The sequence below is a fragment of the Eublepharis macularius genome, chromosome 12 (assembly GCF_028583425.1).
Source record: "Eublepharis macularius isolate TG4126 chromosome 12, MPM_Emac_v1.0, whole genome shotgun sequence".
Taxonomy (NCBI): Eukaryota; Metazoa; Chordata; class Lepidosauria; order Squamata; family Eublepharidae; genus Eublepharis; species Eublepharis macularius.
The window spans coordinates 37,558,660-37,680,555 of NC_072801.1; the positions used below are offsets into that span (position 1 = coordinate 37,558,660).

At 44.1% G+C, this 121,896-nt stretch overlaps 2 protein-coding genes across 6 annotated transcripts; one reads left to right on the plus strand and one right to left on the minus strand.

Annotated features, from left to right (window-relative positions):
- Positions 1-539: 539 nt before the first annotated feature.
- Positions 540-10,838, plus strand: CSF3 (colony stimulating factor 3). 2 transcript variants are annotated; one of them, XM_054994760.1, is made up of 5 exons: positions 540-638; positions 2,600-2,760; positions 4,951-5,058; positions 6,890-7,036; positions 9,112-10,838. In XM_054994760.1, the coding sequence occupies exons 1-5, from the start codon at positions 623-625 to the stop codon at positions 9,274-9,276; spliced, it is 597 nt and encodes a 198-aa protein (XP_054850735.1). In that variant the 5' UTR covers positions 540-622; the 3' UTR covers positions 9,277-10,838. The 2 variants fall into 2 exon arrangements, with proteins under 2 accessions (XP_054850735.1, XP_054850736.1); XM_054994761.1 differs by lacking the exon at positions 540-638 and adding an exon at positions 677-718.
- A 40,302-nt stretch (positions 10,839-51,140) lies between these two features.
- On the minus strand, positions 51,141-115,961 carry MED24 (mediator complex subunit 24). Of its 4 annotated transcripts, none has more exons than XM_054994906.1 (26): positions 115,889-115,961; positions 113,091-113,232; positions 104,137-104,219; positions 102,869-102,907; positions 100,184-100,257; positions 96,808-97,031; positions 94,617-94,728; positions 94,356-94,506; positions 92,924-93,037; positions 89,780-89,827; positions 88,306-88,388; positions 82,101-82,187; positions 81,515-81,626; positions 79,576-79,718; positions 77,684-77,721; positions 73,947-74,029; positions 72,184-72,362; positions 70,988-71,087; positions 68,153-68,328; positions 67,255-67,519; positions 65,367-65,548; positions 60,508-60,601; positions 59,152-59,251; positions 55,262-55,339; positions 53,588-53,736; positions 51,141-51,886 (listed from the first exon to the last, which is right to left on the minus strand). In XM_054994906.1, exons 2-26 carry the CDS (start codon positions 113,221-113,223, stop codon positions 51,770-51,772), a joined length of 2,964 nt encoding a protein of 987 aa, XP_054850881.1. In that variant the 5' UTR covers positions 113,224-113,232; positions 115,889-115,961; the 3' UTR covers positions 51,141-51,769. The 4 variants fall into 4 exon arrangements, with proteins under 4 accessions (XP_054850881.1, XP_054850880.1, XP_054850879.1 ...); XM_054994905.1 differs by having other exon boundaries at positions 55,262-55,342; XM_054994904.1 differs by having other exon boundaries at positions 59,137-59,251.
- Positions 115,962-121,896: the final 5,935 nt, after the last annotated feature.

Consider the following 121,896-nt stretch of genomic DNA (forward strand, 5'->3'; position numbering starts at 1 on the left):
TTTTGATTTTGGGTGCCGCCGACATTCTCTTGACTTGATGCGCAGCAATACAGGAATCTTCTACCCAACATCCTCTTCTTGTACCAGTTTAACCCAAAAGAGGGCATTTCAAAGGGGAGCAGAAGGGATCACACTGGAGGGCTCCCCCATCCCACAATACTGCTCAAACCTCACCCCCCCTTGCCCTTTGCTCCCTTGGGGGAAACCCCCAGGTTCAGTATGAATGTCGCAGGCAAGCGTCCCCTAATGGAGCAAACAACGGTTCCGAGGAGTTCATTTGGGAGAACGGCACGAGGGATCCCACCCCCACTGTGACCCGCTGGAATCTCCCCCTAAAAAAGAAAGAAACTCGCGCAGGAAATGCGATCACAGATCTGTGCGGAAGGATCAGGTAGATTTCCAAAAAAAAAAAAAAAAGCCTTCTCATGTACATCTGAATTAGTAATAATTGCTTCACTAATTACATCAGTGGGGTTTCCTCAAAGCTCCCTATAAATACCTCTAATGGTGGAGAAACCTTTCACAGACGCCACTGGGAAGCAGCCCCGGTCTACCTCGCCTTCCTTCCCAGCAGCTGCCCAGCCGAGCTAGCCCATCCTCACGAGAGGGGAGGAGCGACGCGATGAGTTCAGTACGAAGTAAGTAGCGCGAAGGTGCCTGGCCAGTTCCTTTCCAGCTGCAAGCCGCGGCTTGGTTTGAGACAGGCGCGCCGGAGCTGGTAAGTTTCCCGCAGGCGTCCCTGCGGAAGGGTGCTTAGGCGGGAGACTTTTTTGCTCAGTTGCACCTGGTTGCTTTGCGGTCCTCTTTTTTTTTTTTTGGCTACATATAACTTTTAAAGAGAGCTCTTATTTTTCTTTCTGTATTGAAAGGCTGTCTTGTAAATTATGGAGAGCTTTAAATCAAACTATCTGAGGGAGTTCAGTGATAAATGTTGGGTGGGGGCTTAGCTGTTTTTTAAACTTGTCGAACTCTTGTGGGTTTTAAACATTTTAGGTTGCTTGTTTTATTAGCCTCGCTGCCCTGTACAAGGATTTAGTGCATGCCAGTCTAAGGGTATAGAAAGGGGGAACTATGTTTTCTTTACTCCCAAGTCTATTCAATACTGAAAGTGAGAATTCTAACCAAGTTCAATGTTAAAACTGTCTAAGGAGAAGATCTACAACAACCCTTTGAGGCTGGGTAGATACAGAAAGATGCTTGCTCAAAGCAAAGCAACCAATTTGAGGAAACAATTGATCTTAGGAACATCTTCAGAATAGAGAGAAAGTTAGAAGTCTCCTTAATTCTTGTCATTCCAATCAACTTTTTAAAAAGCTTTTGTTTTGTACTTTATCATTTTCTAGACAGGTGAGATAGCCGGGGCTTAAAATAAGTGAGTGGTCTTGGACCACCTATCTGCTCTTGGGTAGTTTCTGATGGAGGAGGCTGCCTGTCGTGGTTCTGCATGATTTATTCCTCTGTCTTTGCCTCTTCCTATCCATACTCCATTGGGGATAGGAACTCTGTACTAGGAATGACTAGAACATTCAATCACTCCTGACACAGAAGTGCTTAAGAACTCCTCGTCCTCAGATGGGGCTGCCTGTTGCTTTAGTACATGAGTCACTGCTCTGGGCTTGCCTCACTCCTATTAAGAATCTTGTCCAGATCAATAGCTTGAGGTGGGCACCTCAGCCTATAATGCTTGCTGTTATAGCTTCTCAAAGGAAACCACTACCAGTTTCAGTGGAGTGCCTGTAATCCAATAAAAACGGGCCTCTGATGTCCAAACTTTGGCAAACTTTCCTGGTCATAAATCACACGCACTGCTCTCCTGCCTGTAATCTTTAATCTCCTATGTATAGAAACTTCTCTTTAGAAAAAGGGAAGAATCATTTTTTTTCAATGAATTTTTCTGAGTAATGCAGACTTAGTTAAAGAGGTTTGCTGCATTAGATACCTGTTTACCCACATTCTGGATTTTTTGGGGTGGGGAGGGGTTATCTGTGCAGCAGACTATAAGCTTTCAAGTCATGTTCTCATATGCAACTGCTGCAGAAAGAGATGAAAAGGGGCTTGTACAAATGGAACCTGTGTTGGTGCCCCGTTGCTTTATCTGATGGGTGGGAACAAGCGGTGGCTTTAGGGTGCTATTAAAGGTGCCAGATAGAGTCTCTGCTGAGAAATTGTCCTGCTCAGCTCCCTACTGAGGGGGCTGTTGTGTTGTTCCTGTTCACTTGAGCAAGAGAACTTCCAGTGGATTGTATCCTGTGTTAACTTGGTACCAAATCAATTTTCCGCTCCAGCAACCCAAACTTCCTTGGCTGGCCCTAAGTTCTATGGCTGTTCTTATGTGTGTAAAGTGCTATCAAGTTGCAGCCAACCCAGAGGGTTTTCAAAGGCAAGAGACGGTCAGGTGTGGTTTGCCATTGCCTGCCTCTGCATAGCAACCTTGGACTTCGTTGGTGGTCTCCCATCCATCCAAGTACTAACCAGAGCTGACCCTACTTAGTTTCTGAGATCTGACAAGATTAGGCTAGCCTGGGCCCTCCAGGTCAGGGTCGCTGTTTTTAGCTAGCTGCAATTGGAAACTGATGTCTGTGCCTGTCTTTCTCTCCAGGTGTTCTTTCTCTACTCAGCATTGCATTGTGGTGGGCAATGAGTGCTTCTGCACCCCTTCCGGAATATTCTGGGGATCCAGAACTGAACCATTTTATCCATAAAAACCGGGAATTTGCCTTCAGGATAAAGAAGGATGTTGCTAAGATCAGAGAGCTTATGGTGAGTTGGCAGGTAAAGGATAAATATTGCAAGAGGAAACAAAAAAAATGCATGCAAGTTTCCTGGTGCCTCGGGCAGATCTAACTGACTGTATAAGAATGTAGCAATAAGCTCACTGGGATGTGTGTGTGATGGTAAACATATAAACTGGGTGGGTTCCAGTCACAAATCTTATACCCCAGACTACTGTATTTGTTGCTGGTCTCTAAAGTGCCACTGGACATATCCTGCTGTTCTACCATAGACCAACACAGCTAGTTACCTGAAACTATCCTCTGGAATGAAACACCTTAGATCCCAAAGGACAAATAAATGCATCACCCCAATTTTTCTAGACTTTGTTTGAGCTTACAGCAAGCATCCTGCTAGAATTCTTGTCTGCCAAATGTATCCTGCAGCAACTTCTCTCCTAGTAATAAAGAAATTCATTGCACCTTGTAAAATACAATGGGAAGGATTAAGTACACAGTATTAGATTATGTGCCTTGGCAAGCTCAGAACTACCCAGAGGATAATTATTCCCAACAGACTGAGTTCTAGGATAAACAAAATAGTTGGCAAGCTGGTTTTAATGGGGTTTTTTACTATTTCCTGTAAAATTACAGACTGTCCCTCCATGGAATTTAACCCCCATACAGAGGAGTTCATCCTCTCCGGTTCTTAGCTTTGTGAACTTGGTTCTTGTTGTCACACACAGGCACTAACCTCTTACTTCCAAGCCAACCCATGAAGGTTACCCAGTAGCAAACGGGGAGGAGACTGCATTCTCCCTGGCTGCTTTTGGGAGATAAGTTTGGATTAGACCTGCCAAAAAGAGATGAGTGTTTATTCCAGCATTAGTGAAATTTGGCTAGGAACACAGGATTAACCCTGCACTTCAGTGACTGCTGAGGGTTATTTGCACCCCTTTAATAAGAACCAAATTTTCTAGCAGAGATCACATGGATTGATCTAATTGTGGCGAAGGGGAAGGAGGATGTTCCAGCTGGCCAATAAACGAGGAGGGATGGATTCCATGCTAAAAATTAACTCTGTGCCAAGGCTATCCAAATTCTACACCAAGAAACGAGTAGTTCTGCAAACCATATAACTTCATTCCATTTTGCATATATTTCTTATTTTGCACAACTTATGGTTTGCTAGCCATGAGGATGGGTAAGGAGCTACAGATGACTGTGAAGCCTGCCCCTTCCCCACTAGAAATGCCCTCTTCTGGCTTTTGCATGCAGGGACAGTCCAACGCCTCAACCGCTTAACTTCCCATCATAAGGACTAGAAACTTTCTATAGAATATAAACTTTTCAAAACTGAATTCTGATCCCACAGCCATTTTGGATTTTTCTCCCCATGTAAATCACAATTCCATATGTCCCTTTTCCTCTAGAAATCAATCACTTGTCTGACTGTAGCTCACTTCCCTGGGTTAGGTGGCTACAACAACACTATTGTCAACAGGAGGGCAACTCCTTCACGGATACTGGCGAGTGGGAACTTCCAGGACTAGGAAGCCCTTGTTCCAGAGAGGACAGACCTGCTTTGGGGCAGGGGGCAAATTCAGGGAACAGAAAATGTTGGAACGTTGTTTGATTAGCAGGCCAGGGAGGATGGAGGCACAGCAAAGGGGAGGACACTTACAAATCCTTCTCTGTAATGCCAGATAAACCCAGTTCAAGCATTGTAAAATGCACTATGGAAATCAGGAAGTTAATGTGCTACTAGTGCTGGATGCAGTCTTCTGGGATGAGACCCACAAGCCAGTGGCAAGGGGGAAGGTACAGGCAGGCTGCACCTGGTGCAGGAGCAGAATGAGAAGTGAACCCTGGAACAAGCCCAGCTGAGCAGCCCCTGTGGGGTTGCAAGCCAGCACTGCAGGGGCCACTGAATTTGGCAGCACCAGCAATGGACACTGGCTGACTTGTTGCCTCAACCTCCAAAACGGCAGCAGTGCAGGAGGAGACAATTGGTGAGCTGGCATCAATTACCAGTGAAGGGGCTGAGCCAAGTGGCCCCTTAAGCTCTGGCAGAGTGGCTAGGGCTATACTTTGCTTGCTCCTGGCCACCAGCATCTCTCTAGAGCAATAGCCCACCCGTTAAATAGCCAGTCCACCCCTGGCCTGGTGTTGAAGCACACTGCATATCCCTGCCAATAATCTCTCTCCTAATGCTGTCTCTTCTCCTGCAAACCCTCAGCGTAAAGCCTTTAACATTATCAGTGACAGCGAACTGATGTTGATGCAGGAATTTCTGGGCATCCCACAAGTGGATCTCTCCCTCTGCCACGCTGACCCTTGTGACATGGTGAGTGACGGCCATTCATTCCTAACCCCAAGTTGTTTTTCTGCAAAATCCACCACCTGTTTAGTTGGTGGTGGGCTGAGAACGGCTCCTGTACCCGGACAGGTGACAACCTGCCCATTAAGAGGGATATTGCATGAGCGATCAAAAGGACTCTTTTCTGTCTTCAGGGGAGTTGTCTAACTTAGCTGATACTACAAATGTGCACTTCCCAACATCTGGAGTCCATCATAATAAGACTTGTTAGGGGGAGAATCTGATTTTACTTTATTTTGGCAAGCCTTTTTCATCATTCAGAAACCAAAAACCATGGGTAACATCAGCAGACTTCTCCCCGCCCCCCAACAGCTACTGAACACCCCAGCCACTTGACAAAAAATAGATAAGTAGTAGAAAGCTAAATGATTTTAGTAACCTGGACCACAGGGGGGTGAAATGTCATCCCAGTCCTGACTCAGCACTTCAGGGGGGGCAGTTTAGGCAATGAGTTAGCAAGATAAGAGTGCAATAAATTCTCCCAAGTTACATAAGAGGGCTATGCTGATCTGTTAATCCACAAGGGACAACTTAACTGGTCAGCTGGTCATTTAATAAAGTATTTGCTAAACCTATATAGGTGACAGCTCAGTCTCTCTCTACACCCCCACAAAAGACTAAAATAAACAAAATGTTATGCATGTTTAAGAAAAAAACAATCTTCAATGGAACGCTTGAGACTACTTTTGGGGGGCAGCCTTAAAAATAAGGATTGATCATGGCCGTGTTAAGCCTCTGATTGTGAAGGCCTGTCTCCCGAATTTGAGAACTGGCTGTGGTTCATTATTGGCAAAAGAAAAAAACTCTGTATTCATACCTCACATTTCCCTGGGTCAAAGCATTCAAAAATGCGACCTGAAGTTGAAATCTGGCTTAAACAAGGCTTAAATGCTAGGTCTTATTTCCAGCAGATGTTTGGCTCGACCGTCTCAAGAGTGAAATCTCTCAAAATCACATTACGAACAGAGGAATGATTTAATATGCCTGCATTTAGGCATTATTGGTCAACAGTCTTTGTAAGTTGTTGCCAAAATATCCGCAGAGAAATTGTTTCATTGCAGCAAATATTAATAAACTGAACTGCCAGAAGCCTATTTTTGTGTGAGTGCGACATCAAAATGTCAGCCTTGTATTTTTCCTTTTTTTAAAACAAAAACAGCACCCCCACCCCACCCCAAGAAACACTTGTTCCTGTTGATCCAAGAAACATCTATCTAGTCACTAGGGTATAATGCCATAGAGTCTACCATCCACAGCACCTATTTTCTCTGGGGGAACTGACCGAGATCAGTTAGGGTTGCCAACCAAGTGATCTCGGGGCCACATAGATCAGTTCCCCTGGAGAAAATAGCTGCTTTTGAGTGGACTGTATGGAATTATATCCCACCCTCTCCAAGCTCCACCCCTCAAGTCTTCAGAAATTTTCCAACTTGGTAGCTCGCAACTCTAAATTCAGTTGTAATTCCAGGAGCTCTCTGGGTCTCACCTGGAGGTGGCAACCCTACCCCTAAATCTCCACTCAGTGCATTTCTGTGTGTGCCTAAACTCGGCCTAGTAGCACTTGGTTTGAGACATTGCTTTGCATAGTAGCAGGGGCACATGTTTTCCTCCCACTACAAAAACCTGCTAATCCTGTGCAGTTCAGCCTCTGACCTTAGTGCTACATGGGGGGAAAAGCCTTTCTCCAGCCTAAGCCACAAGCGTAGTACCATATAGCTCTGCCCTGCCCCACCTTGCTATTTCTAGCAAGCTTCAGGCCTCTTTAATACCACCTTCTTTCTCCACTTTGTTCTTTCAGGCTGGCTGCTTCAACCAGATAAGGGCAGGCCTTCACACCTACCATGGCTACTTTTCCCACATTAAAGAGATCTTGCCAAGTTTTGCTGGACACATGGGTAGTCTTCAAGTGGATGTGTCAAACCTGTCCTCCAACCTCCAACAGCAGGTAAGAGAAGCTGGTTTTCAGGGCACTCAGATCTCAACCTGAGGGTTAAAGTCTTTCCTAGGCCACTTCATGCTTGCACCAAGTTATGAGGGAGCCATAATATTTCCACGTGGCAGCTGTACATTAAGGAATACTTATGTGAGATTCCAGTAGCCCCGTGGCACAGAGTGGTAAACTGCAGTACTGCAGTCCAAGTTCTGCTCACAACCTGAGCTCGATCCTGGCGGAAGCCGGGTTCCGGTAGCCGGCTCAAGGTTGATTCAGCCTTCCATCCTTCCGAGGTTGGTAAAACGAGTACCCAGTTTCCTGGGGGTAAAGTGTAGATGACTGGGGAAGGCAAGGGCAAACCACCCCGTAAAGTCTGCCAAGAAAACATCATGATGTGATGTCCCCCATGGGTCAGCAATCACTCGGTGTTTTACCTTTTAATGTGAGATTCCGGCAACATCTGTTCTCTTAGCTAACTGGGAACAGTTGGCCCTTCTCACATGATAGCAGGAGTGCAGAGAAGCAATGTGGGTTAATGGTTACAATGTCCAACTAGGAAGTAGGAAACTCTGGAACTGGGAAACTCTGGTTCATATTCTCACTCTGCCATGGAAATTGGTTTGGTGACCTACCTCACCTGGAGAATGAAAGGATAAAATGCAGGGAGAGAATGATGATGGAAATGTTTTGAGTCTCTAAAGGGGAAGAAAGTGTGGTATACATATTTGGTATAGAATACTTCCACAGAGCGGCATCTCCTGCAAGGCTTGGTGTGCCTGGGTGTAGGGGTGGGGTAAGAACTCAGCTAGTGGAAGCCCATTTCCACTCATTCCATCTCTACGAAATAGCCATTTAACTCCTGGCAAGAGGTACACCACAGATAACTTCTCAGGTTAAGAGTCTCTACTTCCATTTTAAGTCTTTATTATTACAAAATAATTATTCAGTATTCTTGATATTAACTCAGTTAATAGAAAATCATACCCTCTATTATAACTACACAGATCATTAAAGGAGCGAAATTACATGAGTAAAAAAAATGTTACCCAAAGATACAAAGGCTGTAGGCAAGGAGCCCCTCCAAAGAGGAAGCTTATAATTAGTTTAGCTTGTCATATTTAGAGGGTTTCATAACCTTTTCTTAATAATAGCTGCTTCAGAGTCTCAAATTTTGACTATTATCTTATGATTTCATACACCGGACAAGATTATTTGTATTTGTAACGTCTTCTTGAAACATATAACAATAGCTAGTTCATTCTTGCTACTTTTTGTATTAACAAAGTCTGTGTAGAATTAGTGATTACAAGTTTTTCTTACATCTGAATATTTTTTGGCCCTCCACCAACGTCACTATCCTCGAATAATGTTGCTAGATAGTCCCTGCACTTGTGCCTTGGCACATTGTATGCATTTGTATGAGTCAGCTGGCTCTTCAAATCTACACATGGCAATATATCTGTGTATTATTGCATGTCCTTCTCCAAGGTTGTATTATTCTAGGCCTCTAGACTCTCTTTGTGGCCTGTCTAGTTATGGGGCCGAACTAGCCTATTTCTGTATGCATAGGTGTCTTGAACAACTTTCTTGGTCATATCCAGCAACTGTCCCCCTACAGTTCTAACCATATCCATGATACCCATCATTCCCCTCTTGATTTCACCTGGGAAATGTTGATGGCAGGTGTTGTGCCCACCAAGGCAATAGACTGGAGGCACCTCCCTCCTCTGTAATCCTACAGGAATGCCTGATGACAAGAGAGTAGCTCTTATTGTGGGTCACACCTGCCCTATATGAAGGAATGATCCATAAGTTCTCCATGGGGATTCATTCCAGTGTCTCTCTTTTCCTCCCTGCCCAAGTAATCCCCACCTCATGCAAAGATATACATCTCTCCATGTTATTACTACTTTTTTAAAAAATACCATAACTTGCTTCGGAGTTCTGAGGTTGAGTTAACTAGAGAAACTAGTACTAGTACTGCATTTAAGAGATTAAATAAACTTGATTTTCAGTCTTCTGGAAAGGCAATTACTTGCAACTGTTCATACTTCAAACACTAATGGCATTCTCTTTTTTTCCTTCAGATGCAAGAAAGAGGACTGACCGTGGTCACCTACCCCCAGATGGAAAGCCAGGACCTTCCTTCCTTTCTGCAAAAGGAAAGGGAAATTGGAAGCTATCTTGCCCTTGGCAAGTTCCAGAAATTCCTTGAAATGACACTCCGGGCCCTGCGACATTGCAGTTCATAAATGCAGGAGGCAGGGAGAACTCAGGAAGAAGATTTGTGGAGCCTCTTTGCTGGGTGCAGTGGAGCGCTTCTTCTATGAAAATGGACAATGAACTATCTTTTGCCTTACAGAAGTTTAGTTTTCTAATTTGTGGTTCCCCTGGCTCCATATGTCATCAGCAGAAAAACAAGTCACTTCCCTTACCAACCTAGTACAACTTTTTACAATACTTAACCAAAAGTCTGAACAAGTATCACATGAGGGTCCAAGTACCTCATGAAATTTAGCAAATATTTTTTAATGTACAGAATTAAGTTTCTCATCCTTGGAATCCTTAAAAAAACCTCTTCCAAGTGGCTAGTGCTCAAGAGTCTTGCCCGTTTGATCGTGGAGTGTTGACAGAGAAACTTTGGGCTACCATTCGATTAATATGGTGACCAAGATTTAACCATTGGTAATTGACTCATCTCCAACTGTATAACTTCTCCACAGTTAAGAGGGCATCAGGAACTTTGGTTGAGAGACTTCCTGAACTGTGGTCTTCCCACAACAAACTTGAGGGCTTGCATGGAATAATTCTTATCTTTGGTTACTAATTTTATTTATTAGGCTTTTATTTATTAGTATTTAAAATATGTTGTTGCCTTTTTAATCAACAAACTGTTTTGAATATTTATCATATTTAATATTTATATAAATGTCAGACTAAAAGCACATTGTTAAAGTGGTTGTTGTTAACAATGATATGGCTGTTGGGTGTGCAGGCTTGCAACCCTCACAATACTCCACGTGGAGCAGAAATAACAGGGAGAAAAACCTGCCAACACTTCAAGAGTCACTTCACTCAGCTTGCTTTAGGGCTGCTTTAATGTCACTTGCTGTGACACATAATGAGAGACCAACGTTATCTGCTGTTTAATATTTAAACATTGAGTACCAGCTATTGGTAGCTGGACGAGCCAGAGAGAACTTCTAGTTCCTCTGCTAGTGATAGTCTTTTGGGTGCCACTCAATATATATTTCTCATTTGTACAGTATAACATGAGCCACAAGTAAACTAGCTGTTCTTATGCGTGTTGTAAAAGTCATATAAGAACTAATAACAATTATAATTGCCACATACTGGCAATCGTTAGTTGAGAGACTCCACCAGTCATCGGGGGACCCTGATATCTACAGCTCAAACATTAAAGATACTGGGTTGGCACCCATTGATTCCTAGATACTATGTGATCATTCAGTTCTGTAATGAATTGCTCCAGAATTTGAGTTCCAGTTCGTTGCAAGTGTAGTTTTAACTTACTGTGATTTTAACTATTTTTATTTAAACATGACAGATCCACAGCTAACTGTTCTCCCTTCAAAGTCTGCACGATATTTTGCTAACTCCTGATTTTCACCCACCTTTGACTGTACTACTTTTAAGTTTATAATACTAAATCTCATCTCTGTGCTGTGAGATTTCTCAATGTTCTGGAATCTTGGTCTGAGAACATTTCCTGAGCTAAAGAATTTCACAATCATTTGCAACTGTTACACTTTTTATATTTGTTTTTCTATTGAATGCTATGATTACCACATGAACATGGTTCCAATTTTTATGAAAGTTGAAATAAATTTAATTTTTTAAAATGGAATCAAATGTGTTGTAGCTCTTTGTGAGATCGGATAAAACTAAAGCAGGGATGAGGAAACCAAATGACAGAGGAGCCAAAAAATGGCATAACGGGACCTGGGAAGACTGAGGGTCTCACTAGATGTGCAAGTTTTTAAAGAGTTGGGTCTGGGTTCCCCACAGGGAACCCATGGGGCATCCACGGGGTGGGGTGGGGGACAGGCTCCTCTCTCAAGCCTGTGCTACAATAGCATGGGGAAGTTCTTCCCCCTGTTTTTACTGCTCCATGTGCACAGAATACTCCCATGTGGAGCAGAAATAACAGGGAGAAAAACCTGCCAACACTTCAAGAGTCACTTAACTCAGCTTGCTTTAATGTCCTAGCCCATCCCTGATGCACTGAGAACATTCCCACTAAGTTAAGAGGGCCAAACTGCCCTTGCTCCCACCATAGAGCTGCCAAGCCCCACATGGGGAGAGAGGATCCCTAGTCTCAACTTCTTGTTGCTTGCCACTGCTAGAAGTAGTGGCAAGGAGAAAATGAAATGGTGGGATCACCAGCATGAGGACATCACTTCCAGGGAAAATCCAAGAGTGGTGGCAGGTAGTTCTAGGAATCACTGAAAACTCTATGGTTTTATCTACCTGCCGTCACTTCTGGATTTTCTCCAAAAGTGACGTCTTCATGACAGTGATACTGTCCCAACCCCCCCCCCCAACCATGTCCCAGCCCCCAACCCTATCCCGTCACCTTAGGGTTACCAACTCTGGGTTGGGAAATTGGGGGGGTAGGGGGGCCTTAGCAGGATATAATTCCATAGAATCCCCCTCTGAAGCTGCTATTTTCCCCAGAGGAACTGATTTCTGTAGTCTGGAGATCAGTTGTGATTCAATGATATCTCCAAGCCCCACCCAGAGTTTGGCAACCAATACCACCTTTATAATCCACAGTATAGGCATAGTCTTGATAGAGGCCTGATAAGGCTTAAGAAAGTACATCAATGTATGTCAAATATTTAAGATTGCATTCCAGAGGTTCTACTTCTGAATAACAAAAAATAAACTGCAAGCCTCCTGAAATGAGACTCCCAACCAGACAGAGGAGTTGACGAAAGATTTTGGTGACTGACAGATTAGATGGAGGGGAAAGATAAGGGGCAGTGAGTAGCAACAGGGGGTGGGGGGTGGGCGCTGAAGGAAGTGTTGGGTCCTCTGATGGAGCACAGGTTCTTGGAAAGATTTTTCAAAGAGGAAGAAGTCAAGAAATTTCCAAGCAGGTGACAGGTCAGCTGTGTAGAGTGGGTGTGAGGATGTTTCAAGAGCTTGTGAGAGATGGGAAAGGAGAGTGTGAAGATCATGAGTGGGTAGGAAGGATGGGCCCATGGTAAAGTTCCACAATCAACATTTCCTCTGAGGATGGGGATAAGGCACAGGCTTGTGATTGTGGTTATCGGCTAAAAATATGCATGCCGGTGGGGGCCTAAGAGCAGGCTTTGTGGTTTGGGCCTGGTAATTTTAAGTATTGCATATGATCATCGCTTGATGAAGTCAGACTTCCACACGACCAAAAAAGAACCCTATAGACACTTCTGAGCATTTTCTCAATGGCCCTGAAAAAGGGCCTTGCCCCACTAGAGGGGGAGAAAGAGCACCTGTCTCCTCTAAAGTGATGGCTACTAGTTTGGTCATGCCGTCCCACCTCACACAACGAGAAGGCAGACAGCTGGTGGCAACCTTGTGCAAACCGCAGCCTCCGAGGTCCTAGTCCAACACTCTAATGGCTAGTCATGCATGAAGGTGGTGCACATCTCTGTTTTCCTACCTGTACACAACATGCATTGGGAAGTTGCAGTTAGGAATGGTTTTCAAATGTGTGCACACACCACATGGCCAAACAGAAGTTGTACAAAGCCACCCATGAATATGCCCTTCTACACTTTGCTGGGAAAAGAGAATTCTGCTTCCCGCTTCACAGCACATCCTGCATTGGACTGTTTCAGGCAAATTGGGGCTTATTACAGTAGGTGCTCCCAGCCAAGGGCCAAACTAGACATGATGGTGTCCATTTCAGGTGGGCAGCCATGCTGGCCTGCAGTAGAACAGCAGGATTTGAGTCCAACAAGATTTTCAGGGTATAAGCTTTCGAAAGTTAAAGCTCCCTTCTTCAGATACAAGGAGCGGAATTCCCTGGGTCTTAAAAGGAAAAAAAAGGAGAAGGGAAAAGAAAAACAGTCCGTGAATCACTAATTTCCTTTTTGCAACCATAGCAATCTCTCCATTCGCTCATTTTTTATTGGCATAGTTGCACAAAAATGAATGTAGAAAAAAAATCAGGCCAAACAGCTTGCGAACGGAGGGACTAGGTAGGTGCCTGTCAAACATTTTCAAGGCAAAAACTACAAGCAGTTTCGTGTTAAGTAGAGGGGTATTACTTATTCAGCCATCCTTTTCTTGGCCAATCTAAAGAGCCACATAAATATGATGGGTCGTATTATATAGTGGGTATGACAGTTCAAGTTATTTCCGATAACTCTTTTATTAACAGGAACATCACCACTCAAAGCACAAACATCAAAACAGCAGTTATAGAACACTCAACTCCCCACCAAAACACAACCACAATTAAATTCAACCAGTAGCAAGCACCCGGTATCCAGAAACCCTATTCACTAGTTTTCCAGTGGCAGAAGTGTGAGAAGGGGCCCCTTTGGACCAACAAGAAAACTATGTCAGGGATTGTGGGGCCTGCATAGGTTAAAACCATACCAGATGGGGCTCCGGTGAGAAAAAAAATTGGGGGGGGGGAGACCAAATGCAAAAGCTAGTAGGATCCAACCCTAAACGTTAGCATTTTGCAGCTCAGCACTCGCCATCGGAGTTTGCAGAGATCATTTCCTTCATTAAAACATGGAGCTCAACACCATCTGAAAAGCTAAGGATGGTTAGCAATGGACAAAAAGGAGTTGATAACCTCCCACACACAGCCAATGATGCTTAAAAGCTCCACCTCACTTCTGAATCACCTTCTGAATCGTCTTCTCCCCCTCCTGAAAAATAGCACAAAATTTATGGAACGGCGCACCTTCATGGTGTGATTTCCCAACATGACTCTGCTTCGTGGTGCGATGACGTCAGACAATGCGGCACAAAGCAAAGTCAAGATGGAATATCGCGCCATGAAGGTGCGTCGTTCCGTACATTTTGTGCTATTTTTTGGGAGGGGGAGATGTGTGGAAACGGCTCTTCTGTTGATCCAAAGAGTCAGTTTACAGACTGTTTGGAAAGCTATGTTTCACAGACTGGTGGCTGTTACTAACAATAGGGTTGGCTGTCCTAGAATCTCTGGCACCTCTGTACTCATACAGAGTTTCAGCGGACTGCAGCGGCTAAAATGCTGAAATGCGATTTGCTGGACCTGGGTCAAATCCACAGCCTCCCCTCCCTATTTCAAAGCTGCCTGGGTGAGCCTGTCACTCCCTCAGCCTAACCTACCTCACAGGGTTGTTGTGAGGACTCAATGAGGAAAAGAGAACCATGTGCGCTGCACTGCAGTCCCTGAAGGAAAGGAGACAGGAAAATGTACTCAATAAACAAATATTCTCAAGATGAAGCAAAAACCTTTCATGCAGACACTCACCCCTTCATGGATGGTTAGGCTCAGTTAGAAAAAAAGCTGGCATTCTTTAGCATTATTTATATTATTTATTTAAAATATTTCTGTGCCGCCTTTCCACACAAATAGGGTCCCCAAAGTGGCAAATATCAAAAACAGTAGAACATTTCAACATTAAAACAGCGTTAAAATAGAGTATATAAACATAAGTTGTACTGTGCTGTGCTGCTGGAGCCATGGGTTGTGGTAGCTGTGGAACATTTTCTGTGATAGATTCTGTCAAGAGGCAGCCAGGAATTGAGACTTAAAGCAGGAGGAGGAAGGAAACAGAACTGAAATTAAACATATGTGGAAAGTTAATGCTTCTAGTCCTTAAGAAATGAATCTCTCAGCAAAACATTTCATTGTATGACATCTTGTTTAACATTTGATAGGGCCACTGAATTGGGAAGTGGGGGAGAAGTGGCTTCAATTTGAAGGCCACATCTGTGAGTTAACGATGATTGGTGAGTCAGTAGATTCTCACCCCGCCCCCTCCCCAAGAGGTCCAGAGGAATCAGAAATAGAAATTAATTGGGAGGGCTGGTCAAGAGAACAGGGTTTTTTTTGAAAGGGGCTGGAACAATATGGTGGAATGTGGAAAGCAAATTAATTGAAAATTATTTGGGGGGAATCTGGTGGGGCTTTTTATTGGAAAGGCATTTTGTTGGAAATGAATTGAAGGAGAAGTTATTTATGAGTTTGCTGGGGAGAGAAATTGATTGGAAAGATTCTCGCTTTTCTCACAAGGGATCAGCTCAATGCATCTGGAATATCTTTGCTCATGGTTTATCCCTGACCATATGCAGGGGTACACTGCCTCTGAACATGGAGGTTCCATATAGCTTCCATGGCAAGCGGCTGTGACCCATCATCAAGCCATTTGACTAATCCATATAAAAGCCACCTGAGCTAATAATAATGATTACTGTACCTGGCATAAGTGACTTCCATACATTATTTTCAACATGTGAAGAAATTACATGCACAGCAGTGCTGGCTGGACTTGTTTTTTTCCCTTCAGTCTCGTCCATCGTGCAGCGAAGAGGAAGGAGCAATTCATACCTATGCGAACCACGATGAAGACTTTGGGAGTACTTAAAACTTGCACCCTGTGTAGTGTTATTTTGGTTGATCATAATAAAAATGTTCTATGGTTTTAAACCCGGAAGGAGAAAGACTCTTTCGTGCCACTAAACAAAGGAGGGTAGCAGCATCAGAAAAATCTGGACACAGAAATCTTCCCTTTTCTTGGAGTGTAGGAACACAGAAAGTATGGCATAATTACTCCAGTGACTAGCAACTTATACTTTTCAGCACTTTAGCACAGGATATATGAAAAAAGCACAGGGAATGATTCCCAGTAGTCATTAATGCAGGGTGTGGGGAAGATTAAATCAGGTTTTCGCAATATTTGGGTGAGGACAAGAATGTTCCGAGCACGTGTGCTCATTTTCCCTTTCATTCGTGAAATGGGACAGACTTCTGCCAGAGGCTTTAAAGCAGGGCAGACACCCAAATCTCATTTGCTTACTATTCATCTTTTTAATACTTGTATTAATTTTTTGGCTATTAGACATGCTCGGATTCTTAATTTGTTTCTGCTGATTTTAATTGGAAAAACTGTTCTGGTTGTGGCCCCCTTTCCCCTCAAACTGGAACTAAACTCTTAGGGATTGAGACTTCCACCTATAGTATTTTGCTGTGTGAACTACCAATAAGACAATGTAAGCAAATGTCCTTGCTTTATATCCAGGGGCTTTGTTTCAGGGTATATGCCCAGGTATAGAGTTCTGGCACCTCTTTACGGAGTACTGGCACCTCTTGAGCATTCAGGACTTGGGTTGAGAGGGGAGAATGTCATGAGTACTAGTACCTCTTTTTTAAGGGGGAAAAACACTCTTTGTAGCTATTTCTGTACCTAAATGTATATTTCTCCATCCAGTTGGAATTTTATTTATTTTATTTTATTAAATTTATATTCCCCTCTCCCCGCAAGCGGGAAGGAAATTCTCAAGGATTTTATTCCTTATTCAAGGGATCCTTCCTGCTGCCCCATTTAAGATAAAGAAGGGAAAGGATCCCCATTTAACAGGCAATTCAAATGACAGAGCAGGTATAACCCAAGGCAACCTAAGGAAGGCTGACTCTGAATCACAGTCTCTCACATACTTTAGCAATTTGGCAATTCTCAATGCAATTAATTTAGCAGTTGAGCCATTTTCAGTGCAAAAGCAAGTCGATCAATGAGAAAGTATTCAATGTAGACAGTGACATAAGGGCACGTTTTGTTTATACCAAATAAAAAATCTCTAGTAGACAAAGCAATGAATGACAGAAATGCTGTACATAGCTATACATAGAAATGAATCAACACAATCCTCTGGTGGCGCGATCGACAAAACACAGCTGGCTGGTTAATGCCCCTGCTAGTCAGTTCCAAGTTCTGATATCCACTGATTCTCATTCTTCTATCTGCATATTCCCTCTCTCACTGATCATGATTTATGACAAACTAAGTCAGTATCAGTTACCGTAATACAGAGTATTGAAAACCTTTGGTTATCCATTCCTTATGTTTAAGATCCAAGGGCTGTCTCTTTGAAGATAAAAAAATCCTCATAATGGAGCAAGCTGGGGCAACAATTTAAGGTTCTGAAAACCCAGGGCAACCTATAGGCTTTAAGAAAATTCAAATGTGTTAAAAAATGGGGGGGGGGTGAAAACCTAAATAGGGATAAAAAGCCTTAAAAGTAATGTTTGCATGGCATTTGGGGGGTAGCTGTAGCACCCCCAAAATGGTATTCATCATTAAAGCAGTGGTGCCAGTAACCAGTACCAAGAAGAGTATGTGAGTGTGGGGGGGGGGCGTTAAATGGATTTGGAGGGATGGTGGGGGGCCGGACCAGGTGGGGTGCTCTTGCAGATCCCCCATGTATTTTAAACAAAGGAAGAAAACCCCCTTATGGATTGTATCCATTTTAATGAGTAGAAGGGAAGGAGGTGACATTTGGATTTTCCATTGCATGCACCAAAATATCTTAGTCAGGGCTCTGCCCGGATTACGCATATGGTATGTTCAAATAGCTGAGTATCCCACATTTCAAACACAGGTAAATCAGAGAGTCTGTTTTTCATGCACTGTCAACCCCCCCCCCCCTTTGCTTTGTTATTTCAGTCTTTTGTTTCTTCCTCCCACTTTTCCCCAGTTCTCTGTTTCCTGGCACTTTTCATGCTTTGCCAAATAACTTTACTGATCTTATCTTTGGCTTGCAAGTTGCAACACCTTCTCTTCACCCCCCCACCCCCCATACTTCAGGCCTTGCTTTCCAGCAGGATGACAAACAGGAACTGCTACCCTGTTCTTTGGCAATTTTGGAAAGCCTCCTGGGCTTGCTGCTAAATAATGCCTAACACTAAATCTCAGTAATGCATTTTGTTAAAACCTCCTACATCACAGAAAACTGGTGGGGAGAGCGTGAAAAAATAGACATGAACCTGCGAGTCCAGACAGATCCCTGACCCGACCAAACACTATGCCTGGATGTTTCTAGAATGCTCAGCCAAATGTTTGTTTGGCAATCAGAGTGATAAAGTTTCTTTGTTTCAGAGACTATCCATAAAGAGTCACATATTAAAATCAAAAATAGGAATCTGATGGGTGCCACGGCACCTTAAAGTAACAAGCTTTTAATGCAGGACAGATAAATTATCAAGAAATCTCTCAGCACGTATGTACTGATGATAAAAATCTACAAAAGTAAAATATTCTAACTAGAGGCAGCACTGAACATACTTGGCAGGTCAACATACTGTTTTCAACAGCCGCAATCACACATGAACCTTGTCTCCCTCCAACTACCGCAGCTATCGAACAGCTTTGTGGCTACACAATAGCTGTGGTGCTTGTGGAATTTCATTTCCTTCTGCCTAGTGCTTGCTTTTGCATCTACAGAGCAGGAGAAATTGATGGTCCCTGGGTTAGTGCTGTTTGGGTCAGTTAAATCAATTATTTATTTGAGTGAGTGAGTGAGTGAGTGAGTGTGTGTGTATGAAGTGCTATCAAGTCACAACTGATTTATAGCGATCCTAGTAAGGGGCTTTCGAGGCAAGAGAGGAGCAGAGGTGGTTTGCCATTGCCTTCCTTTACAGAGTCTTCCTTGGTAAGCCCCTATGTAAGTTTCAACTTATCTTCCGCGATCTGATCAAATTGTCTATACCATGCCACCTTCCCTCCCATTTAAATATTTATATCCCACTTTTCTTTATGGCTTAAGGCAGCTTATAAAACATAATTAAAAGTGTGGTAAAAAGTTACAAAGGATGATATAGAGGTAACGTTTGGCGGATAGGTGGGGTTGCCATGTCCCAGGTGGGGTCTGGAGTTCTCCTGGAATTATATCTCCAATTCTACAGACATCAGTTCCCTTGGATGAAACGGCAATTCTTGAGGATGGATTATATGGCACAATACCCCCTTGAGCTCCGTTCCTTCCCCAAATGCTGCCCTCCCCACACTCCATCTCCAAAATATCCATGAATTTCCCAACCTGGTGTTAGCAACCTTACTGCCAGGGGTTTTTTTCAGCAGGAACGTGGTGGAACGGAGTTCCGGCACCTCTTAAAAATGGTCACATGGCTGGTGGCCCCGCCCCCTGATCTCCAGACAGAGGGTAGTTTAGATTGCCCTTCATGCTGTTCAGCAATCTAAACTCCCCTCTGTCTGGGGATCAGGGGTGGGGCCACCGGCCATGTGACCATTTTTGCCGAGGGCAATTTAAACTTGGAAAAACTCCCCTCTTGTTCCAGCTGACCCAAAGTGATGTCATTGTGCAGTCTTGAGTTCCACCACTGAGTTCCACCTCTTCTTTTCCCAGAAAAAAGCCCTGCTTACTGCTGAGTTGCCACCACTGTCTGGGCAACACTCCTAAATCCCTAGCAATTTTGGAAGCTAAAACTGGCAACCCTAACTAACCCTAACCACAAAGCGGAGCCTAGAGATCCCCAAGAATTAAGACTACAGAGATTAGTTCCCTGGAGAAAATACAGCTTCAGAGGCTGGACTCCACAGGAACACGTCCTCTCTTCTCTAAACCCTGCTTTCCCAAGGAGCTACTCCAGCATTTCCAAGAATTTCCCAAACTGGAGTTGGCAATCCTAGCTGTGACTCATGAAAGCTTGTATTGAAATAAATGTTGTTAGTCTTTTAATTGCCTCTGGAATTTTGTTTCATCAAGATGAGATCTGTTCTTCCACTTCAGAAGGCAGCTCCATTGAAAGATCTGCACACATGTAGTCATGATGACCACGATTCACCATCATGTTCTGAGGCTTTTTTTCTCTCTTTTAAAATATTTTAAAAATTTTGTCACCTCCAGGCTGATGGGAGATTATGGTGAACTCCAGTCCACACCTCTTGCACTGTTGAGTGTCATTTGCTGGTGCTGGTAAAGGGAATTATGTGGACTTTGTTTCTTGTCTGAGAACATGAATTAGAAGAAATAAATTCAATGCTGAATAATCCAAGGAATATGTCTATAGACCACATTTGTTGTAACTAATACTTCCGTTAGCTGTGATAAATTTATTGTTAATTAATCTGATAAAGTTTTGTTTTGCATGACTTGTTTACAGGGTTTGTTTTTGAATTGTGTTTTTGGATCTTGGCCTTCATCACTAGAGATACCCGGTCTCCCACTTTGGCAGGAAACCTCTTGCTGGCAGTGTGATGCCCCTGCCACCATTTCCTTGGGTTGCTCAGTGGAAAATGTGGGGGAGATCAGTATCCTTCTCTGGCGTCACAATGTCACTTCCGGCATAAACTTGAAGTAATGGCAGTGGGTCAGGGCAATGCTGTGGTTTTCACCCTGACGTGTCGATGTAACTTTCAGTTCATACCAAAAGTGACAGCATAAAGCCAGGAGGCACGTGACAAGGGGTCACTTGACACTTGGAGAAGCAGTGGGAGAAAAATTAATAAACTCTGGCATTGCACACAGCATGACATCACATCCAGGGAAATTCTGAAAGTGATGTCACACTGCTTTAGGAATTGATGGAAACTATTGCTTTATTATAGAATTCAGGTAATTCCTGGAGTGACATGACATCACTGCTAGTGTTCCCCAGAAGTAATATTACAGCACATGTGACACTGGTGCCACCCATCTCACCCCCCCCCCCCCAAAGCTCCTGTCAGTGGCCAGGCAAAGCTTAGCATGGCAACCCTTCTGCCAGTCCTAGGCACTGCCTTTTTTCCAGGTTTGGCTACATCCCTTCCCTAAATTTGCCCCCAAAAGTCAATAAGTCTACATTCCTGTGTGATTGGTGTTGTTGCTATTAGTTGTATTATATGTAAATAAACCTGTTGAGTTCCTTCACAAGCAGCTGGGATCAGATCTTTGAGGAGTCTGAAGTATCTTTATAAGTTTCCAATATAACAAAAAATATCAGAGTTTAAAACCAACAAAATAAAACTCCAAATAACCCCCCTCCCCCCAAAAATACCTCAAATGTACACACTAGAGATGGGCATGAAGTGAAATACAAACCAGTTTGTCACGAACCGGGCTGTGTTTTTTTTTGTTAATGAACCAGCGGTTCGTAGGAGCTCATTTTCTGATGAATCGCTATAATTTTAGAGTGGTTTGTTTAGTTCATTTTTCAGTTATTCACTGCAGATAACCTGGTGCCAGTCAATCAGTTTCCTAGGCAACGGGGGGAAGAGGAGGGAGAGGCTTTCTGCAGATCTTCTGCTGCCCTGGAAGTGATGAACCACGAACCAAACAAACTGGTTCACAAAGCGAGCAATTTCATGCCAGTTTGTGGTTCATGGTTCATGAAACGCGATGAACAATGAACTGCAACAAACCACCATTTTTCCAGTTCGTGCCCATCTCTAGCATACACCATTATACCATTAAAAGCCCTGGCAAATAAAATAAATTTGTAGCGCCTCGTAAAATGGGACGGGGAGGACTATGCTTCCTATCTGACTGTGAGAAAATAAGAATGCATGAAAAGCACAGCTTAGAAAAACACTAAAAGGTAAACATTTTAAAAAATACTGTTTGTTTATAACTACTGACTGAAGGCTTGCTCACTATTTAACTGATCGGCTGCCAAGTAGCAATCAGCAATGACAGATTAGGAGACTATGACTCCCATTGAGCTACGTGAGAGCATGAATATATGAAATATTTACTGCACTATACTGTAGTGTACTGTTGGAACTTGGAAGACATGGAAAGTAACCTGTCGCAGAGGCCTTCGCTGCTCCCCAGCAACTTAACTGCTTCACAAAAAATTAACTCCCAGCTTGCAATCAGCAAGCATAATGTGAGCCAAACCACTAGGTGTTTGAGCTTCCCTAACTCTAACAAATAAGTTCTCCAAAGGGATATCTGCACTTATTAAACTTTTATCCCAGTCACTCTTCAAGGAGCTTATGGTGGCAGTGTACTCAGTGTCCCTCCCGCTTTTTATCCTCATAACAAACCTGTGAGGGGGGAATATGATCTGTCATGTCATGCCATGCTGGTTCTAACCAGTGAAGGGGTGAGACTTCAAGTCAATCTACACAAGACGTCTTATACAGGGATCAAGTGCACTCTGTCTCCCTAGCAGTGCATATGTATCCACAATGGGAGAGCAAGTGTAACATCTTTTACTTGATTCTACTTGCGTAAGATGTCTTGTGTAGAGAGACTCTACAAGGATAGAGACTAGCTAGATTCTTAAAGTCTCCTGCTGGAAATCTTCATTTAGGGAGGGCAAAGCCTGCTTCTTATCTCAAACTCCAAAATGGGGGTCAAGTTCAATTACAAAAATTAAAAACAAAACCATGCAATACCTGTTCATTTTCTTGGATCCCTTCAAAAAGTAAACTATTCCATCTTTCCCCATTTAACTGAAAATCTATCTATGTATATATGGGGGGAAGCATGCTAGCCATTTTGTATTGGCACCCACTACCCCTTCTCCAAAATTCCAAAAGTTCCTACAGGCTCAATGAAGTTGCAGAGACCTGATTTAATTCAACTAAGGGCCAAGCTCACTCCAGTGTGGTGAGCACTATCATCCCAATGCAGGTTACTCCACTACCTACTGTTGACTAGGGTACTTAACCATGATCTGAAACAATTTTGATGTGTGATGTATGAATGAATCCAGCAAAACCTTAATTCTTCCCATTAAAGAGGAAGCACTTTTCCGTTACAAGATTATCCTGGCACCATAAGAAATGTACCACTTTGCTTGTCCTGAGGCTGTCTAACATCTATAGTTTTCCGCATTCTTGTCATGCTGCGCCTTGCTGATACAGCAGCCCAAATTCTTCGAAAGCAAACAGTGCTTCCTTCTGCTTTCTGCATCCTCACAGGGCAGAAATCACATTTCCCTGATTTCCCTGCAGAAACCACATTGCCCTGATTTCATTTTCCACAATGTGGTTTGAGCATATGATGAGCCATCTCTTGACAAGCAGCAACAAGCTAGGCAGAGTAGGAAAGTCCAAACTGCTAAAAGACAGGAAAGATTGCAGTTATCCACAGGAAGGGCCACCTCTCCCATTCCTACAAAAGAGCTTTGCTGCAGCCTCACCTTCGCTTTCAGTTTGGGCTCATGGGTTATTAGGACAGGTTTGTGCCTCTAATTGATTTTAAAATCTGTTGATTTTAACTGATGTTCACCGCCCAGAGCCCCTGAGGATAGGCGGTTTATAAATTGAAGTCGTCGTCGTCATCATTTTGAAAAGGAAAGGAGGGGGGTTCTTAGACAAGTGCCAGTGATGCAAGAAAACAACATGCTTCTAAAAATCCATATAGTGTTTTTTGATTCTTTACAACTGACCAGCTGTGTAATAAAAATTCTACAGACACCTATTCTGAGAAGGAAAGAACCAGGACAGGAGTCAGGAGGAAGAAACAACAAAAGCGATCAAAAGAAACCCCTTTGCCTTTAGCAATGCAATCCTATGCAAAGTTATTTCATCTAAGCCCACTGATTTCAGCTGTCTTAGGTTGGAGTAACTCTGCAAAGGATTGCATTGCAATGGTCTCTTTCTCAATTTAATAGGAAATCATCACCACAATCCCAGCTGCCCGTTTTTGAGGGCCAAAGTACACGTTATAGAAGCAGAGCCTACATAGCCAGCCTAGTATAGTGATTAGAGTGGCAGACTAGGGTCGAATCCACATTACTCATTCTAAGTCGCATGTTCCCCGCATTCCCCACGCAATCCCGAGTGCCGGTCACATTACCTCATTAAACAGACGCATTTCATTCGTATTTCTCCCGAATATGTAGTCACAGGTTTTCAACGGGAGTTTCACAGTGGCCGTGAACGGGCCAATGCGCAATTTATGCGTTTTTTTTTTTTAAAAAAAACCCTTCCTGTCTCTCCGGCCGTTTGAGAGTTCCTATTGGCTGATTCAACTTGCAAGTGCTCCGTAGTCTGCAAAGACTGTTTTTGACTTCATAGCATTGGATTTATTGATTATGCTGTTTCTGAATCAAATCTGGTAGTTTGAAAAATCATTTTGGGGTGAATCCATTTTCAGAACGGACTCGCGAAACTTCCTTTTTAACTGTTTTTTATTTTTTTATTTTATATTACTGTAATATCGAAATTATGAAATATTGAAATAATGACACTCGAAGGAAGTGAAACTTCAGTAAAATTCAGGCACTGAACTGTCCTGCATAGGAAATGCCCACAAAAGCTTCCCACATGCTTCCAAATTTCCAAAAAAGAAATGGGAGAGAGCCATCAGTGCTGTCAGTGGGGGAAAGAGAGGCATCATTATCTTCAATGATGTTTCTTTATAAGGCAAGATCGAAATAACGGAAAAGTGTGCTCAAAAATTTTTTTAAAAAATGGGCGGGGAAAAAAAGGTCCCGCCCAAAAAAGCGGTTTTTGAGTGGCCATGTGACCGGAGGGACGCGCAAGAAAGACGGATTGGAAGCAGGGATGTGAACGAAGAGGAAAAAATCACGGATTGGAGGCAAATGGAAGATATCCGATAAACATGCGGGTAATGGGTGAATGTGGATTCGACCTAGGACATGGGAGACCCAGGTTTGTATCCCCGCCCTCTGCCATGGAAGTTTGTTGGGTGACCTTGGACCAGTCACACACACTCTGTTGAACCTGCCTCACTGAATAAAATAGAGGAGAATGATGTAAGCTGATAAATGAAGAAAATGAAGAAAATAGCTGGGTAAAAGTGGGATGGAGAAAAAGCAAGAGCCCAACCTCTTCCATAGCCTATATTCTCCTTCCAAAACTGCTGGTTTGTTTGATTGCTTGCTTGCTTGCGGTGAAAGATCTAAAGCAGTTTACATTATTGCTCTCCTCCCACTTAATCCCAACATCAGCCCTATGAAGTAGGTTAGGCTGAGAGAGCTACTAGCTAAGGTCACCCATGAGCTTCCATGGCATACTGTGAACTGAAACCTGGTTCTCCCACATCCTAGCTTGATACTCTAACTACACCATGCTGTCATGAACAAATAGATCCTGCTAGTTGCGTGCGATCTAGTTGCGTGTGATATAAAAACTTTTGGGTACAAAACTTATTTACACCATCTCAACCATGATTCCAGGCAAATTCACGTTCTTGGGGCAACATTTATCAGACTTTATGAAATTGCATATAGTTTCAGGTGGGTTAGTCTGCAATAGAAGAGTAAATTTTGAGTCCAGTAGCACCTTAAAGATCAACAAGATTTCCAGGGTATAGTCAAGAGTCAAAGCTCCCTTAGTCAGATGTTAAATTTCAAATTGCACACATCTTCTAAGCCAGAGTACGAGTGAGTGTGGTGATAGCTTTCTCACCATGATTAGCCACAATTTTAATCCAATTTGGCCTCATCTACCTGACATAATTGTGGAAATGTAAGGAGATTAATCTCAGCTACTCCGCTTTGAGCTCTTTACAGGAAGGTTGGGAAATCAATGTGATAAGTCTGCAAAACTTACTAGCCCTCAATAAAATCATTATTTACCTGCCTGGCCACATGTTGGTCATTTGTAGCACATCAATATTATAGGCCTTTGGATGAAAGCCAGTGAATTGTCCCCTCCAGTGACCACCATACCCCACCTGCAACTGCCTTGGACCTGTATCATGGCTGTGCCTGTGGTTTTATAGTAGTTTTAAAGTAGCCTGGTATTGCTAGAGATGCCTGGATTTTAGCTGTTAAACTGGTTTTATATTTCTATGATGTTTTAATTGTATAAACTCTGTTGTAAATTGCCCTGAGCCCGTTCATGGGAAGGGCGGTGTATAAGCTGAATGAATGAATGAATGAATGAATGAATGAATGAATGAATGAATGAATGAATGAATGAATGAATGAATGAATGAATGAAAAAGAAGCAACCATTTTACAGTTTATAGGTTTCTGTATCTGGTCATTCAGGAGAGATTCTTACCATTGGTTAAAAAAAACCCAGCCTTTTACTAGAAAATATAAAAATTAAATCTGCATACAGGAGGAAAGTGATATTAGTGAATGGCTGAACATGAGCTACAAAATGATTCTGCTAAAGCCACAAGTCTTCCCATAAAAAGGACTTTCAGAACCAAATGGACTTTGAACAAAACTAGGATCCTAAACTTCTAAACTGAACAAATTTATTGGTCCAGATAGATCAGTTCAAAGAAACTATCACCACTGAAAATTTTGCAGGGAGGTGATCTTCTTAGCAAAAACCTGATGAAATTATATTAGCAATAGAAGACCTAGATAATCAGTCACATGATAACTTACTTATTCAGATAGCATTACACCAGCAGTGGAAACAGCCCACAGAATTGTAGTGCCATCCTAAACAATGTCACACCCTTCTAAGTCCATTAAAGTAAGAGGGCTTAGAAGGATCTCACTCTATTTTAGGATTCTGCTGTTAGTCTACCAGTTAATGGATGTTAGGCTTTATTGTTAGATTCTTGCACACAGCACAGTCATCCTATTGTAAAAAGTAATGTTTTAATGAAAGAATGACCTGATATTCTCCTTTTGCAGAAAACTGGATACATCCAGACCAGCTAGGAATCTTAAATTTGCAAATATAATTTCATTTTAAGAAGATTTCTAAACTGAAATTTGGAGAAAATGAAAAGAAGATTACACTCCCCCCATCTTCATATTAATTTTTTTTTAGCTACTCCTTCATCAGAAAATTCTATTAAGGAAGCTGATATTGGAACAAAATTCTTGTCAGACCACTCTATATAAAGTGTCTTGTTTTCATAGATTCTAAGGAAACAGGGAAAGGCTTGGTTGTTATTTACTTAGAATAGAAACTCGCATGGCACTTTATAGAACGCAAGATGACTGTCTCTCTTTTCAAAGGGTCATACAATCAAAAATTCAATGTTAAGAGAGTGTTGAATAAGTAGCAACTATTTTATAAGTACCCTAAAGACTTGATTTACACAAAGTAAATATATGTAGAGAAAAATGGTTAAGAGGGGCTGAATCCACACGTCCTGGCATCACGGTAAACATTTGCTAAACTTTTGGAAGTATAGCATCTTTCTAGCATGATTTCTGACTCATCACGTGATGAGTCAGAAATCGCGCTAGAAAGACGCTACGCTTCTGGAAGTTTAGCAAACGTTTACCATGATGCCGGGACGCGCTGGGACGTGTGGATTTGCCCAGGATTTCCAATAATGATTGAGAGCTCAGTTTTAAAATTAGGGCATGAAATAGGAGAATGAAACTGCACTGATACATAGGAAACCAATGGTCTTGCATATCACCATACAACAAGTTAAGAAGGTGGGCTAGAACCTAACCTTTGAACATTTACCATAAAGACAAACAGGCTTGACCTTTAAAAGTACCTCACCGTATGAAGGAATGCAAGGATCTATAATGCTATCCTAAGCAGAGTAATAGCTAAAGTTTATACTTATTGCTAAAACTCTGTTTAGAATTGCACTGTTAGATCACATGGAGATCATATGTAACCCACACCATGGATGCTTGAACCTCATTTGTATAATTAGAATTAGAGGAAATAAAATAATTTCAAATTATGATATCAGGAAGTGTATCACAAGTGGTCTCTCCTTGTATCTACGCCACTTCAAAGATGGTATGTGTCTCATCTCACCTACCGGGAATCCAATTCACTTCGCTTTTATTATTCTCTTGTATCTGCTGAGAAATAAGATTTTAACCTCTATAACATGAATGCTTATTAAATAAACAGTATCTTTAGCTTACTACTTAATTCTCATCTTAACAAGCATTTTTAAATGTGTCTTTCTGAAACATAATATTTGTACCTGTTGCTCAAGCTTTGGGTAATGTGTTCCAGTTTTTTATATCTTAGTGAGAAAAGAGCCAGCGTGTGTCTGGTCGGCACAAAACTCCCACTGCTCCTGTGATACAAAGCTGTTCCCCAACAAAGGGCTTCGCAATATGTAGACAAAGCCTTCGTTTCAGTAGGGAATGGGAATTAAGGGGTCGCACCAAAAGCATCATAGAATGGATGGGTTTTATAGAAGGGATTTGAAGGAAGCAAAAGAGACGGCATCAAACATTAGCTCTACCTTGTTACCAGAACTGCTCTTTTATTATAATGGGGAATTAGCTATAGCAGTCTGTAACTTAAAATTAGCGCGGATCTTAACCTATGTTTACGGAGGTCCCGATCCCAGACACTCTAGTGAAAAAGAGGCAGACAAGGAGTAAGGTCCAAACACGTGTATCGAGTGTAGCGTAAGCCTAGCTTGCACAATCATACAAAGAACATACAAGGTCTAAGAAACATAGAGTATGAAATACAGAGACGTTCGCATTAGCTGGTTCCCAACGATGGTAAGGGAAATACTCACAATCCTGGAGCGAAGCAAAGACACGGCAGCGAGGGTGGCCCAATGCCAGCACTGGGACCACAGACGGACAGCAAGGAGGTCTGGATAGGGAATGGCCGAGGCACCGAGTGGTCTGGGAGACCAGCTTAAATACCCCAAAACGTACCCTGGGGCTGGTGCTGTACTTGGTGGTTCTCACAGATTAAAACAAAGGGTCTAATGGGCTACTGAATGGCTTGGATGGGCCACTTTGGTAATCAGATTGTGATAAGTGACACCTCAGGAAGAGGGGACAAAAGAGGGAGGGGGAAATCCAAGTGGGCTGAAAGGATGTTCCAGCGGACAGGGCTTGTCCTGATGTCATCAGCTTTGGAATGCGGAGGTTTCTTTGAGATGCATTCTCTAAGTGCTTGGGATGGTCGGCACTTAGTTCTTCTCCGGGGCGGCTCCTAAGATATGCAGAGCGGGGCGAGGGGCTCTCGCTGCGGACGTGGTGTGCCCGCTTCGCCGAAATGGCTTCTCAAAGCAGTCTCTTCCTCTGGGTCTTCTGGGTGCCTGAGAACATGGATGCCGGCTGGGCATAGCTAGGGCTGGATAGCAGGCTGCCCGGTAGCGAGGGCAAGCTCGGCGACCGGCCCGCGGGAGGCTCCAGGCGGGAACTGACCAGGGAGCGCCTAGCCAGGCTCGCTGGAGGTTTCCCCGGCAGGCGCCCGGCTGCTAGCAGCGGCTTGGGCCCATATGAGGCAGGCTTCCATGGAGGCAGGGGGAACAACACTCAAAACACAGTCCAAAGCAGGGAACAGGCACGGTCCGTGGCAGATGGCAATGCAGGCACGGGGCACACTTGTAACACAGTCCAAACACGCACTGGGAAGTCCAGATATAGGTCAGGGCAGGGCTGCCCAGAAAAAGAGTCCTTTTGTGCAGTTAACCAAACATGGAGTCAGTAAACTACACAGTCTATTACAGCAGCAGGGTAATTGACACGCAGGCAGGAAACTGACACGTGTGCCAGAACACACACGTGCAAAGCAGTCTTTGGTGTAGCAGTAAAACAGCAACGCAGGAAACTTTAGCACAGTTCATAGCAGGCTTCAAAGCAGGGGAGGGGGCCTACTTGGCAACAATTCCCCCCCTCGGAGACCCTGGGACGTCAGGCACGCGGGTCTCCGAACTTGACTTCAAAGGCGAGGTGGTCAGCAATGTCCGGTGGTCGAGCTTCGAGCGGAGAAGGAGTGGGAAGGGAAGGAGGGGGAGGCGTCACTCAAAAATTTAGTTTGGAGAACCACCTAACCGAATAAGTGCAATTTTAGATCAGCCAATGGGCTGCAGGTCTCTGGGTTCACACCAGGGGGTGTGCTAAGTGCAATCGTCAGAATAAATAGCAATAATTCATAAGTAATAGCAATTCATAGTAGTATAGGCAGCAATGAGCAATTCATGCATATAAATAGCAATAATTCATATTTGTGTACTTCGATTAATTCATGGATGAGGGTAATTCATACGGAATTCATGATGGGTTAAAAGCATTAAAAACCAGGAGCAATTCATATACATGGATTAATTCATAAGCATAAGATTTAAAAGCAAAGACAATTCATGGTTCAATTCATGAATGTAGGAGTAAAAGCAATTCATACAAGGTAAAGTGAAATGTGCAAGCAGGGCATAGTTCATTGAGGGTAGGCTAATTCATAAATGGTTAAAATCATAAATACATATATGTGATTAAAAGCAATAGTTCATGAAGTCAAAAGCAGCAAGAATAAAAGCAAGTGCGTGGAAACAATTCATGAGGGGTAGGCGGCGGAAGGGCTCATGGGGGCAGAAAAATACACTCTGCAATTAAAAACCAAATCAATATGGCTGGATTAAAATCAAATTCATAGACTAGAACTGCCTCGGCGGAGGGAGTTGGGTTAAGAAGGCAATTCAAAAGGTTAAAATCAAATTCATCGGGATAAAGTTCATGGGCGCACTTGCAATAGATAGAGGGGGGGACTAGTTCGGGGCTAAATTCATGGGAGTTAAAATTCATAAAAGCAATGGAAAGAAATTCATAAGACCATAGAGCAACAAAGATCACAGACGGCTCAGTCTGCAGTACAGCTGCTGGACTGGGTTGCATATATACAGGAACAAGCAAACTTAGTCCATGTGCTCCAAAACACACTTCCACCCCCCCTTGCTGTCTGCGTCAATCCGCAGAGCAGGGCCGGCAGGCGGCGAGAAGGGCTTCAGGCACACAGTTCTAGTCCTCATGGCGGTGGCGCTGCTGGCGGTCGTTTGGAGACGGGCCGTGGGCTGGGAGGCAGAGAGATATGTCCCCCCCTAGTCCACAAGAGGGCCTCGGAGCGGTGTCCGGCAGCAAAGCGTCCATGGGGTCGGTGCAGGATCCGTACACATAATAAAATACAAGCATAGTTCATACCAGCACAAGCAATAAAACAAACAAGGGTTAAAGGAGGGCGCCAAGAATAACCTTTAGGGCAAGAGGAGGTCGGGGTTGTAATGATCCAAACGGTAAGACAGCTGGAGTTGCTGGAGCTGTCGGCGGCTCCAACAGCCCAAATAAAGTAGTGAGGCACATAACAAGACTTGAAAGGCTAAAACCACAACGATCGGGTGCAGAGCCAAATTGTAAATTCCAGTGGCAGTGGGGCTCCAGCCAAAGAGGGTCTCCCACCACGAGTGCTCACCAGTGGTCTTAATCCGCTGGACAAGATCCAAAATCTCCTTTCCGTTGTGGGACACAACCAAAGCAGTGGTGTCCCCGTCCCTCTGGATGCTCTGGAGGGTGCGGTGGAGCTGCGGGTGGGCCAGGAGCTCGTGGATTAGCTCCAGACCGATGCCAAGGGAGATGGGCTTCACATAACGATAGATGGAGGGTGCCACCAGGATCTCTTCTTGGGTCCAGACCGGTACCGTGTAGGTGAAGTCGCAGGCTGCCACCGAAGACAGGTTGCAAAAGCAGCGATTGACTCCCGGGATCACGGGCTTAAGCTGGAACGAGTTCAGGATCACAAAGTCGCAGGCCGTTCGCACGCAGGCACATCCTTTCCCAATGTAGACCACAGCGGAGCTGTTCTCCCGGACGACCTCAAAAGGGCATTCGTTGAGGGCGTCGACTTGCGGGGCCACACAGGGGTGATGAGGTGCAAAGGCTTGGTCCTGGCAGATGAAGCCGGTCTGGTCTCGATGCTGGCACCCTTGGAGGCTGACGAGCTGCCATCCGGTCGGGGTGAAGCGGGCCCAATGGTCGGGGTGGCGGGCGTAGAGGACCTCGGTATCGCTGACTTGGAGTCCCAGAGGCACGACTGGGTACACATGGAATGACTCGTGCGCACTGGCCGTTAATAAAAATAATTTAAGTTCCTGGGTGGTCGGTGAGAATGAGGAATTTACAAGGGACCACCAGGATTCAAGCTCCAGTTCTATGGGTGACAATTTGGGCATAATCAATCTTTTAATTTCCAGGGGCAAATGCCCGTCCGTGGCTTGCCGAATTAGCCCCATGGCCACAGCCTGGTTTAATTGTTGGGCTTGCATACATGCCATGGCTATTGACATATTGCGTTCCAAAGACTGTGTTCCTTTGAGCAGCAGAGAAAAATCTCTTTCAATTTGACTCTCCCAGTTAACTAAAATGGAGCTGATCTCGTGTTGCCCATTTGAAATGGAATTTAGGGACTGCACCACCGGTTTACCTAAGTCAGAGATGCTAGTCGTGACATGGGCAAACTTATTAGCGAGAGTCTCAATGTTGACCGAATCCATGATTGCTAAGCCTCCGGCTGCAGGAGCAGTCCAGTCGGCGATGCTTCGTCTGGCACGCGAGAGAGAGGGGGAGGGATCGATCCACAGTTGTAGCCATGCATTCCAACCCTTGCTACCGGCCTCCAGATAGGGAGCGCACTGCGGCAGCCTCTGGGTTATATTTAGCTCAGCTAAGTCGATGCGGATCTCTTTTAAAGACATTTGCGGGCGGACTAGAACTCTCTCTCGAATGTCAGTTTTCAAAACATGGGAGCCCACTATATGCGTGCCGTCTTGGCTTAATTGCTCATTGCTAACAATCAAAGGGTCAATTTGGATGGTGTGGGTCTCCTGGGTCCGGATCAGCAGGGAATAATTGCCTGGTTCGTGAGTCAAATTTACAAAGAGCAGCCCAAGCCGGTGAAATTTCTCTACTAGGGGCTTGGTTTGGCATTCGGGCGTCTGTTGAACCAGTATCCAATCGGGTGGGCCATGTTTGGCTAGGTCTTCCTCTTTTACAATCCAGGTCAGGTTCTCCCAGTGCTCTATAGCAAAGGAGAGAACTGCGCCTGACGGGGGCGTGATAGTGACTGCTGCAGACTCAGTGGCAGTGGTGCCTAGTAGGATGGTCATTCTAAAGGGGTCTCCTGCCTTCCATACTGCGGCCGACACTAAGATAACTTCACAGTATGGTCCGAAAGCCTCAGTGACAAATGGCGAGGTTTCGAAGTTGGCAGGGGTGGTATATCTGTCTACCACCGGGACTGCGGTGGGGGTTGGCCTTATGCGGGGGAGAAACATAAATGGAATTGGAGCGAGAGGTGAAACCGCATCAGTAGGTGAATAGCATACTAATTCTTGGGACAGAGTCTTTACTCCCACACATAAAATAACAAGCTCTGGGGGTCGGATCCACTGCTCTTCACAACTGCGGAAGTTAGTGCGATCCATGGGGGTGGTCATATTGCTCTGCTGCACAACCTTGCAGACCATCATTTCATTCCCTGCCAGGGTATTAATACATCTCCAGTGGGGGTAGGGCATTAATTTGGACGGGCGTCCCTCTGTTAGGGTGCCTGCCAGCACGAGCAAACACAGAGTAGCCAGGTGCCTCATCTCCTGGCCTTCTTTTTCCTTTTGTGGTGAAAATATCCTGGGGAGACCTGCGGATATAAGTACAGGTCCCCTGAGTTGGTTGCAGCAAAATAAATGAAGTGGAATGGGGGAAAAGGGAGGGTGTATTTCTGCCAGCACTGTATGTTAAGCGGGGTTCGAACGAGAAGTCCCAGAGCACTAAGCGAGCCTTCCAGCTTGTTGCTCTGGGGAACTCCTGTGCGAAGGTTTCTTTCTAAAGCGTGTATATTTCAGGGGGGACGTCTTTACGTCGGGCAAGGGTCGGCTGTGCCTTAGGCGGGATTATGCAAACTCGCCCCAGGGGTCCCTGGGTGCCTAGGCTAGGTGGCCTTCAGGTGCCCCTTGCTCGGTGGCGGGCTCCTTTTTATTTTGCGGGCTGAGAGCTATCGGTCCGGCTCGGCCTGGCCTTGCAGTTTTAAAGCGAAAAAAAACTAAAGAGCGGCTTCCATTAACTATAAGGGTTGCTGCAGACGGGGGCCCTCGCTTTAATTTTTCAAAAATAGGCCTTCGTCATATGTTTGCAGGACAACCAATTTTTGGAGGGACTCCCTCGGGAGGCCCCATTTTCTGGTTTAAAAAAAGGTACACCGGGCAAAAAGAAAAATACACTGAGCAAAAGAAAAATGCACTGAGCAAAAAGAAAAATACACGGAGCAAGAGGCATACGGGTGTGGGGTACTTTTGGGTTGCCCTCACTTGGAAGGCCTGGCAGGGCTTCATTAAAACTTCAATATGTCTCCCCCCCTTCTTTTCCCTTGTGCGGTACGGGCAAGGGAAAAGATTACGTGGGGCGGGCGGCTGCTGGCGGAAAGGGCCGAGGTGGAGCCGAAGGTGCTCGGCAGCGTTTATCGAAAAGCGGCGGAGGCGGCCGAGATCTGCCGGCGCCACTGGGTCTGGGTTGTTCGGGGGTCATCTTGGCGCAGGGGATTCTGGCTATGTAAATGAGGTACGCTGCCCCTTGTGCGTGGCGAACGCACCCCAATAACATATTCCAGAGGGTACATATTTACAAAATACTGGTGGGTCTTTTACTTTTGCACTAAAGCGTACTAGATGGTGGCGCCGTATAGCAACTCACCATGACGAATATGAACATTAGTAAAAGAGGGGTGTTGGGCTTCCTGGGGGACCTTTTCCAGGGGAGGCACGGCCCTCAAAGCCAAAGCCGACCATCATGCGAAAGCGTGGGTCTGGCAGGTGAGACCCCGAATCTACGTAGATGCGGGATCTTCACCAGCACGGCGGGTGAAATGTTTTCAAATACAGAGATCACCTTTATTGGTGTGTCTCCAATATTGGAAATGCATTCACTCTTGGGCTAAAGCCTCTCCAACCACTTTCACACACAGCAAATCTCTTTTGCCTGTGCAATTTTTTCCGAACATGCGGCTTACAATCCAATTAAGAATCACTCTCGGTGGTGGTCCTATTTGGCTTTGATTGCCGTGTCTTCTCCTAAGGGTCCCAACTGTGGGGCCCGCCTAATGAAGTTAAAGAATAGAACCGAAAAGAAATAACAAAAACACTAAATGATTATATGAAGCCAAGTTGGCTTTTTACATCTAATTTCAAAAGGGAATTGGGCTTCAGGTTCACACACACATCAAGTTAAGACTGCACAACGAAAAGGGAAGGGGGCTGCGGGGACTTGAACTCAAGTCTCCTTAAGGTGGCTTTTCCACTCCTGGTTCCAATCCCTTCCAAATTCTGAGAGGGAACCAGTGATTACATTTATTTGGGCTTACTTCAGCCTGGGAGAGGACAAAAGGAAGAACTGGGAGGAGGTCAGAATCCTGGTCTGGCCAGTTTTTCCATTTCAATGAGGGGTGGGGGTGCAACGCTGAGTGGGAACAGTCTGTTTTAGATGTTGCTAGCAACTGGGATTCTTTCTGGAGTTTGCTCACTTGCCTTATTACATTCCTGACTGCACTTACTGCTGGAGGCTCTACCTTTTCACTAAGTTTTGGGCTTGAGCATTTTAAAATGTGGAAACAGATACACAAATGTCTCTGAATTAGCTCAAGCACTACTAAACCACACAGGCACAACATGAGGTTTTCTTCAGGGGTGTTAGTCAGGGAAGGCTGAGAGAAAGCTATTTGGTGTGTAGTTGCAAGCACTGGATTCTCAAAGCAATGTAATTCTTTTAAAGGAACTGCATTTTTACTCTCGTTTACCTGTTCTTCAGGATCATTGCAAGAGGGCACAGTCACGGTGGTCTGTGTATAGCTTGGCTGGGGGCAGTCTATGGGAGCCAAGACAATTTCTTGGGGAATGACTTTTAAACTCTGCACATGCTCAGAGGCTAAAGTGAATTCTGGCTTCTTGGGCATGGGGGCTGAGGCAGAAGTTGGAGGCAAAGGTGACTGGCTACCTGTTTCACTGCCTTTGGCGGGGCGGGGTGCTGATTCAATCACTGATTGTTCCTCTAAAGTCTTTAATCTGGCCTCAGTGAGTCTCTGGGATTCCAGGAGATTTTGCATCAGGGTTTTTAAAGTGGCAGTTTCATTATTCTGGTTCTCCAGCAAAGTCTGCATGCTAAGGAATTTATTGTGGAGCTGCTCTTTCTCTATTGTGCAAGCTTTTAATTTTTCTTTTAATTCCTCATTCTCTTTATTAAGATCATTTATTTTTAAATTCTGTTCCCTATTTACACTTATGAGCTCATGGATTTTATTTTGCAGCTCTGCCTGGTTTCTTTCAGAGGTGTCTGGCAAAGTTGGTGCTGGGTTCTGGGTGCGAATCACCCTTTGGAATCTTTCCTTCTCTCTTTTATGTTTCCAGCTATTTTTAGTTCCCGGAGGTCGAAGGCTAGCCTCAACCTTTGGTTTTCTCCCACGGGCAGTTAAGTGGGGAGAAGCATGTGTGACCCCCGGGCATCCCTATTGGAAAAAGGGGTTCCCAGCTGGTGGCGGCTCTCCTATTACTGTAGCCACTGGCTGTGTATGTTGGGGAGGGTCATTCCTAAAGATGTCTAGAAGAGCGGAGAGAAGAACTGAAGTGGGCTGCTGGTGGAAGAGCTCCATGTCTGCCCCATGATCCTTGAGCCGCTTCCAGAGTTCCCAGCGGAGTGAGTCCCTGGCTGGCGGCGGGCCACCTAGGTCAGAGGGCTCCTCATGGTTCTTTGGCTGCGGTCTCCAGGAGTCAGCCTGACTTGGGGGAGGGTAGACATGGTGATTGTAGGGGTGAGGTGCCCGAGGGGGCAGGGGTGCCGAGGGCAGCGCAGGTCTCCAGGGCTCAGAGGGTCCCTGTGGGGAGGAAGGGTAGTGACTGGGGGTGGGCGCAAAGGTTACTCCTGGATGAGAGTCCCTTTGGCCGCGGCCCCGAGTGAAGCTACCACTTCTCCCACGCAAGATGCCACCTCTAGGCTCCGAGTACGAGCTGTGCCCTTGGGGCCGATATTGGGAGTGGGGACCATGGTTGGCATACGTGACTGTGTTGATGGGCTCACTCTCTTTCCTATGGGGGGCCGGGGACTTCACATGGCGGATGGCGCCGGTTTCTCGCAACAGGCCAGCAATGCTTCTGATGCGAGCCTCCAGGTCTCCCCATGTAATGCTCCCGGGCTCTACTCCTGCTAGGGCTAGGCGAGTGGTACTATTGAGTCCATCTAAGACTGCTCTCCTGAACTCTAATTCGTCAAAGTCGGGTACATCGCTTGCATCCAGATCTACTTCATCTGCTAGCTCTGCAAGAAGCTGCTTTCTAGCTAAATATGCCTCTGGGTCCTCCCCGGGTTTCTGGGACTCCGCAATGTACAGGGCTTTCAAGCTTTTGGTGGGCCACAGGAATGCACAGATCTCTTTAATTGCTCCATACTGGCTGCGTGTGGCTAGCCGTCGGTTAGAAATATAGGCATTGAGGGCCGAAACTATCTCAGGGGCGGCGCATTGGCGAGCCAGTTGGGCTACATCGGAACCACTAGCGGAAGGCTGAGAGGTGGTCACATGGGTGAACCACTGGATGGCCGTGTCTCGGTTTAGGGGTCCCATGCGATCTGCTATGGCTTGGAGCTCATCGGGCCTCCAATTGCGAGTTTCCTTAACGACCCGGTCTGTTTTCCTGCCATCCTCGTCCATGGATACAATTTCCTTGGTGGCTATTGGGTGGAGGGGCTGTGGGGCTTCCTCGGGCTGAGACGGAGGGGATGGCCAGCTGTCGGTACTACCTTCGGGGAGGGCCAAGAGGGCTGCGGGATGCACGGCGGAGATTACGGCCTGCTGCATTCCCAGGTGCTGCTTTAGGGCCTCTAGCTCCCTCTTACAAGCGGAGTGGTCTGCAGAAGCTACCTTGGAGTGATTGTGCTCTGCCATGAACTGGGCGGCATGGGTTAGCTTAGCGATTCTTTCCTGTCCCTCGATTACTGCATGCTCAGCCATGTCGGCACGAGCGGTGGCCGCTTCAGCCTTGTGCTGGGCGTCCTGGAGGGCGGTAGTTAATCCTTGCTTTTCTAATATGAAATTGACGCGTTCAGCGCGCCACTCAACTGCTTTTTCCTCATGGTCTCTCTCCTGTTCGACTAGTTTGGCCCTGAGACTCTGGATTTCTAGATGCAGGGCGTCCTGTTCTCGCTTGGCTTTTTCCTCTAGCTCCTTCCTCTCTTTGTCCTGGGCTAATCTGAGCCTCTCTATTTCCTGCTCACTATCTTCCTGCGCTATCTGCAATTTATTTATCAGGGACACGCTGTCCTGTAAGGCAGTGAAAAGTGCCCAAGCTCCGTATCTGTCCTTCTTGCTCGACTTGGGTTTCTCTTTCTCACAAAAATCTTGGAAGGCACTTCTAACTATCTGGAGTGGGTCGGGTCCCTTGAAGGAACCTGCTTCCCAAGGGCAATCTCCCTTCTTCACTAGCCACTTCTCCAGGCGGGGCACGGTGGGGTTTGCCCGGTACATTTTTCCTTTCGTTTAAGGCTGATCTCGGGGGAGGTTAAAGAGTAGATCAGCGACACCAGGGGTGGGGCGATTAAAGCTGCTCAAGGGTTTTAACAACTTCTTCCTCTCTATGTTCCTTTTGGGAGGTTTATCCTTCCCTCAGGTCCTCAAGGGTTTTTACCAGGGGGGTTTTAAGGTTCTACTTTTAGGGTTTACAGGGTATTTTTAAGGGTTCTACACTCAGTTCTTCTCCACCGGGGGAGAAGGAAAATTCCTATTCCCGTTTCAAGCTTGCCTACAAGCCACAGGACCAGGAAACGTTTACTGGCTCGGAGGGTGCTCTCAAGCTCTCTAAGCCCAAGAACCAAAAACGCTCAGTGCTTCCAAGCCTCTGCCTAGAAGCCAAAGCTCAGGGGTCTCCCAAGCCTATGTGCTCAGAAAACCAAAAAGGGTTCCCAAGCCTCTGCTCAGGAACTGCAATTAAGGGGTCTCCCAAGCCTCTGCTCAGGCAACCAGAAATGCTCCCAAGCCTCTACTCAGGAACTGAAGTGCTTCCAAGCCTCTGCTCAGAAGCCAACAACGCTCTCAAGCTCTCTGCCCAAGAACTGTACTCAAAAGTGTCCCCAAGCCTCGTGCTCAGAGACAAACGGTTAAACTGTCTCCAAGCCAAGACCAAAAGACTAAATGTGCTCAAGGACTGCCTCTGCAAGTCCCCAAGCAAAAGTGCTCAGGAGTAAAACTACGGTACTCCCAAGCGGAAAAAGCGCTCAAGAGTTCTACTAACTCTCAAGCGAGGTGCGCTCAAGAGTTCTAACAACTCCCAAGCAAGGTGCGCCCACGAGTCTGACTTAAAACTCGCAAGCGGAAAGGCGCCCAAGAGTCTAACTTAAAACTCTCAAGCACGGTGCGGCAGGCTGCCGCGGGGCTTCAGGAACCTGGCTTTAGATTCCCAAAGCTAACTAACCAAACGGACTAACGATCCCTTCACGTTTCCTCCGGAGCGGGGATTGAAGCCTAAGTGCTGGCAGGAACGGGGTTTGGACGGACTTAGGAGAGACGGGGGAGGGCGGAAAAGAATTTTATATGTGCTGCTTCAGGATATATATATATCTATAGAGCCTACTTCTGGGATCCCACCCACATAGACGCGTTTAGGCGGCCCGGAAGGTGGCCAGGAACTTCACCAGTTCAGAGGTCCTCACCCACAGTACACCGGTTATAACGGCTGGAGGGCCTCGCGGTGCACCACAAAAGGCAAGTAGTCCAAAGCTGGCTGAAGGAGGAAATGGGGAAAAGCCAACCCACAAGATAGAAATGCTCACTAGAGCCACACACATTCACACTTTTAATTCCCTGAGCTAAATTGCGCTCTTTACACTGAGGTCTGGAAAATTTTCCTCTAAGTCAGTTCGCTGAAAACACGCGTGTCGACTCACGTGTATTCACACGAACCGGGTTATGCCCGCATATTCTCCACCAGTAAACTGTTACCAGAACTGCTCTTTTATTATAATGGGGAATTAGCTATAGCAGTCTGTAACTTAAAATTAGCGCGGATCTTAACCTATGTTTACGGAGGTCCCGATCCCAGACACTCTAGTGAAAAAGAGGCAGACAAGGAGTAAGGTCCAAACACGTGTATTGAGTGTAGCGTAAGCCTAGCTTGCACAATCATACAAAGAACATACAAGGTCTAAGAAACATAGAGTATGAAATACAGAGACGTTCGCATTAGCTGGTTCCCAACGATGGTAAGGGAAATACTCACAATCCTGGAGCGAAGCAAAGACACGGCAGCGAGGGTGGCCCAATGCCAGCACTGGGACCACAGACGGACAGCAAGGAGGTCTGGATAGGGAATGGCCGAGGCACCGAGTGGTCTGGGAGACCAGCTTAAATACCCCAAAACGTACCCTGGGGCTGGTGCTGTACTTGGTGGTTCTCACAGATTAAAACAAAGGGTCTAATGGGCTACTGAATGGCTTGGATGGGCCACTTTGGTAATCAGATTGTGATAAGTGACACCTCAGGAAGAGGGGACAAAAGAGGGAGGGGGAAATCCAAGTGGGCTGAAAGGATGTTCCAGCGGACAGGGCTTGTCCTGATGTCATCAGCTTTGGAATGCGGAGGTTTCTTTGAGATGCATTCTCTAAGTGCTTGGGATGGTCGGCACTTAGTTCTTCTCCGGGGCGGCTCCTAAGATATGCAGAGCGGGGCGAGGGGCTCTCGCTGCGGACGTGGTGTGCCCGCTTCGCCGAAATGGCTTCTCAAAGCAGTCTCTTCCTCTGGGTCTTCTGGGTGCCTGAGAACATGGATGCCGGCTGGGCATAGCTAGGGCTGGATAGCAGGCTGCCCGGTAGCGAGGGCAAGCTCGGCGACCGGCCCGCGGGAGGCTCCAGGCGGGAACTGACCAGGGAGCGCCTAGCCAGGCTCGCTGGAGGTTTCCCCGGCAGGCGCCCGGCTGCTAGCAGCGGCTTGGGCCCATATGAGGCAGGCTTCCATGGAGGCAGGGGGAACAACACTCAAAACACAGTCCAAAGCAGGGAACAGGCACGGTCCGTGGCAGATGGCAATGCAGGCACGGGGCACACTTGTAACACAGTCCAAACACGCACTGGGAAGTCCAGATATAGGTCAGGGCAGGGCTGCCCAGAAAAAGAGTCCTTTTGTGCAGTTAACCAAACATGGAGTCAGTAAACTACACAGTCTATTACAGCAGCAGGGTAATTGACACGCAGGCAGGAAACTGACACGTGTGCCAGAACACACACGTGCAAAGCAGTCTTTGGTGTAGCAGTAAAACAGCAACGCAGGAAACTTTAGCACAGTTCATAGCAGGCTTCAAAGCAGGGGAGGGGGCCTACTTGGCAACAACCTGCACATTTCACAGTCCTTGTGTCATGCCAGGGTCCACCACAAAGACTTTCAATCAGACGTGTGATGTGACTTTCAGAGTGTGTCTTTGTGGCCAGTTTCTTCTGGGCATGCTCCGGCACTGTTTCCCTGGAAGCTCCTGTCATGTGTGGTTGAATGACCACTTCAATATTTTAAAAACTTTTAAAAACTCTTGTTAATGTGGCATCACTATATCAAAGTAACAAAAATATCATAACAATAAAATCTTGTGCTTTTCAGCACTGATTTTTATTGGTATGGTCATCCTTGCTCTGCTATTCCATTCACCTTGTAAATTTTTTTACTATGTTAATGTAGGAATACTATACCTCTGTATCCTGTGTCAGTATAACAATAAAGTCATTTTTTTCATTGCTGATTTTAAAGATCTAGCATATGTGCAGAATGCCAAAGGGCAACTGATAGATAGCTCTTTCAGGGGGCCAGAAACCAAGAAAGCCATCCCAGTTCAGCAGAATTTTAAGCCATGGTGGTAGAGAGTGCCCTCAAGTCATAGCTGACTTATGGTGACCCCTGGCAGGGTGTTTGTGGCAAAAGACTAACAGGTGGTTTGCTATTGCCTGCCTCTGCAACCCTGGTCTTTGTTGGAGGTCTCCCATCCAATTACTAACCAAGGCTGACTCTGTTTAGCCTTCTGAGATCTGACGAGATCAGGCTCACCCAATTAATGGCCAGAAATGGAATCTATTTTTAAACCCTAAGAAATGGGACAGCTTTAATCGGATGTGGCATCTAATGGCATAAAGGTGCCTGGGAATCATAGTAGAATGCCCCCAGTTTTCTGATAAAGACCACAGTCATAATAACAAGGGGAAAATTAATTCCTATTTACAAACCTACCTCCAAAAAATAATGAATCTTTTCTTCCAAATATGGTTAGTTAATTGAAGTTTCTGGAAAAGGAGGAAACCATTCAAGGGTTCGATTAGATGGTGAAATAGAAATGCAGGTCAACAGATCTTTGTGTTTATCATCTCTGAAGACACCATAAGAGTCACAGACACCACTTGAATATCCTCCTTCACTTAGTGAGGGTGAACTTTTCAACTCGATTGCCTTTATCTTTCTAGGTAGATAGTAGGCATTTTATGACCGGATGTAGTCTTTGACACTTTAAATTGTGTGTTTTAGTTGCTGTACACTCATTCTTCAAGAACTACTATTGCATACTCGTAATTCAGACTGTACTGAGTATGTTGGTCACCAATTCCTGCCTATGGTATCTTTTAAAAAACTGTTCACTGACTTCAAGTTACTGTTGTTACCTTCTCTCAAGGTGACCAAAGTGTCCTCGTCAGTACAATTTGACAAAGGGAGCTTTGACTCTAGACGCTTATACCCTGAAACCCTTGTTGGTCTTTAAGATGCTACTGGACTTGAATCTTGCTGTTCATAAATGCAATGTCATTTACAGGGCTTTTTTTCTGGGAAAAGAGGTGGTGGAACTCAGTGGGTTGCCCTCGGAGAAAATGGTCACATGGCTGGTGGCCCCGCCCCCTGATCTCCAGACAGAGGGGAGTTTAGATTGCCCTCCGCGCCGCTTGGCAGCACGGAGGTCAATCTAAACTCCCCTCTGTCTGGAGATCAGGGGGTGGGGCCACCAGCCATGTGACCATTTTCAAGAGGTTCCGGAACTCCATTCCACCATGTTCCAGCTGAAAAAAAGCCCTGGTCATTTAAGTGATTGGTCTAGTTAAGGCAGCAAAGCTATCCTTGTCAAGGGCTGCCTTCGACGAGTAACCTAGTGTAGCAATCTGTATTATTGATACATGAACTCTGTCCTTGCTAGCTTCTTGAATCATTTGATGACTACCAGCACAGCGCAATCCTTTGCAGAGTTACACCACCCTAAACCCAACCTGCACAGGATTGCACAGAGGATCTTGTGTAACCAGAGCACCAATCCCATGCTTATGACTCTCTTCACTACCTCCAGGCTTATAAAGGCCAGCATCTTACATACTTGGAGGAATCTGTTTAATTCATCTTAATTTCTTTGTATCATCTATACATTTCTGATGATGGAAACCACGGATGGAATTCAAGGCAGGCCTGGTCTACCTAAATATTTTAAAGGATGTGCCCAGACAACTGAATCATCAGCTTGAGGTCTTGTTTGAATTTTTGTTAGATTCTCAGTATTGAAGCAAAAAAAAATAGTAACAAATATTTAGAAAATGAAAACGTAAACTGAAATTTAATCAAAAGACATCATAAAGCTACAGTGATTGACGTGATGTATGTTTTTCTAGTTTTGTGCTGCTGGCATATCATACCAATTGGATGATTGATAGCTGTGGACTCGCAACATCTGGGACAACACAGTTCTTGAGTTAGAATTCTACCCTACTTAAACCAAAGAAAAAACATAAAAACAAGCAGAGGACCCATAAGGACTTGAAGGCAGCCGTTTCACCTGCCCCTCTACCATTCTCTGCATTGTGTAATGCATTGTGTCTAACACTTTATACTTTGTGGCAGATTTCTGTAATCCTAGCCCTATTACACTTCTTATCAGATGTCTCATCCTATTGACTGCATTGATTTACACTGTGCAATCTATCTTGAGTCCCAGTGAGAAACGCAAGCTATAAAGTGAAATAAAATAAACTTCAAAATGTGCATTACGTATTGTACTAGGAATGTCTGTCAGAGGAGACATCATTAACTAGCAAATTAGAGGTGATATCATTACATACAAACTGGGGCCAGGAGAAAGAGGCATGCATAGGAGAGCCTTGAACTGGCTGCTGATGCTGTATCACTTCCTTCGAAACCTTCCAGCAAAACAGACCTCTCCAAGGAAGCCCCTTGGCCTTAAACCTTCTGTCCTCATCACTGACTAGAAGAAAAAGAAAATTGCCGTTCCTCTCTCATTCGCCCCCCACCCCTCTAGTTTTAACTTAATTTCTCCTTTTGCTCCTCCGCTGTTGAAATCTGGATTTCAAGTTCCTTGGGGCAAGGAATCCATCCTTTTGTTGTTGTCTCATTACTTTGCAAAATGCTGTGTCAGCTGTTATATAAATAAACAAAAAATCCTAATTTAAGCATCAAAGACGGAAACAGCCCAAAAACCTGATTCTATTGATACATATTTTTTTCTTTTTCTTTTTTTAATTTAAGTATGAACAGAACACCAGAAAGGAAAAATTAGTTATATGATGTTATATAGTATAATAGCCATAATTGTAATAAATTGTAGTTAATACTTTACCAAGCATCAGTCAATATTAATATTAATTAAATAGTAATTTCATAATATTTAGTATTAAGCGAAATCATAGATTGTTCCATGTTATATCCAACAAGCCCATTGATAATCTTAGGCTATAATTTGAAATAAAACTATACAACAAATGATAATATAATGAAGTAACAATTATAAAATAAGTATTGCCCCCCTGTTCACCCATTTTCAATACATTATATATCAGAAAAAATATTTTTATTTATCTTTTCAATAATTTCTGTATTTCCTCCCCAATTATTAAGTTAAATATAAGTAATAAGCCTTCCATTTATTCTGAAATTCTTTCACTGGCCTTCTACTTACACAGTTCATTAATTTAGCTATTACTACCTACTTTGCTAATTTATCTTTCCATTGTTCTTGGCTTGAACACTCTTCTGCTTTCTATTTCATTACAAATATAACTCTGTCCTCCACTACCATGTATCTAAATAATTCTTCTGAGATTTTTTGGATATTCTCTGGTAAGATGCCTAATAACATGTTCTTAGTTTTCATAGTAAATTTGATTTTCAAAATTTTCTGGATTTCAACATGTATTTCTTTCCAGTATTTTTTAGTCTTTTTACATGACCATGCATGACATGTGGTAAAAGGTGCCATCTACTTCTTTACACTTCCAACATATCCCATTGTTTTTCTTGTCCATCTTCTTTATATCTTTTGGAGTGACGTACCACCTATAAAACATTTTATACCAATTTTCTCTTAGTGCTTGACTGACAGTAAATGTTATATATTTTGTCCATAAGATTTCCCATTGTTGGAAAGCTCTCTCTTCCTCAAAATTTTGCATCTATTTTATCATGTATATTTTAACTTACTCTGTTTCTGTATCAAATTGAAGTAATAGCTTGTAAATTTATCCTAATAAATGTTCCTTTTGTTGTGTAATCACCTTTTAAAATTCAGTCAACTCCCTTATTACACCTCTTGATAAATGAATGTCTTTTTAAATATTGAGACTAGTTGGAAATATAATAGCCATTGTACTTTGCCCCCCTTCATCTTTTAATGTTTGTCAGGACTTAATTTCTCCTTGAGAGTTTATCATGTCCCTATAAGTTATATGATAATTATTTTCGATACATAACTATTGTCAGGCAACATCCAGCAAGGGAATCTCCTTTCCAGTTGGCTCTGTATTACTATCAAGGGTGTTTCCACTGCGATGTGTTCCTTTACGGGAAGAACAAGCAACAGCATTTTGAGGGTGTTGCTTAGGCGATGTTTCTTGGACATTCTTATCAGGCCCTGTCACCCTGGATCCTTGGCTTTGCAGACGTACTTTAAACATGCCAAAGACCTCCATCATATCCCACCCCAGTTTTACAGCTCTGAATCCTTCCTCCCATTTCCTTAATGTCGTCAATCAACTATTGTGTTAGCCAGCAATCTTTGACCAACTTCTGACTGCAATCTTGCATGATTTATGGTCTCTCCCCATTCTGAAAGCCAATTCAAGGAGGTGAAGTTACATAAGCATGATGATCATCACCTCCCCCCCCCCTATTTTTATCTATTTGCACAACAGGAAAAAGGGGGGGGAAGAGCAGCAGAAGTAAACATTTTTAAGTTCAACTGCCTTGATGGGGGTGAGCCAGAGAATATCCCATAGGTACCCGGCAACAGTGCACAAACTACCAACGACATTATTTCCTCTAACTTGCACAATGGTTTGGGACTAGCCACTGCTTTTTCACAAGGCAGCCAAGCAGGAAGGAAACAGAAGTCAAACTGCAAGGTCAGTGTGCTTTCTGTGTCAACTAGGGGACCTTAAAATATTTTTGCTGAAGCCCAACGAGGCAAAGAGATGTCAATCACATCAAGCTCGTAAGAGAATTTCTGCCAACTTCCTGATCTGGTGTCTGCAGTTTCCATTCACAGGGATTGGTTGATCTTTTTGGTATCAGACTACCGCTGGCCAGCTGCTTCTAGGAGACATGGGAACGTTGCCAAACAAACAGTACCAAACAAACAGTCAAAATACTGATTGGAAATCCAGCAAGTTCCCAGTTTCTCCGGTGTCATCTTCAATTCTGCACAGACAATTCCCAGGAGAGATTGAGGTGGTTTCCCTATCCCATGCTTGCCGTCAGAAGGCTTTGTCATGTACAAGATACATATGGCTCAAAGACTGGGATGTGGAGCAGAGGGTTGTGAATCATACATGAAAAAGCATTTGACTCAATCAAGGAATGCCCTGGGACATTCTGAACAGAATTGTTTTAGGGGTGTACCTAAAAAATAATACTTATTACTAGCACAACACTTAGTGGCCTGGTGGAGTATTAGTGTATTCCACAAAAGATCTTAGGAATTCCCCACTTCCTTCTGGGGCCTCAAGGACATTCTCAGCTACAGATAGGATATTGGGGAGAAGTAATAGTAAGTTCAAGTTTCCTTTGTGAAGGCTCAAGGTGACTTTGGACAGTACTTGGAAGGACTGGGGGAAAAGAAAACCTAACAGCCCAAGAATAAAGTCCAAAGCAACAACTTGGCTTCTTAGCTGTGAACCAACATAAGTTCAAAACAGAAAGACAGTCCATATCTTCCCACGGGGAAAATGCACGTTTGATATTGATCGAAAGCATTAGAAGAGGATTCCTAAATTCACTCTTTTCAGTGCTTCTGCATAATGTGCAAGTTACCCTCCATAAAAGAACTCTGGCTGGGAGAAATGTGTGTGTGTAAAGAAGAGCTGTCAAGTTACAGCAGACTTACAGTGACCCCAGAGGGTTTTCAAGGCAAGGGATGAATAGAAGTAGTTTGCCATTGCTTTGCTCGGGAGTTCGGGCCTGCAGTGGTGTAACGTCAGTGGACGTCTGTTGCGGTTGCTCTTCATGATAGTTATTTTTGTTTGAAAATAAATCCTCACTCTCAGATCAAGTAGCAAGCCTAAAATTTTTCCAGCTTTCATCCACTGTATATAGGCTCAACTCACTTGAGTTGTACATACATTTGCCCTGTAGGCACTTTGTTAAGTGGAGTGGGAATAAAATATCCTGATATTTGGTTGGGATCCATTGTAGATTTAAAGTACATAGACTCAGTTGTGAGTGTGGGATAGGTGGAGTGGGGCTCTGGGGCCAAAGCCAGGATTTTGAGTTCTATGATCAGGTCCAAATGTTAGATTCCTGAGGTTAAAAACACAGTGCAAAACATTGCGGAATAAGACATCCTACCCTTAAGACTTGGAATGAATGCAAATGCAAAAAAAGCTGGAATTGTTCAGTTCAAGATTTTAAAACAAGCATTTATATAATTCCAGAGGAAACACTGTATACTATATAATTCCCTAGTAAAACCTGGAACTCCTCAGTCATTTTTTCTTCTCGTAAAGGAAGGAGGGATCCCCACTGACCACCATAAATGCTATGCTATGCTGGGGATTATGCGATCTGTATGGATAAAAAACATGTGGGAAGAAAAAGATAGTAGAGACGATGAATGAAAAAGCTGGCGGAATCCAACCCCGGGTATTAGCCTAACAAATGTCAATTATTAGTATTGTAAATGGGCTTTGTACTTGTCTTAATCATATTTAATATTATATAATTACATCTCACCCTGTACTTCCCATTTCATGGTGCTTTGTACCTGCTGTTTATTGTTATCTTTTCTTTATAACTGCATATATAAACATTTGGCCACTGAAGACGTACCTCATGCAGCTAATGAAGTGGGCTCTAACACATACCAACATATACTGGGATAAATCACGTTAGAGTCTAAAGTATTAAAAGACTCCTAAGCATTTATACAGATTTTAAGCATGTTCAAAACATGTCACGTAACAGATTGTTGTATCCCTTACAACAACCGTACCATGGGTCAAAATTTTATTATTTTATTCAATTAATTATTACCCTACCTCCTAAACCCCATATTTCAGATGGGGGGTGGGTGGGATGCTGAGGTGGGAGAAGAAATAGACTTGGCCTAAGCCTCCTTGCTGAGTTCATGTGAGAGGGGAGACGCTGGCCGTTTCCAGACGGCCCCCCGCCTCGCGAAACGTCGCGCGTCGTCGCGCGTCGTTGCGCAGAAAACGCAAAATATCGCGTTTTCTTGCGCGAGTTTTGCGCGACGTCGCGCAAAACTCGCGCGAGAAAACGCGATATTTCGCGTTTTCTGCGCAACGACGCGCGACGACGCGCGACGTTTCGCGAGGCGGGGGGCCGTCTGGAAACGGCCCTGAATGGAAGGGAAGGAGTTCTCAGGTCACAGTTCTTAATCACTACACTACAGTCATTCTCTCTTTGTTAACAAACACAAAAGCAACAATGATGGAAGGAACCATGAGAACAGAACCGAATTAAATTGCTCTCAGTAACCAAAGAACTGAAAACATCAATTTACTAGGGAAACATGGTCACTCTGGATTTCTAACTTCAAAGAAAAAGAAAGCTCCCTAGAGTAAACCTACCAAGCAACAGATGAAATGTGTTTGTGTGCGTACGTATGTAGAGAGAGAGATGCCACTTTGATGTCAAAACGGAAAGCCATGTCTTAAAGATTTGGTCATACTTGCCATTATTGGAAGGGGAAGGGTGACAAATTAAATGACTTTAAAAAATGAAAGCCACAAAGGATTTCCTCCTAAGCCAACAGCAAGCCTCCATTTGGAAACCAAGAGCTTCCTCACAGTTCAGCTAAGCTTGGCTTTCCTGGTTCATCATCAAGACCAACAGCTTGAACTGGGACCAACCTTTATCCCACTCACACAGCCTAGTCAATATTCTGCTCATACACATAAAGGCACTTGCAAAAGGCAAACTTTGCATGCAACCTTGAGAGGAGGAATGTCATCTGTAGTGAAAACCCTTTCTCTCCCCCATGTCATTAGCCAATCTGATCCAAATAAAGCCTCCTCCTCCAACCCAAAAATGGCAATTAGACAGACAGCAACCGCAAGCAAAGCCTGTCATAGTCATCTCCATGTCTCACTACTGTGCAACACCCTCACCCCCAACCATAGAGGGCGGACCTTTCTGTTTTAGAGCAATGTACTCTACCTTTGTCACCCCTTTCTTCATTATGGTACGTCATGCCTCAGACCATTGTTGGTTGCCTTTTTGGTTTGCATTGCTTTCCGTTTCTGTATTGCATTGTTTACCAGACGTCTTTGCTATCTGCCTGAATTCGTATTTCGTAATCTGCCGAGTTGCCGCAAGAAATAAATGCAACAACAACAAAATGAGGCACCATCAGCCATTAGAGAAGTTGACAAAGGAGGTGCAAGGGCATCTTTAGATGTGTTTGAGAGAGAGCAGGGTAGGGCCAAGGGTGCCATTAAAAAAGGCCCCACATATTTCCTGCTCTGGGATTTGTTCTGTTGGATGTGGCTGGAGGCAGAGGGCAGCCTCACCCACTTTCAGAAAACTCTGCCCGGATTGCATGATGCAATTTTTAGGCTGGAGCCTTTGATGTATGCTTGAAACTTCCTAATCCCCAATTGCAACCTTCCCCCATTTTCCTACTTGTAAATGCTTCCCGCTAGGAACAACCTGGTCCTTCAGCCCATAGCAGAAAGAGTCCAAAAGAAGGATGATCCTCTCACCCTCTTTAACTATCTTGCACAGAGCTCCTGGTTCTGGAGCATGAGTTGGGCTCTAATTACAAATTCCAGGCAAATGACTTTCATAGCAATACAAAAAAAATTATCCTAACGCTAACGGAAGGATTAGTAGAAAGGCCTATTACTCATACATGCCATGAAAGAGACTTGATGTTTATCCCTCATTCACAAATCCTGGCATTTCCAAAGATCAACAGGGGCTTGAGGACAGTTACAGCAAATCCAGACGTGGAATGGAGACTACAAGACAGCCAGATTTGTTGATGTATATTCACATGGTCTGCATTTTCTCCCTGCATATTTTCACCTCCAACACCAAAAATGTTCACTTTGTGGCTCTAACCACAAGAACTAGCAAAAGCCAGGCTTGCTAGAGCTGAAACAGAGCTTTACCACAACACCTCAGATCCTTCCTGCCCAAGCCCATTGTTTTAAGATCAGAAAAGTAAACTCACCCATGTGAGTTCTACATGAGAAGCTGAATTCTGCAATATATACATTTGTATATATTGCAGGTCACCAAGTCATGGAACCCATGAACAGATGAAGTTGCCTTCCACTGTCAGACCATTTGTCTATCAAGGGCAGTATTGCCTTATCTGACTGGCAGTGGCTCTCACAGAGGTCTTCCACAAATCCCCAGGATCTGATCTTTTCACTTAGCGATGTCAGGGACTGGACCTGGGACCTTCTGCATACAAAGCAGATGCCCAATCACTGAGCCACGATCCCTTTCTAAATGAAGTTGTCTCATATTAGGTCAGCCCACTGGGTCTATCAAAGTTGGCCTTGTTTGCTATGACTGGCAGCGGTTCTTCATGGTCTCAAGCAGTGATCTTTCACATCACCTACAACTGATCCTTTTTAGCTGGAGAAGCTGGGGATTGAACTTGGGACTTTCTGTTTGCCAAGCAGATGCTCCACCTTTGAGCCACCATGGCTCGTCCCATAGAGATGAGCAAAGTTAGACCTGGCACTGAAGGTTCCCAGGAGTCCTTTGATTTCACCAGGCACTGCCTACTTTCAATGGCTATGCTAAGAACTTGCTGAGATTCTTGGGGGTGCTGAATTTTGTGCCCAACATGAAATTCAATGCCCACGCAGTGTAATCATGAAATTATGGTACTTATCTCTGTGTTTCACTTGAATTAATTTGCCATGTAAACTTCCGGGAGGTAGCAAAAAGGATTTTTCAGTATTTATTTTTAAAAATATATATATCAACAAAAGCAGCAAAAAGCCAAGAAAAATAATGCAAAACTATACACAGAAAGATGAGGATAGAAAAGCATGTTGGAATTATATTTATCATGTTTGCTTTGTGAAATTCAGTCCTCAGGGAAAATTAGCTTCTGTTACAGAACACAGGAGAACAAACATGTTTCCATAGCTTTCTCTTTATGAAGATTTCTGCAAAGTTTTTGGAAAATACAAAGGAAACATCACCTTAAAAACCTGTCATGTAACTTGTTTACTTAGCAATGTAGATCCTTTCAGGGTTTTTTTCACTCCCCCAGAATGGATGGGGAAAACCCCAGATTTTTCTCCCAACAATCAAAGACAAACCTCAGGAAAAGCATCCACAAAATTAGGACAACACTTTTGGATGACAGTCAGTAGTGCCACTAGATGAAGGAAAATATCCCATGATCCTTAGCAACACTTAAAAGTGGCAGCTATGGTGCCATTTAAGCAGCTGGTGGAGGTACTTTCAAGACGCATTCAAGTCCAGCTCAGCAATCTTCTCCCATTGCTGCAACCTGGGCTGCTTCTGTGGTGTTTGTGCACAGCTCAAGGAAGCATTGTGGCAGCTTTTGGAGAAGATCCAGGTTCTCTGCTATCCCACTGCCGTGATTACACTCTCAGGATTCACCCGTGCCTGCAACAGGGCCCCTTCATGATGCTCACAAGGCAGCAATGGCTTTGGCAGCCACCCTGCGGCCCAGAGGCAAGCTGAGGTCTGTGATGGCTAGTACAATTTTGGGACTGGACATGGTGGATGCTTTCACCAACTCTGAGACCTGATCAGTGGGGAAAAGGAAGAGAAAAAGGTCAAGGGAACATCTGACCAACAGATGCTAGCAGGAAAAGCTCTACGAAAGCAGGTATGTTAAACAACACATTTACCTCCATGGCAAAGAGGCAATCCAGAGAGACCAGCTATTTGTAGTGCCCATTCAGAGATAACAATAAAGCCTGTAACTTGTGCGGTTGTAGGCCTCATTTCTTACCCTCTTCCAGAGTCTCATGGCTGACCAAGAAAATGTGGTAGCCACAGGAAAGGGAATGTTGGACTTACCTAGGGTTTGTTTTTCTGATAATAGAGAAAAAGCGAAGGATTCTGGGCTTCTCAGTTTAAAAAAAAAATGCCTAAGATGGTGGTGAATGAGTTTTATACAATTACACATTGTTTGGAGAAAATGGACAGGCAGAACTTTTTCTCCCTCTTCCAGGACACCCAATGAAATTGATGGGAAACAGATTCCAGACAGAATTTAAAAAAAGTGTTTTGCAATCCACTTTTAGGATCAAACAAATGAAATACAAACAGAAACGATGGGTTTAACATATAGGTTGACTGTTATACCCACGTGGAAGGTGAGGGTTTTAGGAGAAATGTACATCATTTAGCTTTCGATACCAACATCATTTGCAGATACACAATAAAAGCTTTAGAGGGACAAAAAAGCTGCAATTAATTAAATTCCCTTTATACAATTTAGTCCCCCTTAATGCCCCCTGAAAAACTAGTGACAATTCCCCTCCCCAGAGTGCTGTTAAATTTACAAAAAGGTCGCCTATCTGCAAGGGAAAGTCTGAAGGCCCCAATGGATACATCTGGGAGCTGTAATATGAAGGAGCCGTCTCACTCCTCAGAGTTTTATTAAATTGACACCAGTTCTTCCACAATATAGTAAGCATTGGGGGGGGGGAAGGTAAAGGTAAAGGTAGTCCCCTGTGCAAGCACCGAGTCATTACTGACCCACAGGGGGACGTTGCATCACAACGTTTTCTTGGCAGACTTTTTGTTACAAGGTGGTTTGCCTTTGCCTTCCCCAGTCATCTACACTTTACCCCCAGGAAACTGGGTACTCATTTTACCGACCTCAGAAGGATGGAAAGCTGAGTCAACCTTGAGCCGGCTACCTCCGGGATCAAACTCAGGTTGTGAGCAGAGCTTGGGCTGCAGTACTGCAGCTTACCACTCTACGCCACAGGGCTCTTAAAGAAGCAGTCGGGCAGGCACACCTGTAGCCTTTTTTTAAAAAAGCACTAACAATCATCCCAGCATTTGGTCTGTTTTGACCTCAAATGTGAGGGCAACACACCCACAACAATTTCTCACATCTGAAGGGGAAAAAAGTACCTGAGTTACTTAACCCTCTATGATTTTCTTCGGTACTTGCATTTCCTGCCAACAGACGCCCTCCGGTGGCAGGAAACTGTAAGGGCGGAGGAGCAAAAAGCATCTTCCATGTTTTTTTTTGTTTTTACATCCTCACCCACTTTCTAACTGCAACTACAGGGGCTGCATTATCCAGAGGAAGAACAGTGTTTAAGAAAAGGGTCTCTTGAATCCTTCTCCCCCCATCCCTCATCATTTTCCCTTGAGCTCCTTTTGCTCCAGCCACACTGAAAGGGTTTCTAAGAGAAAGCCAGGTCCCTGGAGGAAGACTTAAGAAGCCGCAGAAGGAACTACAGAAGCAGGGGAATTAACTCACCATAGTGAAAGGCATAAATTGCAGGATACTACCACGGCTTCCCTGCTCCAAGCTGTCCACACACTCTTCCATGAACCACTGGACAAACTGGGTGTGTGTTCCAGCTGTCTTTGCGCCCAAGATGGAGGAGATCAGCAGGAAGAGGTTAGCTGAAGTACAGGCAAGGGAAGGACGTAAGCAAAGCCCTGCCCCCACAGCAGAAAACTGTTTCAGACAATTTAACAAAAACAAAAATGTTGCGTTTCTATAGCAGTTCTGAGCATTCAGAGAACTGCACATATGTTACCTTGCTATAATCCTTCCAGTGATGTTGCAAGGTTGTTGTTATCCCCATATCGCAAGGTGGGGGGCTAAAGCCAAAAGGGAATGTCTTATCTAAGGCCCTATAGTGAGTTCAGGGCAGGAGAGGAAATTTAAATTGGGGGCTTGCTGAATCACAGCTCATTCTCTTAACTACAATACTAAGTCAACTCTCCCTCCATCATCGTAGCATTACACTGTTAAACAGCAGATGGGGCAGGATAGGAGAAAATTTTGTAAGTTCTTGGCAGCCAGCAAAGAATTTTGTAGGAGTCAGTATGGATGGCAAGAAAGGTTGGGTATAAATATTGAAATTAATAAATGAAAAATAAATTAGTGTTATAACATACATTTCTAGCCAACAAAGACAAGCAGCCCCCATTTAATTTTGTCTATTTCTAGTGGAATTTTGAGACTCCGATCAGGGTCACATTCATGATTCAAACTGGCTGGTAAAGGTTGTAAACTCAGCAGTCCTTATAAGCTGATACTGATCATTTGCCCAAAATGAGAGCCCTGCCTAAAAACCACATGCTATCCTAACACAAATGCAGCTCCACCGGAAAGGATGTCATACAGCAACAGAACCACAACGGTCTCCGGGGATAACAGATAACAATTACAATAAGTAAATTTAATCCTTATACAAAGTGCTAAGTGCTAAATATGTGCGATATTAGTCAAATAAACCAACAGTATATAGACAATTTACAAATTATCATATACAAGCCACTAAGTGGTCATATTACAGGAAACAGTCCATACAAATTTCCATAATGAATAGTTTGCAGATACTCCAGTGAAACTGGTGAAAGAGTACTAGATTCCGTTTGTTCTTTGTTCTTTCTTCTACACAATTATGTGCAAATTCTCATTCAACAAAATATAGACCAGGTGACCTTCCTCGTTCCGCTTATGAAACGGACAAGCACAAGGGCTGAAGAACACAAAAGCTGATTATAACTTCCAATGTACAGCCGACAGGTATATTGCCAGCATCATTCTCAATTCCCGTTTCGTGTTGCCACTTGTTCATCGGCCATATTAAATCATGTAAACCATCGGTCACGCAAAGTGTAGTTGCTCAACACCAGAATCTGCTCAGATGGAAACAAACATGCCTCTAAGGGTTCCAGTGACTTTTAAAGACAGAATGGCAAACCTCTGTATGTTGAGAGAGACTCTTCATTATTTAAAATTCCAGGAACAAACTGAAGCAATTCATGAACTAATTTCACAGTAGAACACTTGGTAACCAAGAAATCAAACAAAAGCTCGACATAATTTGGGCCTGGGTTGAAAAGTTCTGTCAGGCCTGCTTCAGATTTTGTTCTAGAACTTTCTCTGTGGCCTCACTAGAATTGAATGGCTTACCTAACACTCTGTTCAGAGGGTCTCTCATGCTGACTGTGTGGAGCTGCGAGGCAGACAGTGAACTGCTCATGGTCCGGTCTGCTGAAGAAAGAGAAAATATCCCAGTCTGAGAGACAATTAAATTGGCTGGGGCTCAGTAAAGTTCTTTGAGAGACCCAATACGGCAAGAGGGGTATGGCCAAACCTATGACTGTGGCCTGCCACCTTAAATGTTTGACAACATCATTCTTCATTAAGGATGTAAAAATGGTAACAACATTTGAATATTTTTGCAACTCAACATACAGCCTCTCAGTAATCCTTAAAACAACCCTGTATGGAAAGTAAAGAAAGAAAAAATATCCCCTTATTGTGGAGCAGAAGGAAAGGGGAAGGGGGAGACAAAGACAGTGCCGGCTGAGGCAGAAAGAACTGTGGCTTGCTTCAAGGGTTACCATGTTCATGAATGGAGGTGAAATTTGAACTGGGGCATTCCCTGCTCTCACCTTAGCCACAGAGCTCTACCCATTTTAGCAGGATTTAAGTCCAGTGGTGCCTTAGAGTCCAACAAGATTTTCAAGGTACAAGCTTTGGAGACTCAAAGCTCCCTTCTTCAGGTTTCTAGAAAATTTTGTTGGTCTCTAAAGTGCCACTGGACTCAAATCCTGCTGTTCTACTACAGACCAAAATGCAACCTACTTGAAACTACTCATTTTTTATTTGTCCTTGGCTTGGTTTCCACTTTAGCCCCAACTTTAATTCAGCAAAAAGCAGCCCAGAAATTGACACCCAACTAAGCAAGCATCTTTAAAAGGCTGCTTCCTCCCTTCTTCCTCTCACCCATCCACATTTTCTCCCACCTGCTGGTTTTTCTCCCCTCTATGCTCTTCCTGCACTACCACCACCATGATGTAAGTCCAGCCATACGGTTCCCAAAAAAGACAGCTGGAGTAATCACACAGGGATCTTCCAGAGCCAGGAAAAGTGCGCCAGAGAATATAGTTCTCCTGTTCTCAAAACTGGCTTGACTTGCCCCCCCACCTCAAGCCTTAAGCAAGACTTCAACAGGTGACCTGACAGGTATGTATCAAGAGAGGAGCCCAGACCCTGGGCAACACAGTCAAGGACACTGCAGAGAGACCAGCCACTCCACCCACAGCATCCTTCTGCCAATAAGGAACAAGAACATCTCAACTAGCAGTAGAGATGCATACTTGGTACTAATCTGTAAGTCCAGCCAGCCACTGTATTCTGTTGCCCCCTGCCCTGCAGCCTCCTTTCACCAATAAGCTGGGGTGGGACAGGGCTTCTTGGTCAGAAATTCACATGGCTTGGCTATACTAACCATTTTACTGCTTATAATTTAATAGCCCAGCCTTGGTTGCTGGATTTTGGGCAAGATTGGACTAAATGGTTTTATGAAATCCTACTCCTATTACATTGCTTATCAGACGGCTTTTCCTACTGACTGCAGGGACTTACATTGTGTAACCTGCCTTGAGTCTTACTGACAAAGGCAGAGTATAAATAATGTAACTAAACAGTTTTCTGTCTCCGTAAGTTCTACAACAGAATAAAATGTACTGACTCCAGGAATTATGCCTTGATTCTTAAGTTGCCGTTCTGTCAATCTCAAAACTAGCATAAAGGCAACAGCAGTGAAAACTAAGTAAATAACAAATAAAAATACACTTAAGGCAATGTAACAAAGCTAGTTGTTTAGTCTATAAACCTTGTTAAAGCAATAGTATAGTCTGCATGTCTTATTTGGGCATCAAAGAATTATATTTCATAACCTGAGGAAAACTGGCTGCTTATGTTTACAAATTGATAAACAGTATATCTGATGCACAATGAAAGAATCTCCCATTCTTAAAGTGCGAGTGCTTGTCAATTTACGTCTATCACAATAAATATCACAGTCTCATATAATTAGTGAACATATCCCTGAAAGTGCCAGAGCCTCTTACAATCTATATAGATCCAGATCTATACAGATCTATATAGAGTATGCAGTAAGCAATTCTACATAATTCATAAGCAATAAACTACATTCATAAACACATCCATGTTTCAATATTCTGCCAAAATGTGTGGATATTTATGAAGTCAACAGAGAAGGTCCAAAGCTGTTCCGTAAATTCCTTTGTCACTCTGCAATGAGTGCACATAGCGGACAGAAGTTAACAGGAACCCTGAAGAACCCCCTGACAAAGCTAATGCGAAACGCATAGGAGTCACTTTATAATTAAAGAATTCTTCCTTTTGCACCAGCTGCTGTTCCTTCTTCATTTTGCCTTGATGCAGCCCCCCCCCCCCCGCTTCTTCATTCTATCACAGCAACAGTAATTCTACTGGCGGAAGAGAAGGGAAGGGTGGATGTTGCTGACCATCCCCCATACTGCAGACCCACCTGCCCCCCCCACCTTTTCCTCGAGAGCATCTACTAATTCACGCAAGGAGAACTGGGGGGTGGGGGGGCGGCAACGAAAGCTGCAATGGGAAGAGTGAGGCAGGAGAATCGCCTTCCTCTAGCACAACTCTGCTTGTGCAACTTCGGATCCAAGGCTTAGGGTTCAATGATCACACTGATTCACAGTTAGATCAAGGCAGAAGATGTTGGGATTTTGGGACTGTTGTAAATCATCAAACTGTTGCAACAGAAGAGGAAATGGTCCCTGCCAACTCATCCACTAAGACAGAAGGAATCAGGATGGAAGAAAAGTCCCAAATGTCATTGCTACTGAGGGAGGAAGGAGAAAAATGAAACTACAAAGGATAATGAAATATGGGGAAACCAAACCTTAAAAACAATGGGTAGACATGCAAATGGAAAGATCTCTGAATCACTGGATGGGAATCCGAGGTGATAAACAGCGATGCTCCCTGTTCCCATAAACAACTGGTCATCTGTTTATCACTAAGCCCTACTGCCACAGTTCCTGCTCACACCTCCACTCACATCTCCAGGTTGACAACCAGGGTGAGGGTGGAAAGAGGCATCCCTGCTTGCTTTTCACCCGAATCTGCCAACTGCCAACCCCTATCATAAAAATTTTCTGCTGTGGCAACATGCCAGAAAGCAGCATGTTCAGTGTGGCCATTTTGGCCCTTGGAAGGGAATTTGAGAGTCAAAATACATGTAACATTTTTTACAGCAGGGAGTTCGTCTGCAAGCACCCTCACCAAATTCAGCACAAATATTACTTTTCCTCTCCCAGGGCATGCTCTGGAAGGGGGGAACAACCCTCCTTTTCAAGTCTGCATGACAGTTTACAGTTTGAACCATGGAAAACCACATTTGACACAAAAATTAACCATTTAATTATCACAACGATGGCATGGTGGGGGTAAAAACAGGCTGGAGACTGTGTCGCATGTCCAAACCACAAACTATGAATAAATGAAAGTGTGAGTCATCAGTCTCCAAACAGAAAGGGTTTATCATAACTTATTTGCTTATTCACTTGAAGGCAGGCCAGAGTGTAGTAACCTTGTTTGACACTGAGAGATCTCTGTCTTTCGGTGCTACACCTCTGAAGATGCCAGTCACAGCTGCTGGCAAAACGTCAGGAACTACAATGCCAAGACCACGGCGATACAGCCCGGAAAATCCACAACAACCATCATCCTCCGGCCGTGAAAACCTTCGACAATATATGTAGTAGCCTTATTTTTACTAAAATTTCCAATGATTTTAATACGTATAAATTTCATTCTTAAACTTCTCAGAAAGCAGGATAAGTTATTTTTGCACTTTTTAAAAAGGGAAAAGTAAAGGGAACTTTATCAGGACCAGAACTCAGGAGGACACCCCCCCCCCCCCCGCTAAGACTAGCCAACTTCTTCCAGGGGACTTGTTGGGGCCCATCTTAATTCCAGGAAAAGTTCCTCACCATGATTCCACTTACTGGGGCTGGACAGGATACTGGTATCTTCCTCATTGGAGCTGAGCAGGCGCATGAGTTTGGAGGGCTGAGTATCATCCAATGGGAAGAGACTGATGTAATCCTGCAGAAGGGACCAAAATGAAAGCAAGAGCCAACTGGCAACTACGAATACTCACAAGACAAGCATTCTGTGCCCGATTGTGTTAGTCACATACGGGCTTGCATCAAACACAGGGACCCTCTCTTAAAGAGGATTCATGTACTCAATTTCCCTACTGACCTTCTTAAAAATGGAAGTTGAGAGTGGCTAGGAGAAGTGGCTAGAAAACAGGGGAGGACACGAGAGAACTTGCATCCTGTAGCAAGTGACAGTCCAAGCTGAGAGTGATCAGAAAGCCTCCAAAAGTGCTATGTGTAGTCTGAGATAATGCACTGGCATGTGTATCATTTTTAAATAATTGCAACTTTGGATTTAAAAAATGGTTTCTGGTCCATTGGCTTGACAATAAGATGCCTTGTAAAATCTCAGAAACAAGACAGAGGGGCACCGACTATTGTCCCTCTTTATGATTCTCTGAAGCAGAACAAAACGATAATTATGGCAAACGGGGCAGAGGCTGTGGCTCAGTGGCAGAGCATATGCTTTGCATGCAGAAGACCCCAGGTTTAATCCCTGGCATCCATTGAAAAGGATTAGATGGTAGGCGATGTGAAAGGCCTCAATCTGGGACACTGGAGAGCTGCTGCCAGTCAGAAAAGACCCAGGGCCTGTTTCAGCATCAAAGACCTTCACTTAGGAAGGGGCCATGGCTCAGTGGTAAAGCATCTGCTTGACAAGCAGAGAATCCCAAATTCAATCCCTATCATCTGCTGCCACTGCCAGTCACAGTAGACGATACTGACCTGGATGGACCAATAGGCTGACTCAGAGCTAAGCTACAAGAGACAAATTACACGAGGAGGAGCACGTGAAGGGAGTTGCAATGTTATCCGGGAAGGTGAGTTTTAAAAGAGATCGGCTTTGTCAATTTCCCCTCTCTACAAAGCCAGGAAGATCACTGGTCAGGTTTGTTTATTTCCTCTTTGCCTCTTAGAAGGGGAGGTGAAACTGACAGAGCCTTCCAGAGGCAAAGAGGAAATTAACAAACCCTCTGAGCAAGGATCTCCCTGGCTCTGTAGAGAGGGGAAATTGACAAAGCCTTCTGATATCTTTTAAAACTCAGCTTCCCGGCTAACATTGCGACTCCCTTCACGTGCTCCTCCTCGTGTAATTCGTCTCTTGTAGCTTGGCTCTCAGAAGAAGGCAGCTTGTGTGTTTAATCAATCCAATCTGCCCCAGTATTTCTGTGGGGCACCTGAATGGGAATAAGAGCCTACCTCAATATCTTCTCTGTGTCTCTTGCGCTGCCAGGCAGAGGCCTGTCCTTTGTTGTGGGAGCAGTAAGAACTGGAGGCGCACCACACAGACAGCCTAGAGGATGCAAGGAAGGCACATCAGACCGAAGTGATGACAAGAGATCGTCTAGTGTGGACCTCCTCTCCTTTATCCCAACAAATCCCTTGCCAGCCCCCCTTACCTGAAAAGTGGGGAATGCAGGATTGGCAGGCAGGGGGCCCCAATCCATGTTCCTCACACACATGCTCTGAAAACCCTGATGATGTCTCTTGCAGCTAAAAGTGGAGCTTGTGAGGTCTCAGTGGGGCCAAATCGGCCCAAACATACCATTTTTGCAAGCCTAGCAAGGCCGGGGGGGGGGGGAGGGATCCCCCACCCCCACCAGGGGTCTGGCTTCCCTAGGGCTGGTCCATACATACAGTAGAAAGAGATGGCAGAATGGGCCATCTCACTTCAGACTGTAGGTAGGATAATATTTCTATTGTTCCCCAAATAAAAACACCCTGTGTAATGTTTTGCATGTAAATAAGCTTTTGTATTCTATTTTTGCTGGTTAATGGGTTTTAAATATTTGTTATTATGTGTTTAAATGCAGACCTCTGAGGAAAGGAGGAGGAGGGCTGGATGGATAAGTGAAGTCTGTTGTGACTGGACAGTTCCTGTACCCTAAGTGTGGAGTGAACTGAAGTTTTAGTCAGAGTGCTGAGAGAAAAGCGATGATTCTGTCTAAGCCAGGCAAACTTTGGAAGCCTGTGTGTAAAGTGGTTACTCTATCTAGACCAGGCAAGCTGTGTGGAAAAGCCTGTGTGAATCTATGTCAATGTGGATGAGAGGTGGGTTTATGCTCTTAGTGAAAATCTGTGTGGAAAATAGCCTTTGTGAGTGCATCTGTCACGACCATCCCAATTGTTTAAGATATCCAGATGCCTCCTAACCCCTAAATCTGAACCTTTACAGTCCCAGGAACAGACAATTAACTGCGAGGCCTTTGCTAAGTTTTTTGCTGATAAAATAGCATGAATACGCTCTGATCTAGATGCTAGCTGCAATGCAAGTGAGATAGAAGAAATGACAAATACACCATCCAGCTTACATTTGGACTGCTTTGAACCAATCACTATGACAGATCTTGATGTCTATGAAAACTACTACTTGTGCACTCGATCCCTGCCCATCCTGGCTGTTAACCTCAAGTAAGGACCACATAAGTGAGCCACTGAGGTCTATCGTAAATCAATTGCTAACTCAGGGCAGCTTTCCCCAACAGCTCAAACAGGTGTTTATTCGTCCGCTACTTAAAAAAACATCCCTAGACAAAAACGATGTGGCCAATTATCACCCAGTCTCTAATCTGCCCTTTCTGGGCAAAGTGATTGAGAGAGCAGTAGCTGGCCAACTCCAGACCTTCTTGGATAACTCTAGCACTCTGGACCCTTTCCAATCAGGCTTCAGACCAGGGCATAGGACAGAGATAGCACTAGTAGCATTAGTGGATGATCTCCGTCTGAATATAGACAAAGGCCATACCTCCTTACTGCTTCTATTGGATCTGTCTGCAGCCATTGATACAGTAGACCATGCAATCCTGTTGAGGCGTTTAGAAACAGAAGTGGGCATCAAGGATGTGCCCTGGACTGGTTTAAATTGTTTCTTTTGGAGTGGACTCAAAGGGTTGCCGTAGGAGATGAGCTATCTCCAGAATGGGAACTATCTTGTGGGGTTCTGCAGGGTGCAATCTTATCTTCCACATTATTCAACCTCTATGTAAAGCCTTTAGGAGAACTCATTCGCAGCTATGGAGTTGGATGTCATCAATATGCAGATGACACCCAACTCTATATCTCGCTATCCAGGTCCCCACAGGATGCAGTGGAAATCTGAGATCGCTGCCTGACAGCCATAGTGAAATGGTTGAAAAACAACAAATTGAAACTGAACCCAGACAAGACTGAAGTGATGCTTGTTGGGAAGGCAGAGTTCTTGAAGGATATTGTACTCCCCACTTTCAATGGAGTTCATCTGACCCTTGCAGACGCAGTTAAGAGCCTAGGGGTTATACTGGATCCAGCATTATTACTAGAAAAACAAGTTAAGGCAGAAGCAAAAAATGCTTTCTACAACCTCACTCTAGTCTGGAAGATGGCGTCTTATCTCGACACTGCTGACCTGGCCACTTGGATCCATGCTATGGTAACATCAAGGCTTGACTAGTGTAATGCTCTATACATGGGCCTCCCATCTAAGTTAACTAGGAGGCTCCAATTAGTGCAAAATGCTGCAGCTCGATTGTTATCAGGAGCGAGCAGGAACATGAACATCACTCCCATCCTACAGTCGCACCACTGGCTACCCATAATTTACCGTGCTCAGTTCAAGGTATGTTATTACATACAAAGTTCTTCACGGCTTTGGTCCAGCATACCTATGGGACCGCCTCCCTCCCTATGTTCCGCCATGGCAGCTTCGCTCATCTGAACAGGGTCTCCTGCAAGTCCCAGGCTGCACACGGGTGAAGTCAGCAGCAGCCTGTACAAGGGCTCTCTGTGGTGGCCCCTATCCTGTGGAATGGCTTGCCTGAGGAAGTCAGAAGGGCCCCCACTCTCCTGGCTTTCCGTAAATGATGCAAAACCGAACTATTCAAAAAGGCTTTTTACTCAAATAGGAGGGCTGTATTGTAGGGATGGGGTCTCAGATGCTTTACTAACGAGTTGGGGATCATAGACTTCATCACTATTTTTGCCTTATATATTATCTGCTGCTTTAAATATGTACTCCTATGTACAACCAGCGCTCCATGTTGTCTAATGTTAGTCCTAGAATTGACTATGTTTTGCTACTCTGTCTTGCTAATGCTATGTCTTTTAAACTTGTATCTATTTACCTCATGGTATTGTATTGAAATGTACCCGATGCTGATTGTATTAACCTCATACTGTGTAATGCGCCTTGAGTCTCAGTGAGAAAGGCGGACTATACATGATGTAAATAAATAAATAAATAAAACAACTATTTATGAAACCACTAAGTTTATGAACCTATTCTGAAAACAAAACCCTTTATCAATCCTCTGCAACTATCACATAAATAAATTCTACTTCTGGTTAAGCAAAACACCTATTTCATCTGAAATAAAGGAACCTTTTTATCTCACAGTCATCCCCATGTGCTGACCATTCTATCATATTATCATCTATAACTAAGCCTCCTTGTAATACCAGTTGATTGAAGGCAAAAGCCTTTGGTGGCAGTGAAAACCTTTTGTGAACACTGAAGGAGTCAGGGAGGCACCAATATACAGGTTACACAATGAGGGTGTTAAGAGGTGGGATTCAAACCCCAAAGGGAAGGTGTTCTTACGGTAAAAAAAAACCTAGGTAGAGAACAACTGAAGTTCTATGCATGTGGAGAAAAAAAGGAGTGTTGATTGTGACCAGAGGCCTCCTGAAGTAAAATTTAAAGTAATGTAAGGAGCTGCAATAAACGTTCAAAGATGGTTTAAATCAAAAACCTTACACCCCGCAAATAAAAAAAGAATAGCACATCAGAACGAAAGAAGCTTCTTCACACTGCATCTGATCTCCAATTACAGGGTATTATTAATACACACGAACTTTGAAAACACGTAACCCTGTCCCTGCGCTGTGAAGTGGTACGATCCTTTCTGCCAACTCACTGTGCTGCACCCGTAGCCCAGGACTGAACTGTATTAGGTGGAAATGAGAACATCACAAACGCTCTGAGGAGAATACTCGGAACAACTCTTTAGCTCTAACCAGCAACTGTATTCTGTTGCCCCTAGTACAGATTAAGCCCCATTGATCTCAGTGGGACTTACTTCTGAGTCAATAGGCTTAAAATTACACAGTGATGTTTCCAGAAGACTTAGGCCTCATTCCTACAGAGATGATAAACCTACATTTGAGGGCTCACACAAGCAAATGCTCCTCCATACACAGCAATCTACGAAGGAAGCTAACAGGCCAGGGGAAAGGATCCTGGTCCAGCCTTCTGCTTCTCACACTAGGTTTTTATATGTAGAAAGGAACAGTTTTGTATGTGGAGCGTTCAATCATATGGGCCCTCGTCTGCAGTATGACATAACCCAGACACAAGTTTAATGCCCCTCAGTGAGCTCTTGACTAAAAGATATCACAATGAGAGTGGATGATGAGGAAAGCATATTTCTGGGTTCTACTGATAGCTCTAGAGGGAAGCTGGGTTAAAGGTTTACAGAGATGGCACGAGAGCCACAACAGCCACACAGCAGCTGAGAAATGCCACCTCTTTTTCACTGATGGTCGAAACAGGGATTCTTCTAAATGACGGCAGTGACTGTAAACATGTAGCCTTAAAGGCAAGGAGGCAACCGACCCCCAGGACTCCATTTCTAGGAGGATGTGGCAGTTGGGGAGTGAAAGAAAGAAAGGACTCCGGGGCTATATTCCCAAATGCTGCCACTGGGGAATCCTGGTCACTTTTTACACTCTTATATCTTGCTGGATTCTCTTCCCTCCCTCCCTCCCTCCCTCCCTCCCCCTCTCACCTGTCAACTCTTCAGCCCTCAACAGAATGCTTCCTTTTGAAAGAGGGGAACAAGTTTCTATCTTTCATGGTGTGACAGCAAGTTTCCTGGGGAAAGCAGGAGGCACAGACACAATTTCTGGTGAGGAGGGGGACAGGGCTTCAGTGCTCTGAACCCCCACAATTTCTCCCTTCCCATTGGGAAGAAACAAAAAGATTATGCAAAAATAAGGAGGAAAAATGTGCCAATGTGCTTCATTTACAGTGTCAGGATCAGCTTCTTAGATAGAGAATTTGGGCTTCTGCATCTCTCTCTTACTTGGCAAGGGCCTTGCCTGGAGGGTCCATTAGCATATGCCACTTAGAGGAGTCTGTCAGCAGATTGGGCAGGATGTGTCCCAGGAGGGTGAGTGTCAGCTGTTGCATGTCAAGACAGAAGATGGAGTACAACAACTCTACAGCCCGCACAGCATGCTCTTTCCGTGTCTCCTTTAGCAGCTCCTAAGATTAACAGAAGCAACATGACAGAGATGGATTGGTTAGTATCCATTCCCTCTTGTTTAACATTGCAGGGGCTGATCTATTCTAAGGAGGCTATGGTACAATAACGGTGTGTGCAAAACTCAAAACAGATCTCCTTCCCCAGTGGTGCGACAGTGTTTGCAGGACTGAGACTTCCCTACCCACAGGAAGAAAAGCAATGCATGGTCAAATGTAAGCGAAAAGACATTCCTATTGTGAGAAAGAAGGAAGGAGAGAGACCCAGATGTATAACTGAGCCATGTGTGCGCCACCATCTTGCAGATCAAAAGACGGAGGCTTGCACAGGTTCCTTCAATCTACAACAGTCATGGTACCAAAATGATGGAATTCCTCCCCAGTGAGATGTCGCTTCCTCTCAATTGTTGTTTTCTGCCAATGGATGAAGACTTCTCTGTTTTGTCAGGCGTACCTTTACTCACCCTCCGTCCTGTTTGTTTTTAATTGTCAGTTTTATATACATGTCCTGTTTTTTAAAAGTTGATTTTAAAAATTTATTTAGTTACATGATTTTCATCCCACTTTTGCCCCTCATAGGACCACTGAAGGGGCTAACATATTAAAATAATTTAAAGCTTCATCTTAGAAACCATTAAAATCAGTACACAAACACATCATTAAAAAAACTTAAAACAAGAGCTTAAAATAAATACAAAAGATTAAAACAGCAGTTAAGACATTGGGGAGGGAGGAGGAATCACTGAGGGAATGCCAAGCATATCAAAAAAGTCTTCATCTACTGGCAGAAGGTGGCAACAGGGGACAGGTGAGAGCGTTCCAGAGCTGAGGTGCCACTTCTGAGAAGGCCCTCTCTCCCAACGTGCCACCCACCTAGTCTTAGAAGGCAGGGGCATCCAAAGCAAGGCCTCTGAAGATGACTGCAGTGGTCAGGTGGGAGCCAGTGGTCCTTTGGGCATGTTGGTCCCAAACCATTTTAAATATTTTTAATCTCTTTAACTGTTCACCACTTTGAGGGCCCTAATTGGGTGGAAAGGCAGGGCACAGATGTTGTAAATAAATAAATACAGCATGCAACTGCAGAGGACCCAAGGCAGTCTTCTCTCGTCACTCCCACCTTCTAGAATATGTTGGGTTTGGGGGGGGGGCAGCGTTAGAAACCAGAGTCAGCAAAAATGGACGTTTCTGTGAGTACTCAATCATGCCTGCAAATCTGACGTTTGATCATTAGTTGGTATAATTTAACATAATTTTATTATTATTTTACTGAGGCATTATACAGTTTAGAGTATTTATAAACATTATAAATTTAAATAAACACACAACTGGCCTTTCTGCACAACTAGAGCAGCTGCTGGTTTTAAAAAAATGCAAACCTTGTTACACACGTTAAGAAAAAAATCCAGACATGTAGGCTGACATGTTTGTGAGCACGTTAGGGGAATCCACTGTGATGGGCAGTTTCTGCAGTACGGTATAAAAAGCATGCGTTATGAGAAGCAGGCGGTTTGCACAGCAGCTGTGCAGCCAGAACTTCCAGGGTGGTCTCAGGCAGGCCTCCTGTCTCTCTCTCTCTCTCCTACCTTCTCCTCTTCCCCACCATCGCTGGTGGTAATACAAGGGTAAACAGAAGTCCAATCCTCTTTAAAGAACAGTTGGCGAGGATTACAGGAAAGCACCTCCTCCCACCCCGCCCGACTTTCCCGTACCTTGACAAGGTTGTTGCAGAACCAGTAGACGCCACCCATGTGCAGGAGGGTGTCAAAGATGTGGATGGACCGGCTGTCTACCCAGCCTTTTTCCAACACCTTGGAGAAGACGCCTGTCAGCACTTCCTTGATGGGTTTCTTAGCAGGAAGGAGGTTCCAGTAAGGCATGGTGTCCACCCCGGTGGACGGGAACTTGACCTGAGCCGCTGTCTGTTGTAACACATCAGCACACATATGTTCAAGGATGGAGCTCATGATCACCACTCTGGCAGATGGAAGAGGAGGAAGAGAAAAATAAGGCTGTCACCAGACTTACCCATTTCTCAAGGTTGGGGTGTGACTGCTGCCAAGATTCCACTGGCCCCAAATTCCCAGAAGTCCCTGCAGAAAAGAAGCAGGAAGAGGTTCCTGGGACAGGCCATGGAGGTTGGCAGCGATCCAAGTAGCTCCAACTGTGCCTCATTTCTAGATGAAACTGACGGGGGTGGGGGGGTGGGGGAGTTTATAGGGCAGAGTGGAGGAAAGGACAACCGCTCAAGTCCTGCTCAACTGAGCCCCGGCTGCATTGTGTAATGAACCTTCCCAAACAACTGGCCTCTAAAGCCCAGAGATTTTCCATCTCTTTTTCAGGTTAGCCATTGTTGTGACTGTCACACCAATGAGCAGCATGTGGACAGGAAACTACAAACCAGCACAGAACAGAAACTCGATACCATGCAATGCAGGGTTTGTATCTCTGGACTTGTCCACTTCTCAAGGCTTATTTGACTGCTGTCACGATGACACCAGAGCCCCAAACTCCCAGCAGTACCCCCCTTCCTCCTGCAAAAGGAAGGAAGATTCCTCGTTTAAATCCTTTGCTACAGCCTGGAAGGACTGCGCTGTTCCAGCCACTCACCGTTCGCTGTAGAACTGCAGGGTGTTCTCCCCAAAGAGGGGAGTGGCCAGTTGCCGAATCATCTGCAGTGACTTCTCCCGCTCGTCCAAGCCTAGCATGCGAACGTGGGCCACCAGCCAGGCCACGGCACACACGGCCATACTGCACACCTTCCCCTTGATATTGTCTGTGATTTTCTTGGTACGCAAGGAGGGGGAGATAGGAGAGAAAGGAGAGAAAGGAGAGAGTAGCTTAACATAAAAGGGGTATGCTGTGAAACTCAAAATGGAAAGTTAAACTGGGTCAGGTGAGACTTTTTACAGCATACACCCTGCTCTCTGCTCGCCCTGGTCTAAAATGTGAGGGCTGAGCTGGGGTCACTGCCATGTTTTGCATAAAAGACCTCATACTCTTCTTCTACGTAACCCATACTTGCAAAGCCACCCTTGGCAGAACTTCCATGCTCACATCCTGCATCTTCTCAAACACTTCCATGTAAACATCAGTTCACACAGCTGCATTAAGCGCCTCTCTTAAAACAAGCTGGCCCCTTTATCTCGGCTTGTACCCAGATTCACAGGGGCAACCCCAGGTCAGAGATGCACTATCATATTCTGCCATGATACCTGCAACCTTACTCTCTTGCCCCTTTTCACCTCTCAGACCTCAACACTCCAGCCAGAACTTGGCAATCAAAATCGGTCACCTCTTTGACTGGATTCCTATCGCTTCCTCCATCTAATGCAAACTCTGTGCTTGAGCCTTTTACCCTCTTCTTCCTTTTTGTGCTCTAACAAAATCTCACCTGCATCTTTTGCTCCTTCAGCTGTACCACCTTGAACAGGTTTCCTTATTAGCACTCCGCCCATTCTGCTATGCTACCTCTCACACCAGGCACTTATTCCCCAACACTTCAGCTCTCTCTCCCATCCTCCCCAGATCAACACTCATAAAACTCAGCAGAATTAAGGCCCAAGTACAGGGAAGTTGCATTTATTTGCACTGAACACTTGTTTCTCTTTTCTCTGCTGTGTCTCCCAATTGTAAGGTCAAGGCTTGTATTTTTGGTTATGCTACTTTGCAGAGCATGTTGGGCCTTAGAAGTAAACCCGCACACTGAGTCTCCAAACTTGGAAGATATCCAGTTGGATTATTCTGAAGATCTCTGAGCTTGGTCTGTTTTAGGACCAGTTATGAGGAACAAGAACCTCAATGAATGAGAAGCCACCTGACCGCCTGCTCTCAGGAGCCCAGAGACATGGCAAGGGCCAGCAAAGACTATAAACCACCGATCTGGCTGAGTTTCCTGGCCTTGTAACTGATGCCACAAGGATAGCGTAATTGATTATTTGAGGAGGATACATTCAAAGAACTGCATGGCAATGCAAAGTCAACTTTATAATGAACTCAACAGCCTGGCAAGCAGCTGGGCTGGGGGCTGAGAAGTGGGATGACCAATTAAGAGGGGGCTATTTTTTTTTTAAAGATAGACAAAAAAGAGAGCTTTTATTGAAGATGCCAGTCATATTTAACCCCCTATCCCCCCTTCAAGAAAGTAATGGGATCATAAATTTTGATAATTGGATCAGCAAGAAAAAAAAATGAGTCAGAGTAGGAGGGACCACCTGTGATCGGTGGTAAAGATTACAAAAGAACAGAGCAGACTTTCCCTTCTCAAGGGAAACACTTAGACTTTCCCTTCTCAAGTCGTCAAACTTTACTCCTCCTTCAGTCAAGCTCTTTTCTGCCTCTCCTGCCCCTTTTCTACCATTCTGCCACTTTCTGGCTCTGCCGCTTTCTCACTATATTTTCTTTGCCAAGTGTTGCTGTCTTTTTCCCCTTCTTGCCTTAAACCCCATCTACGGACTCCTCTAGAAGGCTTCCATTTTCTGTTTGTTCTCAGCCTTTTAAAGGGACTTGGCAATTGAGGGACATTTGATCCACTAGCAGCGGTTATATTTTTAACTGAATGGCTTCTATTCTTGCTTCTTCTTCCCAGCACACCAGGATGCAATCCGATATTCTGTGCCCACTGAAGTGCCCACTTGCAGGCACGTCGGTCTTCACACCACGGCTTGAAAGATGAGTTTTTCTCCTCCCCCCACCCTTTCCTGAACATTCAGCCTGAGGAGGAGTTCTGGAGAACCCAAAAGCTTGCACAAGCTGTTACGTTACTTTGATTGATCTTGATGAAAGGCATGACATGGATTCGAGTTTTGGATTTGACTATGCACCAATGCTGCTACCAATGTTCTTTGCAGAGATGCAAGGGAACTTGGAAGGCTCAAGTTTTGTTTAGCTTTTAACTAGATGGACTGGAAGGGGATTTGGATGGTAGGCAACTGGACAGCTTAGAGTTATGGAACCATTTTTCTATTTGCTTCTCTTTGCTCTCTCTTTGTTTTCCCACAGTCCATGGGCCGTATCTGTCTTCTTTCACGTATTATGTTTTGTTCCCAATGCTCATTTGCCTAGGGATTTTGTCCTAGCTTCTTTGCCTGAAATGCATTAGAAGTTTGTGCATTGTTCCACTTGCTTGCATTTTTGGGCCGGATCATTTTATTTTACCACATGGGCCTAATAAATTGCTTTCATTTATTTTAGTCAAACGATTGAGTCTGTCTATGTCCCTTATTGGTCAGTATTCACCAACTGGGACCAATTAGGACCCAGATTTTCAAGTATTTTTATGTGCAGGGAAAGTCTGCATGTGGCAGGGGGACTACTCAAACATGAATTTCAGCCCACCTGGTCTAAAACGGCACAGCTCTGCATTAAGTTGCATCTCACAATCTGCCTAATTAAGTGATGGTGCATTGCCACGGTTTACAAGAGGATGATGCTCTACAGCATTACCTGGACCGATTCAAAGGTGAGAACGCCATTCTCCCAGGCATTCAGAATCTCCAAGATGGCAGCAGAGATGCTCAAACAGGCTTCTTGCCACTTCATCTGTCTGCAGGTTGGGGTGGGCAGGCAAGCAAACAAAAAGGAGGGGAGGAAGGTCAGAAATACAGGAGAGCTTTAAAGCAGTTTCATCCACTTAAGCCCTTCTTGGGCCAGGGCAATGAGCAACGTACAGGAATGGAGGAGTCAGCACGTCTGTATGTATATGGCAAGGACAAAGCTCAGCACATGGCACCTTAGACTCTCACTTTTCACTTTTTTTTTACATCAAATACATAGTTTCATGTCCTCAAAGTGGTGAAATCTCTTGAGACTGAGGGTGAACAAGACCTCTAGTGAACAGGCTCTTTGCCTCCCCCTGTAGCCAGAGAGCTAGTTTGATGTAGTGGTTAAGAGCTCAGAACTCTAATCTGGAGAACCGGGTTTGATTCTCCACTCCTCCACTTGAAGCCAGCTGGGTGACCTGGGGTCAGTCACAGCTTCTAGGAACTCTCTCAGCCCCACCCACCTCCCAGGGTGATTATTGTTGTGGGGATAATAACAACATACTTTGTAAACTGCTCTGAGTGGGCATTAAGTGGTCCTGAAGGGCGGTATATAAATCTAATGTTGTTATTATTAGCCACACAAACTCACCAGACTATTCCCAAAGAGGACAAATACACAAGAATGCACAATGCATACCCCATTGCAGATTCCTGGCACATAACTCCATTCCCATCAAGAGAGCTCTGCCCATAAGTGGGGAGGGGTAAGGAAGCCACAGGACCTGGACAGAAGCTATAGAGGAGTGTGTACAGGGCACACAGAAATGCTACACAGAAGTGCAAACCCTTGCAGGCACCACCTGCCATGCTTTGGACTATTAGGACTACAGACAATAGGCTTAGAACCCAACTTCTGTAGCACACTGAAAAAGAAAGCAAGGAAAATCTTCATGTCATGCAAGCAGAGAACTTGGATCTTTGATTTGTTGGCCTTAACCAGTCAACCATCAGTATGGATCACCTTAAGACATCCAAGTATCCATTATACTATGTAATCCGCCTTGAGTCTCAGTGAGAAAGGCGGAATATAAATAACATAAATAAAAAATAAATAAATACATTTTCTTTTCAAAACAGAGCACCAACACAACCACTTACACTAACTTCATTTCAGAGGAGTTGTTGAGCAAAGCAACGAGTGACTCCACCTTGGTGGAATCAGGCCGAAAGCAAGGATGATCGGGATTGAGGATCTTGCCTTCTTCCGGCATGCAGGTCTGCATCCAAGTTTCAAAGAAAGGTACTTCCCCAGGCGGACCTGTTTCCCAAACAATCACCTGAAAGACGAGATGGACAGGATGCAAACACATGCAAAGGAAAGAGTTCCCTCTAGTGGCAAGCTTGGGTAGTAGCAAAATAATCTAAGAAGTGCGCTTAAAAGGAAATCCCTAAATTCAAAAAGCTCAAGAGACATGTAAAATAGTCTAGATCTGGAAAGGGGGGGAAAAAGAGTCTGGAAACCCAGGGCTGCACCCCAGTCTACAAATCTTAGGTGCAAAAAATCTGACAATCATGCTATCTGTTGGTATCTTGATCTGAAAGGCTATTATTGCACTGCTTTTAATTGCTTTTAATGGTATTACGCTTATAATTGCATTGCTACAGCGTTGTACCTCACTGCAAGTTGTCTGCTTGGAGAAATGACTCCTAAAATATGTAATACTGGAAATATGGTAGACAGAAAAGGAAAAAGGAAACACGGGGGGTCATTCCTTCAGGTAGCATTTTTTAAGTCTGCAAAGCACTGTGGGCCAGTTGCTAGATTGGAATGTTTTATTTGCTGGCCGGCCTGCCAATGTAAATCATACGGGGAACAAATGGCCAGAGAGATGCGCTTTTTTATAGAACCTGCTGATAGTATACATCAATAGAAACGCTAGGGAAGGTACAGCTCTGATCAGAGATAAAATTGTCTATTTTTATGGTTAACTGGAAACCTCTTATTGACTTTCTGCACGAGACGAGGAGAAATGAACTAACGATCTGTGGCTTTGATTTTTAAGAAGATAAATTTGGGGAAAATAAATAGAAGGGGGTAGTACTGAAAAGGTAAATTTTGGAGATATTAAAATTAAAAGTATGTTTGTTAAACTATGATAGGTGTAGAGAAAAATGGAAAATGAAACGTATTGTTTTTCTTTGTTATTTTCAATTTTTGTTCTTTTTCTCTCTTTGTATTCTTTTTTCCTTTCCCTTTGTCTTCTATATCTTTGCCCTTTTACTGGGCTTTTAATCTTATTAATAAAATAAAAATTCAAATTAAAAAAAAAGCCAAGGAAGCACATTTTCTCCCTCTGTTTGACATCCACTGAGAGGATCATCAAGATAGCAATGTGGGGTCCTCCTGAACAGTGGAGATTGGACTCCTTTTTACCAAAGGCCAGGCCCCTCCTTTTCCAGTCACCTGACTCTGATGATGTCACAAGGCAGTGATGTGACTGCCATGGGTATCTCTGAGAACTGGCACGACAGCTTCCCTTCTTCAGTGAACAACTTAACATATTCCTAGAATTTGGGAAAGGTGAAACTGCTAGCTAAACGCAACAGGTTCTGAACTGTCGTGAAATCTGGCACCTCGCCTCTTAGCAGTTACCAACTGAATTTACAGCAACTCCACCTTCTCGGAGGCAGAAAGGAGAACATTTACCTCACCTTTTGAGACCTGTGGACTAAATCAGAGTTGGGTAAAGGTAGGCCTGGCACCTGTGATGCAAGATCCTAATGTATTCCATTCTGGTGCAAATAATTTTGAAAATGGTTTTCCATTTCCAAACCAGGAAACAACAGGAAAAGGGCGCCCTAGATTTCAATACAACCCCACCATGCAAAACTACCTTGCCCAGGCTCCCCAGATACCCTACCTCAGAGCCATAGGTCTGAGCGACGTGACACAACATGAGGAAGGAGATGTCAAAGAGAAGCGCTCTGACTGAAGCGGCTTTTGCTAGATGGGACGAGAAGATAACCAGACCAAAAAGAACAGAAAATCCAATCAGTTCATATAACAGGGAGAAAGGGGTGGGTATTTTCTTACTACCATTAATATTTTTAGCTTTTTATTTTTTGAATTTGAAATCATAATAGAACAGAAGTCCCTGAAAAGGATAAAAAAGAACAGCAACTCTTTTACAAAGAGAATGGGCTGGATCGAGTGCAGTGGGCACAAGGACTAACGTCAAGGTCCCATGATTTTCGTGACTTCCCCCTTTTCTGTGAAAGCAAGGCTGCTGCACAGGGGGGAAAGTGAGAAAGTCACGCTTCATGAGTGGAAATCCTTGTGCCCATGTAAACACTGAACTGGATCCAATCCATGGGCCTTGTGCCTTATTACAAAGATGGAAAACAAGACCCTTACAACTACATTCTTGTCAACAGTAGCCTGCATTATCATATGCTATGCTAAATTTTTACATACGCAACACAATAAAACTATCTTTTGGTTTTTATTTCAATATATAGATTGCTTTATGTCATTTCACTGCTTCTTCATATGACAGAAAGAGGAACCGTTTCTCTAATATAATAACAATAATAACATTCGATTTATATACTGCCCTTCAGGACAACTTAACGCCCACTCAGAGCAGTTTACAAAGTATTTTATTATCATCACCAAAACAAAACATCCTGTGTCAGAGTATCAATGAGATTTTCTGTACTTTTCATTTGTGTTGAAATCTTGTCCATTACTACCATTAATAAGGCAAAAAGTGCTTTGGAGGCAAAAAGTGCTTTGGAAGGCAAAAAGTGCTTTGCAACTTCTTATTGCATTCAACTTCTCAACAGTACAAGGCAAACGGTGGCCAGAGCTGAATATATTTCACACTGGTGCCTGAATATAAAGTGTACTTTGCTATTCACAGACCCAGAAGTCAGCCTTGGACATCTCAGGAGTTGCACTTAATATGCCCCTAGCTGCCAAGTAAAAAAAAATTAATTCCTTGCAAGTATTTACTTAAAGCAATACAGCAAAAATGGAGAAGAAAATGCAAGAAAAAATAGCACTTTGTCAATGGCGCTCTATATTTTAGCCTCACTAACCTCTTATTGGTATAAATTACGCAAATTAACTAGATTTGTACCCATCAGCTTCCTATACATCAGGGACAAGGCAGGAGCAATGCTGAAAATCTGAAGATCCTGCCCCAGTACCCATTACGGATCCTGATCAGCCCCACTTGTGAGCTATTTGGAATCTGACTGGGAGCTTTTGTGGATGAATGCACGCTAGCCATTTTAAAGCAGTCCTTTCCTGCATACATTTAGAAAAGCAGACAGCAGCACTATACACAGGTGCGCACAAAAATTCAGCTGGTTGCTTTTTCGGTTTTTTTTTTTAATTTGAAAAATTGTTGTGTGTTTCTGATGAAAAGCTGATTAAAAATGTATGCATTTTTAATGCGAATGAAGAAGGAAAATGACGGGGCAAAAGGTTGTAAGATTAAATGGGCACAAAACCTGGGATATGAGATTTAGGGCTGTGTGCTGGAAAAAAAATTCAGGTTTCCTGCTTCAGGTTTACCCGAAGCAGGAAAAAAATCCAGAATAACCCTAAACCCGAAGCAGCAAGCTGCTTCGGGTTCGGGTATTTAAGCTGCTTTGGTGCGCTCTGTAAATATTCTGAGCACACCGAAGATCAAAGCAGGCTTTTCATTGGATGGGAGGGGGGAGAGTGAGTTCCCTCTTCCCTCCTCCCATTGGATGAAAAAGACTACCTGGAGTTTTGAAAGCTCAAAGTAGCCCTGCAAAGAGCTGATTTGAGCTTTTAAAACTCACAGGCTGGGTTTTTCATCCAATGGGAGGAAGGAAGAGGGAACTCCCTCTTCCCCCCTCCCACTGGGCAAAAGCCTGCTTGGAGCTTTAAAAACCAAAGCAGCCCTGAAAACAGCAGCTTTGAGCTTTTAAAACTCCCAGGCTGGGTTTTTTTCATCCAATGGGAGGGAAGAAGAGGGAACTCCCTCTTCCCCCCTCCCATCGGGTGAAAAAGATGTTGGGAGCTTTGAAAGCACAAAGCAGCCCTGCAAAGAGCTGATTTGAGCTTTTAAAACTTCCAGGCAGGCTTTTTCAGACAATGGGAGGGAAAAAGAAGGAACTCCCTCTTCCCCCCTCCCATTGGGTGAAAAAGATGTTGGGAGCTTTGAAAGCAGCAGCAGCAGCACTTTTCTTGCATTTGCAAAGGGCAAGGAAAGTGCTGCTTTTGCTCTACACAAAGCTTTCCAAAGTGTTCCGAAATGCTTCGGAAAGCTTTGCTTCGGGCTTCCCTAATCGGCTCAGCAATGCTGGGGCCAATTCGGGAACCCCCGAATCTATACAAATCGAGCCCTAACAGGAAATCCGAAGCGCACACCCCTAATGAGATTGATTCAGAGCAATGGAATAAAGTATGGAAGGTTAATATGAAAATAACTAAATCAATTAACTTTAAAGAGAATTTATTTAAAATGTTCTATAGATAGTATTTAACTCCAGATAGACTGGCTAAAATGTATAAGAATATGCCAAGTAAATGTTGGAAATGTGGAAAATGTACAGGAACTTTTTATCATATGTGGTGGACTTGCAAAGCGTAGATTTTGGATAATGACACATACACTGCTCCATACAATTTTAAAGATACCAATATCTTTTAAACCGGAACTTTCTATCGAACTGCATTTCAGATGAATTCAACAAAGACCAAAAACATTTTATAATACATGGAGTGACAGCAGCTAGAATTTTATAAGCATTTCATTGGAAACAGCAAATAACACCAACTCAAGAAGAACTAGTGGAAAAGATTATGGAAACAGCAGAAATGGATAAATTGACAAATGATATTAAAAGGGAAAATGGAAGAGAGTTTGCCGGACTTTGGATACCGTTTTACAATTGGATTAAAAATAAGCATAAAGATTTGAACTTGCCAAGAATGTAAAAGGACTTAAATGTCTCATTATTAATAGTATTAATAGATTATAATCTATCTACTAAGAATGTTTAATGATATATTATTGTTGTAAGCAGACCATTATGAATACATTTAACTTTTTCCCCTTAATTTTTTTCTTTCTCTTTTCTTGCTTCTTTATACTTTTTCTTTCTTTTCTATCTACTGCTTATTTGAAAAATTAATTAAATTTTTTTTAAAAATTCAGCTGGCTGGAAGCACCCTCTCTCAATTGCCCAGTGGAAGGTCAGAAGGCCTTTGTCTAATCACATGCAAATGCATTCAGAATCCTTATCTTGGGGGGGAGGAAAACATGGGGATTCAAACATCACTCCATCCAAAGGACACCAGCTATATCTGGGTGCTGGAAAACAGCTAAGAAAGTCCACAGCTGCAAATTAACCCTTTCCCTGTTGGGGTAGACATCCCCGCCCCTTCCCAACAGTATAAATTTAAGTATTAACCGGAGGAGAATGGGCAATGCAAAAAAAGACAAAGAGACCCCAGTGATGACTTCAATACCCCCCTTGTTGCCTCGGGAATGCCAGACTGGTGCTGCCTACGCTACCAGGCACGGGGGGGGGGGCTTGCTTTCAACCCCCATCTTGTTAATTAACCCATGAAAGCAGCAACAGCAACACTTGGTTACAAAAAAAAAAAAGAACTTACAGCCCTCCACATTTATCTGCTTGGTAAATTCATTGAGCCTGAAAAAAGAAGGAAAAGAAGTGGAAAGGCAGTTAAGAGATTACTTTTTTGACACAAGAAGGCAAACCAAATACCCTAAATTGCTTCCCAAATATGTTTTTTCAAAGAATTTCTGTAGGACTTTCAACATGCAAAGTGCAACATTGGGTAGGTTCAGATTATTCCCATTTTACAGGTGGGTTAATACAGAAAAAAGGCCAAACAGCAGTGCCTTGACTAAGGCTGAATCTACAGCTTGTGTGGGCCTTGAATTCAGGCACTGTTCAAAAGTAGTGAACTTCTGTTCTTTGCACGGATCTGACCCAGACAAATCCTAATCCCTGTCTTCATTCTCTCTCTCCCTTTCTTCCCATTCAGGCCTTCCTGTAAAAGGAGGGCTGAACTCTGAATTTCATATAAATAATATTAAATTTACTATGCTGCATTTGCGGTTCATGCAAAAAATGCAAAATGCCCCATGGCGGTTCACAAAAATTAAAACATACATTTCTGAAGTTATGAGCTTGTAGCTAGGCACTTGCAACAGGCTTAACAGCCCCCTAAGTGGCTCCCTTAATAGCTCTTTCAGTGAAGCAAAGGTTGAAATGGGATTAAAGAAGACACAGCTGGAAGGGGGGGAGAGACAGACCGAACATCAACACCCCTGCCCACAAGTTGGGAAAGAAAAAAGAATGCAGGGTCTTTTTTCCTTGGGCAGGAGCAAGGGAACCAACTACTTTGTTTCTTTTCTGCCTGCAGGCAGCTGGCATTGTAACAGAGAAGGGTTCCAATACGCAGGCAGCCCAGCTAGCCAGCTCAAAAAGGAACTGTCCCATATCTCTTCCACCTCCTCCTGGGGCTGGTGCAAAGTATTCAGCTGCCCCAAGCAAGGGATACCTATCCCCGCCTAGACTCAAACCCAAGCTGCAGCAGCCCAGGAGGGAATGCCAGCTGCTGACTGGGAATAAGCCATGCCCCTATGACACCCCTCCCCAACTCCACGGTGCTGGCCAAAGTGGTCATTTGGGTGGTTTGGCTGGAGAACCAGCCCTCCACCCACCCATCATTCCACTCTCATAATATCCAACTGAACAAAAAAGTTCATCAGATTTGCAAGTTGCTCACAGTGGACTCCGTCTGGGGGTGGGCACTCCTAACCCAATGATAGTGCATCAGGCATTTGATTTTGCTGTAAGCTACTTGGGGGGGCTGCTGACTTGACTGTCACCATAGGCACAATGGCTGACTCCAACCTAACATCCCGCTGAAACTTCCAACCATATTTCACGGTCTCAGTTTCCCCATCCATGCAATGGGAACTCTATTGCATGGGGCCAGGGAGAGGGTGAGAAAGGAAAGAAAAGAAAAAGAACAGCACTGTCATTTGCTAATCAGAGTGCTATTTATATGATTAATGACAGAGAGTGCATTATTCCAGCCTTGCACAGCAGCTCCCCATTGAATTGTGTCTGGAAGACAAAGGGCTGGTTTGGAGAGCTGAACAAGTTGAGAACTGCACTACGGGGTGGGGTGGGGTGGGGGGTAGCTAGCTAGCTCACTACAGAAAGTAATCACCCCTCCTCAAAGGGTTTACACGTACAGATGCATCCTACTTTGGCAATTCAGCCAACAGCTGAGAGTGGTCCACACCCACTCCGAGTGCATCGTTTCTTCTTTTTGATCTTGATCTGTGCTTTGCGATGGACACACCTTGTCCTAGGAAACCAGGCCTTCCAGGCTCTCTCTCTAACAATTTACACGTACCCACACCTATAGTTGTAGCTTTGGAGGTTCTTTGCTCCCTGATCTTGTTGACAATGCAACCTCCCAGATTTTAGCAGAGGTGCATCCCAGTCCAACACACACAAACTCACTTGATAAACTTCTGAGCAAATGATTTCAGCTTCCCTGTAGCTGCTGCCGCCGCCAACAATAGATCTAAGCTCTTCCCAGACAGCATATGTCCTAAAACACCCAACAGACCTTCAGGTGATTTTGAGTGGTCCGAATCCATTGTCTGAAAGTGGAGAGGGACAGAGAAGTAACATAAGGGGGAGGGGGTTTGATATAACTGTCGCGAGTCCTGATAGATTGACAGCAACACTGCACAGAACACTGGGATAGAAGCCACCAGCATTTGGAGAAGGGGAAGAAAGTTTCTAGTTCCCCAACCGTGCGGCCGCCTGCATCCATGGCCACACAGAAAGCAAAGACTTCACATCCATAAATGGCACACTCTCTTTCTTTCCTCCTCCAAAGAAATTTCAGTACTGTATCTGAAGAGGTTTCCCTAAAACTCTATACTTATTCACAATTTTTCTCCTCTTGTTTTGTTCATAGGAGCGACGCCATCTTACTGGACAGCAAAACCACTGTGTGCATGCATGTGCGCGCATACATTCTCTCTCTCTAGAGAGATGGGATAATAACCCAGAGGGGACCTGGCACTCCCTACAGTGGGTAGCTTAGCTTGATCACTCATCAATGCCATCCTAAGCAGAGATATGCCCTTCTAAGTCCACTGAAGTCACTCTACTTAGGATGGTTCTACCAGTACTGCAAGTGAAAGTGTGGTGAGGTGACCCTGGGAAACCCCAATGCAGAGAAGACGTTCTACTTAATGGCAGAAGACTGCATCTAGTGACCTTTCCGATCTCTTCTGTGTGGTGTAATGGTTAGAGCATCAGACAAGGATCTGGGAGACACAGGTTCAAATCTCACGTCTGCCGTGGAAGCTTGCTGAGTGATTTTGAGCTAGTTACTCTCAGTCTAACCTACCTCACAGGGTTGTTGTGAGGATAAAATGGAGATGGGGAGATTGTTGTAAGCCACTTTGGATCCTCACTGGGGAGGAAAGTGGACTATAAATGAAGTAAAATAAAATAAACCATGACTTGCTATCAGTTGGCTAACCAGAAGCAGAAACTACAGTTTGCAGTGGCCTTGCAAATCACAACAGTCCTTGTGGAAGCAAAGAGCTAAAATTACTCCTCTGTGCATTCTCACTAAGTGAAAATGACTGTATCCCCACTGTCTTTCCTACATGTGCAAAACACAGCAACCAAGTATTACTTCTGATACAATTTCAAAAGCAAATAAAATTAAATCACACAAACTGTCTGTTGTTCCTGCCACGGCCTCATACCCCTCCCCATGTTGCTTTAATAGAAGTTATATTAAGGTACAATATATCACTGCAGCCTCCGTGCTACTGATTGCACAAGCAGAACTATGCTAAGTACATCTTCCTTTCCACTTGCACATTGTCGGATACAGCCCATGGTTTGATACAATGTTTGAAATGGGCCACAGCTTTTTGACAGTATGGTAAACACAGATTTTTATACAGTTTACATATGAGAACATATGCAAGAATTTGCATAATGCATTCTCTGTGCATCTGGTTCATAATTATTCTGAGGCACTTCTTTTTTGGTTCATAATTTCTCTGAGATATTTCTTTTCCCTTTGTGTAATTGTTTTAAATAATCCAACACAAAGGTCTTACTTCCAACTATCTTCATCAAATCAGGAAGGCGGGTGGATAAACAGACACTTCAAGAGAATGCCTCAGCCCTGCAGCAGCTCACACGGGCTTGCAACGTAGGAAACACCCCCTCCACACAAAGAACATGGGCTGTAAAGAGTCACTTCCTTTCCACCTAACCTACTGCACAGGATTATTGTGAGGTCAAAGCATCATTCTGAGTACCTTGGAGAGAAAAGCTGCCAAATAACACCTTTAAGCAACACGAAGATTGAAATTCTACGCCAAGGTATTCCCAGATAACCCATGAACAGGCGAGCACCTACTTTTAGGATGTTGGTAACCGTGGGCTCCGCTCGCAGGATGAGGCCTGGGTTGGGCTGAATATTGGCATTCTCGGCAGACTTTAAGCGGGGAGCATGTTCTCTGTCAGCAGTCCTGGGTGGAGTGTGAAGAAAAAGAGCTATGGCTTTACAATAAGAAAATGTGTTAACAAAGACAGAACCACTCTATGCCACACAAATCCCAACAGGAAGATATCAAAACCCCATTCGTTCCACCTTGTGGTGAAATTCAGGACAATTAACTTTTAATAGGCAGAAGTTTTGGACTTGTTTACACTGGGTTCAGGTCACTGTTGCAAATCCAGGCCCAATAATTTTTGCCTTCCTTAGAATGTCAGCAAGTTAGAAAAAGCAGAGTTCTCATGGATGTAAGGAAACTGGGGGGAAAGGACAGTTGGAGGTTCTAAGGAGCGTGCTGACCCATTAATTTTGCAGACAAGCGCCATCTTCTCCACCGCTTGTGTTGTGAGAGCTGAGCAAGGTCTGCTGATGGCAACCCAGATGCTACTTATTGCGCACCACCATGAATCCCCTATTTCTGGCCCACACCATTTTAAGCCAAGCCTACCGTTTGGCTACAAGGTTGTTCATGTTGGCTTCAGAGAGTAAACCCTGCTTGCTGCATTCCTGGAGGAGGAGGCTGGTACAGTCACAGCTGGAACAACAAAAGGAGAGGGGAAAGACATGTACAAATATCAGAAGGAATGTGGTATAGGATGGGGAAGGAGTGCCACCTTAGAATGAACACTGAACTACACACAGTAAGTTGAGAAGAGGATAATGGGAATCATGGCTCAAAAGAAGGGGGGGATACAGCCAGAAAATTTGGAAGTGCCTACAGGAACTTTTCTAACAGTGGGTTCTACGCAGCTGCATTCCTGCTCTAGATTTCTAGATTAAGTCTCCGGAAGGCTCTTTCTGCTAGAAGGTAGCATCTCTACTATTGGAATATATCCATGGGAACTGGAGCCACTGTTCTCACATTGAGTCTGAGAGAGGCATATCACCGTGTGTCAAACAAAGAAATGAGCAGTTTCTAGTCTTTGTGGCTGAAGGGAAACCCCCCAAGACAGTATATGAACCAAAGAAGACACAACGGAAAAGCCAAACATGGATCTGTTACTGTTTTCTAAATCTTAATGTTGCAGGCTTGCACAGCGGAGCTCTGGAATGGGGTCAAGATTTGGACATGGGAAAAAAGATAGCATACAAGTGCTACGAAAGAGAATCAAAGAACAACGTTAGTGAGGGGAATTCAGATCTCAGAAATGGTGCAGAGGGGACAGGATTAAAAATGCCTCTGCCCCAATCTGAATCAAGGTCCTGTAAGGCTGTCATTAAGAACGGAAATAAGTCCAGGAGTTTTTATGCCGGTGCACACAAATGCACACATTCCCAAAAACAGATTTGTAAAACACTTAAGAGGTTGGCTTCAAAATGCTCTCCAAGCAGCCAGCAAGGAAATTTTAGAAAAATTCCCCTGCCCCACTGCCAGTTAAGCCACAGATGAACCTACACAGATACATGTGAGCAGGCAAACTCGAAAAAAAAACCCTCAGCTTTTTTTTTATAATTTTTTTTTATTTTTCATAACTACAAAACACTACACAGCACTACACAAGACTATCACAAGGAAAGGGGAGAGGGAAGGGACAAAAGGGATGGAAAAAGAAAATGGGGGGGGATAACCTACAAACACTAAACACTAAACACTACACTTCAATATTTTCCCTTCATACTGTCATAATACAAAAATAGCTCCATAGGATAATGATGGAGTGGTTAATCATACAGAGAATAAACATTTCAAATTCTGATTAAACTTTCCTCCCCCTTCTAGGTCCCGGACGCAGTTCTCTCTGTGCAACCGCTGTTGCGGTGCTCTCCTCCTCCTCCCCCCCCCCTCCGGCTCCTCCTTTTCTTCGTTCTCGGTGCAGCAGAGTTCTGGGTTTTTATTCTCAAAATCCTTTAGTTGATCTTCTGATAATATCTTATAGGCCTGATCTTTATATCTGAACCATATTCCTTCCGGGAATAACCATTTATACTTTATTCCATGGTCCCTCAGAAGAGCTGCAAACTTTTTATATTTAAAACGCCGTTTCCGGACTAGAAATGGAACGTCCTTCAAAATCTTGACTTTCAAACCCATAAAGTCCAAATCCGCATTGTATGAGTTATATAGGATGGTGTCCCGAATCTTTTTAAATGAAAAGTCAATAATGATCTCACGAGGCAACTGTCGCTTTGTTGCATATTTTGAAGAAGCCCGACGGACCTCCAAAATGGCGCTTTTAACTTCTTCTTTAGTCGTCCTCGCGGGTATCGCCAATAGTTCCGAGACCACCTCCCACAGATCCTCTTTTTCCTCCTCTTTCACGTTTTGGAGACGCAAAATTGTCTGCGTTCGTTCCATCTGTAGCCCGATCAGCTGGTTCTCAACCAGCTTCAGCTCCTTTTTTGTAGCCTTCACAAGTGACGCACTTTCCAGAGCAGACTTCTCTGCCCCCCCCGCTGCTGCCTTAATGGTTTTCACTTCGCTTTCAATTAAGCCCACCCTTTGATCAGTTTCGTTCAGCTTGTCAACAAAGGGTTTTATGGCTTCCACCACCGCCCTGCGCACCAACTCTTCGAGCGACTCCCCCTTCAAGGTAGCCGAGATTGACTTACCGAGAGCGGGACTTTGCTTCTTTGCTGCCATTTTGGGGGGGGGGCAACAAAATTCTGGAACTCAGCGAAGGGGAAGAACGAGTCTTCTTCAGATCAACCTCTCCTTCACAAACGCTTGTAGAACAGAAGGGATTCGCTTGTTTACGGGCTTCCGCCTGTTTCTTTTATTTGCCGTTTCTCGTTGCCCGGCGGCACTCGAGGCGCCGCGCACGTCTGCCGGCCTCCATAGGGACAAACGGGCAATTCCCCCCCCGCATTGATTTCGGGGAGTTCTTCCCGCCGCGTCCCGGACCCTGGCTCCCTCCCTGGGAGTCCTGGGGGCTAATCCTTGCGGATCAGCCGCCCGGTCAGGGTGCCCGGTCGTTTCCTCCCGGACCAGCCGAGAGGAGCGTCCGGCATGGCTGAGAAAACGAAACCGAATCTCCAAAAAAAAAAAAAAAAACCCTCAGCTTTTGAGGGGCAGTAACTTTTTGTGGACTTTTTTGCAGGGCTACACCACAGAACATGTATCTTTCCCCCTCTTATCAGCTCTGCCTTTTCCTCCAAATTAACCAATGATCCAAGATGATAGCAGAAAGAAGCTCTTTTTAATACTCTGGAAAACATTTACTCCACGTGCATTTGGCACACAAAGCCATGCACTTCCTCTTTTATCTACAGTATAAAGCATATTTTCTCTGTAGACACAAAGGAAACGCCAGTAACTCTGCTTCCACTACATAGGAGGAGCTGTTGTCTGCCTTGCTGGAGGCATTAGAAGCAAGCAGAAGCTGCTTATGTTCCTAACCAGGGCTTTTTTTCAGATGGAACACGGGGGAATAGAGTTCCGGAACCTCTTGAAAATGGTCACATGGCTGGTGGCCCCGCCCCCTGATCTCCAGACAGAGGGGAGTTTAGATTGCCCTCCACGCCGCTCAGCGGTGCGGAGGGCAATCTAAACTCCCCTCTGTCTGGAGATCAGGGGGCAGGGCCACCAGCCATGTGACCATTTTCTCCGAGGGCAACCCACTGAGTTCCACCACCACTTTTCCCAGAAAAAAAGCCCTGTTCCTAACTCATGGAAGGCTGGCAAATATCAAACACATATGGATGTACTACACTCACAAGTTATCGACTGTGCAAAGATTTGCACAATTCTACCAGGCTGCTTCCACAGATCAATGACTCTCCATTATAGGGATGTGTGATTTGGTATGTCCAGTTTAAAAATATACCCCCAAAATAATACCAGACAGGTACTTTTTGGGTATTTCTGGACATGTCATTCTTATTCAGGTAGTCGGATAAACCAGTATTTACAGTTTCAAATTATCCAGATATACTTGGGAGTATCTGGGAATTGCATTTTGAAGGTTGCAGCACCATGTATTTCCCCCCTTTGCAGTGTCACTGTGTGTGAGTCTGCGTAAGTGTTGCTTGTTTGCCATATGCTATTGCCAGGTCTGGCTGGCTGCCTTAATACTACTGGCTTGTACCTTGAAGATGATGACCCGCTTTCATATCCAGAGGAAAGACTCCCCCACTGGTCATGGAAGAACTCATTAAGCCAAAAATGTTAGATTTCAGGAACCCCTAACATCTTATTCCAATATGTGCAGGGGTAAAAACTGACACCCTTGCAATGCTTGCTCAGCAAACTCTGCTTACAGACCAGTCTCTCAATAAAATTTATGAAAGACAGGAAAACAAAACACAGACTTGTCAGAAGCAACCCTCTCTCTGTATGAATCTTTCCCAAAACATTTAGAATTCCAAGGATCCGGCTCTGACAGCAACAAAAGTGGAAAGGGACGTCATGTCGACTCTGAATGTTCTGGTAAGAGCGGCATCACCTCTTGGGAAGAGAAGCCTGATGCTGGATAGATATTCTGTTATTTTGTATGTCTATCCCTACCAAAGTAAAATTATAAACTGGACTTCTAATTGGAGAGCTAGGCAACATCTTCCATTTCTTTTGAACTTACATTGACCAAAAGCAGGTCGAGCAAGTGCCCAGTGTTGTCCATTTTCACGGGATTTTACTCTCTTTCCACTCACCCAGAATATCATCACTGCTTCAGGCAGAAGAGGAAAGACTTAGGACTTTCAGTATAGTGCTAACAAGGTTTTTCTGGGACCCTATGGTCAGGCCTCTGATTTGGTATGAGAACGCTTTAATGTTACCAACGAAGCAATAATCCAGGGCCTGAAGCTAGAAGGCTAAGAAGAATATCAGATAATCATTTAACCCTGACCGGAGAAGGCACAAATGAGCAGAGATTTCAGGGGCATATTGTAGGGTCCCCAGACAGAGTGCACCCAACCACTCCTGGTGCCCCTGATCCCAAGTTGGAGATCACTGAGGGCCCAGGTGAAGTGGCACTGGATGCGATCGAAGCTAACCTCTTCTCCTCCTTTAGCTCCCTCACTCCTTCTGAGCAGGATAAAGTGATTAAAAGGTTCCACTATCTGCAGTTACTACTGGCTTGCCAGTTTGGTTGCTGGGATTCTCTGGCTTGACGTTGGTTCTGTTGGGCTTGCATTGGCCCTGGGTTCTGCCTAGCATCTGTGAGTGACACTAGTTCTGTTGGGCTTTGTTACAGCGTCCCTTGCTTCAGAGTTTGATTCTGTTCTCTGGTTTGATGTTGGTTCTGTTGGGCTTTGTTGGTTCTGTTTGAATTGGGAGGTTGGCCAGGGCCTCCAGGGATGCTCTCTGGTGTCTCGGGTCAAGGTCTTTCACATCACCAGGCAGGCATTAACCATGCATATCAGGAGCTTTGGGGGACAATGCATCAATGCAACGGGTTGACATGCCAGGTTCTTGAGCTCAGATCCAGGTTTCAAAATTATTGTGGTTATGGCAGTCCACTGCAGATCTGAAAAGAAATATACTGGCCTGACCCGAGAAGAGGGCCATGCAGCAATTCCAGTATATCAGCAGGCATGATACATGTTATTCTATAATGGCTGCATTGCCCGATTAGTGTAATGGGATGTGTAACTCCAACAGTGGGAAAAAAGTAGATCATATTTATCTTGTCTAGAAGAATCAAAATAAATTGGAGAGGTTTCTGCCTCATGTCAAACATGCAAGCATTCAGCCAGGTAAAGTTGGAAACACGCAAGAAGGTCCTCAAGAAGATATCTAATATAGTTAGAACCTTGCAAGAGAACCTGTCTGTGTAGTTCGCACACACAGCTTTGTCTAAAGGAAGCAAAGGGGAAAAAAACCCACCAAACTTACGTCAACCATGATAGAACAAAGCGTTCAAGAGCTGGGCACAAGAACATGGGACCCAAATGATTCAAATGCTGTTTTATGCCAGAGCAATATTGACTGCTGCATGCATTGAGGAGTTTTGTTATGCAGAACAAACAGTTCCACTCGCAACGTCAGTGGCAAACCAGCCTGCGACTGTCTCTGTTTACAAGGCTTCCAGTTCTCCCTGGCCATCCCCCAATGGGCATGAATTTGTGATGTCCTGGACTATCAAGAAAAAGAAACACGGCAACAATTTGCCTTGAAAAATTCCCATTTGAGAACAAAGGATGCTAACTTCAGGGGTTTTTTTTCCAAGGAGGGCAAATGCGGGGTGAAGCACACAAGGATTCAGAACCAGAATCAATCTGTTGCTCCTTATTTTCATCTCCAACTAAGTACCTGGCTTGCTTGCAAGTCCTGAAGTCAGTAGAATGGCAAAGGGCCACAGCACAGTGATTGGCCATCTGCTTTGCATGCAGAAGGTCCCCGGTCCACTCCCCAGCCTCGCTAGTTAAACAGATCAGGCAGTAGGTGATGTGAAAGACCTCTGCCTGAAATCTGGGAGAGCTGCTGCCAGTCAGAGTAGAAAATACTGATCCTGATGGGCCAAAGGTTTGACTCGGCATGGCAGCTTCATGTATTCAAGGAATCCCTCAAACACAAAATTCAATCAACAAGAAAACAGTCTGGTTCTTGGTTCTGGTCCACTATTTTGAGATTTTAGTCCTTTCCTTAGGACCCTGAGAAAGGGACTAAACCCCTGAAACATTAGGTCCAACCTCAAGACTCAACCACAATGGCTAAACGTTACCCCAGCCTAACAGGGTGTAGCCGGCAAAAGCCACCCAGAAGAGAGACCTACTTGCAGCGTTGATCAGCCTTGTCCAGCAGCGGCGTCAGCTTCAAGAGGAACTCAAAGGCACAATTGACATCATCTGTAAAATCCTGCAATCGCAATGAAGAAAAGTGTTTCCACACTTAGAGCATAAGATCATATGAATGATGCAGCATAAGCTTCCTTTCCCTCCAACTCCCACCCCAGTTTTCTATAGCCCTGTTCGCATGTTGCAGTGAATTTCATAAGCATCCTGCCTGTATGTGTATACCTCTGTTTGTAGAAAGAGCCAACATGCATTCACTTTATGAATGAAATCAGGGACTAGTCCCTGCATAAATGTGGGATTTGTATCACACGTTACATGCACTGACTGTAACATGAATTTGAGTCAAGACAATTCTTCCTCTCTTATAGACAGATGTTCTATAGTGATAGACAACGTATACTTAGATAAACTAGTACTAACAGATGAATCTTCAGCTATTACTAAGGTAAGAGCCAAATTCTGTGCGCAGGCGATTAAATTTCAGGCTGGTGCACTTGAGTTCTGATCCAGATCACATTAGGAGGCTACCATATTGTTGCTGTTTTTAGTTCTCTATTTCCAAATTTTAAAATGTCTAGGTAGGAGGCTATTTGATATTTTATACTCAATTTTATTTATATGATGTAATTTTAACCAGCTACTTTAATATCTATATTTGTATCCTTTTAACCGAAGGTTCTTTTAACTTGTATAATGTATACCTGATAATGAAATGCTTTGTTTTATAAGTTTAAATCTGGTCATGCACTGTAAATAAAATGAAATTGAAATTGACTGTAACATGAGAATTACTCAACACACAAAGAAGAATCAAGAGTGCACTATACACAGATGGTACATGTGTTCAGCGTAACATGTGATGAATGCATTTAAAACCAGGCCAAAACTCTGTATCCCAAAAAGCACTGCACGAATTAGTTCATTGTTAATTCTGTAGCAATTCTGCATTACTGAATTACTGCCGTGAACAAGGCTAGAACACAACGGTCCCTTGACAAACAGATAAGCTTGCAGGTCCTTTTGGGGTGCTTTCTGTTGCATGTAGCCTGGCTCATTTACTAAACTGAAGTTCCCTAAACACACAGGAGATTTTTTTACTTAATCTCTTCCACACTTTCTCTTGTGGTCCTCTATGTGCTGGACTTCATAGAATAATTTTGAGAGGGGGAAGAGCTCAATGTGTGAAAAAGAGCAAGTAAAAACATCTCCAACATCTAATTATTAGAAGTATCTTGCCTCTGGATATGGAGTTCCATTTTTCGCCATCATGACTAGCAACTGGCAAAAGTATAATCTATTTGAATTTAACCCTGTAACAATCACCCTTAGTCTCAGCATTTAATTGTAAAATAGGTATGATAACAAACGACTTTTGGTTTTCCTTTCTCTCTAAAATCACTTAAAATGCATATTATTGTTTAAATACATAACAGATCTCAGGCATATTCTCACTTTTTCTCCTTGGGGATATTTTTTCAGTTTTACCAGTATTTGTGGGATCTGAAAAAGAAAAATAAGGATTGAATCATGAATCCAAAAAATGTCTTTTTCAGCTCTTCTTTGCTTCCTACATCACATAGGCTAAGCCCCTCAAACTACCGCGTGTTTAAATTTTCTTCCTGATATAAGCAGCCCCTACTCTTCCTATATTTACATGAGGTTTCATCCTGGATTCCCCTTAGCCTGTCCTTAAGCTCTATTTTCTACTTCTTCCACCTGCCTTTCCATCAGACTGCATCCCAGCCCACTGAATGAAGTCTCGTTTCAACCAGCTTGATCTTTCATATCCACTGCACTATACTCTGCCTCCGAAGCCTGCTTCAGACAAAGCATCCCTGCCTGTTCTCTATTCCCAGAATTACTCTTAGCCTTTTCTGTTCTTATTCTTCAACTAAAGTTTTCTCCACGCACACTGATTTGCAATTCCCTTCTCAAATGTTTTTCATCCTGAAGAAATATTTATGAACATCCCATGATACCACGCTGCTGATAACAGGAAGGGCTCACAGACAGGCATCCAAAAAAAGGATCCTTCGGACTATCATATAAGTCAAAACTGTAGACTGGCCTGGCTTCCTCCTGCAACGAATCTGAGGAGGAGTTCCTCTCCCACAAAAATGTATTTGGGGGTGGAGCAGATGCAGTGTAAGATCTCTATGTGAAAGACCCAGGTTCAAATCTCTATTCTGCTACAAAATAGTTGCTTTTCAAGATAGAAAACAGCAACACCTTTTATATTTAAAGGTGAAAGAAATGATGAAAATAAAGAATTTAATCTCTGGAACTTGCTGCCACATGAGAGCATGAAAGTCCTTTGAACTATCATGTGGCAGCAAGTTCCTAAGCCAAACTGAGTATTCCGTTTTTGTTTTTGTTTTGCTTTATTCTTCACATTACAAATTGTGAAGGGGTGTGTCCATCTGCATCTCTCATCCTTCTTGTCTTAATGTATTCCTCTCTGTGTGGACAGCAGGTTACACGATGTACTTGAGAAAGAATGGAGATTGACTGAGCAGGCAGGGAATGCTAAGTTGCAATTTGTTGAGTCTCTTTTGGGGAATCTAACCGCATCAGAGTACGATTACCAAGAGAGCCAGGGAGAAGAAAGACAGAGCCATCTGGCTTATGTTTACATCACACACACACACACACACAAATTATACAGCTAAATACAGAGACACCTTCAGGCTGTACGAAGGACGCCAGCCCAGAAAGGAAGAAAGAGTGCAAGAGCAGCTTGGGAAGATTCGTATGTGCTTCGGGTCACTGCAAGTGGCAGCTTATGGCATCAGGCACCCAGACACAGGGCAGATCTGGGCACAAAGGTGGGGGAGCTCCAATGAGGAAGGACAGGAACGGGCACAGTAGGCAGTACCCAACCATCTGCGTATGAAAGTTTTCGTACATTCCTCTCCATTCTCACAGCTCCTTCTGACCCCTGGTAAAGGTCACTCCTGGAGGCATGGTATCCATGCTGAGGAACAGTCCCTGTGGGTCAGAGAGCTGGAGTGAGGAGGGCGAAGGGGATGGAATTAACCCTTTTCCTTGGCTGAACTGCGCTTGCAGAGGTGGAAGGATTTCAGCCTCTTGTCTGTCCTCATTCCAACCCACATGGCTATTCTTCCACCTGGGTCTGACACCCTGAGAATGATCTTTCTGGGCAGTCAGAAGGGGAAGCAGGAATAGAGAGGAACACAGGAAAATTCCGCATTCTAGGCATGCAGTGGAAAGTTACTGCCCAGCATCAGTGTGCAAGATAAGACCTCCTTTTTTGCAGAATCTTAGCTGCCTTAAAAAAAATGTTAAGTAATCAATCAAGATTGCAATTGCGTTAGGTGCAGGAGGTGAAGTAGAACAGGTGGAAGGTAAAGGGTAAAGGTAGTCCCCTGGGCAAGCACCCAGTCATTATTGACCCATGGGGGGACGTCGCATCACGGTTTCTTGGCAGACTTTTTGTTACAGGGTGGTTTGCCATTGCCTTCCCCAGTCATCTACACTTTACCCCCAGGAAACTGGGTACTCATTTAATCGACCTCGGAAGGATGGAAGGCTGAGTCAACCCTGAGCTGGCTATCTGAACCCAGCTTCTGCCAGGATCGAACTCAGGTTGTGAGCAGAGCTTGGGCTGCAGAACTACAGCTTACCGCTCTGCGCCACGGGACTCTTACAGGTGGAAGGTACAGCTCTATTAACCAGGCAAAATCAAAAGGCCACAATCCTGGTATTTTATACACCAAGAAGGCTCAAGTCCAGAGGCTTCAGGCTCTGAATGCTGCGCCCTCCTGTCCCCTTCTGAGAGGCCCCAAGGCCTCCTTGCTCACAAATCCCAGGTAGCTTGCCAAGTCAGGTTCCAGACTCAGGCCACATAGGTTACAGCTCAAGGCCCAAGGCATATCAGCTGTCTGATAAGGTTTAGGAGCCAAAAGTCGACGTTCAGTAGTCAAGTTCTGAAGTCATCCTGCACTGTGGAGACTGTGAAGACACAATTACAGTTTCTACAGGAAAATTAGAAACAACAGCCTGAATGACCACCCGAGTAATGGAAACCCAGCTTCCCAAAGTTTTCTCTTGCTATTGTGAGAGCTGGAAAGCCCTCTCAGAAAATTAAGCAGAAAAAAAAAGACAACCTGAGCTATAGCAGAATAAGGGAATCTTTACCAGCTGTGGCAGGTCTGGGGACTTCCAGTGCATTTGGAGAGGGGCTCAGTTAAGCCTGAGTGGCAGTAGAGAGTAGAAGAGGAAGTCTGACTCAGGAAAAGTGGGAGGAAACAAAATGGCTGTGAAACCGTAAGCCCGAGGGAGAACCAGGAATAGGAGGACCATGTATCCCTCACTTGGAGGAGGTAGAGACAGTGGACTCAGGCTCCCCCACTTTTCCAAAACCAATGCTAACTCAGCCTGTGCCAAACCAATGCCCTGCTCCAAGGGCAAGGGGGATCCTGACGCACAATTGCAGCCCAGGTAGGCACTGTGACCCTCACAGCCTCCCGCAATCCCCTTTGGCACTGGCATTGCCAATTGGCCTTTGGCATTGTCAACTGGCCTTTGGCATTGGCAAGCTTGGAGACCACAAAGGGTCGAAGGAGAGCCACTCACCTTGAGAAAAGTGAAGGCGGTCCATTTCAGCTCTTCTGTCCCTTCAGGAGACTCAATCAAGCCCACAAAGCAGGCTTTCCAGATCTCCAGGATGAAAAGAGGGGATGGTATCCGCTAATGGGGAGAAAAGAGGGCAGAGGAACTGGGCCTCAGGAAACTCATGAACACAGTGGTCCAGCTTTCACAGCAGGCCAGGTAAAACCCAGTTTGCAACACAGCCATGGGACTATTAAGGAGGGCAGGAAGACCCCATCTAAAATCCTTGTCTCTCCATCAGCTACAAATCTCTCATTAAAAAAAATACAGCCCTTTTACTCTCTCGAGATGTTTTCCCACCATTACTCAACTCATCTCTGCAAAAGAGAGCTAGAAGAGTACAGTCTTTGCCAATTGATCTCAACCTGGGAGAACAGCGAAGAAAGAGAGGGTGATTCAGGTAAGGTCCTGCTGACCAGATCCAGTCCATAAGCAGCCCTGATTCTAGAGCAGCCCTGTTGATTTCAATGCTCAGAAAAGAGGAGCAGGAACAAGCACGTTGGCCGCACTCCCACTTGCCTACACACTATTGCCTGGTAGTGACCACGTCCTCTAGACACACAGAGGAAGTGTATGCATGCAAAGACCATTCCCATGACTCCTTTTTCTCAATCATGGGAATTCTCAATCACGGGAATGGAACTTCTCAACCCAGGAATGGCAAACAGTACCAGAAAGAAAGAGGCCCATCTACATTTTTCCTTGATGTACTTAATATTCAGGGTCATATTTCTTTCAGGTAAAGATGGGCACTAATAATTCTAGAGGTGTAATCATGCTAATCTGTTGCATTAAAAATAAATAAGCGCCCTTTGAAGTTGAACAAGAGTTCAGTGTTAGCTCTTTATGGACTAACACCTATTTGTCAGATGACATCCTAGTTATCTATCTCTGGGCCCTTTTTTCTTTGTTACTGGGAGGATGGCTAAAATACATAATCCTCCACCTGGTGTGAAACGATTTTACCAAGCCACGAGCTGTCTGCCTAGACTGGGACCCTTTTGTAATTCCAAGAACTATGTAAAATAGAATTGGTCAGGAAAGCTTTTCTATAAAGGCAAGACAGCTGTCCTATAAACAGAATGGTGCAGAAAAGGTGCTTTAAAAAGCTAAGCGACCAGAGGCTATACCACTGTGTAAAGGACATGTTATCTGTTTGCGATATGTATTATCCTACCATCACAGCTACTGATGTAGTACCATTTTCTGCAGAGCATCTACATTTTGTATCTTATCCAATATTCGATGCTTGTTTCAGATTTCTGTAGTCCTAGTTCTAGTATGTCTCATTCTACTGACTGCATCAACTTGCATGGTGTAATCCATCTTGAGTCCATAAATTAAGTGACTAAAAATACGTGGTGGTAGAGCATCCTTTCCCCTGGTCCAGCCATACCTGCATCCTTTTGACCATCATGAGCTGCTCCACCAGGGGCTGAGGCTCCCCAGTCAAGTTCATCGTCCCCTCTAGCAGTACCACAGCATGGACAGTAGGGAAGCCCGTTTTGTTCAACTGTTCTGAATGCACAGAAAGCATGGTGGGGATACTGTGCAGAAAGTTAGAGACAGGGAGGAAGAAAAATAATGAGAGTCTGATGTTATTGGCTTCTGGAGGGAGAACTCTGTATTCTTCACTCTGCTGGCGCTGTTCACTTACCTCTTGACAAGGCTGATGCACTCCTCTGCCTGGTTCCGTAGCATATTGTTGCTAATGTGGCCCAAACCCTCTCCCAGTTTGGCCAGGGACTGTTCAACAGCACCCCAGGAAGCTAGTAACGAAAGGCGGAGATTTAAGTTTCAAGGAACTGCCTCACTAGACTAACTAAGAGCATCATCACAGGCCACTGAAAGCCAGTGCAGTGTAGTGGTAAGACTGTCAAATTAGGATCTGGTAGATCTAGGTTCACACCCCTGCTCTGTCATAGAAGCTTGCTGGGTGACCTCGGACCTGTTGCACACTCTCAGCTTAACCTACCTCACAGAGTTGATATGAGGATAAAGTGGAGGAGAGGAGAATGAGACAAGCTGCTTTGGGGCCTACTGGCAAGAAAGGTGGGGTATAAATGAAACAAACAAACAAAATAAAACAAAAAAATAAATGTCCTTACTGGCCAAGGTGAGGCAAGTGACAACTAGGAACAGGGCCTTTTCAGTGATGGCTCCTGGGCTGTGGAATGCTGTCGCACTCACACGTTGCCCAGCACCTACATTATTGACTTTTAGGTGCCAGGTGAAAACCTCTCTCTTTATCCAGTGTTTTAGATAATTTTTCACCCACATTTTGTACTTGAATGACCTTCTCTAGGGCCCATCTTCTGCTTGCAGATTTCTGATTGTACAGGGGCGGGGAGGCGTGTTGACTGCTTGTTTTACTGCTAGGAATGTTATTGCTTTCAACTAATTTATTGTTGCTAGCTGCCTCCAGTAAGAGTTCTTTTTGGAGATGCAGATAATAAATGTAGCAATGCTCCATCGGGCTGTTTGTCTTCCAGCAGCTCCCTTGTACCTCTCTCTCTCTCTCTCTCTCTCTCTCTCTCTCTCTCTCTCTCTCTCTCTCACACACACACACACACACACACACACACACACACACACACACACACAACAATTTTTGAGGTTCGGCACAATGAAACTCAGGAGAGGGGAAAAAGGGCCAAGGACCTACAGCGTATTATTGTTCGGAAGCACCAACAGTGCTTGGCCAGACCTGAAGCCAGGAGGAGCAAATTCCTGACTCCAACATCATCCATACATGCCTGGAGCAAAAACACAGGGTTGGCTTGAATCTGAAGAGGTTCCTAAGAAGCCACTTCTTTCCTATTCAGACTGCTGATCCCTCAAGCATAGGACCCTAAAATGTTGACTGTGACTCCCCCAAGAGGCCTTCCCCAGTCCTGCTAAAGAAGACCCTCCAACTGAAGATGTTAGGAGCCAAACAAAGGGTTGTCTAGGTTAGCAAAAAGACAGCTGAGGGCGGGGAGAGACATGATAGAGATTTATGCACGGGCTGGAGAAAGTAGTAGAGGGAGCTTTTATCCCTCTCTCGTAATACTAGCACTCAAAGACACCCAATGAAGTTGGCAGGCAATAGATTCAGGGTAGAAAAAAAGGAAATGCTTTTTTATTCAATGAGCAATTAATTAGTGGACTTAGGCTCATCAGCGGTTACTTGCCATAGTAACTAAAGTATCCCACCATATTCAGACACAGCAAATACCAAGGGTTTTGAAGCAACCTCAGGGGAAGACTTTAGCCTCTGTGCCCTGTTGGTTGGCCAGCCCAGGCCAGCTGGTTGGCTGCTGTGGGAAACTTGATGCTACACTAGATATACCACTGATCTGATCTAGAAGGGCTCTTCTTATGTTATCTGTGTACAAAGCATACACTATAAATTCTGTCGCACAACCCTCCTCAATTTTGTATCTTTTCATCAGGACTCACAATGTCTTTATACTTATTTATAGGCAGGATTGCACCTATAGCTTTAGTTACAAGCAGGATCACTCTTTCTCCTGCATGCCACTATGGAACTACGGAAATGCTACGCATAAAGCTCATAAAAATAAAGCAGGAATTATGTCCATGAAATAAGGAATAGGAATATATGCAATGCTGAAATATTTCAGAGAGAAAATTTGGAGAGAGTATGCTTGCCTGCTGGGGGAAGCAGCCAAAACATGAGGACATGAGAATCAAGGCCAGGGGAAGCCCGGACAATAGAAAAACCTGTACCCAAAATTGTCCTTCTGGAATAATTCCTAATCATGATATACAAGTGAGTTCTCTCTCTCTCTCTCTCTCTCTCTCTCTCTCTCTCTCTCTCTCATGCATGTGTACTGGCTACATACGTGTCTCTTCTAGTTTGGCTATATGAATCAAAGCCCGGTTCTTGGTGCTGCCCAGGACTTTTGCCAGCCGCTCCAGGCACATCTGGAGCTGGCTCTCTGCTGCTCCCTGCTCCAATGGCTCCTTCATCTTCTCCGTGTAGAAGGCTGCGCACCGCAGCATCCAACTGAGGGCACTCATCAGAGCACGGCAGAGGCCAATGCACTCCTCAGCCTTGCCACGGCAGCTGTATAAAGAGACAGCAGAGGGCAAAATGAGACATCTATAATAATAGGACCCCATTTCATAATTCAACCACATAGTGGCATGGAGCACTGGGGTCCTTACACGAATGGAGGGGGGGAGCCTATGCCGCAACCTCATGCTAACTTTCTGCAAACTATGCAAAACTGAATCATTCAAGGGGGCTTTTACTCAGTTAGGAGGGCTGTACTGTAAGAAAGTGGTCTCAAAGAGTTGCATAAGGAAAGAGACAGGGACTACAGACTTTACTACTGTTGCTGTAAGTATGATCCTACTGGATAGTTTCATTGTTATTCAATATGTCAGTCTCAGAATTGCTTATGCTCTGTTTTAGTATTTCTTCAGCTCTGTATTGGATATTTGCTAGTTTTAAATCTTTGCAAATTTGGATTTCTATATCCTATTACATTGCTTACTGAAATAGCTTTGAAACTGACGGCAGACTCACACTGTGTACTCTGCCTTGAGTTTTGGTGAGAAAGGACTATAAATAATGTAAATAAATAAACAAACAAGTTAACTGTGGCAGAGACTAAGGCCATTTTCTACTTGTGCTCAATCTTTTGAAAATGCAGGAATGCACATGGGATTGTGGCTATCCTTGAGGCTGCCTAGCGTGACCAGTTCCTTAGGAAACCCCCCTCTGGAGCAAGCTTGCATCTCTAAGCCATGCTGGTGAGGCACGCCTGCTCAAAGCCAGGTTTCTGAAGGTGCCACCCTGCAAAAGGGTAAGATCAGCAACTGCCAATTCACATGCCTTCTCTGGGGTGGCTCCCACCACGTGGGATGTGCAGAATGTGCAAAATAGAAATGTTCAGGAAGGCACTATTGTCAAGGAATCAGAACTATCGTAGAATGTAACAGCTCAAGGGGTTCCCTTCTGTAAGAGACAGTATTGTAGTCTATGGTAGTGTTCTCTGTACATCGCACCTCCCATTTTACGGCAAAGTCCTCTACCTTTGTAAAAAAAAACCCTTCATTATGGTATGTCATGCACCAGACAGGATTTTTGCTGCCTTTTTGGTTTGTATTGTTTTTTAATTCTCTTACTCTAGTCCTACTGTATTGGAAGTCTGATTTAGATGCTTTTCATACTTTCCAATTCACCTTGAGTTTTAGAAAGGCAGGTTATAAATGAAGTTAACAATGACAATAAATTAACTGTCTTCACAGTGAGATACAGGAATTTTCCTAGAATGACAGCTGTTGTCATCTCCCACGTTGCCGACCCCAGCAGTGGTGCTTGGGGGATTGGGTCTCACCTGGGGTACCTGAGTGGACAACCAGCCTCACATGCCAAGCAAGATTTCTAGTCTGCCATAGTGGTATGCAGTCAGACACAGTCTACCCCCGCTATGCTGCTGTGTCCAGAAAGGGCTCAATGGGCAAGAAGCCCTCTCTGTTGCTAACTGAGTTAGCAACGATCTCTACCCATCCTTCTCTCAGCATGGCTTCAGAGCAACCCTAAGAAGGGATCAGCCAGCAAGAGATTTCTCCTATCTGCCAAAGGACTCCAAAATCCACAAGTGGAAGAAAATCAAGCATCTGTGGCTCGTACCCTGTGGCACAGCTTATGTACACTGCAGCATTCACAATCACCACAGTACTTGTCTTTGTTTAAATAAATTTTAAATGGGAAGGAGGGAAAAGAAACAATTATTCAAGCCTGTGATTAAAACAGCCCGGCTCAGAAAAATGATCAAGGATTGAGGAAGAAACCCTTTCGACAGGATGAGCACTACTGCAGCCAGCACAAATAATCCCAGACCTGAAGGGTTTTGATCAAATTAAAAAGCAGAAGATCGAATTAACCGGGGAGGGGATTAAGCAATGGGCTTTGTCTCTGGCCGAGAACAGCTGTTTATCAGCATTCTGGTGACAGATTAATATTCATTGTTTCTATTTTTCTTACAGGAAGGAAGAAAGTGTTCCTATCCTCTCTCCCTTTCAGGCCCCACCAATGTACTCACCTGTCAGCTCTAGCCGAAATGCTTTAAGAACACATGGGAGGGGGTGTTCTGTTTGTTTGATTTTTAGAAAGGTCAGATCTATGAGCCATTTTGTTCATTCAAAGCTAAACTGACAAAGCCAGAGATGAACAAGTTACATGCAAGAGTGAAAATCTCTCGAGATTCCATGTAATGACTGTGGCAAGGCTCTGAATAATTCCAGTCTGCTCAATCTATAAATTTAAAAAAGAAGCATGTTTCTAGTTCTCATGGTTGTGAAGATAACATCAGAGGAATTACAATCACTGCACGTAACCCAGGATCATGCAGTGTACACCGTTGGTTATTTGGCTCTTTTGATTCCAGAAGTAATGTGTTGTTGATTTTCATGTAGCTATTTTGTCTCTTTTGCTAAAGCAACTGATAAACAGAACTGAAACAAACCTGATTGTTACAGACAGGCTTTTCTACATTTCTCCCCTCTAGGTTTTTCTAGATTTTCCCATTGCTTGACTAACCAATTCAAGCTACTGGCTCAAAGTTAGAAGGGCCTTAGTGCTCGGGCACACATTCCAAACCTACTATCTCCGCACCAGAAACCCATCACGATCTCAAGGGATGATGAAGCCTAATCATATTTCTGACAGTCAGACTTGGGTTGGATCAAACCAACTCTAGCGTTGGTGAAAAAGGGAAACAGGAGGTCCCCCTTCACCATTCAAAAAGCTACCTGTATATAGGGGACCTGTATAGACAAAAGCCATGCGGGATGGGTCTATAGTAAACAGCAAAAAAGTTGGCTTGATCCAGCCCAAGGTTTATGAGGTTATTTCAGCCTTGAGTGATCCATTTGTTCTGGTTTTTTTCTTTTAGCAGAATTCCTGCAGTCCAAGATGTTTGAAATGTATGAAGTGAAGGCAGATAATCAGTTTCACTTTTCAATGAAAGTGTGTCTAATATGTGCTAACTGATTCTGAAGGCATACTCTTGTTTACAAAGATACAAGTATCATCTTGCCAGATTGTGCTAAGGACCACTTAATCTAGCATTATTTACAAGAATCCTAGCAACCAGCCAGTATTCGGGAGACCACTGTTTGTTCAGGGTGTACTTTTCTCTGTCCACCCTGGCCTATATTATGAAACATACACACACACAGGTGAGAAGTTTTGCCTATTTTCCCTACCTTAACTGTTCACAGAACATATCCATGATTTCCAGCAAGGATTGGACACAGAGGTCTCGGGAGAAGTCATCAAACTGAATATGGCAACACCAGAAAGGAAAAAAGAAAACAGGTGGTCTCAAAAAATCCCCCAAACACCAGTACCACCACAACATGCAGACTTAAACTTCACACAAGACATTCCTTACACTGCACATATATTTGATGAATACAGAGTGTATTATGAATATTGCTCCCTTTTGGAAGGGGCTTCAACAAATGACGGTTTGTCAAATATCACCAAGAACCAATGCTACTTCAGCTGTATTTATATCCCACATATTTAAATCTATGGGTGGGGGAGGGGTTTCCAACCACCATCCAGGTAGTCTTCCTCCCATGAGAGAGCCATGTAAGTTGGAGGAAGGCTCCTTACATTGGAGGAAGGATTCAAACATGAGCCAAAAGTAGAGGTGGAGTATATATATATTTTTAAAGAAACTTTACTAGCGAAGTCGTAGGCTGGGGGTAGGATCCACTCCAGTGTATAAGAGATCTGTAATGATTCCGACAGCATTTATCCTATGCAGAATTACTGAATGGCCTTAGACTAGAGTAACTGCACAGGAATGCACTATAAACTGTGGTTAAGAGATTGCAAGCTCATTCCTCCCTCATCGCTTTTCACTACTACACAGAAAGTAACCAGGGTTACCTGGTATTTTAACTAAAGTTGGCAAACTAGCTCCAAACCCTGGTTTAAAGCTAGCCTTGGTTGTTGTTCAACTTGGAGCAGATACGGCTAGTGCAGAAGAACTGCCAATTTCTGGAATTTAAGAGGAAAGCAAACTATTCTCAAGAGTGAAACGGGCATAAAATCAGCAGGCTACACATGGTCTAAGCAGCTCACTATGGTTTGAGCTGAAATTTTAACCATGAGCACATGAAGCTTGCCTTATACTGAGTCAGACTCTTGGTCTACCAAGGTCAGCATTGTCTACCCTGACTGGCAACAGCTCTCCAGAATATTTAACATCTCTTGCTACCTGAAAACTGGAGATGTTGGAACTGAACTTGGAACCTTCTGCATGCAAAGCAGAGGCCCCATCACTGAATCACAGCCCCTTCACTAGCCTAAACTGAATAATCCAAATGCTGTATGCCAGTTTCCAATCCATATCCCACTCTGCTTTGTAAACATCCTTATGGGTAAACTGCTAATACATCTAATCTTATGGTTTAGATTTTAATTTTATATACAAAGAATCACCAGCCACCCAGGTCTAAAGTTTGATGTAAACATTCAGCAAAAAAACCATGAAGAGAGCCAATTTGGTGTAGTGGTTAAGCGTGGCAGGACTGTAATCTGGAGAAGTAGGTTTCATTCCCCACTCCTCTGCTGGAAGCCAGCTGGATGACCTTGGGTCAGTCATAGCTCTCTCAGAGCTCTCTCAGCTTCACCTACCTCGCAGGGTGATTGTTGTGAGGATAATAATAACACATGGTTGTTGGGGGTTTTCCGGGCTGTATTGCCGTGGTCTTGGCATTGTAATTCCTGACGTTTCGCCAGCAGCTGTGGCTGGCATCTTCAGAGGTGTAGCACCAAAAGACAGAGATCTCTCAGTGTCAGAGATCTCTGTCTTTTGGTGCTACACCTCTGAAGATGCCAGCCACAGCTGCTGGCGAAACGTCAGGAACTACAATGCCAAGACCACGGCAATACAGCCCGGAAAACCCCCAACAACCATCGTTCTCCGGCCGTGAAAGCCTTCGACAATACATCAATAATAACACACTTTGTATACCACTCTGAGTGGGTGTTGTCTTGAAGGGCAGTACATAAATGAATGTTATTATTATTATGTTATTATGATAGGCCTCCCAGGGCTATACCACTTCAGACTAAAGGCATAGTAGAGTGTTTTCGAATTATCTCTCAGGTAGAACAAAATCCCCAGCCTGCACTGCTCATGAAACAAGTACATCAGGAAGGTGGCCAGTTTAGAACATCCCTTCCAGATTTTCTCCCTAGAGAAAATACCTCCAATTTGAAAGAATACAATGGGGAAAGGTGGCTGAACACATCACTCTGCTCCCAGCGCATGGTTTAGTTGGCATTTAAATTGCAGCTTGCCCAGGTCCAATGCCTCAGGTTTATTTAGCAATTATTATTTAACAATTAAGTCTGTAAGAATAGGAAAGCATGAATTGGGAAAATGTCCCATCTTCTCCCAAACCTTCAGTTTCAATTTCAGAAGAAAAACTGCCAACAAGAAAAAAACATGTGGGCTGTAGCCCACCGGCTTTCCTGCTTGGTCTTGCCCGATTCCGCTCCCCACTGCCCCCTGTTCTGAGCGGATTCGGTCTATGTGTGTTCCATGATCCCTGGTACAGTCTTTTTGGTGGCTAAGACAAGCCCCTCCTAACTGTTCCACAGATGGAAAAGCTGGCAGGATCCAACTGCCTCCCCCCAATACATCTGTTTATTTCAGGCATAGCCATGTGAGCTAGAAACTTGATATTGTTTTAAGTGACACTTAAGATCCTGCCACGTTCACACAAACTGCTAGGATCTACATCAGAAGCAAGATGCTATGTTCTGCAGTGAAGTTCCTGCCATCTTGATCCCTTCTAAATTGGGATACTGGGGTGGGATAGGGTGATCAGAATTAAGGTAAGGGAGACAGAGGAATGTTTAAATGCTACCTTGCTAATGGCCATCAGAACAGTAGAATATGACACCATCTGTAAACAAAAACAAAACACAGAAAGTTATTAAGCAAAGCTAACATTTAAACAAGGGGGGAAAAACCACACACGCGCACACACACCACCATTTCAACTGCCAAAGGGGGATGGCAAGGTCACTTAATAGCAACACAGCTTGTTGCTGGGGCACTGGTCTGTTACAAATTTAAACAGACATTTTTAGGTGAGGGCATGTTTGCTTTGCATCAACTTTATAGTAAGCAACTACAGAAAAGGGGGGAAAGGAGGTTTTAAAAATCAACCAAAAAGCTTCTCTCCATGGCAAGATCTTGCAAGAATCTCCCAGGAACACAGCCCAGCTCTGCTTACAGTGCTGGAAGAGGGGGAGAAATGCCACTTGTTCTCCTGAATTGGAGAAAATGTCAGAAAAGAAAATTCAACACCATTATCTGCTTGGTAGAGGATGAATAAGAATTAAGAAACCCAAGATTCTCTTTCAAAGCCACAGAGGCTTGGCAGTATTACTACTGAACAATCATACCGTTTCGGAGCAATCGAAACAGGTCTACTCAGAAGGAAACCTGATGTTATTCAATGAGGCTTACTCCCAGGAAAATGTCATTGGGATCGCAGTCTTTGGATCCTAATGAAGGGTACCAAGGGTACCCAAGGGTAACAGATCTTTGTACAAATCCTGCCCCTTAATAAAATAAAAAGCACAACACTGAGGGCTATATGCCTGCCACAAAAGTGCTAAACATGTTATCAGACTCAGAATTCAGCTTCCTCAGAATCCAACTTTTACTTTTTAAAAAAGGAGCTTTTTAGGAAGCTTCTGCCCCTTACTTTCCATGATACGCTTGAAAACATGTATAAAGGGTATTTTAGAAGTCAGAGAGATGGCTGAGTAAAGTTTAAGGTTTCCAGTGTGTATACAATTCCTTACCTCCCCAGTGATTTAACAAACTCAGAAAAAATTACGTAAAAAAGAGTAAAAGCTGCCAATTTATGCAAAATAAAACATACCACAAAAATTCACTCAATTTGAGTAACTGATACAAATTTGCCAAACATTTTGGAGAATAAAGAACTTTGTGGGGGGAAGGAAAACTTTGGTTTTTTAAGTTTCTTAAAGTCAGGCACTTGATTCTGTCAGATTTTTTAAAAAGTATTTATATAAGTCCCCTCATTGGTAGGCATAATTCAACATATTAACATCTGTTAATGTCCTCCAAAAATGAAACGACCTACAATGGGACTGTTACCTGTGAACTGATGGCATATTTCAAGTAAGACAGAAGGAGTGGGTTTGGTGATGGCCCGATCATGGCTTGCTCAAGAAGGGCTTCTGCAATTAAAAAAAGAAAAGGAGGGCTCAGTCTGCGAAATACACAAACACTCTCGAGAAGAATGAAGACCAGCGCTAAGATTTACAAAAAGAAGTATCTGAATCCTGGTTGCACCCTGGAATTGCCAAAATATTATAATTTTGTATTCTCTAGCATCATAAGAGAAGTAAATAGTTGGGGCGGGGGGGGGAGCTACTTCACAGTTTCATTAGGAATTCTGAGTAGGAAACAGACACCACCATCCCCTTCCCATGTGCTGAATCTGCAGCAATCGATGCACATGACCTTTGCATGACCTCTGTCGCCTTTGATGGAACAGGACGTGCACACATGTTCTGCTCAGACATCCTATTTGCTAACCAGCAGCGTGCGCTCCCCCTTCTTCAAGCTCAGGCAAGAGGAGTGCTGGAGCAGGAAACGCTCATGAAGACCAGTACAGAGATCTCTCACCAGAACATGTGCCAACCACTGGCATGCACTTCCCCATGGCAGCTTGCCATTGCACCAGATTTGGCAAGGTGGCAAAGGCAGAGAATATCCTTTCTGCGTAGCCAAACCTTTAATTGGCCATTTGAAGGGCTACAGATGAGTGCAGGGGAATTCTTCAAGGCAGCCTCCTGCCCTGTAGCACTCATCTGAATTACGTCTCTCTCTCTCTCATATACACACCCATCTTTATATATCAGATTTAAAAAACTCTTCACAATCCCTTTTTGCAAAGACAGATAGTTCACCCACCAACTCATTATTTATAAAACACTTAAGAAATATTCTTTGCTGTTGTATTATCCCCCCCCTCGTTGAAATCGAAAGCAACTGCGGAGTTCTATAAATAATTACAGCCAGCCGCCTACTACTGCTGACAATCTAAAATATTACACACCTTCACAGTTCCGGAGGGGGGGCGGGTGTAAGCAACCATTTAGAGGAGCTGCCCTCACCAGCATCCCCACAATCAAGCCCCACCCCCTTTTCACAGCCTGCAGCAGAGGGCTTCCTCTCACCCATCTGTCCTTAACATCCAACAATCCACATTTCATCTCATTGCTTATAGAGTTTCATAGTTATTACCTGTGTTCTGAGGTTGCCCTTAGCAACAGCAACCAACACATACTGTAAGGCTGGCCAAGCGACCACTAGGCCCATCCATCAAATCCAACTTTTCTATGTGCTTCTGCTTGGAGTTGCCTTAGCAACCTTTGGACCTCCTCCTCCATCATTATTCTCCCCTCTTCCATTCTGTCCTTACCATCCTATGATGCAGGTTAGGCTGAGAGAGTGACTGGGCCATAGGGTTACCAGATGGGGTCCAGACTGATACCAGTCCCCAGGGACGGGGGGGGAGGGGAGTGGCACTAATATTTTTCTTTAAATATTCAAGTGCGGGTACAGCACGCACGAGTACAGTGTACACTCCCATCCACCACGATGATTTCAATACAGGAAGTGACATCATCCACCGACCCACTTCCAGGAAGCCCCAGACTGGCTGGTCACCCCAGGGCGGTGTAGCACAGCCGTAGGAGGCAAGCAGGGCACCCAGACTGGCTGGCCACTTCTGATAGTGGTGTTGCACAGTCGCAGGAGGCTAGCAGACCACCAGGTCTGGCTGGCCACTTTCCCAGCCCAGCACCATCGTCACAGTGCTGCAGGAAGCTGGGTGGCTAGGCTGGGTGACGGAGACAGGGGAAGAGAGGGGCCAGGTGTCCAGTATTTGGGGAACACTTTCCCTGGACAGTCCCCCAAAATACTGGACTGTCTGGGTAAAAACCGGACACCTGGTAATCCTGCTGGACCAGTGTCCCAGCAAGCTTTCATGGTAGGCTGGGGATGTGAACTGGGGTCTCCCAGGTCTTAGTCTGGCACTCTAGCTACTACACTGCACTGACTTGTACATGGGAGACTGTGTATGGTTCTCCTTACCTCCATTTTTGTACCCACAACAGCTCTGTGAGGTAGGTTAGGCTGAAAAGTAACTGGACCAAGATTACCCAGTAAGCTTCCACTGCAAAGCAGCAATCTGAACCAGGGTCTCTCCTATGTCCTGGCCCAACATTCTGACCAACATGGCTCTTTATACCATCATATATAACGTGTTCTCCAGAGTTAACATCTACTGCAACCAACTTATGGAATCACCCACCACAGTTAGCCATTTCCTCTGTAGGGCTGCATTTCCAAACCTGCACAGAGATAAAATTTTCTAAAGAAAAAAAAAACCTTCCTCTGGAGCTCAGCTGCAAAAGGGGGGGGGAACCACTCCAACAGTCATGGCAGGGATATTAAAAATGATCTCTGTTGTTTATATGCCATCAGTAACCTACATGGTGTGCTACAAAATTAAACAGAACAGACCCCTACTTTAAAAGCTTACAGCCTTTTTTAAAAAAAGTGCTGACCAAGCTTAAAATTCCACAGCTTGTACCATGCAAGAAATGATACTGAAATTACCATTAAAATGTCAACTTATTTTTAAAACAAGATTATCTAGTAAAATAGAAAAAAAAGACGCTTAGCCAATTAGTAGAGAAGTCCAACCTGTAGGACTGTAATAACACAAACACAGAAAAAAGTTGTATTCCACCTTTCCGTCCAATAAGGGCAGAAAGCCTCAAGGTGGTGAATAGTTAAAAAGACATTAAAATCTACTTTAAAACAATACCTTTGTGTGGGGGGATATATATATGATGCCATAACCAAAAAGGACCTTTCTCAGGTTGGCACCTATCATGCCTCAGATGATGGGTGCCCCTGAAGCAGGGCCCTTGAAGATGACCATAATAGTCAGTAGGCTGATATGGGAGTGGATGGTCCTTAAAGTATACTGGTCCCAAGCCGTATAGGGCTTTAAAGGTTAGTACCAGCACTTCAAAGTGGCTCCAGAAGCAAACTGGGAGCCAGCGTAGATGGAACAAGACTGGAGTGATATGGTTCCGACAACCTATTCCAAGGGCAGCTCCATGTACATTACACTGTAGTACTCTAACCTAGATGTTACTAGGGCAAGCAAAGGTAAAGGTATGCTATATTCTTGCTCACCTCATTTTTTGACAATATATATTTTACAATATATACCTATAATTTTTTCAATAGTGTGTTTGTATGTGTCCTGTCGGAAAAGGATTTTTATCTTCGTTTCAAAATATCTCAGTATATCCATCACGACATCACTTTATAGAGAACTACACGGCTCCTTTCAATATGCACAGACTTATACTTTAAAAGGATTTCCTGTCTCTTGCATAGTTTTAACTTATCTTTTGTACTGTAATGATATGATTATTTTTTAAATAGTAAACATTTTAAACTTGTTTTTCCAGATTCCCTAACAAAGTTTAAATGAAAAGCATCAATCAAATTATTCTCCTCCAGCATCTTGTTAGTTTCTTTTTCTCCTTTTCTACTCTGCATTGGTACAGCCCCGCTTTTCTTGACCAGGATCAGCTAGGAACAGGGAAGGAGGGTAGTGAGACTGGCCTGGGCTCCCTACAGTGGGCAGAGACACAGGGCCCTCCTGGACCAGGAAGGTGGCATTCCTGGCCAAGAGACCACAACTCCTGCCAGGCAAGGCCTGGGGGACCTAGCTACTGCTAGCGTGAGGCCAAGGTTGCCAGAACTCCGCCTTACCAAAGCCAGGTACTGGACCTCAGCAGGAGAAACAAGCCTAAGAACCTGGGCAAAAGCTGGTGGAGGTAATAAGGGATAAACCAGTCAGGCTGCAAGGTGACCATTAACCTTGGGAACTGGTGACTGGAACTGAGCTACACAATAAAAAGGGCAACATCAGCATCTCTTTGAGCACCGACTCATCTTGGACAATGCAAGTACACCATGGTACATCTCCAGAAGCATCATAGTGACCTTGGGCAATTTGCTCTCTCTCTCTGTCTAACCTACCTCACAAGGTTGTTGTGGGAATAAATCACAAGAGGAGAGAACAATCTATACCACCCTGCTCTCCCTGGAAGAGTAGTGGGATTAATATATGCTGAGAATTAAAGCACTTTGAGATCATTCCTTCTGGTAGAAAATCCTAGAAACTAGTCGTTTTGTAAGATGTTTCACATCTTTATTAAAGAAACCATAGCCCCTCTACAAATCCAAATGTTCACCAATGTCCACATCTGAAACTGGTTTACTTTTTAGTGTAGACATATCCCAATTTGCCTAAGAACTCTGTATGCCTCACTGTGGTCCCAAATAAACCCCAGTCCCTCAAACATATTGTCTCACTTAGTACCAGCCACTCATTCCCTCTCCACTCTCACTCCAGACTTCACAGTTTTTAATGTTTTAGCGGGAATACTAAGGGACATTGGAAAAAGGGAATAATTCTATCTAGTGTGGTGCAGTGATTATTGTGTCAGATTAAGATTTGGGAGACCAGAATTTGAATCCCCATGGAAGTGTGCTGGGTGACCTTAGGCCAGTCACACACTCAGCCTAAACTACCTCACAGGGCTGTTGTGAGGATAAAAGGGAGGAGAGGAGGTAAGATGCTTCAGGTCCCTGCTGCAGAGAAAGGCAGAGAATAAATGAAGTAAAAAATAACTTCCCCCTTGTCAGTTGTACCTTCATGCTGTGCATCTAGGGAATGAACAAAGGCTGTTGGTGATTCGTCTCACAACTCAAAAGTGTTGGGGAGTGTTATAATAATGAGAACATTTTCAGCTCCCATCATAACACCCAACTGACATGTATTCAGTCATTTCATAAAAGGTATTTACCCCTTTAACACACAACTATCACAGTTTCCAAGCACAGTTCAAAGTGCTGGTTATTACCTTTAAGTTCCTAAGTGGTTTGGGGCCAGAGGACTTGAAGGACTGCCTCTTCCTATATTGTCCAGTGAGTTCAGATTTACCTCTCAAGCCCTGTTCTCTGTGCCTCTGTCTCCAGAGGCGAGGTGGGTGGCAAGCAGGGCTTTTTTTCAGCTGGAACGTGGTGGAATGGAGTTCCAGAACCTCTTGAAAATGGTCACATGGCTGGTGGCCCCGCTCCCTGATCTCCAGACAGAGGGGAGTTTAGACTGCCCTCCACAGTGCAGTGAGCATTCTCAACTCCCCGCTGTCTGGAGCTCAGGGGGCGGGGCCACCAACCATGTGACCATTTTCTCAGAGGGCAGCCCACTGAGTTCCACCACCTCTTTTCCCAGAAAAAAGCCCTGGTGGCAAGTAATGACACAGTATTTTCTGTGGTGGTACCTTGGCTGTGGAATGCCCTTCCTCTTGAGACCCACCTGGTGCCTACACTACTACCTTTTAGGTGCCAGTCCAAAACATTTCTTGTAACCCAGGCTTTTAACAAAGGCTTGGATATTTTAACATCATTTTATAGTCTGTTTTCAGCCCGAAAAATGTTTAAGGTGGATTTTAAGCTGCTTCATGTTTTATGCTCTGCTGTGTTTGAATGGTGGGTTCTAATAACTTTTATGATGTTTCACATTTTTATTGTTTTATTTTTAAGCCACTTCAGACAAGTTCCTTGGAAAAACAGCACAGAAATGTATTCAATAAATATGTGGGCAAAAAAAATCTCTCTCACACACATATACATAAGCTCTCGAAGATTCTATCATACACTTTGTCCTATACCAGACAACTGACTAGACTGTGAAAGCATTGTAACCCCACCAAATTAAAACATTATGAATACCCCTAAAAATGTGTTTGAAAATCCATTCTAAAACTACTGTTTAGTATCCATGCATCTTAGATTTGCAGGCAATCATCCTCGAACCAGACATCAAACATGAACCATGGCTAAGGATGCTGAACTCTAGTTTAGCATGTTGTCTGAATTGACTGTTTGTATCAATTGCTTGTGTATTTATTGTGGTATTTATTGGAATATTTATTGAACTATTTATTGGTGTATTTACTGAATTACTGAATGTATGGTTAATTGTTGGTTTGTATGTGAATTGTTATATTTATTATTGTGGAACACTTTTTGCACTTTGTCACTTTAATATACTGTAAAATATACTGAAACTAATTAATTGACTATCTTTAACTATACACTCCGGGAAGTGTGGTTTGTAGTGTTTAGTGCCTTGTTTCTGGAGTAGCCCTTGTGGTTCTACAATCTCCAGGTGAGGCCTGGAGTTCTCCAGGAATCACAACTGATCTTCAAACTACAGAGATCAGCTCCCCTGAAGGAAATGGCTGCTTCAGAGGGAGAACTCTATGGTATCACATCCTGGTTGAACACCCTCCCCAGGTATTTCAAACTCTAGAGCTGGCAATCCAGACTGGGAAATACTCAAAGCATGCCATACCTAAAGGCAGGGCTTTTTTTTTTGGGAAAAGAGGTGGTGGAACTCAGTGGGTTGCCCTCGGCGAAAATGGTCACATGGCTGGAGCGGCGCGGAGGGCAATCTAAACTCTCCTCTGTCTGGAGATCAGGGGGCGGGGCCACCAGCCATGTGACCATTTTCAAGACGTTCTGGAACTCCGTTCCACCACGTTCCAGCTGAAAAAAAGCCCGGCCTAAAGGCCTTCCAAAACAGAACAGTCAAATGCTGAAAACACGGCCCCAAACCCAGGCCCAGCCAGCCAAATAAGCATACATAGTTTAATCACCTCCTTCAATGGTTAAAGTGATAAGAATCTACTGTAATCAAGAAGGATCAATTTTAACCAATGGAGGTGAAATTAAAAGGGCACTTTTTAAAATTATTTTGGTGGCAGAATAAAAGGAAACTAAACAGAAAAAATTATAATTATGGATTCCATGTGATGGCTTTTGTTAATTTGCAAGTGTTTTGAAAAAGGCACCTATTGGACTGTTTTTGAATAGGAACATTTATTTAACTTTTAACTATTAATTAGTAAATGAGTCATCTTCCTTTTCACCCAACACTCTTTAAATCTGTTGACAGCCTGATTAATGACCCATTGCAGAACTACTTCCAATTCTTTATCTATCCCTCTTTATAGTATGAAAACAGGGGGCAGCAAGCCAGCATATGCATCTTTCCAAGGTGTGACTGGACAAAGGCAACCTAGGCGCACACATTATGAAATTCCACCACCATCCATGCATCTCAGATTCTCAGCCAATCACCTGCAAATTATACAAGCATGCTTCTCTGACCTTTTTCTGGCAAACTCCCTGCACATATTTTCAGAACATGAGTACAGAAGAGTAATATCAGAATGAGCCTCTAGTAACTGAGCACTGAACAGTAATCCTAGAGTAAATACCCTAGAGAGGAAAAAGCAAGTACAGAGTATTCATTCATAAATTTCCAATCCGTCTTTCTGAATAACCTATTCAATATGGCTTACAAAGTTCAAAACACAGAACGTAAAATAATGTACGAGTCCAGAATACACAACTGCATGATGTACCTTTGTAAATTCTGGTTTAACTAATTCTATTTGTAGGTGTTGTTACCGACTTCTAGTCTGAACTACTTCACTCTGAGGACAATCCTATATCTATTCCATATTTTTCTGCAGGTGACAAAAGCTGATAATGAAGAAGAAAGTAGGCATCTGAAAACACTGCAACACTAAATTATTTTTCAATGCAATCCTATGAAGAGTTACTCCAGGCTAAGTCTACTGAAATCAATTAAACTTGGAGTACCTCTACACAAGAGTGCACTGTTTGTTTTTCTGTTCCCCACTTTGTAGCCACCTAACTGGCCCAAATACTTCAGTCAGTAGACATATGACCAACATGCAACAGTTTATTCTGTAGTGTAGTGGGAGAGCATTGGATTAGAATCCGAAAAGAGCAAGAGTCCAGCAGCACCTACAAGACAAACAAAATTTGTGGTAGGGTATGAGCTTTCAGGAGCCATAACTCACTTCTTCAGATCAGTATCACGAAAGCTCATACCCTACCACAAATTTTGTTTGTTTTGTAGGTGCTGCTGGACTCTTGCTCTTTTCAACTGCTATAGACAGACTAACACAGCTACCCATCTTGGACTAGAATCAGAGACCCAGGTTCAAATCCCCATTTTGTCATGATGTTTACTTGGTGACATAGAACCAGTCTTCCTCAGCCGAACTCTCATATATATACCTCATATATATATTGACCTCATATATATACCTCCCATATATATATATATATGTGTGTGTGTGTATATGTATGTATGTATGTATGTATGTATGTATGTATGTATGTATGTATGTGTGTGTGTGTGTGTGTGTATGTATGTATATGTATGTGTGTGTGTGTATATATATGTATGTATGTGTATGTATATATATATATATATGTATGTATATGTGTGTGTGTGTATGTATATATATGTGTGTGTGTATGTATATATGTGTATGTATATATATATATGTGTGTATGTATATATGTGTGTATACACACACACACACACACACACACACACACACACACACACACACACCTTCCAGGGCTTTGTTTTTCAGCTGGAACACGGTGGAACAGAGTTCCAGCACCTCTTGAAAATGGTCACATGGCCAGTGGCCCCACCCCCTGATCTCCAGACAGAGGGGAGTTTAGATTGCCCTCCGGGCTCCCCTTGTTCCAGTTGACCCAAAGTGACGTCATTGTGCTGTCCTAAGTTCCACCACCTCTTTACCCAGAAAAAAAGCCCTGTACACCTCGTAGAGACAGATTTTACTCTTCTTTCTTTGCCTGATCTGCTTTTTCTCTAATATGGAATACCTGAAACCACTGATAGATCTTCTTACAACAGAGAGCTATAAGGAGATGGGAGACCACCACAGGGATGTTTTCATTACCCATTCCAGCATCCAAGCAGTCACCAAGCACTAATGCATATGCTACTAACACCATCACCTCCCATTTCTGACAGACTAAAGAACAACATGCCAGTAAATATCTTTCTGCAGCACAAACCAGGACCAGACCTGCTAAGTTCAGGATGTCCCATGTAGTCCCCTTGGGAAAGAATTTCTTCATGTTTATGGCCCACTGGTAATCACTCCACCGCTCCTTCCATGCTTGGAGGATAGCCTGTTTCAAGTTGACTACTTTCATCATTTTTCCTTCCTGAAAGAGAAAGAAAACATGAGGAGGCAACACCAGCACCTTTCAGTAACAACTGTATTTATTTCATTTATATACTCTTATTTTTCTTCCAGTAGGGACCCAAAGTAGCTTCTCCATTTTATCCTCACAACAGCCCGGTAAGGTAGGTTAGGCTGAATGTATGCGATTGGCCCAAGAGCACACAGCAAGCTTCTGTGACAGAGGGTCAAACCACATAAGACAAAATACACTTGAATTACACTCGAGTTACACTCAAATTACAAAATACACTTAAATTACCCGTGTAATTTGAGTGTATTTTGTCTTGTGTGGTGAGACCCAGAGTGGAGAGTCACACCTGGGTCTCCCAGATCCTAGTCCAACCACTGTACCACACAGGCAGAGTGAGAACTTTCTCTTCTCCACCCATATGCACTGTGGCTTCCCAAGGATTGCAAATAAGGATGGGAAACATTAAAAGATAAGGAACTATTTGCAATTTATACACCATTGTAAATGTTTAAAGGAAAACTAGTAAAGGGTTCCCTACCCATTCCAGAATCATCTGTGCCTAAAGAAAATGCATGCTCTCACATTTATTTTATTTGATTCATACCCCACCCTCCCCACAAATGGGCTCAGGGTGGCTAATAACATTAATAAAATAGAGAATTAATCATAAAACTATAAAATCAATAATAATCTTAAGACAATCATTAAAATAGTCCAGGTGCACGCTATTTAAATAAATAGTTGGAAATCTGTCTATGAGCATATATATTGGTATAGCACATGGCTGACGGCAGTCCCAGAAAAAGTGGTGGTCTTAGGTGGAAGAAGGGGGACACCTGCTGGCACTCAGCCAAAAGCCCGGCGGAACATCTCCATTTGACAGGCCCTGCGGAACTTTAGCAGGTCCCACAGGGCCCGGATCTCCAGCAGGAGAGCGTTCCACCAGGCCGGGGCTAGGGCAGAAAAAGCCCTGGCCCTGGTTAAAGCCAGACAGCTGTCCTTCAAGCCAGGGACCACCAGGAGTTGCTTGTCTGCAGAGCGCAACACCCTGCAGGGGATGTAATGGGAGAGGCGGTCCTGCAGGTATGCAGGTCCCAGTCCATGAAGGGCTTTACACACCAAGGTTAACATCTTGAACTTAATGTTACTGTTAAGTCAGTGATACTTAATCAACAGGTCAGATCCACACATTGCTCTTTGACATGCCACCTGTGCCTCTTCTGAGTACCACTGCCAATGTACCACCTGCTCCATATTTCTGGAAAGTGGGTAAGGCCTCTTCCCAGTGAGACCTGTAGTTTGCAAATGGTTCTCATCTTAAAACAGCCACTGCTGGAGGAATGGATAAGCTACAACCCAACCTAAGGTGCAGGTGTTATACCAGAGATGGAAGGAAATGTGGCTGTTTCTGTTAATAGTAATTGTGAATATAGCTCACCTTGAGTTATGGAATGAGTACCATTGGGTTAACTGAGTACAACACAAACACCAGGTCATGTTACCATGTTGATTTTTCTTAAGAAAAACCAATAGAGCTGATAATATGTATATGTGGGCTAGGTAGATCATGAGTTTGTTAATGTTTAAATAAAATTTTTGATAGTTTAAAGGGCTGCTTTATTAAATGAGATTTATAACCCTAATTTCCACCTGGGTGAAACCTACCTCTCCATCCCGTACAATCTGCCCCATCCTGTTTCAGGACTTGGTTAACAGCAAGCTGCCTCCTTCAAGAAGTAACTTCCAATATGCAACCCATGAGAGACAGGCAAGTTCAAATCCTATTCCTCAACCTGCCATCCCCAATGGAAAAAATGACCATTTCTATTGCCTCATCTCAAAATTGTGTTTGACAACAGGCAGGAGAACACTGGCCCAATTAGTGAGGGAAAAAGACAGACTCTCACACATCTATACTCTAGACAGTACAGAATGTTTTTTCAGTATCTGACCAATTTAGAGATGAGGGGCAACATATTTTCTGTGGAATGATTATTTCATAAGATTAATAACAATGAATGCCTGCCATTTTTTAATCTTGGAAGCTTCGGTATTGTAATGTTCTGAGAGGTAATTATCCCTACGAATGATATGAGAGTACATGGATGTTTGGTTGATTTGTAAATGATGGGAAGGAAATAAAGCCACAGTCCAAATAAAACATCACATTTTACACAATGAATACTGAGGAGTCCTTAATTTGGTCTTTAAAAAAAACACCACCACCACCACTGGGGAAGTCGGATAAGGTGGAACAGAATTCAGTAAAAGTTATGCCCCGATTCATGCAGATCCTGTTCCCGATCCAACAGGTTGCACTTGTTCCGTTCTTAAGGAACAGGATATATATGGTCAGGACAGGATCACTTTGCAAAACATTAGTTACGCCTTAACTGTAAAGCAAGGCTGAACGTGTGAGCCTGTTTGCTTCATAAATCTAAAACATTAAAGTCGGAAGACCACAGGGATTGCAGTAAAACTAGTAAGTGCAAGACTGAACTCAACCCAGGCTGGAGGAAAACAAAGAAGGGAGGGCACTAGGCGTTCTGGGAGGGAAGAGAGGCTAGCCTACTTGGCTGAAGCCAACTAGGACTCCAGCCCAGGACTCCTGGGTCTCTTCCGTGGATTCCTGCAATGAAAGACGTTCAGCCAGCAATACACTTACCAGCTCTCTTGCGTGCACTAAAGCAGCACACTTCCCCTAGTTCCCGGCCTCCACCATCTTGGTACCTAACAAAGTCGCTCCTCCGAATTGGCTGGAGCAAAACTACAGTCGCGGGGGCTCCTGGGAGTTGGAGTTGTGCTGCAAGAGGGTTTGTTTTGCTACGGGGTGGTTCCATGAAGTTCCTGTAAATTAATATTTCATACGGTAGGAGGATGGAGTACGTTCTTTTAGTAGTCATGCGATCTTTTTGAATGCCGGATAAAATCTAACGCATCTGCAAGAAGACGTTATGATAGGAAAAACCCTGCACCAATTGAATGTGTGCTGCTGCTGTAGAAATATTGGACGGAGCCACATGGGGAGGGGGAGAATCAAAGCTTCTTTCAAGGAAAATTTGGCATTGCAGTCATGTGGTATGGGATTGTAATTCATTCACATAGCACGCTCCACTAAAATACACGCATGCATTTTCTTTGGGTGTCTGCAGGGAATGTCTTTGGCGGGGACGGCGGAGATGAGACACTTGATCAGGCTTAGGCGTTCGATTACAGTCCGGGGTTCCAAAAGTTCCTTAACAACTCACTACTGTTCATTTTATCAGTCAGATTTAGATTCAGCTAATAATATAACACCACTTTTGCATGACTTGAATGTTTGAACCGCACAAAATTTACTTTGGTAACTGCACGCATGCACACATTTTTAAAAAGCCTCGCTTGCCTTAAAACCCCTTCACGGGTTGCTATACACTGGCTGTGACTTGATGGCACATGCCACACATATATAAGGCAGTGTTTCCCAAACTTCTGATAACAGGCTTTCCCCCCTTTTTTTGCGAGCTACGGTTGGAAGCACATTTCAGTAATGAATCCCAAAATAAGAACTACTCAGCTGCAGAGTAGTCTCCAGACTACAGAACTGATTTCTGTAGTCTGGAGATCAGTTATAATTCCAGGAGAAGCCCAGGCCCCACCTGGAAGTTCGCTACCCTAACAGGAAGTTCTTCAGAAGATCCCAGGAGGCATCAATTTTGGATCTGCATTCAGAAACAGCTGACTCCATCATAGAAGGATGCTTGGCCTGCAGCCTCCAAATGTTTTGTGTCTGGCTGCAGCGCCTCATGACAGCCATTTTGTGACCAGCCCCTGAGGCCAGTGGCTGCCATTTTGTGATGGCACCCATTCCCTGTTCTGAAAGCGCCCGCAGGCTCAACGAGACTGAGGGAACTCCTGATTCAAGGGCTAAGCCCTTGTGAATTTGTAGCAAGAATTTCACTCAGGGTTGTTTCAAATCCAGCCACGCACTGGCAACTCAAAGCATTGATTTAATTATGTATTTGCAGGGCTTTTTTTTAGCGGGTTCTCCCCGGATCTGGAATTCAGCACCTCTGCAAAAAAGATCACGTGACTGGTGGTGGCCCCACCCCTGGCACCCAAAGACCCATGGGCTGTCTTCCCAGGTGGAGCTTTTCCCAGGCCGCCTGCTTCCCCGGCGTCTTCCCTGCCCTTTCCCTCCCTCCCTCAAATTGATTCTGGTTTTGGGAAAGGCGTGACCAAGCTTGCAATTTGTTACTCCAAAGTAGATTTCTGGCTCACAACACTGCACTGCTTAGAGGGACATTGCTGCCAGGTAAGGGGCAGGGAGGCAAGTGGGCCTGAATGGAAGGAGCACTCCAGGGGGTGGCTGTGCCCTGTGTGATGACATCACTTCCGGGAAGCGATGTCACTTCCAGAAGTGATGTCATCGTGCGTTTCTGGTGGCAGGCACACGCTTCGCGCGCACACGTGATAATAGAGAGATCCACCACCTCTTTTCCCAGAAAAAACCCTGTTTTTGTATGTATTCTGAACCAAAAACCCCAGGGTGATTTGTTCCATGTGCCCATCCATACAGCTCTAGTCAACGGGGGGAATTTCATCAGACTAACCTAGGCCAGAACAGGTCACATGATAAGGTCAGACATCTGTAAAGGCAACCAGGAGATTCTGGACATGGCTGGTTCCTCTGAGAAACAAAATGCCAGAGTGGCTGGACCTTGTTCTGATAATCCAGCCAGACAGTTCTTATCATCCTGTTCTTCTGACTTGACAAGCATCGGATTAACACCTTTTAGTTTGTTTGATTCCCCCCTCCTCAATAGCCCTTCTATTATACCTTTAACAGAAGCCTAATTTACAGAAAGGTAACAAGCAAGGTTTTTTCATGGTTACTTTCAGTGCTGACGGGATCTTTACCTCCTTGATTTTTGTGCATAAAGGCAACAGAGCAGGGCTAGTAAGAAAATGAGCTGCCTAGGACATCTTACTGCAATTCATGCCACTGGTTTTCCCCCTTTTCCTTTCTTGTTTTCTAGAGTTTTTAGGACCTTATATAGAGAATTCTGCCAGCGATCTGGTCTGTTTTTCTCATCCAGTAATTTGATGCAAGGAGCATTTCTCTTTCTTTCATCATCCCTGCCTTCCCTAAATCCACTTTGCCTGCTCTTGGTCTTGCAGTTTCTGACAATTCCAGCATCCAACCCTGTAAAGTGCCAAACTGTAGCAGTGTGAACTTTGCGGTGTTTTGTCATCTGCCTAGAAAAATCGGGCAACCACATGGAAATTAACAGGATCTGGAGGCATGATGCTACTCAGCAGCCTTACCCAGGGAATGGATGTTGCCACAGATCTGACCTGGGGGCCTTCTAGGGTTGCTAACCTCCAGGTGGGTTTTGGAGATCTCCCGGAATTACAAGAGATCTTCTGACTACAGAGATTAGTTCCATGCGAGAAAATGACTGTTTTGGAGGGTGGATGGCATTATATCCTGCCGAAGTCCCTCCCAGACTCCATCCCAAATCTCTAGGAATTTCCCAACCTGGTTGGCACCCTAGGGCCTAGACATTTTCTAGTCACATTATGGAATATTGTCTGATTTTAAGGTACTTTGAGGCCACCTACATCAATAGTTACCCCCAATACAACATCTATGATTCTACAGGAGTGTAGACAAGTGCCAGTTGCGGCATTGTATATAAAATTCTGCCTCCTGAAAATACTAGATTTAATTTGGGGACAACCAGCTCCCCCCCCCCCATAAAATTTCTAGTTCTTATGTTTTCAAATATATGCTAAGTAGTGTCTGGTGAGTCTCAGAATGAAAGATCTGCTGCATAAGAGGGTGTATTCTTAATACCTGACAAGCAGTCTTTGCCTTGGGCAGCCAACAGCCCTGGAGAAAAATGTCTTTCCCCTTTAATAAATGGGATAGTTTAGTTGGTCTGCAGTAGAACAAAAAGATTTGAGTCCAGTGGCTCCTTAGAGACAGACAAGATTTTCAGAGTGTAAGCTTTCGAGAGTCAGAGTTCCCTTTTTCAGAGTTCTAACACTCAAAAGTTTACACTGTTAAAAACTTGTTAGTCTCTAAGGTGCCAATGGACTCAAATCCTGCTAATAAATGGGATATAACTTAACATGCCATGAAAAAGTGTCAACTACCATTTTCACACATACGCTCCAGAAAATGAATACATTATGCAAAGCAGTAAACAAATGCAGAATAAATTATATTTTTAAAAACTGAAATAATGTTAGTTTGCATCATTAATATAGGTTGTAGCGTTTTGCTCTGTGTCGTTGGTTTTGGATTTTTTAAAATTAATAATTGGGAGCCTAGTAGTAAAATTTATTTATGTCCTAATATTATGAGTCTTTGTTTTCCTCGCCCTCACTTCCAGCAGCTGATCACATGGCTTGAGAAAGATGCAGAACATTTGTTTGTTTCAGCCATGTTTATTTTCCCTTTCTACCCAAAATAGGAACCCCAAGGAGGCAAACGTGTCAGGATATAGGCAAATCTCACTAGTGGTAATGGGGGGGGGGAGCTAGTAGACATGTTATTGATGTTTTCAACAGTACATTTATGTTGCAATCCTATGCAGACTTACCTAGGAGTAAGCAGAATGGGACAGACTTCTGAGTAAACATGCATAGGGTAAGGTGCATAGTGTATGCTTTCGAGTGCAGCCATCCCACCAGAGAGGCAGAACAGCTTAAATTGGGTTTTCAGTGCAAGATGACACTCCAGTGGTTCTCTGGGAAACATGCAAGCCTGCTGAATGTGCAGCATACTCTTATGGCTTGCTTATATGGTAGTGCTCAAGAACAGCAGATAACTGTCCTGATGTACTCTATAGCTCTATCTTCTACCTTGTAAAGGTTACTACTTTGAAAGTCCCCCTTGTGGAAGAATAATATGGGGGAAATTAGAATAAATTTAAATTTCAGCTTTAATTGATGAATTGGTTGAGATGAATTTTAATCAAGGCTAGCAAATTTTAATAGGCTGGGTGGCATATTAAGGGCTGCTTTTACCTAGCAGTTTTCCTCTGCTTTGGCATGAAAATGAAGTATTGTTTTTTGGAGCATCCACACAATGTCATGCTCTGATGGAACGCTAATAGTCCTTTCCCAGTCTGCTGTTTCTCAAACCTACTGTCCTACTGTCAGGGAAGAGTGCAATCCAATCACATTATTGTGGCATCTAGTTTTCTAAGGTTCCATTGACTGTTGCCTTTTCAGCCCTTAACAAAGACCATTTCTTCTGCTAGGCCAGCAGAAGCCTTTTTGAGGACTTTAAAAAAATTGAATTGTAATAGCTCTATAACACTATAGCAATTACCAATTTTATAAACACCCTCAAAAAGCCTGGGGAGAAATGTAGAGGAAATTGACTGATGAGGGATAGCATGCAGAAAACTCCTGAGAAGAAGCCCCATAGCAAATGCAAAATACCAAGGCTACACTGTTGGTTGGTTGATTTGTTTGACGATAAATTAAAATCTTTGAATATTTGCTATCCTTAGAAAATACACCATTATTCATCCCAGGGTCGATTGGGTGTCCATCTCACTGGCCCATGTTGGATTCTGAAAATTCTATCTTCCTTCTCATACCAGGAGCCCAAAATTACGAGTGACGTACCAAACAGCTGGCGAACGCTGGAGCTTACTCTGCACATTTAGAGCACAAATTCACAGGAGCAAAGCTAAAAGGTGTGAAATGTTTACAGAGCTGCCACATTGTGGTGGGACTTTTTAAAAACTGAAAATGGAAGAAGAGGGGAGAAGCCTTGCTATATCTCCAGAAAAATGGCAGGAGAGCTTCTGTTCTTAATTTAACAAGAATGAGACAAACATTGTCATATGAATGAAAAATCTCCCAAGGATTTTGTGTCTGAGAGTGTGTATGAGAGATATCACTGAATGAGACTGGAGAACCAAGCAAGGATTTGCATCATTGCAAATAACGCACAATAAACAGAAGACGTTATTGTCACTGTAGTACTTTTGCATGGCGAGGCTTGATATAAAACTGAACCTGTTTTCTGTGCAATGTTAGTCCTGGAACATGCAGAGGAAAAGCCATAACTCAGGAGTTTCGGGATTCGGGATTCGGCATTATTTCGGCATTCTTTCGGGATTCTTTCGGGTTTTTTTGTTGGGAAAATGCCTCCGTCTTTCAGGACGCCTGGAGGAGGCATTTTCCCACCAAATAAGCCCAAAATTGGTGGGGACCTTCCTCTAACCCTTCTCTAACAACTACCCAAGTTTCAGACAGATTGGACTTTGGGGGGCCATGTTATGGCCCCCCAAAGCAGGTCCCCCCATCCTCCCCATAAGAAAGCAAAGGAGCAGCATATTGTTAGCATGCTGCTGCTGATCTCTCTTCATTATTTCCTATGGGGAAAAAATGAAGAGGCAGGCTTCCTTTGCCAGGGGTGGCATTTTGCATGCAAAATGCCCCCCAGCCCTCAGGGGCCCTTCTCCCACCCCTCCTCCCACCCCCCACCAAGGCTCAGCCTGCTCCCACTTGGGGGGGCCATTTCATGGCCTCCCCAAGTAGGTGCTCTAATCTCTACCACTGACAGCTGGGGGAGGCTTGTGTTGCCAGGGGTGGCATTTTGCATGCAAAATGCCCCCCAACCCTCTGGGGCCCTTCTCCCACCCCTCCTCCCACCCCCCACCAAGG

What these genes read in the sequence shown, in the direction of transcription:
- CSF3 (XM_054994760.1), top strand. An exon ending in CTAAGATCAGAGAGCTTATG is followed by an intron (nt 2,761 to 4,950) that starts GTGAGTTGGCAG and finishes GCAAACCCTCAG; the next exon opens with CGTAAAGCCTTTAACATTAT. An exon ending in CCTCCAACCTCCAACAGCAG is followed by an intron (nt 7,037 to 9,111) that starts GTAAGAGAAGCT and finishes TTTTTCCTTCAG; the next exon opens with ATGCAAGAAAGAGGACTGAC.
- MED24 (XM_054994903.1), bottom strand. Translation starts at nt 113,223, where the DNA reads ATGATGAAAGTAGTCAACTTGAAACAGGCTATCCTCCAAGCATGGAAG. An exon ending in CTGCAGTTCTACAGCGAACG is followed by an intron (nt 67,520 to 68,152) that starts GTGAGTGGCTGG and finishes TCCATCTGCCAG; the next exon opens with AGTGGTGATCATGAGCTCCA. An exon ending in GACACAGAGAAGATATTGAG is followed by an intron (nt 59,252 to 60,507) that starts GTAGGCTCTTAT and finishes TCCCTTCTGCAG; the next exon opens with GATTACATCAGTCTCTTCCC.